The sequence below is a fragment of the Oryx dammah genome, unplaced genomic scaffold, assembly GCF_014754425.2.
Source record: "Oryx dammah isolate SB20612 unplaced genomic scaffold, SCBI_Odam_1.1 HiC_scaffold_12, whole genome shotgun sequence".
In the NCBI taxonomy this organism is placed as follows: Eukaryota; Metazoa; Chordata; class Mammalia; order Artiodactyla; family Bovidae; genus Oryx; species Oryx dammah.
The window spans coordinates 43,032,118-43,176,296 of NW_024070196.1; the positions used below are offsets into that span (position 1 = coordinate 43,032,118).

Below are 144,179 nucleotides of genomic sequence, written 5' to 3' on the forward strand. Positions count from 1 at the left end.
GGCCCACTTTCCTCAGCTAAGGTGCCAAGGGAATCAAAGGAGACCTATTTGAAAGCATCTCACAAACTTTAAAGACCTGTCCAAATTTGCTCTTTACTGTTTAGGGTCAGTGAGTGAATAAGCTCGGGACACCATGTGGGAAGCTCTGAATGACAAGTAACAATCTGATCATCATTTGCTGTGTCTACCTTTCACCTTTCAAATTCTATTATTTTCTCTTTTGCTAAAAATAATATCCAAACCTAACTAAAAGATAAATAATATATGAATTTTCTAACAAATATGAGTTTAAAATAATGAAAATGAAGCAAATTATCCATTTATATGGAGCATAAGCTGTTTTTCCTGAATGAGTGTTTTATTAGAAACAAAAAAAGTTGAAATTATCCTATGCTGATGTGATAAAATCTTTCCCATTCTCATTCAGTTCGGTTCAGGCCCTCAGTCATGTCTGATGGTTGTCAAAAGGGAGGGATAGAGGGGAAGGATGGATTGAGAGTTTGGGGTTAGCAGATGCAAGCTGTTATATATAGAATGAATAACCAAGGTCCTACTGTATAGCACAGTTCAGTTCAGTCAATCAATCATGTCTAACTCTTTGTGACTCCATGGACTGCAGCATGTCAGGCTTCCCTGTCCATCACCAACTTCCAGAGTTTGCTCAAATTCAAGTCCATCAAGTTGGTGATGCCATCCAACCATCTCATCCTCTGTTGACCCTTCTCTTCTTGCCTTCAATCTTTCCAAGCATCAGGGTCTTTTCCAGTAAGTCAGTTCTTTGCATCTGATGGCCAAAGTACTGGAGCTTCAGCTTTACCATCAGTCTTCAGCTTTAGCACTCAGTTCCACTGAATATTCAGGACTGATTTCCTTTGGGATTGACTGGTTTCATCTCCTTGCTGTCCAAGGGACTCTCAACAGTCTTCTCCAACACCACAGTTCAAAAGCATCAATTCTTCAGCACTCAGGTTTCTTTATAGTCCAACTCTCACATCCATACATGACTACTGGAAAAACCATAGCTTTGGCTTTTTTAAAAACTGTTTGTTTTATATTAGAGTATAGCCAATGTGGTATTGGAGAAGACTCTTGAGAGTCCCTTGGACTGCAAAGAGATACAACCAGTCCATTCTGAAGGAGATCAGTCCTGGGATTTCTTTGGAAGGAATGATGCTAAAGCTGAAACTCCAGTCCTTTGGCCACTTCATGCAGAGAGTTGACTCATTGGAAAAGACTCTGATGCTGGGAGGGATTGGGGGCAGGAGGAGAAGGGGATGACATAGGATGAGATGGCTGGATGGCATCACTGACTCGATGGACGAGAGTCTGAGTGAACTCCAGGAGTTGGTGATGGACAGGGAGGCCTGGCGTGCTGCGATTCATGGGGTCGCAAAGAGTCGGACACGACTGAGCGACTGAACTGAACTGAACTGAACTGGTAGCCAGTTAACAATGTTGTGATAGTTTCAGGTGAACAGCAAAGGGACTCAGCCATACATATACATGTATTCTTTCCCCCCTAAAACTTCCTTCCCATCCAGGCTGCCATGTAACATTGAGCAGAGTTCCCTGGGCTATGTAGGTCCTTATTGGTTAACCATTTTAGATATAGCAATGTGTACATGTCCATCCTAAACCCTCTAATTATCCCTTCCCCTATCCTTTCCCCATAATTTTCATTGACTTTTGAAGCAAAATAATTGCATTGAATGTACTCTGTAGTATGTCCCTCAAACATATGTATTTATTAAAATGGCATTTAGAATGCATTTTGAAGGATCCTTCCTCCACATGATAAAAAATATCAAGCCAAAATGCAGAAACAAAAAGCCCTAAACTGGTTTAACCAGATTCAAAGGGCCCTTAATGGTGCTTCACTTGAGAAGCATCAATACCCTATTGAAAAGACTGGAGTGTGAAACAATATTTGTTCCACTGAAATGAGTCTAATGCTCTTTAGTTTAAAAAAAAAAAATGCTTTACCTTTAAATAGCAGTTGACCAAGTACTTTCACTCACATTACTTTCTGTTCTTGATCTTGTGATCTGTAAGGTTTTGGTTTGCTCATTTTGGATGTGAGAACCTGAGGCCTGAAGAAAGAGGGGCTCACAAGCTGATGAGGGGCAACCCTTGACCCCTTAACCACAGCCCATTCCTTATGATGTAGCTCTCTTCCATCATGTGTCTAAAGAACTAGCAGGTGGTGTTTGCTTGTTTATTATATTATCTGATAGAGTAGATAAGAATCTAAAGAGATGTCACCTGTAGCATCTGCTGCATTGTGGGGAACAGACCACTGCCTGCCTCACCTACCCCCACAATTTGATAGTTGTGTGGTGATGGTGGTGGTGGTTTAGTCGCTAAGTCATGTCTGACTCTTGTGACCCCATGAACTGTAGCCCACCACGCTCCTCTATCCATGGGATTCTCCAGGCAAAACACAAGACTGGGTTGGCATTTCCTTCTCCATGATAGCTGTGTACATTGGGGCAATTCACACCATTTTCCTTCATTTTTCTTGTCTGTAAAATGTAGACCTTATAAATAGTAATACCTTCTGTAAGATTTTGATCCAGATGTTCAAGCTGGTTTTAGAAAAGGCAGAGATCAAATTGCCAACATCTGCTGGATCATCAAAAAAGCAAGAGAGTTCCAGAAAAACATCTATTTCTGTTTTATTGACTATGCCAAAGCCTTTGACTGTGTGGATCACAACAAACTGTGGAAAATTCTGAAAGAAATGGGAATACCAGACCACCTGACCTGCCTCTTGAGAAACCTGTATGAAGGTCAGGAAGCAACAGTTAGAACTGGACATGGAACAACAGACTGGTTCCAAATAGGAAAAGGAGTACGTCAAGGCTGTATATTGTCATCCTGCTTATTTAACTTCTATGCAGAGTACATCATGAGAAATGCTGGGCTGGATGAAGCACAAGCTGGAATCAAGATTGCCAGGAGAAATAACCTCAGATATGCAGATGACACCACCCTTATGGCAGAAAGTGAAGAGGAACTAAAGAGCCTCTTGATGAAAGTGAAAGAGGAGAGTGGAAAAAGTTGGCTTAAAAATCAACATTCAGAAAACGAAGATCATGGCATCCAGTCCCATCACTTCATGGCAAATAGACAAGGGAAAAAATGGAAACAGTGGCTGACTTTATTTTGGGGGGCGCTTCAAAATCACTGCAGATGGTGACTTCAGCCATGAAATTAAAAGACGCTTACTCCTTGGAAGGAAAGTTATGACCAACCTAAACAGCATATTGAAAAGCAGAGACATTTCTTTGCCAACAAAGGTCCATCTAGTCAAAGCTATGGTTTTTCTAGTAGTCATGTATAGATGTGAGAGTTGGACTATAAAGAAAGCTGAGTGCTGAAGAATTGATGCTTTTGAACTGTGGTGTTGGAGAGGACTCTTGAGAGTCCCTTGGACTGCAAGGAGATCCAACCAGTCCATCTTAAGGGAAGTCAGTCCTGAATATTCATTGGAAGCACTGATGTTGTAGCTGAAACTCCAATACTCTGGCCACCTGATGTGAAGAACTGAGTCATTTGAAAAGACCCGGATGCTGGGAATGATTGAAGGTGGGAGAAGGGGATGACAGAGGATGAGATGGTTGGATGGCGTCACTGACTCAATGAACATGAGTTTGAGTAAACTCCGGGATTTGGTGATATAAAGGGAGGCCTGGTGTGCTGCAGTCCATTGGGTTGCAAAGAGTCAGACATGACTGAGTGACTGAACTGAACTGAAGATTTTGATAAGGATTGAATGAGTCAACATATATGCATGTATTTTAGATATAGTACAATTTAATTACACATTGGAACTGCTATCTTTATTACATGATTCTGTGACAGGCTGGGACCTGGGACTCGGGATCCTTCACTGCAGTGCTTGCACCTGGACAAATATCTCCCAGAACAACAAAATACAAAGAAACATTAAGGGACTAAAAATAACTGCCTGCATGCAGCAATTGGGACAAATTATGGACAAAAGATACATTAAGACCAAAACCAAACTTTCACTTTTGAAGAGCAAAGAGCAAATGCAGGGTGCTAGGCACACCCTCTGCACTCAATACCACAAACGAGGTGGGGAGACCACTAAGCCAGCCCGCCAGCCCCACCCATGAACACACTCCTACTCTCATCCCATATAAGGAACCAGCCCGCCTGGCACCAGCCCCAGGAGTAAGCAAAGGAACCTGTTACTTGTTCTCACTCCCTCCTGCTGCAACATGGGCCCCCATAAAGCCTTGCCTGAATTTCTTGTCTGACCCCTGATCAATTTCTAGTGATTAAAACAGCCAGGTGGCGCTAGTGGTAAAGAACATGCCTGCCAATGCAGAAGACATAAAGACATGGGTAGGTCAGGAATATCCCCTGGAGGAGGGCATGGCAACCACTCCAGTATTCTTGCCTGGGAAACCCCATAGACAGAGGAGCCTGATAGGCTACCATGCATAGGGTCGAAGAGTTGAACACAACTGAAGCGACTTAGCACACACACGAGGAAGCTAAGAACTTTGGTCAGTAACAATTTTCTGTCTGAATTATATGAATTGTGAACATTCTTGTAAGAAGATGCTATGAAGGGGATGAGAGAATGGGATTCATAGAGCTTCTGGGCTTTGGTGTTACTGTGGACAGCTTACTAAACCTCTCAAAGTAAGACAGTCATGGAGAGGAAATGTATAATGTATGGAAAGACATATTTTGGTGCTTGACACATGTAAATACTCACTGAATGTGAACTTCATGATCCATTTAAGGAATGTCTTTCTACACATGTAATGTAAACACTCCATGTCCACATGTGCTGTATTTGCGATAAAGCTTACATCCCACGCTGGCATTGTAGAAAACTGGCATTATAGAAAAAGCCATGGTTTCTGCATCCTTCCCCTTATTGTCAATCCAGCCGCGCAGATGGGAGCCAACATAAGCAGAATGAAGCAGCTCTAGCCTGATGCCAATCTATTATCCTAAGTGAATGAAATTCAAGCCACCCTGGGGTATGTTTTTATGTACTATCCACCAAAATAATGGGCATTCACTTTATCGAGCTGCTTTGTTTCTTTCTTCTTGGACATTGTTGCTTTCATTTTCATCTCCGCCAAGAAACCAATAAAAAAAAAATAAAAGACCGCAAACAGTTGACCATACTTTCCAAGGCTGTGCAAGCTACATTTTTGGCTTGCTACAGAGGTCTGTGGTTTTTCCATTCTAACCTAGGTAAAGATGATTTTAGAGAAACCAAGAGTTTTCTCACATGAAAAAAAAAATGGCATAGTAGTGTGGACTGTGAGGTGGGGAGTCCTGGGTTATGATGTGGTCCTTCCCGCATCTGAGCATCTGCTGTGCTGCGAGGGAAGGACCACTGCCTCTCCGTCTTCCCCCACTCCAAGGCATCTGTGTCCTCATCCCAGAGCCTGGGAATATGTCATCTTACCTGACCACAGGGGCTTCGCACACTAAGTCAAGAATACTGATATGGGGAGAGGACCCCGGATTTTCTGAGTGGGTCCAGTGTCTTCTAAGCAGAGGCAGGGGGGATCAGAGGCAGGGAAGCTGGGAGAGCAGAAGCAGAGGTCAAAGGTGTTGATGGCAGTCCTGTCACCTGGTATATCTGTCTCCTTCCCCCTGTTGGCTGTGCTCTGTGTGGTTCACACACATCCCACTGATGTACCTGATACATGATATAGGACCCTGCACTTCAGTGGACAACCACACCCTTCTCTGAAGGAAGGGTGTTTCCCCAGGATTATAATGGATCTTGGTCTGTGCATCTCAAAATGCCACACTGCAAGCCCCAGAAGTTATGCTGACTTAAAAGGGAAAGAAACATAGGAATATTGGATAACTCACAGAATCACGAGGAAGACTGTGAAAATGGCGGAGGAGATGCAGTTTATGTGTGAGTGAGTGAGTGAGTGAGTGAAAGTCGCTCAGTCGTGTCCGACTCTTTGTGACTCCATGGACTGTAGCCCACCAGGCTCTCCTCTGTTCATGAGATTCTCAAGGCAAGAATACTGGAGTGGGTTGCATCCCCTCTCCAGGGGAATTTATGTGTAACTCTACTCATTTCCTCCAAGAAAAGTGACCCAAAAGAGATAGTTGTGTTGCATCGGTTACATAAGTATGTGGATTTGGTGGGGGGAGGAGGCGACTTCTTTCAAGACATAACCTTATTTAATATTGGGGTCTCTTTGTGTTGCTAAGTACATTACAGCATCTACAGTATTTTCCTGCCTATCTTTCTACAGTTAGAAACCCTCCTTCCACCACCATCAAAATCCTTGTCTGTTTCCCAACACTAATTTTTTTCTTTCTTTCTCATCACATTTGAACATCAGGAATATGTAAAGGGAGGTGGTTCATCCCAGGAGTTGAGAATGTGGTCTGAGAATGAGCCAGCGGTGAGGCTCAGAGGCTGGGAAAAAAGAAGAGGAGAATCAGATGAAACTCTTCATCTTAGAGGCAGAGAAAAAACCCAAAGGAAATGAGTCACATTTCAGAGATGAGCCTGGGAATACAAATCAAAACTGTGATTTATCACGGATTGTGCTGAAGATACTGATTGTACAACTGAGCACAAATGCAGGAAAACCCCTGTGGGCCCCTGGGCTGGCATTTCTAGACTCTGATTCTCCTTCTTCATTTTTGGTTTGTGGCTTAGTGGCCTCTCTATGGCACAGATTCTTAGTGACTGTCATTTTCTCTTCCTGATGGTGCATGGTCCACCATGGACAGTCTGTTTCATTTGCTCTACTCAGGGGGCTGGAGCAGGAATATCAACTCTCTAACCTATCTAGCCTGAGAGATGGGCCCAGGAAGCTTGAGGTTCCTCTCGCTTCTGTGAGTGCGGCTGTGGTCCAAGAAGTAGGGAGCGTGGGTTGCAACGCTTACCTAGCAATCTACATGGCTGTAGCAGTGTCTGCAGTTAGCAGACTCTGCCATCCAGTGGGGAAACATTAACAGAGTTACCCAACCCTTCAAAGGGGACTAGAGTAGGCTCCTGGAATTAAAAACTCTGATTAAAACCTCTTGAGGCATTTTTTACAGTGCAGCTTTCTGGGCCTTGACCCTATCATTCTAATTGATGAGTCTGTGGTTGTTTGCAGGAATCTGCAGCTTTAACAAGCACCCCCTTCCTCCACTGATTCTACAAAAGGTGGTCCACATTCAGACACCCCTGTCCAGTCCCCAGGGTAAGTCACATGCTTAGCACTCCCGGCTCCCCTCCCTTGCTGTCCAGGTTGGAAAATGAACCACAGGAACTCCAAGTGGAAAACTTCAAGAGGTTCTCAAGCAGACTGCAGTAGCTGCAAGGAAGTTCTGCACAAATGACGTCCAGCCCTGGCAGTAATGAGCTTCTGTTAGCAGTCCCTTGACAGTGTTCTTAGTGCACTTGGTCCCTGCTCTTAGTGCAAAACCCATCTGGGTAGACGCCGCCTTCAATGTGCAGCTGGCAGGTGGGAAGCCCCCAGCAGGCAAGCCCTGATTGTCCAGAGCATCTGGTTACGAGAGACCGCACCCCTCCGGGGTCCCTTTACAACCTGTACTGCAGCAGATGGACGTGACTGTACACAGCCTGTCCGTGAGAGATGTTTCCTGCCTTTGCAAGGTGATGACAAGCTCTTTGTTTGGTTATGTCCTCCCGAGGGTGCCCTACCCCCAAACTGGGAACCACCAGGCTTATAATAGATGTGTTTCATCTCTCCCTAGAGGGTTCTGGGCTCTGGTCCAGTAGGTTCCAGAGATGATGGATACAGTCCAGAGAGCACCATCTGTGGTCGTCCTAACTCGGAAGAGGGAAAGGGACATCCGACTCCCTTTGGGGAGGATCTGGTGGGTTTTGCCACATCATGATTCTCCCCCACTGTCACCTACTCTCAAGGTTACACTGCTTCTGGCAGCGTGGATGATGAGCCTGATCTGGGCAAATCACTCAATTTCCTGGTTCTTTGGAACTTCCAGATACCATGTGGTGTGGGGTGTGGACAGGTACTGCCTGCTACTCTGTGAGGCCACAGTGAATGCTTGTGCCAGAGCTCACACTGATTACCCAAGGACCCCGCTTCTTCCTAATGTCTCTTGCAGTGAGGCTGGCCACGTCCTGGAGTTCCAGCCCCATAAGAGATGTGCTCACCTCCCAGCCTGGACATAACCCACCTCACGGACTTTCCCATTTTCATTCCCGTCTCCTCGATGGGAGGAGGGGACCCTTTCCCCAGGGTACATCATGGAGGAGACAGCTTTGTCTGTCAGGCCCTGAATGACTGGTTATGTGAGAAATAAATTGCTCATGTGGGCATCAAAACTCAGGGTCTGTTTGAGGAATTAGCTATGTTAACACAGTACTGGCTGGCAGCCTTGCAAATGGCTCACCCTAGTGATACCACTATTTTCTGTGCCATATACAGCCTTCCCAGGGCAGGAAACTGAAGAAACTATTTTCCCTATACCCTGTCCATCCAAACTGAGTAGACCTGTGCCTTGCCCTCTTGTTAGGAATCCAGATTACAAACAAGATGGCTACTCCTTCTGTAAACAGAAAGCAAAGGTGTGAGTTGGAACTTTGTCTGGTCTTACAGTCATCAAGTAGATTACTCACAGTAATCAAGCTGTTGATACAAGTACCTGAGGACTGAACTCAGGGCTGTTAGAGCCTGTACTTCAGCTAGTTTTAGGATGCAAACTGGCCACCACTGTGTCATCTCCAAAAGAGGTACACACAGCTATCTCCGACCAGTATTATAGCAGAATTGTATCAAAGAAAACCTCACATGCTAGTAAAGTAATGCTCAAAATTCTCCAAGCCAGGCTTCAGCAATACGTGAATCGTGAACTTCCAGATGTTCAAGCTGGTTTTAGAAAAGGCAGAGGAACCAGAGATCAAATTGCCAACATCCACTGGATCATCGAAAAAGCAAGAGAACACTGGAAAAACATCTATCTCTGCTTTATTGACTATGCCAAAGCCTTCAACTGTGTTGATCACAATAAACTGTGGACAATTCTGAAAGAGATGGGAATACCAGACCACCTGACCTGCCTCTTGGGAAACCTATATGCCGGTCAGGAAGCAACAGTTAAAACTGGACATGGAACAACAGACTGGTTCCAAATAGGAAAAGGAGTACGTCATATTGTCACCCTGCTTATTTAACTTCTATGCAGAGTACATCATGAGAAACCCTGGGCTGGAAGAAGCACAAGCTAGAATTCAGATTGCCAGGAGAAATATCTATAACCTCAGATATGCAGATGACACCACCCTTATGGCAGAAAGTGCAGAGAAACTAAAAGGCCTCTTGATGAAAGTGAAAGAGGAGAGTGAAAAAATTAGCTTAAAGCTCAACATTCAGAAAATGAAGATCATGGCATCTGGTCCCATCACTTCATGGGAAATAGATGGGGAAACAGTGGAAACAGTGTCAGACTTTATTTGGGGGGGGCTCCAAAATCACTGAAGATGGTGATTGCAGCCATAAAATTAAAAGATGCTTACTCCTTGGAAGAAAAGTTATGACCAACCTAGATAGCATATTAAAAACAAAGACATTACTTTGCCAACAAAGGTCAGTCTAGTCAAGGCTATGGTTTTTCCAGTAGTCATGTATGGATGTGAGAGTTGGACTGTGAAGAAAGCTGAGAGCCGAAGAATTGATGCTTTTGAACTGTGGTGTTGGAAAAGACTCTTGAGAGTCCTTTGGACTGCAAGGAGATCCAACCAGTCCATTCTAAAGGAGATCAGTCCTGGGATTTCTTTGGAAGGAATGATGCTAAAGCTGAAACTCTGATACTTTGGCCACCTCATGTGAAGAGTTGACTCATTGGAAAGGACTCTGATGCTGGGAGGGATTGTGGGCAGGAGGAGAAGGGGACGACAGAGGATGAGATGGCTGGATGGCATCACCGACTTGATGGATATGAGTTTGAGTGAACTCCGGGAGTTGGTGATGGACAGGGAGGCCTGGTGTGCTGCGATTCATGGGGTTGCAAAGAGTCGGACACGACTGAGCTACTGAACTGAACTGAACTGAACTGAACTGAAACCTCACTTTATAGAACCTGTGTTCTTGACAACTACACACAGTTGTCAAGACCATGACTCAAGTCATATTTAGATCTAACAAAGGAAGAAATTTAATGCAAAAGTCCTATAGTTCATGGTAGGAATGCATTAAATTTCGTTGTCTTGAGAACTGAGTGTACTTGTCACGAACACAGGTTCTGTAAAGTGAAGTTTGCTTTGATACAATTCTGCTATAGTACTGGCCAGAGATAGCTGTGTGTGTCTCTCTTGCAGATGTAAGAGATGTGAGATCCCCTGGAAGAGAAAATGGCAACCCACTTCAGTATTCTTGCCTGGAAAATTCCATGGACAGAGGAGCCTGGTGGGCTACAGTCCATGGGGTCACAAAGAGTTGAACATGACTGAGCGACTGAACACACACACAATATGGGAGTGTCTAGAGGAAGACTTTTGACACAGTGAGGAATCCTTTTATCATAATTTTCATAGAGCAGGTTTTGCTATACTAAAGGGTATTCAAGAATCACAGCTCTAAAACCCACAGAACTGCAAGGGATGTGAAGTGATGAGGCAGTTTGGGTAGGTTTGTTACCCAATCTAAGCTCATACTGTTGGCCACATGACAGACCAATAAATCAAGAGACAGGCTGTTGCAGTGAGGAATAGTGACTTTATTTGGAAAGCCAGCAACCCAAGGAGGTGGTGGACTCATGTCCTAAGAAACATCTTAACCTAAGTTAGATTTCAGGCTTCTCTTATACTAAAATGGTAGGGGGTATGGTTGGTTGTTGCAAACTTCTTGGTGTGGAAATCCCTTATTTTTGCAGCTGTTCCCTCTAGGTCAGATCACAGTGTTCCTGTAAACCTCCAACAATACAAATCCTATTCTTTGTTCTTCAACATTTAAAATAAAAGGGAGTGTTGGGAAATGCAGTGGACTGGTGAAGATTTATCAGCCCAAATGATACTGTTGTGACTCAGGGACCGACATTCTTTGATGGGACAGTGATGCCAAATGTACCGAAATTCCCTAGTGATAGTTTTGATCTAGATTATTCTGCAAAATAGAAATAAAATAGTCTGATTTTTTAAAGTTAGCATCCTATGCTAACCACATCCACCTTGCAAACCAACAAGTTAGCCTGCTGCCATCTCAAGAATGCTGATGGAAGACATGAGACTCCTGGGATAGTGGTGAGGACCACAGGTTCCTCATATCAATAGCAGTAGCCAGAGTGGCCGGTTTCCCAAGTCCCAATTCTCACAGGGGGATACAAAGAGGGCCCGCCATGGCTATGCATGTAGTAGGCTGACTTACACGCAAGAGTCCTGGATTTAAGGAGCTGAATCCTTTCTGCTAGATGGTCGGCATGCCTCCCTTTGCTTCAGAGGGAGGTGCTATCTCTGTTTCTAAGGCAGCTAACCATGTATACATCCCTGGAAAGACAGTGTGGACCAAAGGCAGTCAGAGACTCTGGTCATGAGATGGGCACAAATATGAGGGGACATAGAGAATTGTCTCCCAACAAAATCTACCCCTAGTTCTACACTATCCTGGCATTTGGTTTATTTTACAAATGTAGCACTTGGATTAATCTGATTGAAAACTGTGCCCTAATCTTTTCAATTTGGCTTAAGCTTCAAGTTCATCTCAGTCGTGTGCCCCCATGGACTATAGCCCACCAGTCTCCTCTGTCCATGGAATTTCTCAGGCAAGAATATTGAAGTGATTTGCCCTTTCCTCCTCCAGGGGATCTTCCCAACCCAGGGATCAAACCAGCGTCTCCTGCTTTGGTAGGCAGATTCTTTACCATCTGACTTCAAGTGGCAGGGAAACCACCCTGCAGGATTGACCCTAACCATGCCTGACCCCCAGGACTCTGGACCCAGCCAGCATTACAAGTCCATCAACCACCAGACTTGTCTTACAGAGCCAGCCCTCTCCAACTGGTCCTGTTAGTGATGGCTCAGCCTCCACCACGACCTCAAGGAGAAAATCCAGGCAATTTTATCATCATTCCTAAGGTCCCTGACCACTGAGCTGAGTCTGAGTGCAGTATCTTCAGGACCTGGGTGGTGTTTCTGACTTCAGCAGCCAAAGGCATCCATTCTGCACAAGAAAAGGCCAAGGAGCCAGTACAGAGAGAGTGGGAAGACAGGCAGTGGTGCTGGAGTTGCAAGAACTGGAGCAGGCCCTGCGGTGCTGATGGGATCAGTCAGTTTAAGGGAAACAGTGATTAGATCACAGTCAGGGCTGTCTGGTAGGAAATGGCAGGCCCAAGAATCAATACAATTTAAGGTATTTAAAACAGTTTGGAGGGCCGCACACACGGGGCTGGTTCCTTCATGAGAAAGGCTCTGGCATCTCTGGAGGACAAAGACCAAGAATATTCTTCCTCTGCTGATCTGTGGTCAAGGTGGTCCCTCCCTAGGAACCAGGATCATGGCCCCCTTCTACCATCGTGAACCTCTGATCTGTTTCAATAGCTATGACTTCAGTCTTTTCCCAGTTCTCTTCTAATTTAGCCCATACCATTCATCTGAAAAACTCAGGTACAGGAAGGACCAGGGTATGTTTTTTTAATAAAACTTAGAGACATGAGTTTTATTCCCCACTCAGGCCTGGGTGAGCCACTGAGCGGGGAATGGACCAGAAGATGCCCCACCAAAAGCTCTTCATCCCTGTGATCTGGAACCTGTCACTCTGGTAAGGGGACCAGGCAGCTGAACCAAAGCTAAAACTGAACTTTCTAGGTCTTCTTGTTACTATCTGGGCTGCCAACAGATTGAAGTACAGTAGATTTACAATGCTGTGTTAGTTTCAGCATTGCGTGTGTACAGCACAGTGATTCAGATACACACACACACATGTATTCCTTTTTCAGATTGTTTTCCCTTGTAGTTTACTGTGGGATACTGAGTATAGTTCCCTGTGCTATACAGTTCAGTTCAGTTCAGTCGCTCAGTCGTGTCCGACTCTTTGCGACTCCATGAATTGCAGCACGCCAGGCCTCCCTGTCCATCACCTACTCCTGGAGTTCACTCAGACTCACGTCCATCGAGTCCATGATGCCATCCAGCCATCTCATCCTCGGTTGTCCCCTTCTCCTCCTGCCCCCAATCCCTCCCAGCATCAGAGTCTTTTCCAATGAGTCAACTCTTCACATGAGGTGGCCAGAGTACTGGAGCTTCAGCTTTAGCATCATTCCTTCCAAAGAAATCCCAGGGTTGATCTCCTTCAGAATGGACTGGTTGGATCTCCTTGCAGTCCAAGGGACTCTCAAGAGTCTTCTCCAACACCACACACAGTAGGTCCTTATTATTTATCTGCTTACATACAGTAGTGTATATCTGCTAATCCCAATCTCCTAATTTATCCCTCCCCAACCCCCTTTCCCCTTTGGTAACCGCAGATCTATTCTCTATGTCTGTGAGTCAGTTTCTGTTTCATAGGTAAGTTCATTTGTGTCATATTTTAGAATCCATATATAAGTGATATCATATGATATTTGTCATTCTCTTCCTGACGTACTTCACTTAGTATGATAATCTCTCGGTCCATCCATGTTGCTGTAAATGACATTATTTCATTCTTTTTGTGGCTGAGTAATATCCCATTGTATAAATATGCCATCTCTTCTTTATCCATTCATTTGTCTATGGACATTTAGGTGGCTTCCATGTCTTGGCTACTATAAACCGTGCTGCTGTGAACATTGGGACGCATGTATATTTTTGGAGTATGGTCTTCTCCAGATATATGCCCAGGAGTGGGATTATATGGTAGCTCTACTTTTAGTTATTCTTTTCATCCTATTCATTACCCAGGAGGCAGCCCAGAGAAGTGATTACTTTCTTTAACCAACTGAAGTCAGTAACATACTTCTTTATTAAGGTGTATAAATCAGGAGAGGTGATGGGGGTGGAGCCAATAGAAATTTTAGTCTATTTTTGAGAAGCCCGCTCTCATGGTCTGCAGTCCTAGGTGTTTGTGGGTGACAGGAAGCATGGAAAGTCAGCTAAATAACTTGACCATTAGCATAATTCTGCAATAAAACTACACCATTGTTAGATTATGAATGTTCCCCAAGCCTGAAAACAGTATAGAGCTTCTTTTCAAGGGCTATAATAACATGACTTCAGTGAACTGATCTGCTTGGAACTTCAGGATCATGACCTAAAAAGTTGTCAACACTGGTGGTGTCAAAGTCTGATGTGGCCTGTCTGCCAGGACTGGGGGAGGGGTGATGCTCTGAGCCAGCAGGCAGTCTCACCAGGAGACACGTGGGTCTACCTTTGGCAGGAGTCCCAAGCCTAGCAGGTGGGGGGAATCTCTGAATCTGAGCTGTGCTGGGGCCTGACCTACAATAGCGACTATGTTGTGTTCAGTACAATGACATATCCAAGTGGTAATGGTGGGAATCTGAGTGAACCAGACGCATTCATCCCCAGGAGTCCTGTCGCTGTCCTTGGAGAGCAGGTCCTTAGTGTAGGCATTTTCACCAACATCAACAATTCATTTCCACAGTCAGGAAACAACATCATGATTCATTTCCACAGTCAGGACCCCAAATAAAGGAGCCTTTAGCCTGTGGGTGTATAGTTTTTGAAGGACATAGGACATTAGTATAACCCAAGAATAAGCAAAAATAGAGCAGGACCCTGGGTTTCAGCTCGGCCAATCTGTCAGCAAACCAGGCCCAGACAAGTTAGAGGTCTCTGTGCACCAAGGGCTCCGCTGAGCCAGTAGCTTTGTGGGGAATAATGATGCCCCCAATTCTACAGCTGCTGCCTTTTCCTGTGAAGCTGAGATGCTGCAGGGTTAGGCAACTGCATTCTTAAACAAACCATTTCCACTTACTGAGTGAGGCTGTGGGTGCTTCCCACCTCGTTAATCATTGAGACTGAGTCAGGCTGTCCCCAGATGGAAGAGCAGGCTGGAGAGACCAGCACAGTCCTTCTGGTCAGGCATTCAGTTTTGACCAAAGCCTCAGAACAGCCAGTTAGGCTAGACAGTGGCGGGGTAAGGAGAGGGGTGGGAGGAGGTTTTCATCGCTGTGAGGGAGGTAACAGGTCTAAACCCCAAGAGGGACCTCTGGTGAAGGCTGATTCCCTCTGCCAGGGGCTCTAGTCACCAAAATGATCAGACCAGAGTCCTGCAGCCTGAAGACTTCAGCTCCTGGGGTCGTGGGTGCTTGTTTGGTCAGGAGCATCTCCTCAGCACCAGGAATCAAGGAAGCGGGAAAACAGTAAGGTCACTTCCAAGTGGACACTCAGTTGTAACAACAGTAGTGGATTAACCTGCTGCTGCTGCTGCTAAGTCACTTCAGTCGTGTCCAACTCTGTGTGACCCCATAGACGGCAGCCCACCAGGCTCCCCCGTCCCTGGGATTCTCCAGGCAAGAACATTGGAGTGGGTTGCCATTTCCTTCTCCAGTGCATGAAAGTGAAAAGTGAAAGTAAAGTCAATTAGTCATATCTGACTCTTAGCGACTCCATGGACTGCAGCCTACCAGGCTCCTCCGTCCATGGGATGTGGATTAGCCTAAAAGGTCCCAAACACATTGCTTCCCTTGTTCACTATGCACGTGTGTGTGTGCTAAATCGCTCTCATGTCCAACTCTTTGCGACCCTATGGGCTTAGCCCGTCAGGCTCCTGTGGCCATGGGATTCTCCAGGCAAGAATACTGGAATGGGTTGCCATGCCCTCCTCCAGGGGATCTTCCCGAGCCAGGGATCAAACCTATTATCTCCCATATCTTCTGCATTGGCAGGCGGGTTATTTACCACTAGCGCCACCTAGCCTAAATCCCTTTAATGTAATTCACATGCCCCATCTCACCAGGGAATGAGCTAGGATGTGACTTGTAAACATAACATTTCAGTTCCCTCCTCCCTTCCCACTCCTCCTACCCAATATTCAGGTGAGTGCTCATGACCTGTGATCCCATCCCAGGCAGAGAGACCTTGACCTCATCGCTGCCTTTCTCCTTAAAGCCGCTGAGGTCTGAGTGGGAGCTGTCAGGGAACGCAGGGTGGGGGGCAGGTGGGAGGTGGCTCCCACTCCACTGGCTAAGTGAGGAGCCTTCACATTTAATTTGGAGGCAGCTCATGGCTCAGCAAAGTGAACGTCCAATGTTGGGGCCCAACACCCTGGGGCAGAAGTTGGGGTCCTTGGGCTCACACTGTCCATCTCAGCCTGGGGACTGTGGGCTCGGCAGCCTTTGCAACATTGAATTCCAGCTGGGGGTGTGGGGCTCACTCACTCCAGCTGATGAGAGCGCCACTTGCAAGGCAGCAACTTCTTTTTAAGGAGATTACTTTAATCTAGGGCATGTGTTGCCCTGTTTCCAAGAAAGTGTGCTTAAATTCTTGCCCAGCTGACATGTGAGGCCTCGGGTGTCTTCCAGGGTGTGAGTGTCCCTTCCATCACTTGTCAGTGTCCCATTAATCAGCACTGTAACCCAACTGAGGGCCCAAAAGGTTCCAATACACGACCAAGGCTACATGAGTTTTCTGGGGCTGCTGCCAAAACAAGTATCCAAGGGCTTAACGGCAGAGATTTACTGTCTCCCAGCCCAGGAGATGAGAAGTCCAAGACCAAGGTGTCAGCAGCTTGGTTCCTGCTGACAGCTGTGAGAACTACCTGTTCCCGCGCCTCTCACATAGCCTCTGGTGATTCTGGCAATAATTTGTATTCTTTGACTTGTAAAAGCATTACTTCAATCTCTGCCTTCATACTCATATGGGTTCTCCTAGTGTCTCTGTCTCCAGATTTCTCCTTTCTCTAAGAACACCAGTCATGTTGGATTAGGGGTCTAGTCTATCTGCCCCATGTGACCTCATCACAACTAGTTACACCTGCTCTAACCCTATTCCCAAATAGGGACCAGGGACTTCAACATATGGATTTTGGGGGGACACAGTTCACCCCACAGCAATGCCTTCTCGGTGGTTTCCATGCGAGTTTGTGTGGTTTCCATGAGATTTCTCAGGGAAATCTCCCCCAAAGAACCAAGCTCATTTGTGGCAGCCAGGACTACTGAAAAATTTCATCAAAACCCTGACTACCGTTTCTGCAAAGATCTGAGGTTCAAGTGAAAGTCTGTCAGGAGAGCTAAGCCTAAGAGTTCCCAGGAGTTGCATTTTCCCTAACAGGCATGATGCTTCCAACATAGCACAGGCACCTCGCAAGTGAACTAGCCAGTGTTTCAGTGATTCATCTGGTTTCTGCTCACAAGGCATGTGGATGGTCTTCCTTTGTGTTGAGTGTGAACGTCCATTTCCATGAATGTGGTCTGAAGAGGCTGGAACCTTGTTCTAGTCCAGCACTGTTCTTAGTACTGGTTATGGTGACAATGTGGATTTGAGCTGGCAGCCTGACTGGGGAGAAAGTTCTCACCCAGAGGAGTGTTGCAACAACCAAGTCACTGTTGAGACAACTGAACTCGAACCTCCTGCCTGGTACTTGACATGAAACTCCCCATGAGCCTTCCTCACTAGCTGACAAAACAAACACTTATCACCTTGTGGGACATACAACTTGGTCACCATCATTGCTACCACATCCCATGGACTCTCCCTTCAAGCCCCATTGATCAGCCCATAAGACCCTCATCTACCCTCTTCCAGGAAGCCACATTTTCCATCAGCCTCACTGCCAAACTGTCAAGACTACAAAGAGTGAGATTTTACTCTACTTGTGAGTTAGCAGGTTAAACTGCCATGGTTTCATGAATTCTGGAAGAAGACACACGCATTCTCTGGGTCAGGGACAGAAGACTTCATGGCTCACAGGGATGCCAGCAGACAAAGAGAATCAGAGTGTCTTGTACTGGCTTCCTGCCCCCAACCCCATTTCTACAAGACAATGTGATCTCTGCATACAGTGGTTTGAGTTATAGGACAGAAACCCCTAGCTTAGGAACACAAATGTTTTATAATGGGTAGTAACTGTGCCTGCCTTTTGCTCTGCAGGAAGGCATTATTGCTATTCTCTAAGGGCGCTTGTTGTGCAAACATCCTTGAAAAGATCATGTAGAATGAAGGCAGTCAGTCCTATTTCTCTACAAAATGCAAGAGAGTGATGGAAAAACATCTAGCAGCATGCAGCCAGGACAAACTGACCCAGAGCTGGTGCTCCTAACCGTTACATTGCACTTGGATAAGCTGAGCATAGTTCTAGTCTTAAATTTAAGGTTTTTCTCTTTTAAAAAAAATATTTTATTTGTGATCTGAAACACTTGAATATGAGTTTTGTCAGAAATAGGAGTTTTACATACCTACCTAAAGAAATATATTTCAGTCATACTAGTAGTATAGGGGGTTCCTCTGTCTGAAATGGCAAGACCCACAAGAAAACAAAAGTATTAAATGTTGTTTTTGCTTAATTCGACAGTTCATTTTCTTTTTAAACAGAACTCATTTAACATTTTAAGATTTTTATTTAACACTTTTATTACAATATTTATGTGGCAGCAATATTTAACAAGCTTCTGAGACACAGGATAAATTTCGGATAGATTTTGCAACTCTGCCAGAAGTGGAACTCAAAATAAATGCGTTATTTAAAACAACCGTGAAATTAATAATAAAAGAAGTGTTGTTAGTATTAAGGAGGTTTTCAGTGCAAGGCTCAGTGGCTCTCCTATTTCACGTAGAGGAACAATGAAAAGAAATACTTAAACCAGAAAAAAATTGCTAGATACTTAGAGCAATGCCCAGTTACCAAAAGCTTGAGAAAATACACTGAGAGATATGTTTAATATTTGCTAAGAAGAAAACTTTAGTTGCTTCTATGTGAAGCCCGACGAATCGTTCCACAGAACCAGAAGTGAAAGAACTTATTCCCTTTGTACTTCAAAAATCAACTGGTCACATCTAAGCCAAAATTCACAGACTTCTTCTGATTCTTCATTCTCCTCTCATTCCGAATAGGACTTGCTGTTTTCTCCCTTCTAGATAACAAGTTTTTGGTCTGAGGATCTCTGCTACCCAACTGGGGTGGCCAAGGAGTAGATTCCAAGGAATCCCCAAACCTCTGGAAATTCATATCAGTCTTGGGGTATAAGAGCATGTGCACATGCTTGGGAGGGTGATGGTCTTATCTTTTATCTTTTATCCAATTCTCAAAGTGATCTGTGACTCAATCAAAGTGGAGACCTACCAGCCTGTTGTAACAGTTTCCAGAGTAAAACATAAAGACAATTCACTAGGGTAAGTGAAGAAAATACTGTAATTTCTATTTATTTTCATGCTGTCTTAAAGATAAGCTTCTTACTATATTGTAGTATATCAGATTGAGAACAGCATATTACATTAATCATAAATAATAATACATATATGATAACATGTATTTTTATGGATTCATAATACATTGTCAGTTTACTAAAAATTTTATTAATATTAATGGTGTGCAGAATCCAAAAGTTTGGAGAATGCTGCTTGAAATTAGTGATTATCAAGCTGTGTAATAGGATTCTGCAGGGCATCTTTAACTTACATGTGGGAGGAGGTGAAGGAACAGAACATTCTCAAATACTAATATATTTTTATCCACTTCAATTTTCCAGGATACAATTTATTTGGGGAAGCAGGCAGCTCACTGTGATTGAACAACTTCACCGGCCACCAGTGCTTCCAAAGGCACAGAATTTCTTGAGCCTCATCTCTGTGACTTCCCAAAAGCCTTCAGCTTTACCTTCTTCTTGGGTATGTAATGTGTTGGAGTGTCCAACTTCTACAACAGCATCTTTGTTTTGTTTTGCTTTGCTTTGTTTTAGTTTCCCCCAAGACTACCTCACTGCTCTTTCTTCAGTACAGATGGGTTTGGCAACATTTCAGACTAAACAAACATCTTAGCTGCCAGTTCAAGATTTGGGCATTATGCAAAGTCCTTTTCTGCCAAGTGATTTTTTTCCCAATCTATAAGGTTTAGTTGCAATTTAATATTTTGACATGAAATACTTGAAAAAAACTGAAAGGCAGCAGACCTTTATTGCAAATCTTCTACCAAAATTTCTGAGATTAAGTCCTAGACCTGCAACTTAAATGTCATCCCAATTTCTATCCCATCTTCCTGACACTGAATTTATTATGATGAAAAAGAATTTGCATTGATAAAAAAAGAAGACTGGCTTTTAGGATATCATTTTTTTTTCTTTTGCTTAGGTTTCTTTTTTAATTTGGAATCTATGCATTTATGAAACCTATTTTTTTCCAGGCACTGAATGCAAGAAGAATAGTTTTAGAGGTAAAAGTGTGTGGATTGTATGAGCTGGTCAAAACAGATATATGTGTGACAGGTCAAGGGCAACGCTGCTTCAGGAGAAATATAGGTGGCACTAAAATGTAGAATGTTGCAAAAGTGCATGTCACCAAGTCAGTGAACATCACCAACACCATAAAAGAAGCATTTAAAGGGAGCCACACTTCGCCTACAATCTGGAACCAAACACGCAAAGAGCAGAAGGAAACTGAAGGCAACCAGACTGCAAAGGGCTAATCACTTCAGAAGCTGCCTGCCTCTTACACTGGGAGGGATCCTCCCCCTTCTCAGGAGAGAACAGAGTTTTCCCAGGATTGGAGCCGAATTCCAACAGAGACTGTACACTGTGACACTATAAAGTCTGCTGAATAAAGCAAGCTGTCCCTGCTTTTAGCTTGTGTTTATACCCAGGGGATTGCACTTCCCTAGCATCTCTGCAGCAGTCTCTGCAGGTTTGGTTTTGCAGGAGATGATAAGTCCTTCTTGACAGGCTTTGCAAGGCCTCTGGCCAGACTCCCCCCACCCACCGCCCTCCCCCTTCACGTGCGCCACATCTGTCATCCTTTACCCTGCAAACCCTCCTTTACCTAACTATCCCCGAGGGAAACGCACCCAGGCCCACAATCAGACACAGACAAGCTCCTTGTTTCGTGGTTCAGGGAAGGGCAGTGCCCTGTGATGCCACTGTGACAAATACCCATGAGAGAGTCCTTTCCTCTGAGGAATAACGACTTATCCAGGTAAAACCCACGCACTTACAGCCAGGATCATCCACTAACCCATTCTCTTTGGGACGGTTACCTGTCACTTTAGCAGAGACGTGAGCGTGTCTTTCGAGCATTACATAGCCTAGACAGCATTCAGGCTTTGCTCTAGTACTCTCAGGGTGGGGACGGAGGCGTGTGTGCCCCCGAGTCACTCCTCCCTTCATTCCCCCTTACCTTGCCCAGCAGCCTGCTCCATGTCCACAACTGCTCCTCACCTCACCATAGCTGCCCCGGAGGGTCTGGCCAAGTCACGGATGGGTAATTTGGAGAAAAGGTTAGTAGTTTAAAAAAACAACAACAACAACTACTGGAGCAACCATTCCTTCTTTCCCACCAAAGGGTGTGAAAGACAAGTGAGAGTGACATGAAATTTCCAGGCCAGGCATCCCAGCTTTGCATCCATACTTATGGTCCTGCATCATTTTCTTCTGAGATACAGATGGATGCTCATTTAGTCATCTGCACAGGTAAATTCCATCCTCATCCACGCTGCTCTTGGCATGCTTGCACAGACTCACATCTCAGCATCACATTCCTTCGTTTTGCACTTGAAGTGGTTTGAAAACTGTTGGGGAGGGAGGCAGAAGCCAATGGTCTGCTTGTTTTGCTTCTTTCTTTCCTTTTTAAGCTATTTTGAACAAAGGGCTCCATGGAAATGGATAGTAACTAATAATAACAATGATTAACAATCATAGTCACTCTGACAAATGGACTTCCGGTCCTTTTTCTCCTCCCCCCACCAGGGCTCATTCCAGGAACCTGAGTATGCAGAGGGCATCCTGCACCCCAAGCCTCTGTGTCTGTGTGCACACGTGCACTTGCCTGGCAGTCCTTCCCCTTGGCCTGATGAGCTAGTTCGTCGAAGACTAAGACCCTTCTGCACGCACTGAGTCTCCTCCTTCGGGTTCCACGGCATTTTGTAATTATCTTTCTTACGTTCACCTTCCAATTTTCTTTCTTAATAAAAGAGGCCTTACTTGGAATTCCAAAAACAGCATTATATGTTTCTGGCACATTGTAGTCATTCAGTAAAAGATGAACAAACACATGAAATGAGTTTCTTCAGTGCTAGGTTCAAAAACTTTGTGTTTTCTTACGAAGTCCAGATGCAAGTAGAAAGAGAAGGGAAAATGGGAACAGATTTTTGAACTCTATGCATTTCACTTTGCAGATATCTCTGGGAGACTTCAAGGGAACTCTATGCTCACTTGAGAACTATATGTGACAAGCGAATTTATTCTGGACTCAAAATAATGGGACAAGAAGTCATGGAAACAACTGAACAGAAGAACAGCTCCTGAATTCTCAGGAGGAACAGGCGTCTGGGGACTCAAATTGTATTATAGAACAGTTGACTTGGTGGTAAGATTCAGCCCTCAACCCTGTCAGAGACCCTCTGTGTCCACTCTTTCTCCATTCTCAACTCCACGCCAGTCTCAAGCCTCTATCTTGGTCCTTCACTTTCCTTGTGAACTTACCCTCAGGCTCTGTCCTTTGGCACCTTCAGTGATCCAGACCTGAACATACTCTAGAATTGATAAGGCAGAGATGAGAAAGGGATTCCTCCAAGTTTTTAGCATCCAAGTTGCAGATTTTGAGTGCATTCCATCACAGAAATGTTGTGTGTCCATCTGGCTACGTAGCATCCCATAGTTAAGAAGCCTTTGCACACTGGGCTAGGTAATCTATAACAAGTGATTGAATATTTCTGAGAAAACACATTTTAGTAACTTTTTCTTTGGATAAAACATCAAACTTACGGAAAGATTGCAGGAATAGTACAAGGAATTCCCATGTAGCTTTCACTCAGATTGCTTACATTTCCCTCAGATTGTTTCCAACAGAGTCTGGTCAACTGAAAATGCTGATCATAGCAAATACCCTCATCCAACAACACAAGAGACAACTCTATACCTGGACATCACCAGATGGTCAATACTGAAATCAGATTGAGTATATTCTTTGCAGCCAAAGATGGAGAAGCTCTATAACAGTCAGCAAAGACAAGAAAGACCTTGGGCTGATTGTGGCTCAGATCATGAGCTCCATATTGCAAAATTCAGTCTTAAACTGAAGAAAGTAGGGAAAACCACTAGGCCATTCAGGTATGACCTAAATCAAATCCTTTATGATGATACAGTGGAGGTGATGAATAGATCCAAGAGATTAGACCTGGTAGACAGAGTGCCTAAGAACTGTGGATGGAAGTTCGTAACATTGTAGAGGAAGCAGTGACCAAAATCATCCGAAAGAAAAGGAAATGCAAGCAGACAAAATGGTTGTCTGAGGATTCTTTACAAAAATAGCTGAGGAAACAAGAGAAGCAAATAGCAAGGGAGAAAGGGAAAGATATACCCAACTGAATGCAGAGTTTCAGAGGATAGCAAGGAGAGATAAGAAGGCCTATTTAGATGAACAATGCAAAGAAATAGAGGAAAACAATAGAGTAGGAAAGACTAGAGATCTCTTCAAGAAAATTAGAGATATCAAGGAAACATTTCATGCAAGGATGGGCAGAATAAAAGACAGAAACAGTAAGGACCTAACAGAAGCATAAGAGATTAAGAAGAGGTGGCAAAAATACACAGGAAAACTATGCAAAAGAAAAAAAAAAGATCTTAATGACTCAGATAACCACAATGGTGGGGTCACTCACCTAGAGCCAGACATCCTGGAATGTGAAGTCAAGTGGGTCTTAGGAAGCATCACTATGAACAAAGCTAGTAGAGGTGATGGAATTCCAGCTGAAGGATTTCAAATCCTAAAAGATGTTGCTGTGAAAATGCTGCGCTCAATATGTCAGTAAATTTGGAAAACTCAGCAGTAGCCACAGGACTGGAAAAGGTCCAGTTCTCATTCCAATCCCAAAGAAAGGCAATGCCAAAGAATGTTCAAAGCTCTGATGCTGAAGCTGAAGCTGAGGCTCCAATACTTTGGCCACCTGATGCAATAAGCCGACTCATTGGAAAAGACCCTAATGCTGGGAAAGATTGAAGGCAAAAGGAGAAGAGGGCAGCAGAGGATGAGATGATTGGAGAGCATCACTGACTCAATGAACATGAATCTGAGCAAATTCCAGGAGATAGTGGAGGACAGAGGAGCGTGGCATGTTGCAGTCCACGGGGCTGTAAAGAGTTGGACATGACTTAGCGACTGAACAACAGATTGTTTATATATTCCTTCACTGGTTCTGTGTGTGTACATGTGTTTATACACACAGAGAGAGAATATTTTTTGAATTCCAATTAACTTACAACTTTTGGAATGTAAATTATTAGCAAATTTGGGTCTGTTTAAACAGGTGATAACACACATTTTATGCTTTTTAATTTTCCTTAATTTCTAATATTTTCCTTGTAATAAGGGCTCAGTTCCAGAAACAATATATTTAAGTCTTGATTTTACTTTTAAATTCTTTTATTAACTTCATATGCTTGTAAGATTATAACTATATTTTTCCAAGTCCTGTGGTAGTCCCCAATAATAGGATTGGCATTTAATGAGCCACATCAGTGCTTCAAGACACAGGATCATTATTGAGTAAATAGTAATTATTGTAATATATATAATAATACACAGGGATGCTAAGAGACCTATCAGAAATTACTGGTATTCCTGAGGTCACCATGGACTAGCCTGGGGACCAATGGAGATAATTTTTAAGTTTTTAAGCTGAATTACTTCTCAGATCCACAAATAAGAGTTTGCTGTATCTATAGCTCTGCTAATAATGACTTAAACATTTTTATGTTCCTCTTTCTCTAGCTTTGAAGCTGTATTCATTTAAAAATCAGATCTTATCTCCAACCAAACTCTGTATGTTATTTAGTTCAGCAGAGATCTTAGACTAACATCACTAAAAATAAAAGTTTATGTTCCAGAAAAATGTTTTGAAAGTTCCAGAATGAAATCACAGCATCATTTTCATCAACATTGACATTCCCTTTAAAAATATCATTGAGTTATTTCACTAGAATAAAATATTCACAGATGTGTACTTAAGACAAAAGCTTGATTCTGAGGACATATATACACACCAAAGTGCTCAATACAAATACTTAAAAATAAGCTATCAGCAAAACGAACAAGTCTTATTTCCGACTTCTGAACTTAGATTTTCCTAATGCAACTTTCTGTGGCTCAGCCTGGCAATGGAGGGTGTCTGCTGAAATAGGTCCAAGTTACTCCTGTGTGTGTAAGTACTTCACTTCTGACTTTAGGGCTCGCTTCCTGAACGCTGCCTTTACTCCGTGTTGCTTCAGTTAAAATAAATCATAATGATATTATTGCATTTTAATATAGGCCATAACCCTCTTTTACCCTGAAGATGACACAAAAATGAATTAATAGAAATGAAACTGCTATTATGAATTAAAAGAGCCTTTACCATGTATAGACTTTTACAAATGTCAAAAAAGGAAATACTTATTTTTATGACATATTACGTTGTAGAGAATATTTTTATAAAATCATCTTGATATTTACAGGAGAACTACTTTAGATTCATATTGCATCTAACCCATAATGGCTTATTTTCTTTAAGAAAAGGAAAACGAAAAAAGTGCAAGAGGAAAAAAAAAATTCAGTCTATCTTATTATATAGGCTAACTGTTAAATGAGGAAACGTAACAAAATGTACAGTTGAAAGGTTCAAAGAGCTTATGGTTTCACGACTATCGTTTCTATTCAAAAAGCGTTTTTAAGGCAACCAACACTACCACAAGCACTTTGATAACCAGGGCATTCAGCCAGGGCAGAGTATGCAGACAGCTCACCAGGTGGTACAGGTCACTACATTACCTGATTTATGTACAAGGTGCTGAGTTCTGAGTACAGGTAATAAGTGATTCTTATATAACAGAAATATCCCCTCAAAGTCACTTTTTGAGGTTTCTTTGTTTTTCACTGAAAAATTGAATATTGAAGTGAATACATTTTTGTCATGTTAAGTGGAAGGAAAAGTAGATGGTGACTTGGCTCCTGAAATGTTAGTACTGATCCTCAGCTCACCACCATGCCAGTGTGCTCTCAGAGGGTCCACTCACGTTCCAAGGAGTCAAACCCCAAAGGCTAACAATCAGGTGTGTGTTTGGTTAATCTATTCCTGAGGCTTTGCCTAAAAAATTGGCATTGGCTTCCTCAACATCTTTTTTCTGGAACCATGGCTTTGAAGTTGTTCCTTGTTGATACGCTTCCAGAAAATGACAGATCCCAGGAATGTCACTAGGAAAGTTTGGTGGAAGTTCTTCCCTTGATCGAGGTGTAAACACAAAACCAGGGCAGTCCTTGAGTAATCTGGAAAGATTAAAAGGCAGATATTGATCATAAAACTCAACATTGACATAACTGTCTAGTCAAGAAAAGGCAACATAACTAAGGGAACATTCCTGAGAATGTTGATAAACCCACCATCTTCAGTGTGACTGACAGAAAAATCCTAATGATGTTTACAAACACATTGTTCTTCACAGAAGAACAATGAAGAAATCAACTCGCAGTAACAGAAAGTTCCACTAGATAATGCATTTCACTCATATTAGGAAAAATTACTATAAAATATTTTTGTAAAGATATCGTACATAATCTATACAACAGTGCAATTCACAGTAGTGGGAAAAAAACAAATGATGCAAAGTCTAATAATATAAGAAAATAATATTATAGAACTGAAGGAGTTGAAAAATATAAGACACTATATCCATTCATTTTGTAAATATTACCGAGAAATAATCATGGGCAAGAACTTTTGAAAGAAAAGCTCTATATAATATATACACACACATATATATGTGAAAGTGAGAGTCGCTCAGTCGTGTCCACCTCTTTGTGATCCCATGAACTATACAGTCCATGGAGATTTCCAAGCCAGAATACTGGAGCAGGTAGCTGTTCCCTTCTCCAGGGGATCTTCCCAACCCAGGAATCGAACCAGGATCTCCTGCATTGCAGGCAGATTCTTTACCAGCTTAGCTACCAGGGAAGCCCTATATATATATACACATACATACACACACACACATATAATGTGAGAATGGGACTTTCCCAGGGACTCAGTGGTAAAGAATCTGCCTGCAAGGCAGGAGATGCAGGTTCAGTCCTTGGACTGGTAAGATCCCTTGGAGGAGGGCATGGCAACCCACTCCAGTATTCCTGCAAGAAATATTCCATGGAGAGAGGAGCCTGGTGGGCTACGGTCCACGGAGTCACAAAGAGTCAGGCACAACCAAAGCAATTGAGTGCACATACAAAATGGGGAAATAACTTCGGGATCTCTTTGGATAAAGTTTTTACGAATTCTAGGTTAATAGGACTAAAGTGAGGTTTAGTTGTATATATGGATACTCTACTTACTATCTGATATTTGCCATATGTTTTCTTCTTAAATTATTTTTTTATTAAATTTTTATTTTTACTTTATTTTACTTTACATTAAATTTCCTCTTAAATTCAGATGTTCTACCAGCTTTTATTATTTGCTTCATTGGTCCATGAGGATAAACTTATTTTAAATTCTAATCACACTGATTAAGTTACTGGCTCCTCTTCCCATTTGCTTCCCGAGGTCTCTGTCAAATGCAAACTTAATAAGCATCTCTCTGATCTATTATTCAGGCCATGGATGAGAACAAGCTCTAAACCAGCTTCTACAGAAAATTACTCATATCTTCCCTTCCACTGCCCAGCCTGCAATGGGACATCTAAATGAAAAGAGTGATGATATCGTGCTAAAGTTCAGAACTGTGATGCTCTATCTGTACTGAGGAAACTGCTATATAGACATGAAGGTCTCAAGGATTACAGAGCTCAGACAGAATACACAAGAGTGTTCAATTAACTAATTTTATAAGCGTATCAATAAATATGTAGTCTTCAAAAGAATAAAACAAGTGAAATGATGTTTTAGTCATGGATTTGTAAATATTTCAAGTACCTATTATTTATAAGGCATAGTAGTTGGTAATATATAGTGAAAAGTTACAGAATTCCACAGTATTGAAAGTGTAAGCTTCAAAGTGTGGTAGATCTAAGTTTGAATAACAGCAAAGATGTCAGATTTCTAGCCTTTGAAAAGGAACTATAATAATACACAGGGCTTCCCTCGTGGCTCAAATGGTAAAGAATTCGCCTGCAACGCAGGAGACCTGGGTTCAGTCCCTGGGCTGAGAAGATCCCCTGGAGATGGAAGCCCATCTCTAGCTTCCTCTCTTCCATCCTTTGGAGAAGGGCATGGCAACCCACTCCAGTATTCTTGCCTGGATAATTCCATGGACAGAGGAGCCTAGCAGGCTACCATCCATGGGGTTGCAAAGAGTCAAACACGACTAAGTGACTAACACTTTCACTTTCACTTTCATAATACAGGTCTCTTAGGACAGTTATGAAGATTAAATAAATTGTTTAAACAAGATTCATTAATCATCAATTGGATGTCACATGACACCTGCCATATTGGTAACAATAAGTTTGTTATCAGGCATTGGGAAATAGAAACCTTCAGACACAATGGAACACAGATGGGTTTGGACAGCTGAGTGATGCTGAGTAAAGCTGAAACTGAGTAATGAAGCTCACGATCTGGGAATATCATTCATAGGTATGTTATCTAGAGACATGTATATAAGTATATTTATCAAATCACTTTGCATAATAATGAAAAACTGGCTATCCTGAAATAACCATGGACAGAAAACAGAGTGGCTTACTTATATCCTAGAATACATATTACATCACAGTGACATGTTAGATTTATCTCTGACCTGCCTGGGAGAACCAACTGTTAGATACTCAGGAATCTGCAAGCCAATTAAACCATGGATAGGCTGAAACCAGCCACAGTGTAGTGTTTATACTTTAGAAATGGTAAATGCTAGAAGTCAGGGAGTATCTACTTCACTCCCCAAGCTGGTTGACCAGCTTACCACTGCATTTGGAATACTTTAACTAAATGAACTAGATTTATATGAACTGGATTTACATTTTATCAAGAAAAAATCTCAAAAACATAATATTAAATGGATTCAAGGCAAGTTGCCAAAGAATATGGACAGGTTGAGTGGGAGTCTATTTTCCTCTGGTTTTATTTTTGTATCTGGCACGTTTAGAAGTGGCTTTAAAGCAAATCATTAGAATGTATTAAGAGCCTTTCTTAAGATCACACAGCTGGTAAGCCCTGTACTGGGGACCCATAAGACATGTCTCCTGACTACAAATCCCATGCTTTTTGAAGAAACTTACAGATAAACACAGTGTCATGGAATTAGAAATGTTCATTAAATCATCTTTTTTAAAAGATCCAAATTAATAAGAAAAACAGGTTGGAAATATAAAGCCATTTAGATGAAAGCTTGAGGGGAGAAAGATCCAAGATTAGCAGTAACAGTCCCAGGGCAGATGCTCACATGCAGAAGGCGGTTTCCTTACTCCCCAGACTGGACACCATGTCCTCCAAGCAGCTGCATCAACTCTCTTAATTCTGTCATCTGCCTTTTACGCTCCTTGTTCCCTCATGGAATCCAAGTCCTGCTTCTGTGTCACCTCAGGAGTTCCTAGGTCAACCTTTCCACCCACAGGGGTGGCTCCATTATGCCCCATCTGCCAGTTTTGTCTTTAATGATCTTGGATCATCACACACCCTTCTCATCAATCCACTGATCCAAAACTCAAACAATACCAAACCTAGTCTCTGTGAGTTCTCCGCACTTCCGTAAAAACAAATAAAAATGCAGAAAATTGTCCCCGAGAATAAAACTCCGCATGACATTTAAGAGAAAGGAATGTATAACTGCTATTACATTGCTACTTTCTAAATTACTGATTAGAATTTGGAAACAGAAGTTTGAAGGTAGTGGATATTTTGGGGTGTGGGGATGTAGTCTGTATCCTAAATGTACATGTTTCATAAATATTTCAAGGAAGGTAAGCTTCCTAATATTATTTTGTTGAGAAATACCATTCCAGGATTTAACATTCTATCATTAAAGCTCTGCAAAGAAACAATCATCTTTTATATCTGCATAAATTCTCATAAAATCTACCCTTGTCCTGAACTTAACCATTTCAGGCACAGGGATGAGCTGAGATGACCACGCGAGGGTGTGTCCAGGGCAGGTAAGGAATGTGTCCCTGAAGAGGCGACATCTGACTTAAGGTCAGATCACGAGAAGGAGGAAAACAGGAGATGACCCAGGAGAGAAAGGGAAAGCAGCCATCCTCCATTCAGGAATCAGTTTAGCAAGTCTGATGAATAAAAATGAGGCTGGGGTTGCAGGAGATCCAAGAAATAAGGAGAAAGTGGAAGAAAATGAGGTGGTAAGAGCTGATGTGACTATGACCAGAGATACCACTTGAGTCTGTGGTTACGAGTCTGATTTTATCCTGGTGGCAGTGGAGGCCACTGGAGGGCTTGTAGGGCAGGGATGACAGATCTGCTTATGCTTTAGGAAGAGAACTTGGCTCTTCTGTGGAAGATGAGCCAAGGAGGAGGCACACGAGATACAAGAGTGAGGGTGATGCTGGGCTGGGGTGGTGGCATTGGAGGAGGTGAGAAAGGCTATGTGCAGGACACACGTGTGGAGGCAGGGGTGGGGCATGATGGGGAGAATGGAGAGATCACTCTGAGGTCCCTGGTTTGAGTAACTAGGTAGACACTGCTGCTCTTTAAAGAGACTGATGGAGTTTCACTGGGTGGGAAGTAGATTTTATCTACATGGAAAGTAGAATTGGAAATCAGTTGTTCTAATATGATCACATTAGCCATCTAATAGGTCAATCAGTCATCCGAGTAGAAATACAGGACAGAATTATATGAGTCTAGCTCAGTGGAGAATCATGGGTCAGGCTAGAGATAAAAGTGGTAAATCATAAAATTTCAGAAACATGAGAATACAGACATGGCCCTGGGCAGGACAATTTTCCAAAGTTTGTTGGTTTTGAGACAGCCTGGGACCTGGGGATCCTTTGCTGCAATGCTTGCACCTGGACAAACTTCTCCTCCAGCAACAAAATACAAAGAAACTGTGGGAGTGAAAATAATTATGTGCATATGCAGCTGGAGCAAATTTTGGACCAAAAAATACAAAAAGACCAAAAACCCAACTGCCACTTCTGAGGAGCAAAAGCAGGGGATTGGAAGCCAAAGTAGGGTACTGCACAGGCCCCTGCACTCAACACCACCAGAGGGATGGGGAATCCACCTAAGCCACCCCTTCAGCCAGACCGCTGGACACACCCTACCCTCACTCCATAAAAGCAGTTAGCTTATCCTCCACGCCAGGAGCAAGCAAGGGAAACTTGTTGTTACTTATTCTCACTCCCTCCTGCTGCAGCAGGGGCCCCAACAAAGCCTTGCCTAAATTTTCTATCTGGCCTCTAGTCAGTGTCTACTGATGAGGGATGCCAATAACCTTGTGGGGAACGGTTTTGTGGAGACAGCAGCAACCAAGACAAGGAGAAGGCACAGCCACAAGGGAACCTGGTGAATCCATCGTCACAAAAGCCTGAAGAAGATGTTCAAAACATCCTGAGATGGTGAGGAAGATAAGGAGAGAGAACTGACCCTGAGTTTAGCAAGAGGTGCCCATGACCCTGCTGGGATCCACTGGAGTGGCCTGTGAGGGACAAACACTGACCAGAGTGAGCTGAAGAGCAAGGGAGGCCCTGAGCATAGACGACCTGCGTGCAGAGTTTTTCTGGAAAAGGAGCAGGAACACAAGGAGACAGCAGAGATAGTATTGGAAACAAAACAAAGATGTTACCTTTAAAGAGGTAAGTAAACAGATATGGCTGTATTTTGATGGGAAGAATCATTTCATTGGAGGAACTGATCATAGAGAAGGCTGATATTTTCAAAAGAAAATGTTTGAAAGGACAGCAAATCCGGAGCAGGGCTGTCGGTCCCCAGGACAAGAACCACACACAGTTAAGGGTGCCAGGGAGCCAGGTACACTGCATCTGAGCATGAAGCTGGCATGGTTCTTAGCAGGTTTCAACCTTTCTTGTGCAAAACAAAGCAAGGTTTTCAACTTAGAATCAGGGCTGGAAAGGAAAGTTGTTTGGAGTAGAAAGAAGATGCTATGAAACCATCATAGCAGTTCACTTGCTTAGATCTGGAAAACCCTTTTGTTCTTCGAGGATTTCCATTATAATTTGATTTTTCAAAGCAGATAAAATGTATACACACCTGGCACATGAATTAAGGGCATTCTTTTCGGGGACCATGCCCATCAACTTGTGTGGTCTCTGTAACTCTGGTCAGTGTTAGAATACCTTCCAAGCCCATGAGAAGGAATACATTATTACCCTTTGCTTAAAGGGTAATAATGGGGGAGAGAGGATATACATTGACGATGTCAGCCAGGCTACAGGTATCTCAGGAGGGTCATTCCCATAGACTAACAAGTAGTTTAAAACCAGTTAAAATGAGGATGACACAATTATGGCTTTTCTCTAATATTATCTAAGCAAGAAAATGTTACGAAGAATGAGACAAATCAATGAACAAAAATGACAAGAGTACATTTCAGGCGCTCAGTGGGGTCATACCTGTAAGTGGTTGGGCTGACGTTGATTTTCCGGGGGACACTGCACGATTCAAATTTGTTAGCCAGGGTGACATTGTTTCCAAAAAGGCAGTAACGAGGCATTTTAACTCCAACAACTCCAGCAAAAACTGACCCAGAATGCAGCCCAATGCGCATCTGAAAGCGAAAAGTCGGTCAGTGTTCTCGCCATTGGAAAAACACTCCTGCTTGTCAGTGCTGTTTGTGGACCTGTTGAAATTATTATACTCGTTGCTCTTCCCACACCTCCCCCTTCCTCCAAACCTCCAGCTGATGTTCCTCTACTCCTCCCTTCCAAGGAAGAACCACTAGTGGGGCATCAGTCACCCCTCTTCACTTCTCCATGGATGCACTTGGGTTTATCACACAATGTGTATTTCACCCGTCTTTCCAATCTGAATCAAAGCCCCCCACGAACCTACCACAGTCGCCATGGTGACCAGACGAAGTCTCTGCAGGCTATGTGAACCTGCTTTGTCCACTGGGTGAGAGAGACAGGACTTCTGGAACCCAGAAGCTGTTTCCCAAAACATGGTCACTTCTCAGGATATAAAGTGTGGGTGTTTAGGTATTTTGCTCACAAGAACTTTATGCCAGACACTACCTCACTATTCAAATGACCAACCCGGGGAGACAAACGATTGTAATATTGAAGCAGAAAATGACAGAGGAAGCAGAAAGCTGGCATTGCTGAGCCTGGATCACAGCGACTATAAACACTTCAGTCAACAACATCTGGATCCATGGAAAATAAGAGTCGTGCCATATCTGGGTATAAGAGGCAGTCAGAATACACTGAGGTGAATGTTTAGGAATTCTGAAAGCTATCGATAATTTGGAGAGCAGTTAATGTTTTAAACTGGGATCTTTTAGACTGAAAACTGGCTGATCTTAGAGGAGGCACAGATTTTTAAATCACTACTACAATGAAGCAAGTGAGAGTAAGGATGTTTAAGATGACAATCAGACACCATGTTTGCTATTTTCAAATTCTATGTTCAGTTGACCATTTAAAACAAGTTCCATTAGATCCCTGTATTGTACACAGAGGCTAAGGACTTAGTCACTTAGATGTAATTTAGAATACAGGAGACTCCAGACTTCCCAAGTTTTATGGCTAATTTCAGATCTCTTCTAGAAACTTCTGAGAATCATTTGTTAAACCATACATTCTGCAAAATTTTTAAACAAAAGCACTACATCATGAATCAGGGGATTTGTATTAGAAACCAAAATTCTGCTAATAGCTGGCAGTCTGACTTTTTTAATCGAAATATACTTGACTTCTGTTATTATTTTCAGATGTACAATATAATTGTTCAATATTTTACAGATCATGCCCCACACAAAGTTATTATAGAACATTAGCTCTTTTTCCTGCACTGTACATTACATCCTGTAACTTATTTCATACCTAGTGGTCTGTATCTCTGACCCCACTCGCTGCCCTCTCCCTCTGCCTGCTTCTCACTGGTGACCACTGGCTTGTTCTCTGCGTTTGGTTGTCTGACTTTCTCTAAATCTCCATATTTCCCTTGAACTCTTTCCTCACCTAAAAAATTCAAGATTGGATTACTTTTAAAGCCTCTTCTTCATCAGTTTTACTTTAAGCACAAACACAGATTTCTATTGCATCCTGCTCTTTCTTCCTTAGGAGAATATGGTTCTATACATAAACAATTAACAAAGAACAATTTAAACAAACCAAGAAAAGGTGACAAAAGGCTATCTTCTGCTTATAAATACCAGGCATATTTTCATAAGTTTTTATTTTCTTTGGGCACTCTTCTCATTAAACCAGTTTCTCCCTTGTACCTAGTTATTCTAGCTTTTAATAGGACAAGAAACACACAGCTTCAAATCCAGTAGAGTCTTGACTGCACTTGTCCATCACTGAATTGTGGATTCCTCAACAATGTGGTTCAACTATATTATACATTACATATACTATATATATACTAAGTAAAATGTTTAAGTCACAACTGCTCCCGTGACACACATTAGTGTTTTTTGCTCACTACTAAAAACAGTCTGCACTTTTGGTAATTCATGAGTAACCCCTAAGGCCATCAGAAGTTTCCTAGGTCAGTACAAATAAAGAGGCATGTTTAAACTTGAATTTATAGGTCAGTAAAACTTGCCTGGAGAATCCCAGGGACAGAGAAGCCTGATGGGCTACTGTCTATGGGGTCACTCAGAGTCGGACATGACTGAAGCCACTTAGCAGCAGCAGCAGCAGCAGCAAAGCTAAATTATTATCACCTGGGTAACCATCTTTGAAATTAGCTATAAATAATTCTTGCAATTGCAATACTGTAAAAGTACATTTCTACAAATGTCAAAAATCATGGCACTAAACCCCTTCTCCAAACATACACATCTTAATTATAGAACCCATTTAAGTGGAGATCACTGGGTTTATTATTAATCTGGATATTTTATGTATTCACTTTGATGATATGAGATTCCTCATCAAAAAAACAAAACAAAATATAATTATTTTCTAAAAAATTATAGAAATTAACCATCTGGAAAAGTCAGACACTGTGATGCTTTTAAAACACAGTGGAGAATTGTTTCACACTCTTCCTATTGCGACCTGGCATCTATGTCTTCTCCCTTCTGGGCAGGCTTAAGGTTGCTTTGACCAGTACAATGGACGTGTCACCATGTATCTCCTAAGGCCAAGGTATAAAAGGCCATGTAGCAGATACCGACTTTGTTCAGTGGACACCCACCCCCAGGTAAGAAGTGTGACTATCCCAAGGCTGCCCAGTTGGAGCAGGACATGTAAGCACTGGGCTGACAGTCCCAGCTTGGGCCCACCCTTTGCCATGCCCAATCACAACCAGGCAGGTGAGGCATCTTGAAATGGTGCTCTGGTTCAAGTGATGTAATCCCAGCTACTCTGCATGCCCTCAACCACTGAGAATTCCCAGTGGAGGTACCAGATACTGTGAGAAATGACAAGGTATTCGTGCTACGCCTCATCCAAATTCCACTGCACAGAATCAATGCATCACAAAAGCTCTGTGGTTTTACACCACTAACTTTAGGGAAGCATGTCACACATCAGTATATAGCTGGGACAACCATTCTCTTAAAAAATAGTTGTGAAGGCTTACACATACAGCTTCTATTAATATTAACACTGGAGAGAAAAAGAAAGTGAAAGTTAATGGCTCAGTCATGTCTGACTCTTTGTGACACCATGGACTGTAGCCTGCCAGGCTCCTCTGTCCATCACATTCTCCAGGCACAGTGCTGGAGTGGGTAGCCATTCCCTTCTCCAGAGGATCTTCCCAACCGAGGGACTGAACCTGGGTGTCCTGCATTGCAGGCAGGTTCTTTATGGTATAAGCCAGAGCTCTGGCTAAACTTCTTTTTCCTCCTTCTCTCTGTATTTTATATCATGCCAGATAGGATTCCATATTATTTCAAAGGCCCATTTCTGAAGGTCATCAACTGAGGACTGTTTATAAAAGTTAAGTGGCTGATTCACTTCAAGTGGGACAAATAAAGATATCTGTTCGTGTGTTATCTATTAAATCTAAGCCAGGCACGTGAATTTTATTTTATCATCTTCAATAAGACATTATTATTCTGGGATCTGGCTTATTTAGAAATTTTGGAATTTTATGTGTCCTGGAAAATATTACTAGATTACCAGTCCACATTCATTCTGGTTAAATTCCTCCCCTGCCAGGCTCAGAAAACCCAAAACTACATTTTTCAAACTCCCTTGAAGTTTCTAGATGTACTGAGGTTTTGGTGAATCAGACGCCCTTGCATGAGCTCTGGGAACCTGGATTTCTGCCTACAACTTCCCTTGTGAGCACAGCCGAAGCCCGCGTGCTCCCTCTCCCCGGCTGAGCAGAGAGCCCAGTTTCCAGTCATTCAATTTGTGAGAGTCATGATGCAGGATTTCCACGTTGCTGATGCAATTACAGTGGGTGCAACCCTGCTGTGCAGCCAGTAGTGGAGACAGCTACTTTCTGAGCACAATGGTTTCCTGCCTGGCTGTGGCTGTGTGGTTCTAGAACCAGCTTCCAGATCACAGAGGAAGCCATGATTCTGAAGCATGGCTTTAGGATCCACTCTTTGAGAGCTCAAGTCATGGATGGCTTCCTTGGTCCTAGTGATCTGTAAGCCACTTACAGATTTTCTGCTGCTTCAGCGAGCTGGAGAGCTACTCTATGCAACTAAACCCTGATGGATGTACCATTCTACTGATAACTGCTGCTGCTGCTGCTGCTGCTGCTAAGTCGCTTCAGTCTTGTCCGACTCTGTGCAACCCCATAGATGGCAGCCCACTAGGCTCCTCTGTTCCTGGGATTCTCCAGGCAAGAACACTGGAGTGGGTTGCCATTTCCTTCTCCAGTGTATGAAAGTGAAAAGTGAAAGTAAATTCGCTCAGTTGTGCCCGACTCTTAGCGACCTCATGAACTGCAGCCTACCAGGCTCCTCTGTCCATGGGATTTTCCAGGCAAGAGTACTGGAGTGGGTTGCCATTGCCTTCTCCGCTACTGATAACTAACTGTAGGGAAAAAGCTAATTAGCCAAGCTGGTGGTGGTGGTCAGGCTCTCTCACCCCATGGCCTCTCACTCTGGCCCCACATGTTGTAAATACATGGTTAGGTAACAGCTGAGCTAACTTATAGCACTGCGCATGCATGTCACAATGTACCCACTTGGGCATGGGCCACTTCTGTTCTGTAAACATATAGAAGTTCCACCTGAAAAGCCCTTGAGGCTGCGTTATGGCTACGGTTATGGCTGTGTCCACTGGGTCAACCATGAGAAAATACAGCTTGTCTGCCGCTACGGCTGCTGTGCCAGTCAGGAGAGAATAAACATATCTGCAGTTCCTACAGCTCCTTGACTTTTCTTCCAGCTTTCCCGCTGGCACCTTGCCTACCCTGGGTTCAGAAACAGTGAGATACAGCAAGACTAACTAACCAGCATTTACTCTCGTGACATTTCCTGAACAACACATGAGCAGCCTCACCTTGATGGGTTCTCCGTGGGGAGACACGACTTCATGAGAGAGCTCCATCATCTTGAGGGCCATCAGCGCTATCTGAACAGCGTGGGTGTCACTCTCTTTGTGTAAGCCCCCAGCCACACAGTACGCATCGCCAATCGTCTCCACCTATGCACAACAGATTCTCCACATTACAAAAAAAAAAAAAAAAAACCCAGGAAGCACCACAGTGTACATCATAGAGCAGAAATTACATCATGAAGCAGAAATCTCAGCTTCATGGGCCAATGGAACATCAGAGTCAATCACAGACTCTTGGAAAAGGTTTTTCTTTCCAGGAAACTCACAAGGTTTCTAAGCTGAGAGGTAGCACCCTGCTGTGAATACAGCGTCAGGAGCGGTGTCTGCTCCCAGACTTGCCACTGATTCCCCCACATCATTGCACCTCTTTCTTCCTGCACCATGTAAAATGGACTTTGTAGAAGCAAATGACATACTTTGAATCTATTATAATATGCTTGAGATATTGGGTGATATAGCCTCTCAGCATAAAACAGCGCTTTGAACAAAGTCACTATTGAATCAAGGTCCTATGAATACAGTTAAGGTTAAAGCTGACATTGCAACTTTTCAAAGAACTTTTGGTGCTGCCATAGCAATGATAAACTGTCTACATGGATATTAATCATAAAGTACAGAGACTAAGATGTCAAGCGGGAGGCAGAAACAATGGTGATTGGAAAGCTATCGGAAATCAATCTCTTCTGTGAATTTCGTGTATTGATCAGTTATTATCATGCCATGATTGCTGTTGTTACGAGTGATTTTCATTTGTCATGCTGAATATAGAAAGCTAACAGTTCATTTAAATCCACAAATAAGCTACCAAATTGTAAGAGGTGCATTTTTCTGCTCCAAATTCTTATTGTAACCTAGATCATATCACTGTTCTGATCCAAAGCTGGCAATCTGGAGGGCTGAAGGTGAGAGAGAAGAGAAAGGGGGATAGCATCAGCAATTGCTTATTTCACTCAGAATAAATGCCAGAGCCCTTAAGCTGCCGCAAAGTTCTTGTCCTGCCTTTCTGCTGCCCCTGATCCTAATCCTTCTCCTTATTCTCTTTCTTGCTCACTTTGTCCCAAGCTGCTGGCCTCCTGTTTTCCCTCAAACATAGCAAACGTTTGTTATTCCTTTGTCTGGATCAGTATTCCTGCAGCTGATCACTAGGCACGTCCTTGGTTTCCTCAGGCTCTGCTAAAACTCACCTTGCAAGGAAGGTGATTCCGGCCACTTCTGTGAAATCCCCTCACCTGGCTCCCCTGCACCTGCTCTATTTCCTTCCAGAGAGAGCACACCAACTGGGGTGCTGTGAATTCATGCTTTTGTTGTCTGTTTTCCTGGTGGAAAGCAAGCTCCCTGAGTCTGCTGTCTCATCAACTCCTCCACCTCTGGGGCCCAGGATATTCACCAGTGAGCGAGCCTGGCGCCCGACAGCATCACCTCAGCCACGCACACGGAGATGCACTCAGCCTAAGGGCTAACCTGTCACAGGGCTCAAAGAGCTACTCAGTAGGGGAGAGGCCCCCTCAGCCCTGCTGGAGCCCTGCGCTGGCAAGCGTGGCATGCCATCCCTGGTGTCACAGGGAGTCTATCCTGTCCTCTGTCTGTGTGTCCCTCCCTTGCCCCCTCCCTGCTCTGGGACTCTTATCACAGGGACTGGACTCTGCCCCCCACCACGCTGGCAAACTCTGGAGGACCAGTAAGGATACTCTAAACCACTAGATAAATAATCAAACAAGCAGGAAAATGACCAAAAGAATGAAAGAAAGGAAACGAAACGGAATGGAGTCCTGGTCCAACTGGGGACTGGGATAAACAAGCCTTGCTATTCCCCAGAAGCCAGCAGGCACAGGTGAGCCGGTGATGGAACACACTCTGTATCGAAAGTGTATTCTGAGGGGAGGCCCCCTCCCCGTTTATTCACAGCATCTCCAGTGTTTCCACACAGCGTCGACGTGAACAGCAGGTGAAACGAGGACACAGACTCACTGGCTGGGACAGCAGCTGGATCCCCAGGGGACTCTGCGCCCCATCCCCTTACTGAGGAGTAAGGTTCTGAACGCTGGAGAGGAGTGACAACATTTTTAAACGTTTCAGCAGGGAGCACCGTGCCGCAGTGGGCAGCTTCTGTGAGCAGCTGGGCAGTTTGCAGAGGAGAGCGAGACCTCCTCACAGTTCTGAGAGGAGACCTTCTCAAGACATCAGCTGTCTACAAATAAATACAGTGAATTCCACAAGAGGCCATCAGGCTTAACCTAACTGAAGCCAATTATTTTATCTGTAATTATACATGGACCTCTTTTTTCCCAAGGGAAACACAGCTCTGTCTGGAATTTCCTGTTAGAAATGTTTTAAAGAGAAAGTTTCACCATGAGTATCTAGACTGGAACCAAGCAGGGCTTACGTTGTCCCATAAATAATTTTTGTTTCCTCTTTAATCATTTATTTATTTCATGTTAGGTTAAGCTCTGAAATGTCAGTTTTTTCTGTGGCAAATTAAAACATGATTCAAGCCACATAAATGAGAAGCATGCTTTATTCTTCAAGCCAATGCTGAGAACTATGTAAAAAACATTAAATCAGTAAGAAAACGTTTTACTTCTAAAGAAACAGGCAGAATGTCTTCCTTGGTTCTCTTATTAACAATGCGTGCTAAGTCACTTCAGTCGAGTCCAACTCTCTGCGACCCCATGGACTGTAGCCCGCCAGGCTCCCCTGTCTATGGGACTTTCCAGGCAAGAACACTAGAGTGGGTTGCCATTTCCTCCTCCAGAAGATCTTCCCAACCCAGGGATCAAACCTGCATCTCTTATGTCTCCTGCATTGCCAAGCAGGTTCTTTACCACTAGCGCCAGCGCCATCTGGGAAGCTCCTCATTAACAATAGTTACATTAAAAATAGTTTATTATGTTTCAGGGACAATCTCTGTGCATCCCCAGAGCCTAGAATGATGCCTGGTACCCTTCAGGCACTCAGTAAACCCTGCTGACTGATGAATAACAGATATTTTTTTTACCGTAATCTTTATAAGAGCTCCATTCATGAAGATTACAGGACATAAAGCATGTTATTCATGCATATAAACTCTGTGAATGGATATTATATCCTCTATTTCAGAAATGGGAAAGGTTGTTTAACTTTCTCTGCTTACAAAGCAAACAAGGCAGAAAACGCGATTTGAAGATAGGCCGTCTCCTGCCCTTGGTCACCAGACAAGCAGGTGATTTGGGTTTCTGTTCCCTGGCCGTTAAAAGCATCCTGTTACTCTATACTGAATGAATCTGTTGTAAGACAATTCGCGTAATCCTCCTGCTTCTTTACTTTTGCAGATGGAAAGGCTACATCCTCCTTCTTTGAAACATCTCAGGCTTAACAGTCCATCTTGGTATTTCCCTGGTGGTCTACTGGCTATAACTCCAAGTTCCCAATCCAGGGGGCTCAGGTTCAATCCCTGATCAGGGAACTAGATCCTGCATGCTGCAAATAAGACCCAGAGCAGCCAAAAAAAAAAAAAAATCAATACTTAAAAAAAAAAAAAAAAACACCAGAAAACAAAATCAAACCAATTCATCTCAGTTTTCACAGTCCAAGTGTCAGGCTCACTGACTTTAAAATATCACCTTTCTGAGGGTCTGGCAGCCCACTCCCTTGCTGTCACCCTGCATTCTGTGAAAAGACACAATGACTGTCCTTTCTGGAATAATCACCTCTGAGCAGATTCAGAGCCAGAAGACACCCAAACAATGAAGGCAGGATACCTGCTCCCAGGACAGGCTCCTGGCCCACTGCCCAACTCTCCCCATCCAAGGCCTGGCCCCCTACCTTGTAGACATCCAGTTCTCCACACTGCCGGTCAAAGCGGGTGTAGAGTGCGTTGAGCATGGTGATGACCTGCAGCGGGGAGCACTGGGAACAGATGGCCGTGAACCCCACGATGTCCGAGAAGAGCATGGTGACGTTGCCGAAGCGCTTGGCCTGCACAGCATGGCCCTGCCACAGCTGCCGTGCCACCTCACTGGGGAAAATGGAACAGAGTAGGTCTACCGTCTTCCGCTTCTCCTCCTCCAGGGCCTGGTGGGCCTGCTCCAGCGTGGCCTTCAGCTTGCCCAGCCTCTTCTTCAGGCCATCCTGGGCCCTGGCCTGCTCCCCGATCAGCACTACATCCCGCAGTGCGTTGTGGATGGGGATGTCGGAGAGGTACAGCCCTCGGCCCGTGAAGTCTTCCAGTCTGTCCACGCAGGGCGAGCCCAGGAACAGGATGGAGCTGGACTCCACCATGTAGATCATCTGGCCTTTGAGGTCCATCACCTGTGTAAAAGGAGGACCAAGCTTTGTGGCTTATTCACGTTCCCAACAAACAAAAAGTGAGGAAACATGTACAGTGATAATCCTTTTTTTTTTTTTAAACAAGTCACGCACCTTGCAGGATCTTAGTCCCCCCACCCCACCTTTGTTTTTAAACTTGAGCTTTTTCTACTTGTTGACAAAAACAATAGGCTCTCTTATGGTTTCAATTTACTATGAGCTCTAAAATGCATGCATACATCTGGCGAATATACCAGAGAATTGTTGCTGTTCAGTTGCTAAGTCGTGTCCAACTCTTTGTGACCCCATGAACTGCAGCACACCAGGCTTCCTTGTCCTCTACTGTCTCCTAGAGTTTGCTCAAACTCATGTCTACTGAGTTGGTGATGCCTTCCAACCATCTCATCCTCTGTTGCCCCCTTCTCCTCCTGCCCTAAATATTTCCCAGTATCATAGGTTACACAGAAATCATGATTTTTCAATCAACAACGCCCCAAATTCTTGCTTCAAGGCTTTCTCACTGCGTGCCACACTGATGGTTCTGCTCCAACATTCTCTCAGCAGCAGCCATCAGCAGAAGGGTGCACAGGACCCCTGGGCGAGGGGGCTTCACATGTTCATTCTGCGTCACAAGCTCACGTGGGTGAAGTGTACATACGTGTTAACGAAACAGAGCCACAAAAGCAGCCTGGACGTCCTTCAACAGTGAATGGTTAACCAAAGTACAGGACGACCACACAATGGGATATGACACGGCCTTATCCCATCGTGAAAGAGACCGGTGTCTAATGACATGGAAGGACACACACAGATATCATTTACTGATAAAAAAGAACTGTAAAAAGTAGCTTTTTTGTTTTAAACAAAAATGTACATAATGTTTTTGATTTTGCAATGGACATCTTAAAGTAGTACCTTTTTAAAAACATTTATTTGTACTGTGTTTATGATAAAAAGTAATAAAGCTGTTTCCATCTGGGAGAACAGATAGTTTGTCTTCTGGGTTAACTTGTCCAGAAGAGAGGTGCGTTGTGAGCCTTTCTATGTCAGTTATACTACTGACTGTGGTTTCCAAACTTCTTTTCTAAATCATGCACGGTTCTCTACTATGAGATGAGAGCAGAACGCTTTCTCCCGCATTTTCCAACAGTTAATCAAACAAGTTATTGATTTTTTCCAAGTCTATTAAATATTGACTTAAGAATCCATTTAGTTGCCTCCTCTAAGAAACAAGTCATTTTGTTTCTTTGTTGTATAATTCTTATTATCCAAATTAAGTCAGCTATTTCATGATGATTGAAGCCATATTTTTACATAAGTATTTTTGTAATTCAGCTATAAAATACTCCATAAATATTTTTCAGGTGACGCTAGTGGTAAAAAAACCAATCTGCCAATACAGGAGATTTAAGAGACATGGGTTCCATCCCTGGGTCAGGAAGATCCCGTTGGAGGATGGCATGGCAACCACTCCAGTACTCTCGCTTGGAAAATCCCATGGAGAGAAGAGCCTGGCAGGCTACAGTCTATAGGGTTACAAAGAGTCAGACACGACTGAAATGACAGCACAGCACAGCACACAAAGATTTTAAAATGTAGACTGCATTCAAAAAATATTGGTGAAGTAATGCCTTAAGTAAGCAAGCAAACGAATGCACAAAGAATCTTGTTTTAAGCCTTCAAAGTATTTTAGAATTATTTTAAACAGAAATATTTTATTAAAAATTCTGGGGACTTCCCTGGCAGTCCAGTGGTTAAGACGTGGCAAATCTGACCCCTGGTCAGGGAACTAAGATCCCACATTTCCTTCACCCAAAAAGCCAAAAAACAAAAAGTGGAAGCAACACTGTAACAAATTCAATAAAGACTTTGAAAATGGTCCACATTAAAAAATGTTTAAAATATTCTGAAGTGATACAGTATATTTTTACATTTTTCACACCCAGTCTTTAAAAGTGAAATCATTGATTCCATCTCACAACAGGACAACTGTTCTTCTTACCCTGGAAGATTTCTTCACGGAGTTGTCCCACCTCCTCACTCGCACCACGAACTGCATGTTCAGCATGGTCATAATGCCACTGAACGTCTGGCTGATTTTGGGGGTCAGGATCTCAAAGTACTCGTCAAAATGAGGCTTCCCTTGCACCTCTCTCCTGCTCATCAGCCGCCTGATGCCGTGGCCGAGCTGCAGGATACTCATATCTCTGTCCAGCATGAAGTGGAAAGGGAAGGTCTTGCAGAAGAGCGAGGCGGGGATGACCAGCGAGGACACGGGTTTCCCAGGGGGCGGGTGCGGCCGGGCGCTCCTGACGTGGACGGAGTAGAGTTCGCAGGGCTGGTCCACGAACTCACGGCAGTCCTGGTGGAAGCGAGACGGCGTCGAGGAAACCTCCACTTCTGTTTCATACAGTATGCGAGCAGCTGCCTTAATGATGCCAGGGAGAATCAGGGAAGTGATCCTCTTGGGGAAGAAATAGTAAACATATAAGACATCGGGATCTTTATCCAGGCATAGGATGGACGCGTCCTCAAACCTGCCCTTCTTTTCTGCTTCTTGACAGTGGCTGCTCTGTTTCAGGAGGGTGCTGAAGCTATTTAAAAAATCTTTCAGGGTTCCTCCAACCACACCTAGGATGTATTCATCTTCTTCATAACATATTTTAAAAAGCTCCTCACCAAGAGATTCTTTGATGGTCTCCACTGGAACTCCTGAAAGCACAGAACACATCTTCTGCCATATCATATGCATCATCTTGGCAGAGCTGTATTTTTACTACTATTTTTAATACCACCTTATCTGACCATTTAGCTCGCTTTATATCTGCTAATAAGAGTTCCAACCAAAATTAAATCATTTTTGTTCAAATTACCTGCATAAATTCATTTCTAAAATTCAAATAACTCCAAATATAAACCCAAATTGGTTAATTATGAAAGAATGATCAATTGAGTATAAGATATGACATTTTATCACCCTGAAACTTAACTATAAAAGAGCAATTGGAATCACAGGGTTAAGTCTCTTTCAGAAGAAGTTTTCCCACCTTGTTAACATCAGAAACAGTAGCACAAGTTGTGAAGGGGTACTAGCTAGCCCCCTTGGAATATAAGCATCAGATATAAAATTAATTTATATCACTAGTGGTAGAATTCAATTTTGTCACTTTTCCTGAGATGGTATAAAGTAATATATTATAACAGTAGTAAATATTATTATTATTATTTTGAGCAAAATGGCATTCTTGTTGTTTAATGTTACCTGAATGAAAATGTGTTGGGAATATATCATTTACTTTCCACAACTTTTCCTTCACTAGTCTCCTTTATTCTTTAAACTCTGTAGCACATTCTTCTCATCTATAACTTAGGAGAAAGGTGGATGCCCTGTTCACAGCACTGCTGTGGTGTCTGTGGGCCATGTTAGAACTGTGCCTGACCCAGAGAGAGGGTTCAGTGCAAGTCAGCCATCAGCAGCAGCAGAAGCAAATTCTTCAAATCTACTTCAAAAAAAAAACCTCACCAGTTGGTCCATGTACTCAAACTTTGAAAAGGACAGTATGACAAAGTCACTCATCTGCTTGATTCTTCCAAGCTAAGTATTAATATGTGAGCACTGCTCACATATTTCTCATAATTGCTTCCAACCTTTAAAAAATTACTTCTGTTACTATGTTGAGTAGAACTTTTCATGCATAAGTGAAGGACACTTAGGTACTAAGTTCAAGAACAAAGCATATGAATGTCTATGAATCAGCCTGCCAGGCAGCTTTATCTGCTTCTCAGCAAATAAACATTGTAAGAAGAGGAAACGTTTGAGGTCAAACAAAGGTATAAGTATGAAAAAGAGTTATTCTTTACATTAACACAAAACACAGTATTTAACATTTCACATTGGATGTTACCAACAAATAAACATGAATATTTTTAAGAAAATATTAGTTCTCCAGGTAAATATTTTCTAGGAATAGAAAATTTTACTTTACAGGTGAAATAGTTCTATAAGCAAATTATTTTCTAATTTCAAATACTTAATTCTATTACCTGCTGCAATTGCTTGGTCTGCAATTATTTTTTCAAAGTCTTCTCTTTCCAAAGATTTCCTGAAATTATTTCAACATCTTAAATTATAAACTGACAAATGAATGCTAAAATTTCAGACTATAACATACAGAAATGATGACAAAAAATAGTTTAAATTACCTTCCCTGTAGAGGCAAATCTTGACTGTCGAATTTAAAGAAAGGAGCAGTGACATGTACAAACCAAATCAATGTTGGAAAACCCCCAAATATACATGACCTAGACTATTTTCATAAGGTATATCTACCTTTGAAACTAACTTCATATAAGCTAATAGTACAGAGGTTTGTACTGGCAGAAAACCCAATGGTACAAAATGGCCAAGGATGATAATAAATCAGGATGGGCTTTTCTGATAAACCAACCAAGAAGAAAAACCTACCTACTGATGGATTTCACTTCTAAGTAAGTCCTTATTTATTTTCTAAAGCAAATACACAGTATATGCTACTTTTAGGTTTTAGGTTCTATATATTTAACTATCAGGCATCATCACATTAAACTTTTATCCTTAATCTAATATAAAAATTAGTAACTAAAGAGATTTATTCCTTATTCAATTACTGAACTGCTTTAAGTAACACATAAGTTTATAATATACTTATATATTAATAATAATTAACATAATTTAATATATATGATTAATTATATATGATAATAGCATACATTTTGACTGACAGAAGGTTGTTGTAATTTCAACTGGACAACTTGTTGATTCATGTTTGCTTAATTGTTTTTTGATGATTTCTGATAGTGATAACTGATTAAAATCAAATTTACAAAACTACTAAAGCATATTAAAAGATATCTAAGTTATTTTGTGGTTCAGTTTGCTATTAGACAAGCCAAGATCACAAATAGACATAAGTTGAAAATACTATATCAAACAGATTTCAATAAAGCATGATACATGTAGAGAAATTTCAAAAGAAAAAATTATTGACAAGGAAAATCACCCCACTGGCTACTTGATCACAAAGAGGTATACTGCTTATAACATGGGACAACAGACTGTTCAAAACTGGGAAACAAGTATGTCAAGGCTGTATGTTGTCACCCTGCTTATTTAACTTATCTGCATAGTATAACATGTGAAATGCCAGGCTTGATGAATCACAACCTGGAATCAAGATTGCTGGGAGAAATATCAACAACAATATGCAAATGATACCACTCTATGGCAGAAAGTAAAGAGGAACTAAAGAGCCTCTTGATTAGGGTGAAAGAGGAAAGTGAAAAATCTGGCTTAAAACTCAACATTCAAAAAACTAATATCATAGCATCTTAGTTCCATCACTTCATGGCAAATAGATGGGGGAAAAGTGAAAACAATGGCAAATTTTATTTTCTTGGGCTCCAAAATCACTGCAGACAGTGACTGCAGCCAGGAAATTAAAAGATGCTTGCTCCTTGAAAGAAAAGTTATGACAAACCTAGACAACATGCTAAAAAGCAGAGACATCACTTTGCGACAAAGATCCATATGGTCAAAGCTATGGTTTTTCCAGTAGTCATGTTTGGATATGAGAGTTTCACCATAAAGAAGGCTGAGCACCAAAGAATTGATGCACTCAAATTGTGGTGCTGGAGAAGATTCTTGGGAGTCCCTTGGACTACAAGGAGATCAAACCAGTCAATCCTAAAGGAAATCAACCTTGGATATTCACTGGAAGGACTGATGCTGAAGCTGAAGCTCCAATACTTTGGCCACCTGATGCGAAGAGCCAACTCATTGGAATAAGACTCTGATGCTGGGAAAGATTGAGGGCAGGAGGAGAAGGTGGGCAACAGAGGATGAGATGATTGGATGGCATCACCGACTCAATGGACATGAGTTTGAGCAAAGTCTGGGAGATAGTGAGGGAGAGGGAAGCCTGGAGTGCTTCAGTCCATGGGGTCACAGAGAGTTGGACATGACTTAGCATCTGAACAACAACAGTCAGAAATATATTCTTACACCTAGTTTGAATTAGATATCCTCAACCCATTGTTATATACTATATTAGTCAGTCTTCAGATTTGTTCCTTCTTCTCATTTAAGCAACTTCTTTTTTTTTTTTTGAAGAATTAGCCTAAAGCTGCTCAGAGGACTCTTCTGCCAATTCCCAGCAAAGCTTAGCTAACTCAAACATCACACAGTGCCATTCAAAATAAGTTCCCTAACTTTACCTTCAAAAAATTTAAAAATAAGGTATATGTCTGCATGTACACCAGCAAATGTAAGTGTGTTATACACACAGGCACATATACACCAGCCATGAATTCACACATGATGTGATCAAAAGGTCCTAGGAAAAGATAAAAGCAAAAGCTCAAAACCAACCCAAAAGGGTATCATAATGACTGTATAAAACTCATTCACTTAAAAATGGTGGTGGGTGTGCTGTATGACTCAGGGAACTCGAATCAGGGCTCTGTAACAACTTAAAGGGGTGGGATAGGGAGGAAGATGGTTCAAGACGGAGGGGACATATGTATACCTATGACTGATACATGTTGATGTTTGGCAGAAACCAACACAATTCTGTAAAGCAGTTATCCTTCAATTTAAAGATAAATAAATTTAAAATTTTAAAAATGGTGATGGGTGGGAAAGTGAAGATCCCCTCAGCAGTCAGCACACTGACCTCAGTAGAAATGGCAGCCGACCTGCCAGAAAGATAGGGGGAAAGGTCCAGCATAGCCAAGAACTAAAGAAACAAAGCAGAGAAAAGCCATTTGGCATTATCAGCAGGCAGTCTCATTAGAGAAAAAGTCCCTCCTCTTATTACAACAGTGGTATAATCATTAGGACAGTTTAACAGTATGATCAACTCTTTAAGAAGTCAAAGAAGAGGTTGAAAGATTTTTCAAAATTCCAAAAAAAATCATTTTTTTAAGTTTTGAGTTTTTTTTTTTTTAAGAGCTCCATATCTGGGAACATATCCTAATTGAATATCAGCATCGAGCTTAGGCACATTTCAGGACACCAAGCCCTGGGAATAAATTCTGAGTCAACTGGCTGCCAAGGCCTCAGGCAGACAGACACAGTAGCACAGCTCCAGGACTTGCTGGCTATCTTATCAGCCGGACTGAGAATTAAGGTCAGAGGCTTCTGGAATGCTGTCCATATCACTCTGCAAACACAGCTTCTGTCAGACACATAGATTCACACTCTCTTTTTGGACCTGTCTCTGACCCCTTCTTGGCTTGCCTGCTGCATGCATCCTGGGACCAGTTAGTCAGCGAGTGAAATTAAGCCCAGAAAATGCACAGAGCAGATGATCCCCTCCTGAGCAGCAGACAGATGGATGAATGCATAAAATATTCCTGACAAGGGTATTGGTTTGCAAAAGTTGCAAATTCAATTCTGAAATTTGAACACAAGTGTTTACTGTAGTATTTACACAGCAAATAATCCTTCAATTTCCGGGAAACCAAAACAAAGCCAAATCAAGTTGTCCACCAGCAGTAAATGTGCCAAGATGTATTTGTAAAATGAACTCTAAAAATCAGGGTTCGTTTGGGTTTTTTTTAATTCACCTTATATATGAAACTGCTACAGAAAGCTTTCTTAAAGAAAGTTTCAAAGAGTAGAAGAGAAAGTATGAATGGAACAGGTATTTGAATATCAGTATAATCAATATAACCAAGCTAGTTAGGAAAATACCAAAAGACCTCCCTAAGGACTGATCCAGCTGCTGCCCCACTCCTGAGTTGCCCACCTCTTGCTCCCACATCCTTCCCTCCTGAAGCGGGAGCTAAAATTTAACCTGTGCAATATTGTAAAGTAATCAATTTTTAAAAGTTGTGGCTCAGGCTGGGGCAAGGGGACAGGCAGGCTGCACTGGGACCTAGCCCCAGATCCTTGGCACTGTTCTTCAAGCAAGAGTTTGCTCTGATCTACGCCTTAACTTTGTTAAGTATTTCAGAAATTACACCCTAGCAGAAAAGAATAGGCCTTTTGGGAGTTTACTAAATGGAGACGCACAGGGTAATACAGTTAAAATCATGGGCTCTGAAAAACCCAGCCTTGAAACTCCATTCTGCCATTTCCTAAACAGCTATAAAATTCTAGACGTTTTATAGAAACCTGAGCTTAGTGACATATGAAATGTGAAAAATGAACACACTTCCTTTCAGATTTGTGGCAGCTAAACTGCTTAGCCCAGTTCCTGGCATAGCAAAGTGATTCATATATGCGAGACACCACTAAGCGCTGGTTATTAGTAGCTGTGTCAGTGATCGTAACAGAAGATTCATGCAACTGAAATGATTCAATTTACCTGTCTTCCTTTATTTTGTGTTTTGCCAATGTTCTCTGAAGGGCAAGGTTCAGACGCTCAAACTGAAAATTGAAAAGAAAAGTTTTAAACACTCCCTCAAATAATCATTTTCTTGAAGATACGTACTTCACAAAAATTTCTTCTGAGAGCTTGTCAGGAAGTAGCAGAAGCATTGCTACTTTAATGACAAGTGTGGTTGAACTACCCCTGGGGAAAAGAGGACTGATTTTCAACGGCTCTCACATTTGGGAAGAAGCCAAGCACTCAGACTGACTTGAATCTGGATGTGGGCTGTGTCCCTGGTGGGTGGCTCCGACAGCCACCAAGCTGGAATCACACAAGAGACTCAGTTTGGTGAAGTCAGGCACCCCTTCCTCCAGGTCAGGAAATCCCTTGGACGTGTAGCCAGGACTTCAGTCTCAACGGGGCTCAAGCCAAGAGACCCTCACTCCTTCCACAGACCCATAGCAGCCCCCTACCCCACGCTGAGATCCTCCAACCTCCCACAACCTCACATTCTGCTCATGTATCATTCCTGTCTCTTCCTGCTCTAGAAACTCCGAGCATCTGTCTCTTCCCTTTCTTTTATCCTTTAAATCTAATCTGTCACCGAGTTCAGTTGATTACTGATTGAAACAAATCTTGGATTTCCCCAAACTTGTACTCATTTCTTTTCCTTGAACAAACAATCTTCATAAAATACTTACAGTGTACTTCTCTTTTACTGATTTCTGAGTATCTCATGAATCTTCCTAGATTGCAAAATACTTGTATGTAAACCTGCATAATTTTAAATATTGGTTGACAATTAATATCTCTTAGCAGCTTGCTCTCCCTAACCAGTTAATAAGTGGAAAGTAAATCATTGGTAACTTCTTTACATTCCATTAAAAAAAAAAATTTCTATGTATCTGCATGTGTATACAGCCGCCTTCTGTAGTTTATCCAGAGGACAGTGGAGAATTCTCTGGCTCTGTTCCAAGTTGTGAAATTCCTTTTTCCTTAAGAACTATTTATATCCCTCTTGGACTTTCCACTGATCAAGTGAGACAGTAAAGTTAAGCAAAATCGACCAAGCTTCTGTTTTAATGAAATTATAAAAAGAACTTTCAGTTTCTAAAGAGCATATATTAATAGAACTTAAATGTGAAATTTCTTGAAAGACAATACAAGTGCTGAAAAGAAATAAAATAGAACTTCAATTTACCCATATAACAATTTTTCTGATGGTTTAGATAAGGAGAGAGAGAAAGAAGGGCTGGAGAGTGCCGGGCCAGCAGGCAGATTCTGAGCAAGGGCCCAGCACCCTGTGGCAAAAGGTGATTGCCTGGCAGGCAGAGAGCAGGTTTAGGAAAGGAAATGCAGGCATGTTCTTTTAAGTCAGGGAAGGAAGGAGGAAACGTTAGACTTGAGACCCTAAAGGAGGCAGGAGCGGACAGCCTAGGGTGCTTAAGAAGGCTTCAATAGCTCAAGGGCATTTTTTGTTGTTGTTTTTTTCTTATTCTTATGTATTGCTTTTTATTTCTATGGGTTATATTCTTTTAAGTGGAATCCTTAAAATCTATGGATGTTCAATAGCTCGATTTTCAGTACTCTTTCGAGATCAGCACTCCCATCAGTTATATATAAGACTGCCAGTATCAGCTTCACCCCATCAAGGGTCTTTGATTTCATAGAGAGTGACTTTGGAATCACAAACACCAGCAAGTCTTTGTGGATGAAAACCCATGAAACTCTGGGTTGCTGGGAGTTTTGTCCTTCTCTAAAACCTATTCAGACAGAAAGTGCATGCATGCGTGCTCAGTCGCATCTGACTCTCCGTGACCCGACGGACTGTAGCCGGGCAGGTTCCTCTGTCCATGAGATTTCCCAAGAAAGAATACTGGAGTGGGTTGCCACTTCCTCCTCCAGGGGATCTTCCCCACCCAGGGATAGAAGCTGTGTCTCCCACAACTCTCGCGTTGGCAGGCAGATTTTTTACAACTGAGCCACCTACAAGAGGGGTCATCAATGACATGATGGTCACTGCCTGCACAGAAGATCTTGACTGTCCTTCAAGCATTTGCATCCTGACTTTTTTTTTAATTTATTTTCTGTCTTCTCCACTAGAATAGAGACTCCAAAAGGGCAGGGAAGATCTGTTTAGCTCACCCCCGCATGTCAGGCACCTAGAAAATACCTGGTCACAGGAGAGGCTACCTACATACTGATGGAATGAAGGAAGAAAGGAATGGATGCACGTCTCCCCTGCCAGCCATTCCAAGCCCTGAAGGCTTAGTCTGTAACATCTGTATCAGTGAAGCAGTACAACTCAGTACAGAGGTGTTACCAGGGCAGCTCGCTCAGAAACACAATGTATATTATTTCCAAGTTAAAATAATTTGAATTACATTTACTTATACATGATTTATTGCTCTGACCAGGAACTTGGGATGGGCAACAAGGAAAGAAAATCCATCCATTTCTGCCCCTGACGACTTTCTCCTTCCTCACCTCAAGTACTGGTGGAAATATCACCATCCTCTCGCCTCTTGACGTTTGGTTAAACACAAGGACACGTTTTTACCATTCTCAGTCTGTATTCTTCCTGGTCTTTCGTTTCCTTCCCACTGCCACCAGGAACTTCTTTTTCTTGTCCTTTCCTCCTAACATATACGCTGTCATTGTAAGAAAGGACAAATGGTCCCTCTCTCGCTGCTGGAGTACCTAGAACAGGTGTCTTCTTACTTTCTATGCTGAATCAGAACTTAGGACCCACTGTAGAGCTTAGGGCCCTCTACTCAATATTTTGTAATAGCCTATAAGGGGAAAGAATCTGAAAAAAGAATGAATATGAGTATATGTATAACTGACTCACTTTTCTATACCACCTGAAACTAGCACAACATTGTAAGTCAACTCTACTCCAATAAAACTATTTTAAAAAAAGAATTTGTTTTTTTTAAGTTAAAAGTTCTGAAGTCCTAGCCAAGCTGTAGCAGCAGACGTTAGCTTACAGGCTTAACAGCTTAACAGGCTTTGGTGTCTGCTTTCATCATACACCACTGCTCCTCTGGAAAACTGTTATAAATTCAAAACAAGACAAAACAAAACCCACAAGTTTTTCAGACAAAACATTTATTGGTAAAGGCTGGCGGTGCCTAGAGCTTCCTACCTTGGCACTAAGGCTTCTCGAACACATCCTGAGCCTACACCCTGAGGTGATGCAGATCACAAGAAAGTCAGGAGCAGGACTCAACTTCCCTGAGATCTCATGCCTTATGACACAGAATCAATGACTGCAGGATGGCCCTGGAGGATATCAGTATATTAACACTTCAGCTACAACTGCCGTTTGATCCAGTATTGCTGGGAACACTCTGAATGGAATTGCATAGGTCTGGTTTATGGATTAGTTTCTATTTCAGATGATTTTTAACTTTTCTGCATTTTTTCTTTTTGCCTAGAGGCTACATTAAGAAAGTTCATTTTTATGTTAAGAGCAAAGAAAAGTCATTGAAAGGTTTTAAGTATGGCAGGACCTGGGATTGGATGTTTTCTATAGTTCTTCATGTTCTTCTAGACCAAGGAAATTTTAGCTCATAAGGACAATGGAATACTACTTCTTTTTTCCTTCTTGCAACCCAATATTCCACAACACATTCAGAGACTTCAGGAGTTCCTTCAGATCCCCTTAATCTCACAAGGTGTTTGATTTGGGATAACATCCTTCATATAAGCGTGTGCTGCTGTGTGTTGTGCTGCCGCTTCAGCCGCGTGTCTGACTCTTTGCAACCCTATGAACTGTGGCCCATCAGGCTCCTCTGTCCATGGGATTCCCCAGGCAAGAACACTGGCGTGGGTTAGCCATGTTCTCCTCCAGGGATCTTCCCAACCCAGGGATCAAACCCGCATCTCTTATGTCTCCTGCACTTGCAGGTGGGTTCTCTATCACTAGTGCCACTTGAGAAGCCCTCATAAAGCAAATGTGACTCGATTTAGTTCAGGAAATGGGTTCTGATTTGCTACAACTGTAGCTAAGATCATGATGCAGTTATTTTAAAAACACTCTGCTTGAGGAGCTTACAGGATTATTGGGGAGAATCTCCATGAAAAATCAGCTAATAATATAATACAGCAATAGATTATGAATGAGATGCAGAGACCTTTCCATCTCCCCTAGTTATCTTAAAGCAAGTGATCTAACTTTTATGTGTCTTAATTTCTTCAAACAAATGAAAAGTTTGCACTAGATGAGCTATAAGACCTTTGTAACCCAACTCCCACTCTAAATCTGCTAAGGATAATGAACTATAATACTTGCCCCCCATAAAACATAACTGGAGTTTACATCTAATCATTGAAAACAAGAACGAGGATACCATCAAATGCTATCTGGAGTCTCTTCTTTGGGGCTACCGATGGGACTGAAACTGAACAGTAGGCTAAGCATTAAATCTGTCCACTTAAAAAAGATCATTTTTTAAAAAGCCCTATTTAATCAAAGACACCTAGATGTTTGAATAGTTGATGAAGTAATCTAGTTTGGTTGCTATTCAGCATGAATGTATCCAGCCCTGGAATGTTCACTAAAATGTGAATGAAAATGGCCTCAGTTGTGGGAAAGAGTCCTGGTTCTTCAGGTCAAGGGCAGCCCTCTTGCCTCCTGGAAGTCCTCAGCCTGGCTTTCTCTACTACATGACAGCACACTCAAAGCTATGAGCCCACAAACAAACAACACAGATTATCCTAAATAAAGGAAAATAAGAACGCATATATTTGATATTCTGAATGTTTTTAAACGAGATTCCAATACGTGCATGACTTCCATTGTAGGAATTCAGAATTTATCAAACAAAGTAATGAAGCCAACAGGGTAATGACAGGACCTGGGGAAAGCATGGCCGCTCTCCAGCTTCCCAGCCTCACCATCTGCTCATCCCCGTGCTCTGCCCTTGGAAATGAGGGTGCCAGCCGCTTCCCAGACTGACACCAACCAACTGCCTGGGAAGAGTTGCATCCCTCATCCTAGCCAATGCTGGCTGCTGGTGACTGGAGTGGGGAGACAGTAATTAAATATTTCCATCTCAAAGGCCACTAGCCAGTCTACTACTGTGCTTATCTTATATTTGAAATAAGTTCCCTCAACTTCCTGCCAATTCTAATTTATCCATTCTTCAAGCTTCAAGTCTCTTCTTTGCCAGTTGAGCCCATATCGCTGGCAGCAGTAATTGCTATATCCTTCAAAAGCTGTGTGACTTTGCCCAAGTCACTTAGCCTCTCAAGTCCTTCTTGGGAATGAAACAAGGTTACTTCTGAAGTTCCTTCCAGTCCTAAAAGTCAGCAGCCTGTGGTCCTTCAGTGTTTCTCACAAGGCAAAGGGTTGGTGTGGAGTCAATTAAATATCATCAATAAATTATGAGAGCCAGAATCTGATTTTTTCAATGCCCAATCTCCTAGGCTAAGTGAATCTGCATAAAACTGTAAACACTGACAGAAGGAGGAAGACACGCCATGAAGACTTTCAGTGGCTCTTCTCTTTAGGCCCATGGGGTGAGGAGCTCTCCACATGCCCTGTCTATTCCAAACATATTCTACCTAATTAGCTCTATGGCCTGTCCCCAGCATTCCGTTTTCTCTTTTTTCCCCCAGTTTTATTGAGAAATATTTGACATACATCACTGTTTAAGTTTACGCATACAGCATGACACCTTGATTTACATATAGTGTGAAATGATGGCCCCAATAGGTTCAGCTAACATCCATCTTCTCATACAGAGGCCGCACAAAGAAAAGAAAAGAAAACAAAAAACTTTCTCTTTGTGATGAGAACCCAGAGGATGTACCTGATAACCTTCCTACATACCACACAGGATGGCAGGGTCACCATGAGTTACACCCATGGTACTCATTTATCTTATCTTCCAGCATCTCTGGACCACCTTCCTCTAATCCCCTTCCCCACCCTCTGCCTCTGGGGACCACATGTATGATCTCTTTTTCTATGAGTTGTTGTTTTTTAATATTCCATATATGAGACCATACAGTGTTTGTCTTTCCTGAATCCCTTTAAGGGTGGTGCTCCAGATTCCAAAACAGCATTAGGCTGTGCACCCCACAGGCCAAGACATGTCCAAACTGGTGACAGGGGTGTCATGAACAGGCCTGTGCCCCTGACCAACCCAGCAGAATAAGTGGGGGTGGGGGGTCTTGCCACCTCAGCAAGTTGGCAGGAACAGATGAGGCTCTTAGGAACTAGATAAGGGAAACCCAGCAGAGAATAAGTTATTCTCCAAGGAACTTAGCTCTAAACAAATAGCTAATGAATCCATTAAAAAAAAATAGCTTGCCATCCATAAGTAACTAATGGGTCCTGGTGGGTGGTGAGAGCTGTGGATTATTTCACCTAATGCTTGTGCAGGGCTTCCCTGGTGGCTCAGTGGGTAAAGCGTCTGCCTCCAATGCGAGAGACCCGGGTTCGATCCTTGGGTTGGGAAGATCCCCTGTAGAAAGAAATGGCACCCCACTCCAGTACTCTTGCCTGGAAAATCCCATGGACTGAGAAGCCTGGTAGGCTACACCCCATGGGGTCGCAAAGAGTCGGACACGACTGAGCGACTTCACTTCACTTCACTTCACTTCACTTCACTTCAATGCTTGTGCAAACTCTAGGGACCCAGGACTGTGAGCATGTCTATTTTCAGATAAGGATGCTGAGGCCAAGAGGATGAAACAGCTGCTCAAAGCCATAAAGCTTGTCAGAGTGCAGGATGCTCTGGAAAAGAATGCAAGACTAAACATTTTAAGATTAAACACAATTTAAGAAAATGATTGCTTTTTAAAAATGTTTTTAAATGTTTTCAGAAAATTGTCAAATTGTCTACATCTACTATAGCCTTGAAAGTGAGAAAGCGAGTGTTCACATTTTCCTTAGGAAAACACCCTATTACCATTTTCAAAATGTCAGTAAGATCTTGAAAGGGCAGGCACTCACCTCTGGGAAAATCAGTTTGCAAATACTCTCTGCCAAAGTGTGAAGATAGACCCGACTGCGGCTGGTCTTCCTCCGGGGAAGCCTTTCGGGCGGGTTCTTGTCGGGGACACCTGGACAGACGCCCGGCTGTCCTGGGGTAGCTGCTGGCCCACTCCCTGAGGCTTCCCCCAAGGGCTCTCTGGGGACCTGCCCCGGGGCCAGCAGGGAGAAGGGGCAGTCCCCCGTGATCTGCAGGTCCTTCAGCTTCGCGCAGAACATGGTGATCGCTCCTGGGCTTGGTTCTTCTTACCAGGATGGACACACAGAAGCCACTAGTGGACCAGAGATGCTGGTGACCAGGGAGTCCAGGGGCGGCAGAAGGTCAGAGGAGAAAGAGGAGTGACTCTGTATTCCTATGGAAAGAGAAAAATACAGGTATGAAAAAGTGAAGACCATACAGTCCTATGTCATTTTCAAGTTAAAAAAAAAAAATCTGGTGCAAATGTCCATTATAAAATGGATGGAATGTTTAGTAAAGATCTTATTTCCTATGTGTGCATTCTAGTATACTAAAAAAATACTTGCTTTTAGAATTTTAATATTTTTCAAATGGAATATAATTTTCTCCAAAATGTCTTTAGCACAAACTACTGATTCCCATTTTTATAGCCCATTTGGTCTCATTTGATTCCACAAGGGTGAAATATTGTAGTTTTATGACAGAAGCTGGGTCTCAAACTATGTCACATCACTGCTCATACTACTAAATTCTCATTAGTCTGTATTTTCTAAAAAATCAGAATAGCATGCATAATGTCTCCTAAACATACCCAAAGAAAAAATGTATATAATGATGCCCAAGTATATGTTGTTAGATCTGAAACACTGTCTTTTACATGAAAAAAATTAATTGAAATGATTACTGCCAGAGACTTATCTCTATAAATAGTAAAATATTTTTAAAATATCACCAAAATGAAAAACAAATAATATTTTTTCAAAAGACTCTTGATTCCTAAGAATAGGCCACTGGATTTACAGGAGACTGAATCCAAATCCAGATGACACTGGAGTAATCCAAGAAGGCCTCTCTTCCTAGGAGTCCCCAAAGTCAGGAGCATGACCCTTCTGGCCAATTTTCCCCTGCACTTTTGCTTTTGTTGATGTTGTAATGGAGTCTTCACACAATTCACAACCCATGTCTCATTAGTTAACTTTTCAGTGGAACCATCTGGTTGTACATTTAGCTTGTCAACAATACAATGAGGTTGATTAACTAGGTCCACCAACTATTTCCATACTTGGAAAATCAAAAAACTCAAAAAAGAGGGGAAAAGAACACATGGTCTGGTACAGTGCTAAGAACCCTGTATTTACATTTAAGCTTCACAGCAACCACTTGAAATAGGTATTCTTATCACCAGTGGGTCAGAGGCTCAACGTTTGTGTCATCTTTGATTTGAAATGCTAGAAAGTGCAAGAGCTATAGTTCAAACATAGGTCCATCTGATTCCACAGCCAATGGGTTTCAATGAACTCAAATTCATATATTACCAAGTTACACTTGTTTCTAAACAATCAGGCTTAGTGTATACACTGAAATTAATTTATCTTGAAGATATGGTTTATAAGTTTACATTAGAAAGCAAACAAGAACGTAATTATCCTGCTTGCTGGCTGGTGGTACTTGAATCATCCAGGATAAAGGATTACAGTTCAGTCTTTGGAATTGGAGTTCAATTACTTTGTGTCTTTTCTATGCACCTCTGTGCTTTCAGTATGTTCCTAATGTATATAACATCAGCTTATAATTTGTCACAGATAAATTACTGATAGGCTTAGAACAATGGACAATTCATTTTCCAAACTGGGACAAAGAAGGAAGCTGAATTCATACCTGACAGCCCCTGGGGGGTTGCTGGGTTACCAGGTTTGGGGAAGATGACGGATGCTGACAGGCCAGAAGAAACTGCTGGAACTCTCTGCTTCTTATTTTTTAATTTTTATTTTATATCGGAGTATAGTTGATTTACAATGTTATGTTAGTTTCAGGTGTACAGCAAAATAGTTCAGTTTTACATATACATGTATCTATTCTTTTTCAGATTCTTTTCCCTTAGTGTGCATCTTTTTTTAAATTTTATTTTTTTAATTGAAGCATAGATGCTTTACAGAATTTTGTTGTTTTTTGTCAAATCTCAACATGAATCAGCTATAAGTATACATTTAATCCAAACTCCTAATTTATCCCTCCCCCTTTACCACTTGGTAACCATAAGTTTGTTTTCTATGTCTGTGAGTCTGTTTCTGTTTTGTAAGTAAGTTCATTTGTGTCATTTTCAAAGATTTCACCTACGTGACTCTGTTTCTTAAAGTCAAACCCCAAATCTGTGTTCATACATAATTTATGAATCTTCAGGAAGGTACAAAAGGAGATCCTTTCAGCATTAAGGAGCAGAAATCATATTCTGCAGAGAAGAGGGTGTGGTCTGTCTCAAAGGCTGTTGGGTGCCTAGAGGTGATCTGGTGATGGAGGACCGGTTCCTGGATTCTGAAAGACCTGCAAATCTACAGCTCTCCACCAAGATCTGTTTAAGATTCAGTTCTACAAGTAGCTGTTTTTTAGTCTTTAATGTTTCTCAACAACACTATTGAGCATGCATGCTAAGTCCTGTCCGAGTTTTTGTGACCCTATGGACTGTAGCCCGCCAGGCTTCTTTGTCTTTGGGATTCTCCAGCCAAGAATACTGGAGTCGATTGCCATTTCTTACTTGAGGGGATCTTCCCGTCTAGGGATCAAACCCACGTCTCATATGTTTCCTGCATTGGCAGGAGCGCCACCTATTACTATTTATTAACTCCTGTCCTCCGGCATGGTGTAGATCAGGGGTCCAACCTCCCCATAAAGGCAGAGTGGGTCACTTCAGCTTGTGGTCAACGCCTCAACTCTGCCACTGCAGCAGATACACAGAGGAGAGAGCATGGACATGGTCCCATGAAAACAGGCTGCACAGGCCATAGTACTGACTCGTGTTTGCAAAAAGCTAAGCAAATTAGATGAAGCATTTTAATACAAATATAATTTTAACCATGGGGTTAGAGTTACTTCCTCATCACCTCTTCCCACTCCCAAAATAGAGAACCTCTCTGGATTCGGTTTTGCACAACTTGAAAGTAATTAAGAAGAGTCTAGTAGATAATTCTAAATAAATATTTATTAATAAAAATCAAAATACCATTATTTTATGTGAATTTTTAGGAAGAAAAATTGTATTAATTGAATTTCATAGTTTCAGTTACATAAAAATATAATACAATAACTAGAAAAGAGGGCACTTATAGAAAGGCCATAAAAATAGAAGATTATATGTTGGAGCTGATGCGGGTCTGGAATTTCTTCCTAAAATCAGTTATTCTGGTACATATTATAATTTTAGTATTGAACCACAGGGTTCCAATATAATGTAGTTTATGAAAATTCTTCCATTATGCTTAATCTTCTATTTAAATTGGATTTCAACCCTTGTTCTCAAACCCAATATTTTATCCTCTTCTCTTTAATCTCATTAGAGCAGGACACAACTGACCAGTCAGACTTCCTGGAAATTCTTTTTTCTCCAAGATGACACAGTGCTCTAATTTCCAGCCAATGTGCCTAACATGTTTTTTTTTTTTTAATTAAAGTAAAAACAGCAACAGGAAACAAACTGTGCTTACTTCAAGATCAGTTAAGTGTTTAGTCTCATTAAATCACATATGTATCAACAAACTAATTAGCATCCCTCGTCTGTGCAGCTGATGAAATTACACTACGAACAGATGCAGCCAATGCCAATACCTTGGAAACTCGTGTTTGTCAGTCATTTGCCAGGTTGCCAGGAAGATAGACTATGCTCTTCAAGGGAACCAGTGATGATTCTTTCGTGTAATATCAGCAGCAACTTCAGAAATGGTTGGGTCAGTTCCTGAATGCAGTACAGAGCTGGGTGTAGATGTGGTAGTGACATGGGAGAAAAAAAACAAGTGAACTGTAGTCATAAATTTGGTGACAAGGCCTTCGCAGGCAGTGGGAGAGATATTCTCAGAAATTTAAAGAGGTATTTGCCATCCCCCAGGCTGATGGTTAAACAGCCTCCAAATCGACTGAATGCTTTCTCCCTTTACTGGTAAGTGATTAATTCCTCTAGAATGACAATAAAGACCCATCTATTGACCTCATCGGAGAAGGCAATGGCACCTCACTCCAGTACTCTTGCCTGGAAAATCCCATGGACGGAGGAGCCTGGTAGGGTGCAGTCCATGGGGTCGCTAAGAGTCGGACACGACTGAGCGAATTCACTTTCACTTTTTACTTTCATGCATTGGAGAAGGAAATGGCAACCCACTCCAGTGTTCTTGCCTGAAGAATCCCAGGGATAGGGGAATCTGGTGGGCTTCCGTCTATGGGGTCACACAGAGTCGGACACGACTGAAGCGACTTAGCAGCAGCAGCAGCAGCAGCAGCATTGACCTCGTATCAATAACCAGGATGCAAAAACAGTATATCTATGTATATGCATAACTGTTCACTGGCTGTACAGCTGAAACTAACACAGCATTATAAATCAACTATACTCCAATATAAAAAATTTTAAAGTAACCAGGATGCATTGCTGTGTAGTTATGAGATACTCCATCATTAATCTCTAAGGAAAGAATTAAGCACAAACCCTTGTTTTCCACATGTGAAAACCCTGGGGAGGGGGGATAGGGAAGCACCTCATACGTACTCTCTCACACAGAAAGCCTTTTTTACAATAGCAGGTCTCATGCCAGGCTTAGCACCCAGCCATACTGAAATCTGTGATTCAAGAAATATGTATTTTAAGATTAAATTCCAAAGTCCACATTTAGAAGAGTAGCTGAAAGAAGAGAGAACTTCAAAACAAACTCCATCCATAGGGATAAAGTGTGCATGCCCCACCCAAATTGTAACAATCATCTTCATAAACAAATGTCAAGAAGGCAGCTTAACATTCAGAACATCGAACGTTTTCATTCCTCCAAAGCTGAAAAATTGTTCAATAAAATTTCAAAAATCAGGCCTTCAAAATGTGTTTCTTTTCACTTGGCAGGAAGAAATATTTACAGAACAGTCCCCTGTGACAGACCAGGGAAGCTGGACAAAGTAGTAGAAAAACTGTGCCTCCCTGAGTGGAGGGAAAGGGCAAGGGAGAGCTGGCTTCCTTCATGACTCCCCTGCTCCCAGCTCCAATGCCAGCTCTGCTTCTTTTCGCAGTCACAGCCCCGTGCAGCACTCAGCCCGTTTACACAAGATGTATTCTTCCACCGACCAAGCTCTGGCTTTGCTTTCACCGTGTCACCCAAACCTCCTTGCTAAATTCAGCCATGAGCTCCTGAAAGTTAAAGCTCCAAACACACCTGACCTTCCCCTGGCATTTTGCTTTTCGTAAGCTCCATTCCCACAGATTCTCTGATGCACTGGCTTGCATCTTGCTTCCTGCTTCATCCCTTCATTTGCTCACATTCCAGTCTACTCAACAAGCATTTATGAGTGGCCTGCTATATGTGGGACATTCTTCCAGGTGCAAGGGCAGAGCCATGGGCAAAAGTCATCATAGTCAGGCGGAGCTTACAATCTAACAGGAAGACTAGACTATTTTTAATTTTTTACTCCTAATTTATCCCCCCTCCCATCCTTTTTCCCATTTGGCAGTGATAAGTCTGTTCTCTATGTCTGTGAGTCTGTTTCTGCTTTGCAAATAAGTTCATTTGTATCATATTGTAGGTTCCACATATAAGTGATATCATATGGTATTTGTCTTTCTCTGACTTACTTCACTTAGTATCATAATATCTAGGTCCATCCATGTTGCTGCAAATGAAATTATCTCATTCCTTTTTATGGCCAAGTAATATGCCATTGTACAAAAGCTCATTTCCTTTATCCATTCTTTGGTTGATGGATATTTAGGTTGTTTCCATGTCCTGGCTATTGTAAAGAGTGCTGCTGTGAACACTGGGAGGCATGATCTTTTTGAATTATGGTTTTCGCCAGATATATGCCCAGAAGTGGGGTTACTAGATCATATGCTACTTCTATTTTTAGTTTTTAAAGGAAGCATCTCTACTCTATTCATAGTGGCTGTCCATAGTGGCTGTCCCAGTTGAAATTCCTAGCAACAGTGTAAGAGGATTCCTTTAAGAAAACTACTTCTGACACACAGCTCCAAGTGTGATGTGTGCTATCAAAGGGGGTGCACACCGCACTCCAAGAGTGACACCAGGGATCCCAATCCAGTCCCAGGAGGAAGAGACAACCAAGCTGAATGGTGACCGTGAGCCGAGAGAAGCAAGCCCCAGAGAAAACAGCAAGCATGCTTGGAGGCGAGGACAGACCAGGGCACATCCCAGGAAATGAACGGGCCCAGCCTGGCTAGAGCATGCGGCCAGGGAGAACCTGGGGAGGGTGATGCAGATGAGCCAGCAGAGGTCAGGACGTACAGATCGGGGGGCGTGTAAACCATGCTACCTAAGCCACCACTCTCTTCTAAAGGCTGGGTGACTAAGAAGTGAGAATACCATTGTATTTTCAAGAGATTATCTGAAATGCAGGATGAGGGACAGGTCGGAGTTGGACAGGCGGCTGATCTGGCTTGGGTCAGAGAGTGGCCCTGTGGATAAAAAGCAGATCAATCCCGAAGCATCTCTGAGAGAGAACCCACAGGCTTCGTCTCCTAGTGGGACGTGGGGCTGAAGGCAAGGGAGCCCACAGGCTTCCGACTCACCTTATCAATAAACCATAGCCCAGGGGAGGCCAGGATCCAGAAGAGCACCCTTTAAATTTGTCCACAGCTCACTTTCCAAGACCAGGTTATTCAGTCATAACCAAGCCCAGATGTGAGGTTTGCAATATTACATGACCATTCATGGGGACTGGGCTGCTCCAGTTCTCCTCTGAAGCCTTCTTTAAGGCAGCAGCTCCTCCTTATTCCAAAGCCCAGACATGGGCAAGCCGACAACAGTTCAGATTCCAGGCCGGCTACTGATCTCCACAGTGCAAGGCAGTTTCAGCTCTCTGCACAAGCGGAAGATGCTTAATTTAAATTTTTGTTACTAGCAGCCCATGCTGGTCACCCTCCACAGAACAAGGAAGTTACCTCTAAAGGTCATGGCAACCTCAGTCCTGGGGACCCAAAACACAAGGAACTCTCCTTTTCCTGAAAATAACTGCCTTGCTAAAGCTACAGCACCGGACACAAACGCTTAACACACTACGTTAATTCTTTCTTAAAAATAAGGTGGGCGTGATCCATACCTTTCTTAGATTCAGCAGGCAATTCAGTGACAACTTTGAAATAAGAGCAATGTTGATACTCTAGAGCTGGGAGATTTTAAGAATTATCACTTTTTGATTCTCAATTTTTACAGCAAACTGTTACAGGATGCTTTATGACTAATTAAAGAGCAAAACTTTGAGGACTATAAATTCTAAATATCTGTGCTTTTAAACCTCTCTACCAGGATTATCACTGAAATCTGAGTGCATACAGTTAGTATCTCCTCAAATTAAATATTGTTCCCTCTTAATGGCAGGTCACAAGGAAATCAGATAAATGTTTCAATATTTTGTTCCAGAAATATGTGGAATACTTTCCAGCTCTTCCTAGAATCCACATCATACTTATACTGCTCAAATAGTTCCTTACAATGACTTCATCTTTTTATGAATATATTTACGGAAAATATGGTGATTCTTCTGCAGAGTTACAAGAGACAAGTGATTCCTTTTTATCCTATAAAAAGCCATTTTGTTTTCATCTACTTGCAGATAAATACTGTGTATTTCTGTGATGTGGTTTGGCTCATATTCACTAATGGGAGATAATGTCAGTGCAAAATAGGGGTCACCTAGACCCCCATTCACCCCTGCAAGTCCGCTCAGCTCAGCATGAATACACGCCCTGTCTTGTTACAGTTTCCTTGTTTACTTCCCTTTCTCAATAACTCATCAGGCTCTTTACTTTCCTACAGTTCCTTCCCATCAAGCTACCTCTTCCCCTTAAACCAGTCCTATAATTACTGTGGTGCGGTATTCATCAGAATTCAGCTTGTCTTTTTAACTAAGCTTGTATGTTTGTTAGGACTGTTATAGCTTTAGCTAGTGCCGTAAGTGTTGATTGGTTTCACTTCAACACATTTTCTTCCCATAAGTCCATTTATTTTTAGTGCATAATTTTGCAGCATACAGAGATTTTTAGGAACACTTGTATCATGTTGTATGAGAAATGCCTGTATTTCAACAGTGTTTGATTGAAATTTACAAGTAAGGTGAAATCCTACTTAATTACTTAGGGAAAAAAACAATAAAGTCACATTCTCTAAGACTATATATAGATTTCATTACTATTTAGGTAGTAAACACTGATGAAACTTTCAAAACGGACCAGGTGTGTGGACCCAAGTCAGGTTCCAGGACCAAAGGCTGAGTTAGGTTCTGGTACCAAAGGCTGTGTGTTTACCTCTTGACTCTACCCTTTATCAACTCTGTGATTTTAGTCAAATTCCTAAGCTAATTCACCCCAACTCTCTCCATATGGAAACAGGTATCCTAATAACTATTTCCTACATGTGCTGTGAAGTCAACCATCCCAATTACTTCTCAGCAATAGAGTGATACTGAATCATTTTCTTAACTTCACTGACCTTCTGTCACCTTGCCCCCAAAATGATGAGGAAACAGGGGTATATGAATGATTAGGGAAAAGTTATGCAAAGGCATTCCACAGGACAGTCAGGCTCACAGAAGTAACTAAATAAATGATTGACAAATGTATTCTATCTTCTCAGAAAGACAGGTAATATGTTAAACCTATGCCATTTTTAATCATCACTCTTCAAAGCCAAGTAAACTCATTTATAGCAGATGCTTGCTGCTGCTGCTGCTGATAAGTCGCTTCAGTCGTGTCCGACCCTGTGCGACCCCACAGACGGCAGTCCACCAGGATCCCCCGTCCCTGGGATTGTCCAGGCAAGAACACTGGAGTGGGTTGCCGTTTCCTCCTCCAATGCATGAAAGTGAAAAGTGAACGTGAAGTCGCTCAGTCGTGTCCGACTCTTAGCGACCCCATGGACTGCAGCCTACCAGGCTCCTCCGTCCATGGGATTTTCCAGGCAAAAGTACTGGAGTGGGGTGCCATTGCCTTCTCCATAGCAGGTGCTTAGTGTACCACAAATACAGAAAACATTCTCCACTTGAAGAACATTACAGCATACCAAGAAAGTCGTATCTATGTCAATAGTTAGGGTTCTGTTTATTGAATTACAACATAATGGAGTATACAGCATAACCCAGAGCATTAAGATTCTATTTTGGTTTCATCTTATGTAATTCTATTAACTAATAAGTTGCATGCCAAATTTCTTTAATAAAATATTAGAATAAACATTGAAGAACTATGCTAGATTTTAAATCTCTTTTTCCACTCATTAAACCAAACTTGTTATATCAATCAAGCAAATCTTATGTCATTGCAGTGCATACTACTTTCAATAAATCCAAATTATTTCCAATGTGGAACATTTTAAAATTAAAACCAAGCTAAAACAGGAATCCCATGGTATCCGATTTTCTTTTCCTAGAATGCTAGATTGACAAATGGTTTGTGTTTATTTTACAAAGAATCTTATCTCCAGCTTTTGCTTTTCTAAGTTACCTGTTCTTCTCAAAATTGATTCAGTGGTAACCCTTTTATCTATTTACCTCTCAAAGTTGGTTTATTTTGTGGAAAGGTTTAGGTGATGAGGAGGGAGAGGTGAGACACTTAGGAAAATGTTTAAGATACTTGTGAAATCAAGATAAGTCACCCAACATCTGACTAAAATAGGTTTGTGAGAAGAGTAAAGTCAATTCTGGTATTGACTGTCACATCTGTGGAGCATCTGATTTGATATTTTGAACAATGAGGAGGCATCCAAGTGACTTCTTGATGGGAAAGAAGAGTGACCTCATGAGCATGGATTCACTCTACAGTGGAAGAAAGTCAAATTATCTGAGCTCTAACCTATCACATTTGGAAGGAAGATTCTGGAAGAAGACACAATAGTGAGTCTTGATTCTTGTAGTTCAGCCCTTGGAACTTTTACCAAGATCCTTGGGAAAAAAGGACCACAAACTAACAGTCATAAAACCTAAGACTTGTAAGCTCTGCTGGAGACGGAACCTTCTCCAGCCTAACCAAGAACAAATTAATCAAGACATATAGGCCTGGCCACGTGGAAACCAGCAAAGAGCAAAACAAGGAGACCAGGAAGAAATGCATCATGACAGAGGTGTGGGTGGTGGAGGAGACGCTGGTTCTGGAATGGTGGGAGGGTCAGAGGAAGGTAAACCAGCCCCGAGGAAGACCCGGAAACTCAGGGGGCTGGCAGACCATGGCCTGTGGGTCCAATCCAGCTTGATGCCTGTTTTTGTCCAGCCCTTGTGCTGAGAATGGTCTTCATATGCTGAAGTGAAGGAAAACCAAAAGAATATTTCATGATAAATCAGCACAACATGAAATTCAAATTTCCATGTCCATAAATACAGTCTCACTGGAACACGGCCATGTTGTGCCATAATAAGAAATATATATCTGGTCTCTGCCCACTCTTGCTCTTTTCTGTTTCCTGGCACACAGCTCCCGAAACCCTCGGAATCTCCAGAGTGATGGTCTTTTTTTAATGCTAATGAGGTAGCTGGTGGCCAGGGCCCCTGGGTCGCTTAGGACACAGCAAGCAACCTGGGATTAGAGGATTGGAACTTTACATCCCACCCAGATCTCTGGTGGATAGGGGAAGGAGAGGCTGAAGTTTGAGTTAATCACTAATAGCCAATGCTTTTTCTTTTGTTGTGCTTTTATTTTTTTGAGTAATTTGTATTGGGGTGTAGTTGCTTTACAATGTTGTGTTAGTTTCTGCTGTACAGCAAAGTGAACCAGCCATATCTATACATACATCCCCCTTTTTTGGATTTGCTTTCCATTTAGGTCACCACAGAGCACTGAGTAGAGTTCCCCACACTATACAGTAGGTTCCCATTTGTTATTTATTTTATACATAGTAGTGTGCATATGTCAATCTCAATCTCCCAATTCATCCCTCCCACCCCAACCCCTTGGTATCCACGTGTCTCTCTTTTTGCTTTGCAAACAGGTTCATTTGTACCATTGTTCTAATCCCATGTATAAGTGATATTACATCATACTTGTTTTACTCTGACTTATTTCACACTGTGTGAGTCTCTAAGTCCATCCACGTCTCTGCAAATGATGACCAATGATTTAACCATCATGCCTACATAATGAAGCCTCCATAGAAAACCCCAACTGTGGTGGCAAGCTCCTGGGCTGGGGAACATGTGGAGGTGCTAGGAGGGTGGGGCGCCCAGAGCCCATGAAGTTCCAGGTCCTTCCCCACACCTTCCCTGTGTGTCTCTTCCATCTGACTGTTCTTGAATTGCATCCTTTTATAATAAATGCGTATACAGTAAGCAAGCTATTTTCCTGAATTCTGTGAGCTCATCTAGCTATTATGGAACACAAAGAGGGGAGATGTGCGGACCTTTCATTCACGGTTAGTTGGTCAGAAGCACCAGAGGCATGAATGTGAGATTAGGATCTGAAGCCTGGGCAGTCTTGTGGGACTGTGCCCTCACTCTAAGGGATCTGACACAAACTCTAGGGATATAGTCTCAGAACTAAATTAAACTGTAGGACACCCAGCTGGTGTCGCAATCTCTGGGGAGAGGAAACACACACATTCCGTGTTGGAAGTGAAGTACTGATAATACAGGGGAAACAGGGGTTTTCATGTTTACAAGTTCATTCATTTATACGTGGCCTAAGGCTGCAACTTTGGAACAACAGTGGCAGAACCAAGTAACTGCAAGAGACCCCCAAGGCCACTAAAGCCTACACTATTTACTGTCTGATCATTTATAGAATCAGTTTGCTGATCTTATAAAACACCATATACATTATCTCCTTGAATCATCACTACCATCCTATGGGGAGTGTGCATTTATATCTTTTACATAAAAGGAATCTAAAACATAGATTATTTATCCTTGATCATTGCTAGTGAGTGGCAGAAACAGGAAGTGAACCCAGGCCCACCTGATTATAAACCCAATGTGCTAGGGTGCCTTTGATAAACGGGGGACCTTTTCTATACCACAGGGATTATTCCTCAAATTCCTCCACCAGTACATACAGTACATACAGTCTCCACCAGTACATACCTGCCATTGGGCCTATGGACTGAAGGAATAAAGCTGGGACATCCCAGAAATGCAAGTGTGAGATGCCCTCTCAGGGCCCCGTGAACTCTCATGAGACCTCCTTGTGCAAAATCTTACTCTTATCTCTATGGTTTGGGGAAGCAAGTAGAGTCAGAAGACAACTAGAAAGTCTGTGGGTGTCTCTGACACACTCAAGGGGTCTTTATAGTAAAGCAGAGGAATAAATTATGGGAAAGTATATTTTTCTGAGAAATTTTCCTTTAAAATCCTAAGGAAAAGATTAAAAAAAAGGTGAAAAAATAGAGGTGGATTGGCATAACATTGACACAGAAGCGAGGTTTTGAGTAAGACTCCCTCCCCTTCCCTACCATTGAACCAGGGCTCCGTCCTGGAAACACCAGAGGAGAGTCTCTCTGGTAGGTCCACGGGGCACAGGCCACCGACTGTTTAGAGGCCACTGGGCAGGAAGGGGCCTTCTCAAGTGTTCTGTTCAGCTCTTTCTTATTCTTGAGACAGAAAACAGTCTTTTGTCATTGACACTGATACACAATGCTTGAAGCTTATGCTGGAACCAGGTCAGCCAAAGAAATGCAGCAAATTCCAGCCGAAATTCAATTCTTTCTGAATTTTTACATTATGATTGAAAGTGTTAGACAGCTCAGCTATGTCTGACTCTTTGAGACCCCATGGACTATCACCCACCAGGCTCATCCGTCCATGGGATTCTCCAGGCAAGAATACTGGAGTGGCTTGCCATGCCCTCCTCCAGGAGATCTTCCCGACCCAGGGATCGAACCCGGGTTTCCTGCATTGCAGGCAGATTCTCTGTGACCATCTGAGCCACATTGGTTCAAAAGAAATCATTACCAGAAATGACACTTGGCTTCTGAGCATGGGTTGGCAGGTATATATCTGGATACTGCAAAGGACATGTTGAGAGAGTGAGTCCTTTTCCATTAAATCCAAAACCACAACAACATTGTTTTAAGGCCTTCTCGTCTCTAACTGCCTGCAAACAGGGAAAGTTCCAGAAACTTTCCTGTTCCCAGTGAACCCAAACAATGCTTCTCCTTCATTTCAGTAACGTTTACACAAAGACACAGCATTTACATAACACGAGCTCAGAGCCTGAAGAGACATTAGAGATTATGTACTGCAATCCTTCCCACTCACAGATGGCAGAACAGAAATCCAGAGTCTTGTGGCTTGGCCCAAACCCAAAGCTGCTGAGGGTCAGAGGTTACTCTTAAAGGGAGGCTATTTGACCTGGAGTCCAGAGTTCACTCCCATGCACTCTGACCGTCTCCTCAACTGAAAGGCTGGGAAGCCCCCGCTTTCTGTGGGCCCCCCACCACAGCTCCAGTGGCCTCAAGAACTTCACACGTGGTACTCTGAACTCAAGTTTCACACCTGAAAGTTACTGAACATGCTACACTTCATCTTCATACCACACCAATATGAACGCACACTATAAAGCTGTTTTGGCATCTACAGCTTCGAAAACATTTCCCCAGGCTCTTTTTCATGATTTTCTCATCACCTTTTGCACTTTCTCAAGAAGCTATCTTTAGTCTTTCCTTAATTCTCCAAACATATTTTCTAAATAGCCTGACTTATTCATTACCCTGTCTCTGCCACTTAATTGAAAGTTAAGTATGTTTCCAGCCTTAATCTAACAAGCCAGTGCAGGTCACAATTTATCCAGCTGTAGGCTTCTAGTAAGTTATTTTATGCTGAAATTAAAAGACAAGACTATCAGCTTGGAGTCATCTGGTAGAAACATGGAAGGGATATAGAGGTATTAAGTCCTTATTATATGGGTGACTCCATCTTTTCCCTTTATTTTCCCTAGGTCCTTCTGTACATGCAACACAAACACAAATATGTAACAACTGGAGAAGAAATTATCTTGAAAATGTTTTCCTATATATTTTCCTTTCCTATTTTATTGTTTTGTATGAACTGTCCTATTCATTTTTATTATATTTGTCAATTATCTTCCTTTTCCATTTTATTATTTAATGTTTACCTTTTGGGGAAGGGGAAAAAATCTCACTGCACATAGAAATGCATGAAGTTCACTAAGGTCATTTGAAAATGACGAGAGATTGGACGTGAAGTCATGAGCAGAAGGGCATGCTGTGAAAGAAGGACAGTGTGGGTGAACGGAGGGGATACAGGAAGTTGTGGGGAGTGCAGGAAAGGATGGTGCCAGAGATAGTCCAAAATTAAAGTTGGCATCAGTGGCAACTGACTAGGTCCGAGGAGCAGGATGACTCAAGTTCTGCCTGGGAGGATGATGTGCCATGAATAGAAACTGGCAGCAGAAGCCAGGTTGAGAGAAGGATGGTCCACTGTGTTTTGTACACATGGATCGTGAACTGTTAAGTGGGACATATGGATAGAGATACATCTAAAAATTCAAGTCTTTAATTAAATAGCATAAAACAGATTAGAGATATGAATCTGTGGTTCTCCACATAGAGGAAGTCATTCAAATCAGGACTTTAACTCAAACTGTTCAATGTTAAAGGGCAACAAAAGAAACAGAAAAGAGCCAAATGGAAGATTCTAGGGAATATTCATACTTAAGGGTGTTATGGTTCAGATGGAGAAGCAGAAATAAGAAAAGTGTGCTGAAAAGGAAAAAGAAGAGGGCACTATACAAAAAGAGGTGTTTGTTGAGTGTCTGAAGACAGTCACAGTATGGTGGTCAGACAGGCTGCCCTAACACAGCACCATCCTGGGTAACTGGGGCCTGAGCAATATTAACGCATTTTCTCAGGTTCTACACGTGTGAGACCAATGTCATGGCATGAGCATGGATGAGTTTTGGTGAAAGCTGTCTTTTTGGCTTGCAGATGCCTACCTTCTCACAGTGCCTTCACAAGAAGGGGAGAGAAAGAGAGACAGAGAGAATGATAATTCTTGGGTGTCTCTTGTTAAAAGGGCACCAACCCTATCACAAGTTACTGTAACAGGGAAGAACACATCTGACTCCATATTGGAACTGCTTCTTTTTCTCTACCCTTTGTATTCTATTGCTTTTGCTACAAATGAATTACTAAAGGGATGGAAGTGTACAATAGCTGGAATATCTATTCTAATAGCTGGAAGTGTACAAAATGGACTCTCTCTGGGAACAAGGCTTCCCATGCTTGAGCATTAAATTAAAATACCTCTGTTCAGCTCACAAGAAACATTCTGAGGAGGCCCACCTGTGAATGGCTGCAAGAAAGAAAAAGTCAACCCATCTTCTCCAGGGTCTGGCTGGAACCACAAAATATTTGCAATAATTTATTAATCGTGTCCGACTCTTTGCGACCCCATGAATCGCAGCACGCCAGGCCTCCCTGTCCATCACCAACTCCCGGAGTTCACTCAGACTCACGGCCATCGAGTCAGTGATGCCATCCAGTCATCCTCATCCTCTGTCGTCCCCTTCTCCTCCTGCCCCCAATCCCTCCCAGCATCAGAGTCTTTTCCAATGAGTCAACTCTTCGCATGAGGTGGCCAAAGTACTGGAGTTTCAGCTTTAGCATCATTCCTTCCAAAGAAATCCCAGGACTGATCTCCTTTAGAATGGACTGGTTGGATCTCCTTGCAGTCCAAGGGACTCTCAAGAGTCTTCTCCAGCACCACAGTGCAAAAGCATCAATTCTTTGGCGCTCAGCTTTCTTCACAGTCCAACTCTCACATCCATACATGACCACTGGAAAAACCATAGCCTTGACTAGACTGACCTTTGTTGGCAAAGTAATATCTCTGCTTTTCAATATGCTATCTAGGTTGGTCATAACTTTTCTTCCAAGGAGTAAGCATCTTTTAATTTCATGGCTGAAATCACCATTTGCAGTGATTTTGGAGCCCAAAAAAATAAAATCTGACACTGTTTCCACTGTTTCCCCATCTATTTTCCATGAAATGAAATAGTCGCATCACTTCATGGCAAATAGATGGAGAAACAATGGAAACAGTGAAAGACTTTATTTTCTTGGGCTCCAAAATCACTGTGGATGGTGACTGCAGCCATGAAATTAAAAGACACTTGTTTCTTGGAAGAAAAGCTACGACAAATTCAGACAGTGTATTAAAAAACAGAGACATTACTTTGCCAACAAAGGTCCATATAGTCAAAGCTGTGGTTTTTCTAGTAATCATGTATGGATGTGAGAGTTAGACCACAAAGAAGGCTGAGCACCAAAGAATTGATGCTTTCAAACTGTGGTGTTGGAGAAGACTCTTGAGAGTCCCTTGGACAGCAAGATCAAACCAAACAATCCTAAAGGAAACCAATCCTGAATATTCATTGGAAGGACTGATGCTGAAGCTGAAGCTCCAATACTTTGGCCACAGACTTATTCTATAGAATAGACCTTGATGCTTGAAAAGATTGAAGGCAGGAAGAGAAGGGGATGACAGAGGATGAGATGGTTGAATGGCATCATGGACTCAATGGACACATTGGAGCAAACTCCAGGAGATGGTGAAGGATAGGGAAACCTGGCATGCTGCAATCCATGAGGTCGCAAAGAGTAGGACATGACTGAGCAACTGAATAACAACAACAAATCACGTTTTATACTTTACTGCCTCACCTCCCTTTCTTTGCTTTACAAAAGAAACTAGAACCCAAACCCAGGGAAGATGGTTCTTTGGGACATGAATCCACCATCTTCTTGATCTGGTCGCTTTCTAAATAAAGCCAATATTCCTTGTCCCAACAACTCATCACTGGATTTATTGGCCTGTCATGCAGCAAGCTGTATGAGCTTGTACTCCCACCCTATGATATCACCTAAACCTAATACTAACCAATAAACATCTCTTTATGTCAATAATATTAGTCATGAGACAAAAACCCATTAGAATGTATAAAATTTAAAAGTGACAATGTAAAGATTTTATGATGATAAGAAATAACTGGAATTTTTCATAAACTGCTGGTGGGAATGAAAAAATGAACAATCACTTTGGAAAGTAGTTTGGTTGTTTCTGAAAATGCTGACATGACCTATCATGCTGCTGCTGCTGCTGCTGCTAAGTCGCTTCAGTAGACCCCATAGATGGCAGCCCATCAGGCTCCCCCGTCCCTGGGATTCTCTAGGCAAGAACACTGGAGTGGGTTGCCATTTCCTTCTCCAATCAACCACCCAGCTATTCCACTTCTAGGTAATTACTCATGAGGAAGGTAAATATATATACAAACAAAGGCTTGAACACAGATATTCATGAAGCAGCTTTACTTGTAATAGTCAAACACTGGAAACAATTGAGATGTCTTGAAGCACGGGAGTGAATGAAAAAGATGCTGAATAGCCATACAGTGAAAAGGACTACTATCCAGAAGACACATGCAGCAAAGATAAATCTCAAAACCATTATGTGAGTGAGTGGGACTGCACACATGAGTCCACACTGAAATATTACCTTGTGTAAAATCTAAGCCCTGCAAGCAAACCTATACCTACAGACAATGATTTCCTGCAAATAGAGGACAGGATGCTGATTGGAGAAGGACACAGGAGAAATGACAGAAGTGATTTTTATCTGGATTGTGGTGGTGGTTTCATGCGTTGTGTACAGCTGTCAAATCTTATCTAATTATTGTCTGTTTTTTGTACTTGAGGTTGTTTGTATTAATATATGTTGTACCTTAGCCAAATTTAAGGGAAAAAAACTCAGTGGAGGACTACAAGAAACCTAAATGAACTAAATTCCGAAGTAAATAGACAAGAAGCCCCAGGAGAGATGAGACCTGTGCTATTTTCATCCCAGAAGAAGTAGTAGAAGATGTAAAATCTCCCACAGGTCAGAGGCTTTTTATCAGACTTTTAGCAGCTGCAGGAGAGATCAGAACACCAAGAACCCCTCAGCTAAGATGCCTATGTGGTATATGACACACACACCTGATACATGACATGAGGAGAGGAAGAAAAAAGTGACCCACAATCAAGAGAAAACAGTCAACAGAAAGAGACCAAGAAGTGGCCCAAATGCTGTTATCAGACAGAACTTTAAAACAACCATGAGAAATATACATTAGAATCCAGTGGTATAGTTGAATAGCAGCCATAAGAGGGGGTTTCCATTAAGAAACAGAATGCAAAGAAAAAGAAACAATTGGAAATGCTAAAAATCACAGAAATAAAGAACTCCATTTAACATCAGAGGAAAGGATCAGTGAACATGAAGTCAAGTTAACAGAAATAACTCCAACAAAGCCACAAAGAGAACAAAGAGTGATCAAATAGATCTGAAATCTGTAGGGCAACATCTAAAGGCCTAACATATATGCATTTAGAGTCCAGAACAAAAAGAGAGGAAATGGAAGTAGAAAAAAATTTGAACAAATAATGGCTGGAAACATCCCATATTTAATGATAGTATCAAACACAGATCCAGGAAGTTCATTAAAACCCACACATGATAAACACAAAGAAAACTACACCTAGGCATAATGGTATCAGACCTCTGAAATTCAGAGATAAAAAGAAAACTTTTAAAAAATATATCTAGAGGTTAAAAAAAAGAAACAGAGAGGAAATGATATGATCTGTACTTAATTTTCAACCAAAGCAATAAAGACTAGCAGATAGTGCAACAAAAATGTATGGGCCGAAAGAAGAAAAAAACTCTTTACCTTAAGTTGTAAATCCAACAAAATATTCTTTAAGAGTTAATATGAAAACAATTTCCTAAAAATCACAGTCATAACTTTAGACTGGTGAAGAATTTAATGATATTTTTATTTTAATTAAACAATATTTCTATCATTTGTACTAAATGTATTAATTTTTCTTGTCTTATGTATTTTATTTGGAAGTTCATAGACCATCAAAACCCAACTCTAAAGCTCATTATGCTACAGAGGCTAATCTGACTATTTTAAAAACAAACACTATTGATTATATGCAAGCTATCAGAAACATTTATATGTAAGTAGTTAAGGTGGTAAACATAGTTTTTAAAAGATGCTTGGCTAAAAAGACTGGTTCCACCACTAATTTGATGTATGATATTTAGGCAAATTACTTTTCTGCTCTTGACTTTGCTTCCGCATCTTAAATTAAATGATGAGGGTAGAACAATTCCTGGGGGGTTCAAGAAGGGTAATTCGGTTCTACCAGTGCTTGGAATATAAGATGTACTGAATGAATGTTGACTATTATTGCCTGAAATTAGGTTTATATCTTTCTAGCCCCTTGATGTTTCTTTGTTCAAGGCTTGGTTACCAAAGCAGTAGTTGTCAAAGTGTGCAAAGTTCTGCACACCCTGGGGGATGTCTCAAGAGTCACTCACAGAACGTGCAAGGTCACAGCTGCCTTCACGCCAGCGCTCAGACACCCTGTGTCCTTCCCATTCTCATTCTCTCCCAAGGGCACTGTGCAGCTTCCTGGAAGTCACATGGTAGCTGCAATGCCATCATTCTACAACTAATGAAATGCTGTCTGTGTAGACTTTTCTAGGGTAGGAGCTTTAGGGTATGAATGTTATAAATGTATGTATTTGGGGGAGGTAAACTCGGTTTGTCCTCAGAACTTCTACTGTGCTCCTTCTCCCTATCATTGGCTGTACTTGCTCTGATCTCTGTTAACTTCATTATTGTCCAATAAATCATTATTCTGAAATTCCCAAGTTGTTCTTACACCTACATGTAAACACAAGAAGTAACCACTCTTGTGGGTTTTGTTTTGCAGTGATGTTAAATTATAGTAACTTTTCTTAATTTGAAATTTTCAGCTTAACAGTTATTATTCTAAAATTTAATAATATTTATTCTAATTTAAAGAATAATTTATTTATAGTTTTCTTCTATTTAAGGACAGATTTTTGGTTTGAAAAGAGGGAACAGGAAAACTTCCTCAACCCACAGCTGCACCATGTACATCTACCATGGTAGTTGGACAGCTTCCCAATGCTTCAAGTTTTCTTGATGAGATCATGGTGATATTAATTAATGTGATTATTCTCCTATTCTATAATAAAGTGTAGTTTGTCAACATCTGGAAGATCTGCAAAACAAGGGGACCAGAATTTTCCAGTGACCATGATGTTCCAAACTCATGCAGGAATAAAGGCTCCATTCACAGAAGGATGGATTTTAATGGCTTCAGATCCTATATGGCAAGCAACCTTTATGAAATGATCACTCCTCAAATTTCAAAGTTTTTATACCAAAAGAATATCTATAGCTGTATTAAGACACATGAAACCACTCCTCTTATCAATTGTGCTTCAGGGTAAGGCTGGATTTTTTCATACACTTCAACTGGAACAACCTGAATGTGTTAAATATTGAAAATATATTCCTTTTTATTTCAAACAATTATATACTGATTGTGAGTTATTTTACCAAATGCATAGTTACTGCTCACAGATGAAACACTTTAAGTCTCACTAACTGTGTGGCTATACCACTGCTTCACCCTCATCTTACACTCACTCTCCATCGACCAAGGATGCACGCTTCTCTTCAATCCTGGACGAGACTATAACTTTCCTCTTAAAGCTCATATTCTGCCCTGGAATTCATCACAAGTGCTTTCTTGGTGTTCAGTCATTCAGTTGTGTCCAACTCTTCGCGGCCCTATGGACTGTAGCCCACCAGGCTCCTCTGTCCATAGGATTTTCCAGGCAAGAATACTGGAGTGGTTGCCTTTTCCTACTCTAGAGGATCTTCCAGACCCAGGGAACAAACCTGCGTCTCTTGCATCTCCTGCTTTGGCAGGCAGATTCTTTACTACTGAGCCCCCTGGGGAGCCCACGCTTTCTTTAAGACCTTTCTTTATAATTATTCTACCTACGTAAAATCTTTAATCTTTCTGTCTCTCTGAACTCCTGGATTTACCCATCCATCCAACCATTCATCAATTCATTTGTTCATACATCCTGCAAGCTATTTATTAAGCACCTATTACTACATTCTAAGGGACGAGGTTTCAGGAATTAAAAACAAAAAACCAAAAGAAAACAAGCCAACACTAGACCATAAAGGAAACTCTCATGTAGCAGTATGGACAGAATAAAAACACAAATTTAGTGAAGTGTGCTCTATTATGAGGTGTTCTGTGTCATGGGGACACAAAAAAGCCTGTTTTAACCCAGACACAGTACTTTGGTAAGTGCTTCCTCAAATAAATAACTTAAGATGAGCCTTGTTGAGTAAGTTAAGAACAGCAAAGCATAGGAAACAAGAAAAAGGATTCCAAGGAGCAGAAAAATTTGTGCAAAGGAAAAAGGCAAAACAAGAAAGAGTCTGGTGACAAATCGCAGCCAATACAATATAGCTGTAACACAGAATTCAAGTAGGAGCATGATTGAAACATGGGACCAGAGTTAGTCGTAAAGTATGCTGTCAGAGTATCCACTTGATGCTGTGAGCACCACGGGGTTTCTACACCACTTAAAAGGGTGTGTGACACCTAGCATGCAGCAAAAATTCTTGGTACTCACGCAATGACCAATGCTTTTTTATCAAGGACAGCTACTGCAAAACAAACAAACAAAAAAAAATAGCCAAATGCCATTTTACTGTGGGTAAAACAGAGTGACAGCACCCCAGCTCCCAACTTCCACCATGTGCTGAAACAGAGCCAATATTAAGACAAGAGGAACTAAACAGATTTTACTTGGTTTGATTTAGATAGATAATCAAGGCAGGTGAGCAAAAATCTTCTAGCCACCTCCATTTAAGACATTCCTTCGCCAGCAAAAAAGAAAACTAATAGGGAAGAAAGATATAGAACCGTTACCCCGTGTCCACTCCAAAGGAATGGATCAATCCAAAAGAGTTGGCCATGGGGCAGGACCAATGGAAGAAAAACTTTTGTAGAGCATGACCTTATGACACCTGTGACACCCAGCCTTCTTGTTCCTGGACAAGCCGTCAGGTGAGTTGCAGGGATAATCCAGCCTAAGTAAGATAAACTAGGACAGAGGTGGGGAGAGATAGTGACTTCAGCTAGAATGACCTGCTACCCTCAGACTCTATCCAAAACTATCACATCTTGCTCCACTGGGAAAATTCTTTAGCATAAGATGAGAGCTTAAGAACATTATTCTAAACAGTCCCCAGAAAAAAGACCCAGAAATAGAGGCTGTGGCATATTAAACTGTTACTTGCTGCGGAGGTGAACAAAGAAGAATGTTAATTATCATTAGTGACTGCAAATATTTTAAGACATTGAAAAAAATGAATTTTTACCCAGAATTTTCATGGAGAGGACTGCCTTTTGCTGACCACACTTGGAAACATAAGGTGATAATCTAGCATAAAAATCTGTTGCTTCAAATCTTGACACATCAAGTCTCAATAATGTTAGTATGTTTATCCAAGTGTCTTCCACATTACATTTGTAATCCTCTAAACTCTTCATCCATGGTGAAGAATTAACCGAGATGGCTGGATGGCATCACCGACTCAATGGACGTGAGTTTGAGTGAACTCTGGGAGTTGGTGATGGACAGGGAGGCCTGGCGTGCTGCAATTCATGGGGTTGCAGAGTCGGACACAACTTTGAGACTGAACTGAACTGAACTGAACTGAACTGAAGCTTTATATTCACAAACACACCACTTAAAAGTTCATATTATACTAATGAAACAGTGAAATTGTGTCCCATGTTTACTTAATCATATGAGCCACATATCATTTAACTACTTATAATTGAGCATATCTGAAGTTGCAAAATGGTTGAAAATTGAGAATAAGGAGCTAACAATTCCAGTGCATACATATAAAATTAGACTAGTAACACACATAACTAATAAAAATACATAGCACTGGAACTTTGCTGGTGGTCCAGGGGTTAAGAATCCCCCTTGCAATGCAGGGGACACAAGTTTGATCCCTTGTTGGGAAATGAGGAAACCCCATACTAAGCTCATGCACCACAGTTAGAGAGACTGTGCGCTGCAACAAAAGATCCGAAGCAGCCAAGTAAGTAAACAGATCTTTTTAAAAGACAGAGTATTAAAGTTCTAAGCTTTGTTAACCTCATGGATGGAAACACCCGGTGCAAGGTGAGGAGCCACACAATTTCCTTGTTACGTCTAGAGATGCATCCCAAACTCTGAAGTGTTCAAACTGATGTATGAAAGACTAATTAAAAGTGGTGTCTAAGCCACACAGCCCTTCCCCAAAACTCAAAAAAAACAAAATGGTTTCACATAACCTAATAAAGAAAGGTTCAGTGGCCATCCTGATCTTGTAACCTAACCCCATTTTACTGTAAATCTTTTTTACCAATATTCTCCAACACTCACTGCTCCCAGCTGCCCATTTCACATCATACAATTTCAATCGAATGCTCATGATTTCTGGAGCACTTCTATTACATGTCTGTGAACAGAATGGGAACTAACCTGAAACGGTACCTCCTCCCATTGTAGACAATTCAGGAAGCCACTACAGCAGAGGATAAGACAGAGAAACACAAATACCATATGATATTGTTTATACGTGAAATCTAAAAATGGTGCAAATGAACTTGTTTACAAAACAGAAACAGGCCCACAGACATAGAAAACAAACTTATGGCTACCAAAGGGGAAAGGGAGGGAGAGATAAATCAGGAGTTTGGGATGAACATATACACACTATTATATATAAAATAGATAAACAAGGACCTACTGTATAGCACAGGGAACTATACTCAATATTTTGTAATAATGTATAAGGGTGAAGAATCTGAAAAGAATAGATATATGTGTATGAATATGTATAACCGATTCACTTTGCTGGATACCTAAAACTAACACAACATGTGAATCAACTATAGTCCAATAAATAAATTATAGCAGAGAATAATGATAGGATGGGGAGTGAACAGGGAGGTGCAGAGAAACATACCAAGCTCCTGCAGATGTGGAAGAGCAACTAAGGTTCTGGGAAGCAGAGCCCAGATTGAGATGTAAAGGCTGAGTAGGTACCAGCCCCGCTGAAACCCAGAGAGGGGCAGGGAATCTAGAAAAGGCTGGGATGTCATCCTGTTTCCTGCAAAGGGGCACTACAGAGCTGCGGGGTATGAAGGACTGCCCATGCAGTTCCCCATCCATAAATGGTTTCACACATTCACATTCACAGCCTCACACACCCTCTCACACTCACACACCTACACTGCCACACACCCTCTCACCCACACACACTCTCACCCTAACATACACTCACACCCTCACAGACACTCACCCTCATATATCCTCACACACACATACATACCTTCACACACTCTCGTCCACACATACCCTCACACACTCACACACACTTGGACACCTCTCACACCTACACACCCAGCTGCATCCTGCACGGCCCCTTCCTTTCGTCTGCCTCAGACACTCTCCACCCTCCCATATATTTATACTCCACAGGTCCTGCAACATCCAGCAACCTCATCCTGCTGTAAAACCTCCCCTAAGCACCAGACCTTGCCCAGAAAGCCTTCTTCAGCACCTCCCTCCTGTGGGACTATGGCTTCTGAGGTTCTTGAGAACTTATACAACTGCAGCACAAATATCAGTCTCCCAGTCGAGTGCTGCTGTGTAATTCTGAGACTGTTCTGGTGCTGGTATCTTCCACACACGCACTTTAACTTCCGGCAGGCAGGACTGTCATAAACTTTGCATCCTCCTCAGTGACATACATAATCCATAATACACTTCATCATGGGGTACAAAAGAGTGACTAACCTCTGAAAAGTGTGTCCTAAAACAAAAAGTAAGCTGAAGCTTTCAAAAAATCATGTGTTTTGAAAAATCACAAATTCAAAATATGTTCTTTCAATTCTCATTCTTATTGCCAGATACAGAAGTGCTAACTGTGTTCTTTAGCTGTGGGAAGAGCGCACTGATTGCTGGTCGCAAAGATAGTCAAACAATGCTACCTGACTGGACGGGCAGAGCTACCGGATGCTGGTATGGTTTCATCTCAGCTCTTCAAGAAAATAGCATAATCTTGGCAAAAGCAAGACAAAAACCTAAGTAACAAATTTAAGGTCCAAGCAAGAGTATGAAGTTAAATATTCCAAAAGAGTTTAAATCCATTAATTTGGAAAAATCTCACCACAGAGTACTGAGAACATGTGTGGATGTGTACAGTTAAAATCATCTTTTAAAACATTATGATGAAGGAAGGGCTGATAAGAGAGCAAGGAATCTGGCCATGGTCTCAATTCTCAAAACACAGAAGCTGGATTCCACCAACTTTATAGCCAAGAGCAGTTGACACTGATTCCAGGCTCTACTCCCACGAGATTCTCAACATTATGGTCTGTACACACCCAAAATGTGAAGCATCATTACCTACCAGCTAGGGAGACACAAGGAACCCATCGTTACAGAGGAGCCTAGGATTATTTCCTTCTGTTTTTACAGGTTTACTTGATAGCTAGTCTGCAGAAAGTGGAAATGCATACCAGCAAGGAATCTGATCAAGTCTGTCACAGAATATACCCACTCGGGCCACACAAAGGAATGTAAACTCTGAGGAATGAGTTACCTGACCATAACACAACATGAACAGCCTTCTAAAGATGACTGATTAATTCAGGGACTCGTGAGGGGAGGCATCTGGGCCTAAATGTTCTGCCCGTTATCCATTCTGTACAGGTATTAGAATAAGGTATTAATTGATCCTGATTAAATCTGCTCATGCCTCTAAATGAAGAATAGCTAGCCTGTGTCATTGAATTAAAATCTGAAAATATCCTGACCCTCTGGAACAATAGGCTAACTAAAGGTAAAGATTATATTTAGTTGCAGTAAGTATTTTTTAAAGTCCCACATTTAGTGGCTAAACATGCAAACTGAGGAAAAGAAGTATACTTGCAGAGCAGAATGCAAAAAGATGCCTAATTAAACAGTGTAGTATGGATGCAAAAAATACAGTGGAATAGAAGGCAGATTTGATTTTAGGATGATTTACCATATGGTATTTAGAGGAGATTAATTATGTTAGTCCTTTCCTTTTGCTTCAGCTCTCAGGACGAAACTTTCAGAAAAACAGGAATGCACCCAAAAGAGAAATTCCCTAATGATAATAAGATACTCAAACTATGCCAATTAAGGGTGAGTTGAACAAAATGAACATTACCATAGAGATCTCATGTCCGACTCTTTGTGACCCCATGGACTATACAATCCATGGAATGCTCCAGGCCAGAATACTGTTCCCTTCTCTAGGGGATCTTCCCAACCCAGGGATCAAACCCAGGTCTCCCACATTGCAGGTGGATTCTTTTGCCATCTGAGCCACCAGGGAAGCCCAAGAATACTGGAGTGGGTAGCCTATCCCTTCTCCAGCAGATCTTCCTGGTCCATGAATTGAACCAGGGTCTTCTGTATTGCAGGCGGATTCTTTACCAACTGAGTTACCAGGGAAGCCATACATGTCTCAAATATTATATATAAAAGCTTTCTGTATAAGTACTCTAAAAGGTAAAAATTTGGATACGAATATTATAAAGGCAAATAGTATAGCTCAATATAAGAAAAGAATTATTATGCTCAGAACAGGTCACATAAAGGAATGCCTTCCACATTCAAGATAAATCTTGGTAAGTAGCTTACTAAATCAATCTTAATATTCACCTTGAATTTGGAAATAAGGTCACCTGCTAAGAATGGAAAAACTAAAGATAATTTGGACTGGAAAACTCTGCCACATGTCTCATGGAGAAATTGATAGGAATTATCCAAGAAAGAGTAAAATAACTGCCTGGAGCTATTAACCACCCCTGAAGCTGAAGTTGGAGGGAATCAGAAGCTAAGAGGTCTAGCAGCAAGAGAGCAGAATGATGGAGCACAGCTGACATTTCTTGCCAAAATCATTGCACTGAGTAAAGACAGGAAAACCTGAGAAAATTGGAAATGGCTAAGGAGTAGTCACTGGAGAGGAGGGTGTAAGCGGTTTTGAATAAAGGGGCTTACCGGAAGGACAAGGGGTTGAGGTCAGAAAAAGAATATGAAATGCTCAGCTTCTTCAGCTGGGCAGAAAGACCCAGGGAGGTGGACTGCAGTCCTGTGGATCCAATGCTTAGATGTTGAATTAAGTTATAGGCGATTACAGTTGGTCAAAGTGTAGAAAACAAATCCTCCGTTAGTGTAGATTCCCAAGGCAAGTGGAACGTTCAGGAAGTCAATAAGCACAGGTCATGGGGAGAGGGTAAATGGTGTAAACTTAGAAAGACAAAAGGTAGCTGGGCAGTGGTGGATGAGCGGTTACAAGCAGCTCTGAACCAGCAGCAAGGCCCACGGGAAAAAAGCACAGCAGTGTTCTTTCCTGCAGGCTTCTCACAAGACAGATGCTAATCCAGAGACAGTATTCCCAAACCAAATACCCACAGCACCAAGGCATCAAAAAACTCGAATCGATAACCATGAAGAAGAAGAAAATAATTATGAGGATAACACAATTAAGCTTATTAGGCACCCACCATGTGCCAGGCATCTTGAATCCAAGGATGAATAGCCTGAGGGTGATTTGAGTTTGGTAGTGATGAAGATATATGAACAGGTATTTTTTTAATTGGAGTATAGTTTATTTGCAAAGCTGTCTCCGTTTCAGGTGTACAGCACAGTGATCAGTTACACACACACACACACACACACACCCATATAGGTATATTCCTTTTCAGACTCTTTTCCCATTATAATTTATTATAAAACATTGAGTATAATTCCCTGTGCTATACAGTAGGTCCCCACTGTTCACCTACTTTTTATATATATATATTATATATATAGTAGTTTTGTATGTTAATCCTAAACTCCTAATTTATCCTTTCCCTTCTCTGCTTTGGTAACCATAAGTTTGTTTTCTGTGTCTGTGGGCCTATTTCTGGTTTGTAAATAAGTTCCTTTGTATCAGTTTTTTAGATTCCACGTATAAGTGACATCATATGATAAATGTCTTTCTCTGTCTGGGTTACCTGTCTGAATGGGTATTTTTGATGTAAGGCAGCACAGCGAAAGGGCATGCAGAATTACGTCAGACCTGGAAAAAATTCAGAATGAAGAAGCTTTCCCTGGTCTGCCCAGACCCCTTTCCAGGAGTGCTCGCTCCCAAAGCCATTGTCTTCTTTGGGCTTCTTCCTAATTCCTACTGTGGTGAGAAGGAGGAGGTGGTGACTGAATTAACTTGAGTTGCCTTTGATTTTCTGCAAGGGAAGTTTTATTTTAATAATAATAATAATAATAATAAGATTATTAACAAAGAATTCCAGGAAAGCAACTACAAGCAGTTGATAATCACATTTGTGTGTGGGGGTGGGGGGCAGGGGGCGGAGTGTGCCCACAGGGGTATATGGCCCAGCATCCCTCCAGTTTTATAACCTACTGCTGCTGGTGGTGACTGGCCTAAAACCCCTCACTCCTAGCAAATACTTCTGTTCATACTCTATAAGCCTAAAGGCTATATAGGAAGCGCAAGCCTATTGGCCTACACTCAGGGGACAGAGAAATAAACTAGGTCAGACACTTCCAAACTGTTTGAGAAAGACAGAAGCATATGTAAGTCAGGAAAGCCAAAAAATTACTCTAGTGTCAAATGAGTCAACTAGTCTATGAGTGCCTAAATTTATTCATCTAAAGACCTAAAATTGCCAAAAAACTCTTCTTGCATCAAGAGGGAGAGACCCAACCAAAACTACTGCCCAGCCACCTAACAAATGCTTACTGAAAACATCTAGAAGGCTAGAGATGAAAAACCAGTTAAATTACTGATATTTTAGAAATAAAAATATGTTTCCACAAATACACAAAAAGTAATAAATAGTAACATTTAACAAAAGTTGCTTGGGTAAATATTTGTAATTAAGTGGTATAAAAATCAATGACATAAAAGTTTTATTTCCTAGCAAATAAAAGGAAGCTAAGCAACTTCCTGGCAAATCTGACATTCATAATGGAAATAACGATTTGAATTCACTTACTTCTTTACTTATTGATCCAACATTGGATTAAATCCAATTTTAATTAATGCAATTAATTCCAATTAATCCAATCTTGATTGATTTAAAGTTTTTCAAAATAATGTCTTAACATAAGATCATAGTTATAAGAGATATGAGGACCAAGCCTTGTGAAGCCGCATCGCCTTCTATGTTCTCAAGAATGACAAAAAGGTACCTTGAACATGTTATTTTATGCCCAGGTACCTTGTAGCAGACCTTTAAGGTGCTTCTTATATTCATACATTACAAAACATTATACCATGCATAAGTACTTTCCATTATATTTATGTTGGATTTCAATGAGAGAAAAATAAAATTCCTTTTTTCTCTGTCATGCACTGAAAAAAAGATCTTACAGCACAAGAAGCAGCAGAAGGTAGCCACTTATTAATTACAAATTTCTATTAAATAAACTTAAACTACTTAAGTTTCCTAACAGATACATTTTAAAACATACAAGTGGGTCTGTTTTATGTGAGATGCTTAATTACTGTAACAATATTTAATTATTCTAGAATTTTCCTACACAGGCTTTATGCAAAAAGCCTGCTGTTTTGACATGAAAAGAATAGTTTATTTAACTCTGTGGTTTTTATTTTTCTATTGGGTCGAAAATCACTTTAAATTATCTGAGAACCCTGGATTATCTCCCTTAAAATGCAGCGACCCAAACGTTTAAGTAAAATTTCTAGACCCCTGGAAGCAATCCACAAACCAAGCTGTGTAATAACTGAACAGAGTGCAGACTACACCGGCAAATGCCTAATGCCTAAATCACCAAATGCCTAATAAAGTTTGCATGGCTTTTTGACAAATTAAGATTTGCTTTGACATTTCAGACATTCATATTTTTGTTATATTGTTGCCATTATTGACTTTTACCACTCTTCATAATATAGTACCGGAAATGACAACTCCTTAAGAAACAAGAACAAAAGCCGTTTTAGGAAAAGCAACAGATTAGTATTACACTATGAACCAAGATATAAAAATCTACATCCATCACATGAAGACTCCAACGCTTACCCATGTGTCATCAGAGGATCAAAGATGTTCCTCCTAAGAGCAGTTCTAGTGAAGAGGTAAACATTTAATAAAATCACCATCACGCAACAGACTCTCATACGTTATAAATGAAGCTCTAATTTAGAACTATGTTTTATGACCTGTTCTTAAAATTCCGAAGGGGTTCAGTATTTTGGAAACCAAGATGCACTAGTCACAATTAAGCGACACGTTCAACCTTCTGGTTTACTTCGGAAGATACACACTGTTCACCAAGTGTAAAGGAAGGCACAATCCTGTGAAGTGAAGGAGCAAAAGACGCAGGGAATCCATAGCCTGAAACCACGTGACCACAGTGCAAAGCAGCCTCCACACAAGTGCCCCCGCGAGGCTGCTCAGCCCATCCAAGACGGGCTCCGGGCACGGAGACGCAGACCCCTGCTCACTGCTCCCCCAAATCACAGTGGGAATCACACACCCGAAGCAGCAATTAACACACGCGCGAGCGGGCACCCCGACACAGACACGCGCGCTCACGAACACACGCGAACACACACCCCGACACACATGCACAGACACACACGCGCGCACGCACATTCACTCCTCGGTAGAGCCCCGGCAGCCCCGGTGGAAGTTGGAGGGCGGCCCCGCTAAGCTATACCGGATCGCAGCCGCCCGCCCCGTAGGAGCGCGAACCGAGCACCAGCGCAGCGCGGCCTCCCTCTGCGGGCTCCGACCCCCCGGCGCCGGGGCCGTGGGAGAGCAGCGCCCGGCTCCCCGCGTTCTCACGCCAGGGCCCCTGGAGCGCAGCCGCCAGTTCGGCGCGGCCCGGCGCCCACCCACAGCTGGCCTTCCGCCCTCGGCCGCCGCGGGTCCCCCGGGCCCTGAGCTGCCCCGGGCGCCGTCTTCTTTGCGCCCTCGCTCCTCCCTGGCGTGGGAACCCGGCCGGCCCCAGGGCTGGACAGCTGGGAGCTCAGGAAGTCTTCCCGGAGGGGAGGGGGATAGGCCTGGGCAGGGGGCCGCGGAGAGGGCCGCTCCCCTGGCAGCCCTGACCCGCGCGGGCACACGGCGACCACTTACTCGGCTGCGTCCCAGACCTCGGGGCTGCGTTCTGGGATCGCCGGTAGCTCCCGGGCGCACCCAGCAGATCCGCGCTGCCAACGCAGAAGGAGAGGGGGCGGCAGGGGTGGGGGATGAGGGGGCGGTGGGCGGGAGAGGAGACCCGGCGGCGGCACCTGCGGGTCCCTGCACCGGTTTCCCCACAGCCAGCGCTTACTCGGCTCCGGCTCAACAGGCGGGGCAGGCGCAAAGCGCTGCAGACCCGGTTCCCGCGCTGCGCCCACGCTCAGCCAGCTCCAGCCTGGGTCTCTCCCAGCGTCTCCATCTCTTTCTCTCTCTCTCTCTCCCCCCGCCCCAAGGATCCCTTACAGCCTCTCCCTGCTGCCTCTGACTTCTTTTTGGAACCCCTCCCCTTCCCTGCAACGAAAGACTGAAAAAGAAAGTAGAGGCTGAAACGCACCATGGTGAGGTCACTCGAGGCCTCTGTCGCGCGGCTCGCGGCGCGCCCTCCTCGCAGGAGTCGGTCGGTCGCCTTGGGGGGGTTGGGGTGGGAGGGTTCCCCAAGGCGACTCCCTGCTTTTTGCCCGGAGTCTAGCAGCCGGAGCGGAGAAAAACCGCAGTGAAACCAGATCGTGGAAAATCAGCTCGGTACTGAGTCCCACCCACCACGACGACCCGACTAGGGCCGGGGAACTGAGTCCTCCAGCCGCCCAATCGCTTTCCCAGCAGTTCCTGTGTGGTGACAGACACCAGGGGACGGGGACAAACGAGGGGAAAGGAAAAAGAGGGAGGGAACGCAAGGAAAATTTGGCCCACTTAAAAATATATATTTTCTGCTGTGCACTGGGCCGGAAAAACTGTAGCTCTCCATAGTTAGAAACTCCAGCATTTCTGCTGGAAATTGATGTCTGCGTGGATGGTTTTCGTGCCCTGGTTCTCAGGTTAACGCCAATCTACTCCTTTGTAAACGCAGTTCTACGGTTGCAGAGTATTTACATCTTTCCAGTAAGGTCCTGATTCTGCTTGGTTTGGTACATTTAGTTCTGTTTGGTGGGTGTGCAGGGTGTGTGTGTGTATGTATTCCAGCACAGAAAAATAAGTTCTTATATAAATGTTTTTAGTCACCTTTCTGACTAAAAACAACTCTTTATGCTGTTTCATTTTGAATTCATAATTAATCATGATTATTATGCGATCTTTCTTCAAACCCAGGAACTCTGAGATAGATTGTTTATGGTTATCTCCAGTTCTTATATTAATATTTCTCCCCAAACTTACCCACCTAGTCCGTCCGTTTTAGACTCATCTCCCGACCTTGACAACTATGCTGTTCTCACGGCAAACATCAGTCAAACTAAGAAGACATTTAAATTAGAAAAAAATACATTTAACTAAAATTTGTCTTAGTATTGGGGGAAAGTCCAGACGTGTAAGTTCGTGGTTTTTGGTTCTGCTGTCTCTGGAACCTTCTATTTCTCTACTTGCAACACTTGATAATCTCTTGGGTCAAAATAGCTTTCATCCTCCGAGTACTTAGAATTTAAGACCTAGAAGGAAACATAAGAAGAAATACTCAGTAACACATAGTTGAAAGGGGAGCTTATGCTATTTTAAGAAAGATAAAGTTAATGATCTGAAAACTCAGAGGAAGAAGAGAGATCTTCTGACAGGAGAAATACTTTGCAACAGAACACTATTAGAGATAGGCCCTACAGGGTAGGTCATATTTGAGAAAAGATAAAAATAAAGAAAGTTTTGTCTTTTGTATTTTTCAGGCAGAGGCAAACTTGTGAATGAAGGCCCGGAGGTGGGAAGACAGGACCCTGATGTTCAAAAAGAGAACAATGAACACAGTGGCCAGAACGGCCATCATTTAAAAAGTCTATAAAAATTAAATGCTGGAGAGGGTGTAAAGAAAAGGGAATCCTCCTACACTGTTGGTGGGAATATAAATTGGTAGAGCCACTTTGAAGAACAAACTCCATATGGAGTTTCCCTAAAAAACTAAAAATAGAACTACTATATGATCCAGCTATTCCATTCCTGGGCATATATCCAAACAAAACTATAATTCAAAAAGATACGGGCACCCCAGTGTTCATTGCAGCACTGTTTACAATAGCCAAGACAGGGAAACAACTTAGATGTTCTAGATGAGTGGATAAAGAAGATGTGGTACATATATACAATAGGATATTACTCAGCCATAAAAAAGAATGAAATAATGCCATTTGCAGCAACACGGAGGCAACTAGAGATTATCATACTAAGTGAAGTAAGTCAAACAGAGAAAGATAAATACCATATGATAGCACTTATATGTGGAATCTAAAATATGACACAAATGAACTTATCTGTAAAACACAAACAGACTCAAGGGCATAGAAAACAGGCTTGTGATTGCCAAAGGCCGGGGAGAGGGAAAAAAGGAGGGACTAGGAGTTGGGGATTAGCAAGCATATACAAACTATTACATGTATAATGGATAAACAACAAGGTCCAACTCTTTAGCACAGGGAACTATATTCAGTATCCTGTGATAAACCATCATGGAAAATAATATGAAAAAATTGTATTTTATATATATATATATATATATATGAAAGAAGTCAAAGTGTTAGTTGCTCAGTTGTGTCCAACATTTTGTGACTCTATGGACTATAGCTGGCCAGGCTCCTCTGTCTGAGGCATTCTCTGGCAACACCAAAGTGGATTGCCATTCCCTTCTCCAGGGGATCTTCTCCAGGTCTCCCACATTGCAGGCAGATTCTTTACCATCTGAGCCACTATGTACATATAAAACTGAATCACTTTGCTGTATAGCAGAAATTAACACAAAATTGTAAACCAACTTCAATTAAAAAAAATTTTTTTAATAAGAAGGAAGTGGTGCCATTTCCAGAGTACACCAGAAAAAAAGAAAGAAAGAAAGTATAGGCAAATGAGGTGGAAGAATAAGTTGAGTCCAGATGGTCTCATTTGTCCACCTCTAGTTGTCATACATTGTAGGGTTGTATAAAACCTGTTTTTTTTGTTGTTTTTTTTCTTCTACTGGCATTACTCTTCTCAACATGCCTTCATCTTGGATTCAGTTCAATTCAGTTGTTCAGTCGTGTCCGACTCTTTGCGACCCCATGGACGGCAGCATGCCAGGCTTCCCTGTCCATCACCAACTCCGGAGCTTGCTCAAACTCCATCCAGTCAGTGATGCCATCCAACCATCTCATCCTCTGTCATACCCTTCTTCTCCTGCCTTCAATCTTTCCCAGCATCAGGATCTTTTCCAATGAGTCAGTTCTTTGCATCAGGTGGCCAAAGATTGGAGTTTCAGCTTTAGCATCAGTCCTTCCAATGAATATTCAGGACTGATTTCCTTTAGGATTGCCCGGTTTAATCTCCTTGCAGTCAAAGGGACTCTCAAGAGTCTTCTCCAACACCACAGTTCAAAAGCATCAATTCTTCAGCACTCAGCTTTCTTTATAGTCCAACTCTCACATCATTACATGACTACTGGAAAAACCATAGCTTTGACTAGAAGGACCTTTATTTGCAAAGTAATGCCTCTGTATCTTGGATTATGACTTGCTTAACTCATTCACTCATGCCTTTACCATCTTAAGACACAAACTCTTTAGGAAGGACTACATTTACCTCAGTCCTTTCTACCAGGAACTACTCAGCTTCACCAAGGTTAGCTCTCAGCTAGACAGTGTCCTGTGCAGGCAGTTCCTCAGACATTCTAGATTCAGTTCCAGGCCACCAAAATAAAGCAAATATCACAATAAAGCGAGTCACATGAATTTTTTTCCTAATGCATATAAAATATGATGCTGTTAAAGTGCTGCACTCAGTATGCTAGCAAATTTGAAAAACTCAGCAGTGGCCACAAGACTGGAAAATGTCAGTGCTCATTCCAATCCCAAAGAAAAGCAATGCCAAAGAACGTTCAAATTACTGTACAGTTGCACTCATTTCACATGCTAGCAAGATTATGCTCAAAATCCCTCAAGCTAGGCTTCAGCAGTACATGAACCAAGAACTTCCAAATACATACACAAGCTGAATTTAGAAAAGGCAGAGGAACCAGAGATCAAATTACCAATATCTGTTGGATCATAGAAAAAGCAAAATAATTTTTTTTAAAAATCTACTTCTGCTTCATTGACTATGCTAAATCCCTTGACTGTGTAGATAACAATAAACTGTGGAATATTCTTAAAGAGATGGGACTACCAGACCACTTTCCCTAATAGCTCAGTTGCTAAAGAATCTGCCTGCAATGCAGGAGACTCCAGCTCGATTCCTGGGTTGGGAAGATCAGCTGGAGAAAGGATAGGCTACCCACTCCAGTATTCTGGTCAGGAGAATTCTATGGACTGTATAGTCCACGGGGTCACAAAGAGTCAGACACGAATGAGTGACTTTCACTTTCACTTTACCTGCCTCCTGATAAACCTGTATACGGATTAAGAAGCAACAGTTAGAACCAGACACGGAACAACTGGCTGGTTCCGAATTGGGGAAGGAGTATGTCAAGGCTGTATATTGTCACCCTGCTTATTTAATTATATGCAAAGTACATCATGTGAAATGCTGGGTTGTATGAAGCACAAGCTGGAATCAAGTTTGCCCAGAGAAATTTCAACAACCTCAGGTATGCAGATGATACCATTTTAACAGCAGAAAGTGAAGGGGAACTAAAGAGCCTCTTGATGAAGGTGAAAGAGGAGAGTGAAAAAGCTGGCCTAAAACTCAACATTCAAAAAATGAAAATCATGACATCCAGTTCCATCACTTTATGGCAAATAGATAGGGAAACAATGGAAACAATGACAGACTTTATTTTCTTGGTCTCCAAAATCACTGCAAATGGTGACCACAGCCATGAAAATTAAAAGATGCTTGCTTCTTGGAAGAAAAGCTATGACAAATTTAGACAGTGTATTAAAAAGTAGAGACATCACTTTGCCAACAAAGGTTCTTATAGTCAAAGCTATGGTTTTTCCACTAGTCATGTAGGGACGTGAGAGTTGGACCATAAAGAAGGTTGAGCACTGAAGAACTGATGCTTTCAAATTGTGGTGCTGGAGAAGACTCTTGAGAGTCCCTTGGGCTGCAAGGAGATCAAACCAGCCAATCCTAAAGGAAGTCAATCCTGAATATTTATAGGAAGGACTGATGCTGAAGCTGAAGCTCCAATACTTTGGCCACCTGTTGCAAAGAGCCGACTTACAGGAAAAGATCCTGATGCTGGAAAAGACTGAGGGCAAGAGGAGAAGGGGGCGTCAAAGGATGAGATGGTTGGAGGGTATCACTGACTCAGTGAACATGAGTTTGAGCAAACTCAGGGAGATAATGAAGAACAGGGAAGCCTGGTATGCTGCATTTCACGGGGTTACAGAGTTGGACACAACTGAGTGACTGAACAACAGTGCATATAAAACTAGGTGTACACTACACAGTAATCTACGAAGTGTGCAATAGCAATATGTCTAAACACAATGTATCTGCCTTGACTAAAAAAAATGCTTTGTTGCTAAAAAAAATGCCAACCATCAGTCATTCTTCTGCAAATCTTAGTAGTAAAATCAAAGATCACTAAGGGACTTCCCTGGCAGCCCAGCAGTTAAGACTTCTTCCAGTGCAGGGGGTGGGGGTTCCATCCTTAGCCAGAGAGCTTTGGGACCAAAATCCCACATGCTTTAGGGCCAAAAAAACAAAACATACATCAGAAGCAATATTGTAACAGATTCAATAAAGATTTTCAAAATGGTTCACATAAAAAATATCTTTTTAAAAATCACCATAACAAATAAAATAATCAGGGAAATCTTTGAAATTACCAAAATGTGACACAGACATGAAACGAGTAAATACTGTTGGGGAAATGGCTCAGATGGACTTGCCTGATGCAGAGTTGTCACAAACCTTCAAGTTGTAGAAAAAAAGGCAGTAAAGGCAAGTGTAACAAAAGGAAGTCTGCTTGTGGTCCCTATTCTCTTTGTGGCCCTATTCTCTGAGGGTTGTGTGAAAAAGCAAAAAGTACAGGAACCACTGAAGGGTGATGAAAGACATTCTCTAATCTGAATGACTGATGTGCCCTGGAAACTTACCAAGAATTCCTTGATGTTAGGGAAGACATCTTTCCAGCCTAAGTGCCTAGAAATGAACGTGAATTGCAGTAGGGATTCAGTAAAATGATCCTTAAGTGTATAAATGAACACCTGAATATTTCATCGTCTTTGAGATCAGTTCTTTCTTACAGATGATGTGTAGTTTAAAACCTACTTGTTTTCACTTTATTGAGCACAGGAAAGTCGTCATGACAACGTCATCAAAATATTAACAAGGACAAGTATTCGATTTAAAACAACTTCCCAGTAACTTTGTCTCTCAGGCAGAAAAGATCAAAATTTTCTTCTCAAGATGCTTTGTTTGCACAGTTGGCAACAGCACACAAGCATTCAACTGTGTATTGTTTTCACACTCGCAAATGACAGTGACAGTCAGAGATGCCGTCTAACTCCTTGCTCCTCAGAGTGTGGTCTGTGAATCAGCAGCCGCACCATGACCTGTGATCTTGTCAGAAATACAGGCTCCAGGGACTTCCCTGGTGATCCAGAGGCTGAGAGTCCACTCTGTTAATGCCAGGTTCAATCCCTGGCCAGGGAACTAGATCCCATATGCCACAACTAAGACTCAATGCAGCCAAATAAATAAAGGAATAAATAAATATTCAAAAATAGATAAAATACAACTTGACTAAAACAAACAAAAAAAAAGAAATATAGTCCTCAGACCTCACCCCAAACCTAAATCAGAACTTTTATTAAACAAATTCTAGTTAACTCATATGCATATTATAGTTTTGGAAGCATTGGTCTGCAGTCAGCTCATTAAGTGTGCTCAACCTGGAAATGGGTTTTATGAATCTGTTTAAACCTGGGGATTTTTATAACCAGTGTCTTTCCTTTTTATCTGGGACATTATTACCATTCAGTTCAAATTAACTGTATTGAGACTGAAGAATTCATCTCTTTGGCTTCTTGGTCTAGTTCATAAACCAGAACCACAAGTTCACAAAGCAAGGGGGATTTAGAAAAAAGCAGGTGGAGGCAGGAGGGAGAAATGTTAGGAAACTGGGTACTAGGGCACATGTACTTTTAAAAAATATTTCAGAAGCAGAACTTCTCTTTATTTTTTAGCAAGCAAAGCACTGGCTGTACTGTTTATCAAGGTAAACTGTCGAACTTCATTATATTTTTTTCCTCTCTATTATTCTTTTTTCCTCCTTAAGGTCCTTTACTTTCAATTTATTTGAAATGCACCTGGTTAGAGACGAGGTAACTTGTGATGGTTGGGACCATGTTAACATCCATGTCACTTTTGCAATGTGAGGTTTTAATTAAGGAAAGTGGAAGAGCATGAGGTCAGAGTCCCTAAATTTCTGGCCCTGTTATAGACATTCATGAAGCAACGTGGGTTTGGGGATTCCAAAAGTTAAAAAATGGAAGTGTTGGTCTCTCAGTTGCGTCCGACTCTTTATGACCCCATGGTCTGTAGAATTCTGTCTATGGAATTCTCCAGACTAAGATACTGGAGCGGGTTGTCATTTCCTACTCCAGGGGATCTTCAAAGGTGATAGAAATATAGTTCATTCTACTTTTTCAAAACAATGGTGTTTGTAAGCATTAGAGTGATCTGGTCAACAGAATAATGTGCCCCATACCCGCCACTCTGGTCTTGGCCCCAAAACACCGCCTCCTGATCCCTGAACCCTGTGAATAGATTATGGCACCGTGGCAAGGGGGAGTTTTGTTGCTGTTGTTCAGTTGCTAAGTCATGTCCAACTCTTGTGAACCCAGGGACTGCACCCTGCCAGGCTCCCCTGTCCTTCACTAGCTCCCCAATTTGCTCAGATTCATGTCCATTATGTAGGAGATGCTATCTAACCATCTCATCCTCTGCCGCTCCCTTCTCCCTAAGGTTGCACATAGAATTAGAATTGTAACCAACTGACCTTGAGATGGGAAGATCATCCCAGATGATCTGTGTGGGCCTAGTGTAATCACACGGGTCCTTACAAATGAAAGATGGAGGCAAATTGTCAGTGTCCTCATCAGAAAGAGTCAGAGGGAAGCAGTGTGAGAAAGTCTTGACCAGAATGACTGGCTTTGCAGGTGGAGAGGAGTGAGTAGCCAAGAGATGTGTCCAGCCTCTGGACAAGGATGAGGCTGGAAAACCCTTTCTCCCCAAGAGCCTCCAGAGAAGCAGCAGCCACATACGCACTTTGATTCTAGCCCAGTGAGACCCGTTTCAGACTTCTGACTTCCAGAAATATTAGGTAATACATGCCCATTCTTTTCGGAGAAGGCAATGGCACCCCACTCCAGTACTCTTGCCTGGAAAATCCCATGGATGGAGGAGCCTGGTGGGCTGCAGTCCATGGGGTCGCCAAGAGTCAGACACAACGGAGCAACTTCACTTTCACTTTTCACTTTCATGCATTGGAGAAGGAAATGGCAACCCACTCCAGTATTCTTGCATGGAGAATTCCAGGGACAGGGGATCCTGATGGGCTGCCGTCTATGGGGTCGCACAGAGTTGGACACGACTGAAGTGACTTAGCAGCAGCAGCCCATTCTTTTAAATAACTAGATTTGTGGCTTTTCATTATAGCAGCAACGGGAAACTAATACCGATTTTGGTCCCAGGAATTGGGATCCTGCTGTAACAAATCCCCAAAATGTAAAGTAGCTTTGGAGTGGAGCAAGACTGGAAGAATTTTGTGGAGAATGATTTTTTAAAAAGCTTAGGTTGCTTGGAATGTCTTGAGAAGTGGAATATTACCTGGAATGTCAGTAAACAAAGGCTGTCACAGTCCTCAGTGATTGCAGCCACCATAGCTGGTGAGCCCAGAGGAAAGCACAGAATGCAGGCCCCGGACAGCTGAGGTGCCCCAGATTTCAGTGAAGCCAGGCTCTTGCATCTTCCTGTACATAAAAAAGCACTAAATCCCTTAACTTGGGATATCTGGTTTTCTTTCATTAACAATAATCTTTTGATGTTCAGACTACCTGCCCTTTCTTGCCAAACCTCTATATAACCTGGTTCCTCCCCTCGCCTCCTCAGAGAAATTCTCTCAGGGTTTCTTGAGATGCTGCCTCCCGGGCTCAAGTCGTAAAAATTTCTGTTGAATATAGTATAGCTCTGTCCTAGCTGTGAATATTTTTAAGCTTACATTACTGTTAGTAAACATGTGACTGTTAACTCTGCTAGTGAGGAGTCAGAAGCAGGGCAGAGAAAGCCTCCATAATCTGAGAGAATTCCTAACACACCATGAATAATCTGCTGGCAAAAGTACTGCCAGGGAAGGCACAGATGGAAATGAACCCGTTATCAGAAAATGGAGGAAAGGAAATCCTTATACAGTGGCAGACAGCAGCAGCATTGTCGTCTGCAGTTTATGTGGCAACGATGAATTTGGATATTCACCAAAGGCAATTTCTAAGCAATGTGTTGAAGGAACAGGCTGGTTTCTTCTTGCTGCTTATTGGAAAACGTGAAAGGAAAGAGACCACTTGAAGGAAGAAGCATTAAGCAGAAAGGAACCAGGACTTGGTGATTTGGGAAATCCTCAGCTTATCCGGATGCCACGCCATTCTCTTCTAGGTAAACAGTGATGTCCTCATGCTTTGGCAATCCTGAGAGGTTTTGTTAATTCCCATATTTGAAAAATCTGCTAAATGTATTAACACAACAGATCCCTGTATTTTAATTTTATGTCCCAGAGTATTAATTATATTGACTCTTTTAGCCCTGATATCATTATATAACACTGCTATTCATAAATTGTTTGTGCTCCAAAAGGAGGCCAAAATGTTCTTTTATGGATCTCAACATATTTAATGCTGCTTTTAAAATGCTTCCCTCACAGGAATAACTTACCACTGCACTGACTTCAGGAAACTGAGAGGAAAACATAAGATAGAAAGAGTGACAGAAAAAGGTCCTAAGATAAATGGGCTAATGGATACTGCAAAATAAACTTTGGCAAACTAGTTCAAAGGTATTTGTTGAGCGTAACTATGTTGGATCGCAAAGAGTCAGACATGACTAAGCGACTAAGCACAGCACGTGTTATATAAAGATATTTGTAAAAAATATGTAAAAGATATTTCATATGAGCAAAACTTGACAGGTTTAAAAAGAACAGTTCGGTCACAGGAAGATATGTTGTCCGTAAAGACAAAAAAGAGTCCACAGCTAAGGTAAACCTTTCATTCTAACTTAGTTAAAAAATACACTTAGGGAAATTCCAGTGGTTAAGACTCTGCCCTTTCACTGCCAAGAGACTGGGTTCAATCCCTGGTTGGAGAACTAAGATCCTACATGCTGCATGATGTGGCCACATAAATTAAAAAAAAATAATTTAATACACTTAGTTTTCCATATTGCTCTTTCTTCCCCAGCTAAGTCCCTCACACCACACCATGCTCTTACAAGTCTTCAAGGTTTTCCAAAATTGATCATGTGAAGACAGACTATTTTCTGAGTCCTTGACTTTAATCTTTTTTAAATAGAAAAATGAAACTAGCTGCCAACAAAAGGGTTACTTGAGTTACTTATAGTAACCCCAAATAGGAAACAACTCAAATGCCCAGTAACAAATGGGTGGATGAGCAACTTATGAGTTCAGTTCAGTTCAGTCGCTCAGTCGTGTCTGACTCTTTGCAACCCCATGAATCGCAGCATGCAAGGCCTTCCTGTCCAACTCCCGGAGTTCACTCAGACTCATGTCCATCGAGTCAGTGATGCCATCCAGCCATCTCATCCTCGGTCGTCCCCTTCTCCTCCTGCCCACAATCCCTCCCAGCATCAGAGTCTTTTCCAATGAGTCAACTCTTCACATGAGGTGGCCAAAGTACTGGAGTTTCAGCTTTAGCATCATTCTTTCCAAAGAAATCCCAGGGCTGATCTCCTTCAGAATGGACTGGTTGGATCTCCTTGCAGTCCAAGGGACCCTCAAGAGTCTTCTCCAACACCACAGTTCAAAAGCATCTTATAGTACATCCATAAAATGAAACAGCTCAGTAGCAGAAAAGAAACTACTAATCTAGACAGCAACACAGATGAATCACAGAAACGATGCTGAGTAAAAAAGAAAAACAGGCAAAAAAGAGTGCATATGTCATGTTTCCATTGATATGAAATTCTAGGAAAGGTAAAAGCAATCTATAGAGACAGAGAGCAGACCCTGGTTGCCTAGACCCAGGGTTTGGAATTGCCAGTAAAGGGGCAGAAGGTACTTTCTGGCTGATGGAAATGTTCCATATCATGATTGTGGTGGGGATGATGAGGGTGTATGTATTTATCAAAATTCATCGAATTTTGCACTAAAAATGGGTGTTTTATTGTATGTACAGGTGGTGCTAGTAGTAAAGAAACTAGCTGCCAATGCAGGAGATATAAGAGATGTGGGTTCAGTCTCTGAGTCTGGAAGATTTCCCTGGAGGAGGACATAGCAACCCATTCCAGCATTCTTGCCTGGAGAATCCCATGGACAAAGGAGCATGGGTGGCTACAGTCCATAGGGTCACAAAGAATTGCACATGACTAAAGTGACTTAGCACGCACACATACTTATTTCAATAAAGCTGGCTTTAAAATGAGAGCTGAAAACAACATCAACAACTTTCAAAGTTATTTAAAGAGGGATGAATGAATTATTTTCTGGGGTTGTAAATGTTAATTGTCAGGAAAGAATCATAGCAGATTGCACTGTAGGATGTAATTATATATTAGACACTGTTCCAAGCACTCTATGTGTTAGGTCATTCGTTTCCTCCAGAAATCCTTTGAGGTGAGTACTATTATTATATCTGCTTTACATACAAGAAAATTGAAGTATAGGGAAATTAACCAATTTCCCCTAAATCCATAGGTAGCAAGTGGCAAAAGCAGGGCTCAGACTCAGGTGGCCTAGTTCTAAAACCAGAGTGTGAATCCTTCTGGCCATCTTGCAAAGAGCTTGCTAATTGTGCAAAACAAAGAAGCCCAGCACAGGCTGATGAAATCTGATTCTCTGGGTACTTGCAGGTCCCAGGAACCTACATTTTAACAAGCACCTGTAGATCATTCTGATGTTGAGGGTCACAATCAGAAACACTGAATATTTCATGGTAGTAAAGATGTCTTAGTGAAGAAGTCCCTTGGTGGGTACACATTCCCGACACTGTTATGCAATAGGATTTTCAACATTGGCACTTCAAACTGTTTATTATACTCCCTTAATTTCCTTGACGCTAGTTTAAGCTGCATGTGAGCAGTGGAGACATCTTTAACAAGCTTTATGTCCTAATGGAACAGTTAACTAAATTGATGTAATAATGAGTTTCCATTTATTTATGCACTTATAGAATAAAAGAGAGGAGACACTGATTCAAACACAGAGGGAAGAAAGAAAGGAAGGAAGGAAGAGAGGGAGGGAGGGAGGAAGGAGAGAAAGGAAGATTCCTGAAACAAGTGGACAAAGCATTGGAAGTATATTAATAAGGCTGCTTATAAAAGAAAATATTAAGGCAATCACACTCAGGTAATCTTAACCCAGTTATTTAAATGTTACCAAAATTTGACTTGTCCCAGCTTCCTTTCATGGCAAGGCATATTAGAAAATAAGCCTTTGAGCAGTACATGCAGAGCAGACACGCTTGGGGCTGATGCGCGGCGATGACCCAGAGAGATGTTGTGGGGAGGGGGTGGGAGGGGGGTTCATGTTTGGGAACGCATGTACGCCTGTGGTGGATTCATGTCAATCTATGCCAAAACCAATACAGAATTGTAAAGTAAAAAATTAAAAATAAATAAATTAATTAATTAATTAAAAAAAAAAAAAAGAAAAGAAGCCTTTGACAAAAAGCTGAAAATTCCTTAGCATCTGCCATGTCTGGTCAGTGGTCTTTGAAAAAAACCCCAGAACTCCTACAGGTGAAGCATCTTCCTTACCAGGCTGAGCATCTCCCGATTTCAGGGGGTCCTGCAAAGCTGAATTGAAATAGAGTTTTAAAAAATCACAGCCTTAAAAGAATAACTCTTTTAGAGAAATGCATTTAATCCAAATGAGGAGAGGTTTTATATGTAAATATGAATACAGGAGAATCTTTGAGCCCTTCAGTTTTTAAAATTTATTTATTTTTAATTGAAGGATAATTGCTTTAGGGTATTGTATTGGTTTCTGCCAAACATCAACATGAATCAGCCATAGGTATACATATGTCCCCTCCCTCTTACAACTCCCTCCCTCTCCATCCCACCCCTCTAGGTTGTCACAGAGCCCTGGTTTGAGTTCCCTGAGTCATACAGCAAATTCCCATTGGCTGTCTGTTTTACATATGGTAATGTATATGTTTCCATGCCACTCTCTCCATTCATCCCATCCTCTCCTCCCCACCTCACCCCACATCCATAAGTCTCTAAGTCTGCATCTCCATTTGAGCCCTTAAGTTTTAAGAGGAACATTCCAAACCTATATGACATGCTGACCTACAGGAAAGAGAGCCATCTATGTAGAAAAACATGTTTTCAACATCGTTTTTTTTGGTAAAAGGAACAAAAAGAATATTCTAGTCAGTAACATGCCCTGTCTCCTTTCAAATATTGTAACAGATAAAACTTTCTCTGCTTTCACAGTATGGAGATGCCTTTAAAAACTAAGACTAAAACTACCATATGACCCGGCAATCCCACTCCTAGGCGTATACCTTGAGGAACACAAAATTGAAAAAGACACATGTACTCCAACATTCATTACAGCACTACTTACAATAGCTAGGACGTGGAAGCAACCTAGAAGTCCATCAACAGATGAGTGGATAAAGAAGCTGTGGTACACATACACAATGGAGTATTACTCAGCCATGAAAAGGCCCACATTTGAGTCAGTTCTGATGAGGTGAATGAACGTAGAGCCTGTTATACAGAGTGAAGTAAGTCAGCAAGAGAAAAATACCATACACTAACACATCCCTATGGCATCTAGAAAGACGGTACTGATGAACCTATTTGCAGAGCAGCAATGGAGACACAGACATAAAGAACAGACTTATGGATACAGGTTAGGGGAAGAAAGGAGAGGGTGGGGCAAATGGAGAGAATAACATGAAAACATACACACTACCATATGTAAAATAGATAGCCAGTGGGAATTTGCTGTATGACTCAGGAAACTCTAACGGGGACTCTGTGACAACCTAGAGGGGTGGGATAGGGAGGAAGGTGGGAGGGAGGTTAAAGAGGGAGGGGACATATGTATACCTATGGCTGATTCAAGTTGATTTCTGGCAGAAACCAACACAATATTGTAAAGCAATTATCCTTCAATTAAAAATAAATTTAATTAAAATTTTTAAAAACTTTTTTTGCTTCCTTTATTTTATTTTATAATTTAGAACCACAAAATATGGCATGACAAAATAATATGCTTCTCCCTGAGCAGTCTCATAGGAGTATGCCTTGATCATTATTCCAACACAGGAGCCTCACCCTGAGGATGTATTGAACCAGTGAGCTGATGAGTTTATGCCAGAAATATCTAAGGAATGGATATCACTGTTGCTTTTGGTTTTCTCTTTACTTGCAAAGACAAGATGTTTCCTTTGAGTCTCACTCATAAATGTTTGCTTCTTCTTCTGGGAAACACGAAAGACATAGATCTCAAAGCTACAAAAGGCATCCAAGGAGACTAAGATGCTCTTAAGGGATCATCTCACTGAATGGGGCCCAAAGGCATATCTTGAGCCCTGGTTCAAAACAAGAAAATGATCTGAGTTTCAGAGTAAAGAGAGCTCTGTTTTGACATAAAGAAAAGGAGGATTATGCAGAGGCAGACTTGTTGAAATCTCACTTTATGAAAATGACAGTTATGGCTGCTGCTCTTATATTTATAAAATACAGTGTTTAAACAGTTGACAATATTACCTATGGGAAGTAGTGTCTTACCAGATTCTTCTTCCTTTCTAGAGGATCTATTTTGGTCTGATTATAGGAATAATGCAAACAATTAAAAGGGCCTCCCCTTTCCAACACGGGAGCAGACATGCAGAGAAGCCCTCCCTGGTAGAGAACCGCTGATGACGCTGAGTAAAATTAAAATGGGATTTTAGGGTTTAAGCAGGCTGGATGTTTAGAAAGGGTAACAAGCTAAAGCAAGGAATAGAGAGGGGGAAAAAGGGCCTCACTGGTAGCAAGCACAGTAGCAGGAGCTCCTGGGAGCTCATCACCTGAAGCTGTGGGCAAGGGCCTGGTAGCTCGGTCGGGGGACAAGACAGAACCAGCGCAGATAGGAAGTGATGCCACAATAGAAGTCTTGCACAGTGGGGGTGCATTTTCTCCTCAGTGTTGGCTCAGAACCTAGAGAAGACAGTCTCTCCTGAGTTTTCCTGATCTGAAGCCTGTAAGTCCTCGGTTTCAGCTCAGAAATTCATGCATATTCAGTGGCTTGAAACTCCGCAGGTGGAACCTTGAATTTAAAAGTGATCCTGTGTTGGGAAGACTGCAGGAACCTGGCAGAAGCAAACACAAATCTCTCCGGAATAAAAAGTGTTCCCTCAGAATCACCCATTCATTAAAACATTTTAGTAGAAAAACAATCACACAGCAGGCACTGTTCTAGAAACTGGAGACTTAACAATGTGTAAAACAAAGACCTTTGTTGTCATGGTGCTTCCACTATGAGGGACAATTAAAAATATTAACAAAAAATGTAGGTCATCAGATGGTGGTGTGTGGTGTGAGAAAAATAAAGCAGAGAAAGATGATGGACACAGGGTGGAGAGGTGGGAGGGAAGAGAAGTCACTGTCTAACCAATGTCATCATTTTAATATCTCAGGTATAAAATATATGTTTTATTATGAACACTATGTCAGATTGTTTCGTTTCAGGAGAACAGAAATCTCCTGATGCATTTTAGACAGAGCTGTATGAAGACCTTGGTGAGGAATGTGGGGATCAGAGGAAGGTGTTGGTGATGCCAGCTGCCTGCACGTGGGGGACATAAGTTCCTCTGTGTCTGCTGCTGCCCAGGGGACCAGAGACGCTTCTTCTCTCTGCTGGCTAAACCTCCAGTGAACTCAGAATCCAATCTCAAGCCTGTTGGAAAAGGATTCTGAGATCCATAGTTTCCAAGTTCCCTTCTTGTCGTGCTAAAGAGACGGTAGCAAAGGGCAGGACTGATGACAAACCATCTGGGTAACAACATAGCTTGAAAACATTATTGCAAACACCACACCAGTATGTTTTTGGCCTTTTCCCACATACAATATATTTTATAGGATATTGACTTTGCTCATCTAAGTTGTAAATAAATCCACCAGTTCTGAGTTTGGCCATAGAGAGACGGTGTTAGAAAAAGAGCAAGTTGCAGAAGAACACAGTGGGGAGGTGAGTGAGAGGAAAGATGGCTCTGGGGGGGTCCCCTTTTGGGCTGATTGGTAGACTAAGAAAGCTCAAGACATTGAGAGTGATAGGCACATTAGTTCACCAATTACATTAGTTCAATCAATTACATTTCATATTTATTAATTAAGTTCACATGTTTAAACATGTAGTCTACCGTTTCATGAGACAATAAATGCCATTTAAAGGTAATGCTTCAATTAATTAGTTAATTACTTCACTTGATTCAATAATATTTTAGTCGCCTAGTAACCTAACCACTGTGAATTTTAAGAGGTATTATCTAATTATAGTCCCTCCTGGAGTTCACAGTCTATGGGCTGAAAGGACATTGAAAAATAATTGCAAAATAGATATACAGAATGTAATAGAAATACTTGGATGGTGTGTAGGAACCCACAGAGGGTCATGAGTCATTTCAGAGAGTTGATGAGCTTAATCTGGGATTTCCAGGTTGCCTAGTAATTTTCTGTGGAAGTTAAATTATAATTCCAATTTTATGGACTAAGAAATTGCAGCTCAGAGAGGTTGGGTAACCTTGTAGAGTCGTGCAGCACCCAGCACAGTGCCTGACACAGAACAGGGCTCCCAGATGTTTGCTGAGCAGGTGGGTGGGTGAGAGGTGACTTGGTGTCAAGAGAAATGAAGATGAAGATATCATTGCATTCTCTGGTGTTTTCTAAGGTATATATTATCAAATTTCAGAAAATAAAGAGCTTAGTGCTTGATTCAGATTCCTTTTTTGACTCATGATGTACTTTAAAAGAAAAAGAAGTAAACTTCTTATTGTAATAACAACCAACCAAACAACACTGACAGTGAAAAAGCACACACACACACTCACACACACAGACACACACACACACACACAGAGAAACTGCTTAAAGGGTCACACATAATTGTTAGATAATTATAACAAAGGGAATCAGGAAGGCAAGAAAAAAGCTTATAAGAAAGTTCACAACTATATTTATACTCTTTAATGATGGTTTTATATTATCTTTACTAAGTCAACAAACGCTATAAAGAATACCCAAGTACTTTGTATCTGCTCTTGTTGTGCGTTTGTAATCTAAGATTGAAAGATATAAGAATCTTCTAAGACTGATGGCTTTTGCATAACAGTAATTTTAGCCTAGAAGCCATATCCAGGCACTTTTGATAAGTTAGTTATCAAGTCAAGTTAATTATTTCCATCATAGTGGAGCAGGAGGAACCTTGCTATATTTACTTATGTGCTTTCTCTCTTTCTTTCTGCACATGATGATTGTAATCTTTGGGGAGTTAAAATGAGTAAATTAAAGTAACTAGAAATGTGATATACTAGAACATTGTTGCTAGATGGGAAAACAGAATCATAATGGTAAATTTGCTGTGTCTCAATTTTCCTTTCTTCATGCAAGGTGAATAGATTGGGATAATTTTAAGGATGTTAGGAATTGTCAGCTAAAATATGGAAATAATTTACAATGAAAAATAATTTAACATATTTGATATAAACTTAAGTATGGGAAAGTAGTAAAATAAGGCAGGCATCATTAGTAGATGATAAATCTTGGCTGCATTAAGTTACTTGAAAACTGAGACTTGGTGACTGATCCCAGGCTGACAGATGATTTATTGTCTAAACTACATCATTTATGAGAATGGAGAGTGTGCTAATAATAATGATGTTGGGATAGCAAGCATGGAACAAGAATTCCTCCTGGCAAACTGTCTCTGACTGTTTCGTTCTCCATCAAGACCGCTCCTCCTGCACCCTCCACCCTCCTGCACACACACATGTGTTCTCAGTAAAAAGAGCTTTACTGAACACAGAGCCTCCGCTCACCTCACCCATAGGCTCTTCAGCACTGTCGGTTGCTGCACATCTTTTCTTAACGTGTTTTCCCTCAAGTTTTGTCGTGAGGGGCCTCTATTCCTCCTTACAAGGTCATGGTGTGCAGTAGGAACAGTGGTCTCTGGGGAACGGACTTTTGTGTGTTTGGAGCCATAATAGTGGGTCAGTGAAAAGAGAGAGAGACATTGAGAGGATATTAGACTTTTCCCTAACATTAAGGAAGGGAAGTTATTAATACCAGTCATTTCTATAGATATCAGGGAAGGAATAACAAAGAACATGAGCAACTAACACGGCCGTGTGGTTGAGTAAGTGGAACAGCAGCCACAGTCCTGGTGAGTCACATGCAGCAGATTAACTGGTAACATATGATCAGTGTTTCTAGTTTACATGTTTTACTTGAGTGTAATTTTCCTTTTGTTGTGTCAGTAGTATTTGTTGTTGTTTAGTCTCTAAGTCGTGCCCAACTCTTTTGTGACCCCATGGACTGTAGCCTGACAGGCTTCTCTGTCCATAGGATTTCTCAGGTGAGAATACTGGAATACTGGAGTGGGTTACCATTTCCTCCTCCAGGGGATCTTCCTGACTCAGGGATAGAGACCATGTCTCATGTATTGGCATGCAGATTACTTACCGTTGAGCCACCAGGGAAGCTTCAGTAATAAGACTGCTCTAATTTGGAATGCTGCAGGCTATTACCTTTCTCAGAAGCTCATTAGCTTCCAATAAATAATTTGTGCTTGAAGTGACTTTTCAAAAAACTCTTAATTTTCCTTGTGAGCCCTTATTTACACCTATTTTATGGTTATCACCTTGACATGCAGCAGTCACACCATTTGTTGAGGAGACTCTGTTTGCAGATTATAAGCTTTCTAGCATCTCGTGTCTAAGCTTCCCTTCCATATGGGGTGCTGGTGAGGCTAGCTCATCTCTTTCACTCTTGCTGTTATAACCTGAGATCATATTAATGTCATAGGGAGCTCAGAGGGTGGGATAAAATTTAGAAAAGAATCTTCTCTTTCACATCTTCCATATGTGCTAGAAACACATAAACTTAAGGATGGGGTCTTCCATAAACTTGAGGATGGGGTCATCCATTAAGTAGAAATTAAAATTCTAAATTCAAATACTTACTTTTGTATAACTTAACCCTGATTAAAGTTAGGTTGAGAAAAGAGGGTAAAACCCCAGAAACAGACACTTTCAGCACTTGTGCTAGTTCTCTGAGCACAAGTAAAGAAAGCACTGGGTAAACATCGCCTTTTGTTTAGGCTAGAAAATATTTCTATATCTGTGTGCATAAAACAAGTTTAATTTATACTTATTCCATATTTTATGTCAATAACCTATTTTATTTTAATCCTATTTCCTAAAAGAGGTAAAGAATATTCCTATTATGTGAATTTTTTTTTCAGTCTTTTCAAGGGCTTTGAGCTACACCACTTAAGTCCTTTACGCTATCTTCATTCTTTCACTCTTTCTTTTTTTTTCTGCCATTTTGATTGAATGCGTTCCATTGCCCTGTCTTCCAGTTCACTGGCCCTTCCTTCTGTTTTACCTGGTTTTCTGTTGAGCCCTCTACTGTGTTTTCCAGTTCAAATATTGTATTCTCCAGCTCTGGGACTTCAAGTTGGTATTTTCCTTTATTTTCTACCTCTTTGTTGAAGTTCTCACTTTGTTCACCCGTTGTTCTCCTGAACTTGGTGAGAATCTTTGTAACATTTATATTGTACTCTTTTACTTTTCATTTGAGACATAATTGACATGTAGCAGTGTATTAGTTTCAGGTGTACAGCATAATGCTTTTGTTTTTTTTCAAATTTTAAACTTTTTATTTTGTATTGGGGTATATTCAATTAACAATGTTGGGGTAGTTTCAGATGAACGGTGAGGAAACTCAGTCATCATACATATTCACGTATCCATTTTCCCTCAAGCCCCCCTCCCAGCCAAGCTGGCACATAATATTGAGTAGAGTTCCATGTTCTATACAATAGGTTCTTCTTGATTTTCCATTTTGAATATACCAGTGTGTACATGACTTCCCCAAACTCCCTAACTGTCCCTTCCCCTCAGGCAACCATAAGTTCACTTTCTAAGTCTGTGAGTCTCTTTCAGTTTTGTAAGTAAGACCATTTGTATCATTTCTTTTTAGATTCCACATATAAGAGATGTCATACAATATGTCTCCTTCTCTAGCTGACTTATTTCACTCAGTACGACACTCTCTAGGTCCATCTATGTTGCTACAAATTGTGTTATTTCATTCTTTTTAATGAGTGAGTAATATTCTACTGTATATATGTACAACATCTTCTTTATCCAGTCCTTTGCTGATGGATACTTAGGTTACTTCCATGTCTCGGGTATTGTAAACAGTGCTGCAATGAATACTGGGATGCATGAAAGCTTTCAGATCATGTTTTTCTCTGGAAATATGCCCAGGAGTGAAATTGCGGGGTCATTTGGTAGCTCTGAAATTGCAGGGTCATATGGTATGCTCTGAAAGTGCTGCACTCAATATGCCAGCCAATTTGGAAAACTCAGCAGTGGCCACAGGACTGGAAAAGGTCAGTTTTCATGCCAATCCCAAAGAAAGGCAATGCCAAAGAAAGCTCAAACTACCACACAATTGCACTCATCTCACATGCTAGTAAAGTAATGCTCAAAATTCTCCAAGCCAGTCTTCAGCAATACATGAACCGTGAACTTCCTGATGTTCAAGCTGGTTTTAGAAAAGGCAGAGGAACCAGAGATCAAATTGCCAACATCCACTGGATCATCGAAAAAGCAAGAGAGTTCCAGAAAAACATCTATTTCTGCTTTATTGACTATGCCAAGGCCTTTGACTGTGTGGATCACAATAAACTGTGGAAAATTCTTCAAGAGATGGGAATACCAGACCACCTGACCTGCCTCTTGAGAAATCTGTATGCAGGTCAGGAAGGAACAGTTAGAACTGGACATGGAATAACAGACTGGTTCCAAATAGGAAAAGGAGTACGTCAAGGCTGTATATTGTCACCCTGCTTATTTAACTTCTGTGCAGAGTACATCATGAGAAATGCTGGACTGGAAGAAACACAAGCTGGAATCAAGATTGCCAGGAGAAAAATCAATAACCTCAGCTATGCAGATGACACCACCCTTATGGCAGAAAGTGAAGAGGAACTAAAAAGCCTCTTGATGAAAGTGAAAGAGGAGAGTGAAAAAGTGGGCTTAAAGTTCAACATTCAGAAAACAAAGATCATGGCATCTGGTCCCATCACTTCATGGGAAATAGATGGAGAAACAATGGAAACAGTGTCAGACTTTATTTTGGGGGGCTCCAAAATCACTGCAGATGGTGACTGCAGCCATGAAATTAAAAGACGCTTACTCCTTGGAAGAAAAGTTATGACCAACCTAGATAGCATATTCAAAAGCAGAGACATTACTTTGCCGACTAAGGTCCGTCTAGTCAAGGCTATGGTTTTTCCTGTGGTCATGTATGGATGTGAGAGTTGGACTGTGAAGAAGGCTGAGTGGCAAAGAATTGATGGTTTTGAACTGTGGTGTTGGAGAAGACTCTTGAGAGTCCCTTGGACTGCAAGGAGATCCAACCAGTCCATTCTGAAGGAGATCAACCCTGGGATTTCTTTGGAAGGAATGATGCTAAAGCTGAAACTCCAGTACTCTGGCCACCTCATGCAAAGAGTTGACTCATTGGAAAAGACATGCTGGGAGGGATTGGGGGCAGGAGGAGAAGGGGACGACAGAGGATGAGATGGCTGGATGGCATCACTGACTCAATGGGTGTGAGTCTGAGTGAACTCTGGGAGTTGGTGATGGACAGGGAGGCCTGGCGTGCTGCGATTCATGGGGTCGCAAAGAGTCGGACACGATTGAGCGACTGAACTGAACTGAACTGAACTGAAGTTTCTGACCTTAGAATTTTCTTTCTTTCTGAAAAATTTCTTTTCACATTTTTTACTGGCCAGGTCTGTTTGCAGCGGATATCTTCAGTTTGTGTTTGTCCTTTTTCCTTCACTTAACAAAAGTTAATTTTCCTGGATGTATAATTCTAGCTTAGAGGATTTTTTTTTTCTTTTAACATGTTATCTTCCTCCTGTTTCTTCTTGCAGTTTCTCATGAGAAGTGCAATGTGATTCCTACCCTATTCTTTTTCAGACAGCATTCCCTCCCTTCCTCCAATGTCTTTAAAGAGTTTTTCTTTTTCTTTGTATTTTTGCGGCTTGAATATTATGTGTCTAAGTGGCACTTTTTTGGAATTTCTTCTGCTTGGTGTTCTCCAAACTTTCTGTATCAGTGCTTTAGTGTCTGTCATTAATTTTAGGAAGTTCTCCCCCATTATTACTTATATATTTATTCTGTTCTGCTCTCTTTTTTTCTCCTTCTGGTATTTCAATTATACATATGTTTTACATTCTTAAATTTCCTCATAGTTCTTAAGTGTTCTATTCTTTTTTTGTTGTTGTTCTTCCTTTGTCTTTGCAGTTTGGCTTTAAAGATCCCACTGATATATCTTCATATTTCCTGATTCTTTCCTTGGCTGAGTCATTTTCTACTAAAAAAAAAATCAATCAAAAGCATTCATTTCTATTGTACTTTTTTTGACTTCTACAATTTCTTTTTTAAAAAATCTTTATTGGAGTATGGTTGATTGCAATGTTGTGCTATATACAGTATACTAGTATGTGCTAGTATACTTTCAGGTGTATAGCAAAGTGAATCAATTATATGTATGCATATATCAACTCTTTTTCTAATTCTTTTCCCATATAGGTCATTACAGAGCACTGAGTTGAGTTCCCTGCACTATACAGCAGGTCTTTATTAGTTATCTATTTTATATATAGTAGTGTGTATATGTCAGGATTTCCCAGGTGGCTCATTGGTAAGGAATTCACCTGCCAAGTGGGAAACACAGGAGACATGGTTCAGATCCCTGGGTCAGGAAGACCCCTGGGAGGAGGAGATGGCAACCCACTCCAGTATTCTTGCTTGAAAAATCCCATGGACATAGGAGCCTGGAGGGCTGCAGTCCATGGGTCGCCAGAGCCAGACATGACGGAGCAAGCACACGTGTATACATCAACCCCAGTCTCCCAATTTATCCCTCTCCCTGCTCACCCCTGCTTACCCTTGGTGACCGCAGATGTTTTCTACATCCTTGACTCTGTTTCTGTTTTGTAGATAAGTTAATTTCTATCCCTTTTTGACTGTCTTAGAGTTCCCATCTTTCTGCTTACATTGCCCATCTGTTCTTACACATTGTCCTCTCTTCATTAGAGACCTAAACTAACTAATTTTACTTACTTTAAATTCCTTGCCTGGTGATTCCAACATCTGCGTCATATCTGAGTCTGCTTATGATGCTTCATTTGTTTCTTCAGATCATGTCTTTTCTTGCCTTTGGTGTGCCTTATAATTTTCTGGAGAAAGATGGACATTTTGTATTGACCAGTAGAAATAGAAAGAAATAGGCCTTTAATCTGAGAAGTTTTGTTATGAGAAGCATTGGGAAGCATTTCTTGATGTTTACTTGAGCTGTAGGGGCAAGAGGCTTCAAATTGCTTCAGTGTTCTTGTTTTTATCTCTTGATTCTGGGCTTCAGAGAGAGTTTGCATTTTGCAGCAAATTTCAGCTATACAAGAGCCCTGTTGGTTTTGTGGTAACATGGAGAGGAGGAGTGCTCTATGATCTCAGGTCCAGGAAGATCCCACATGCTGTGGAACAACTAAGTCCATGTGCTGTAACTACTGAGGCTGCGCAACACAACTGCTGAAGCCTGTGAGTCCTACAGCCCGTGCTCTGCAACAAGAGAAGCCACTGCAATGAGAAGCCCATGCACTGCAGCTAGAGAGTCATTTCTGCTTGCCACAACTAGAGAAAGCTCATGTGCAGCAACAAAGACCCAGCACAGCCAAAATTAATTAATTAGTTACTTAAAAAAGAAAATAGACATATGTTTTAAAATGCATGTCTCCATAATATACTACTGCTGTCTTATTTGAAAAAATAAACATGTCAAAAGTTGCATAATTTCAGTTACTTGTAGTATCCTCTGTACTCTCAGAAATTCTGGTTTAGACTGTAAGTTACATGGGAAGACTCAGGCAGCTACAGTTTGACTTGGACAAGTGTTTGACTTCAAGGCCGTCATTTCATCTATAGAGACTCACTATTATCATTACAAGATTCAGATATTTGATAAACATAAAATCATGTTCTTACATTACCAGCAAATGGTATTTCTTATCAATAATTAAATTATGCTTATCTGTCTTGTGTACAAACTGCAAATATTCCCATCAAGTTGATGAGAATGTGGTTTGACCTCTGTTTCTCTAGATGAAGCAAATCTATTTCTGTGATGAGGAATTTTCTTGGATTTATATTAAATTCCTTTTATTCCTAGGTGGGAATAGATGTTAACAATAATAATTTTCTTAGAAGTTGTGGAAAAGGAAACATCTGACTTCCTCTGTTTATAACAGAAATTTCCTATGCCCCACATTAAAAGGGCCAGCAGTTCAGAGCACTTTTCTTTCTCAGAAGAAAATTTTTATAACTGTCAAGTTAGATATATCAAAAGGATAGCAAAGATGAAAAGTGGACACTAAGGGTTTTTCCCTTAAGTCTTACTCTTAAAAAAGCTAAGATTATTTTTCTTTGGATGCTTGAGACTATGGAAGAGAAGGTGCAATGGAAAATGAATAAACCATCTGGTTGAGAATTTCATGCTGATGTTCAGATATGGGGGATATCACAGAAGTAAAAACAAGAGGATAGGGAGGTGTTCTCAAAGATGACCTTTTCAGATGGATTTAATAATAGTTTTTATTTATTAAATAGAGTCTAGCTACATATTAACAAAATACCGTGGTGAGCAAAACAGTTTAAGATTTTGCCCACAGTTCCATAGTCAGAAACAAGCCAAGTGCTATAAAAGGAAAGTACAGAGAAATATGAGAACCTGATCTTTGCAGGTGCAGGTGAGAGGTGGAGATGTGGTCAGAGGGAGCGAAGCTGGAGTTGAGATATGGAGGGTGCATGGGAGCTGGATGGAGTGTCAGGGAAGGAAGAGGGTTTCCTACAAAAGGAACAATATACGTGAGATCCCTGAGGACAGGAAACAGCAAGTCAGAAGGACTGAAAGCAGATGAGTGTAGCTGATGTGGAGACTGAAAGGAATAAAGAAGAGATTAGAATGAAGTAAAGAATAGATTAAAAAGACCAAGTAGAGAAATGGTGGCCTTGGCAATGCACAGGAACAAATTCCTCTGTCTCTGATCTGTGGTCCAGGGAGAGATCAGAGGCCACATTCTGTTGTCTGTGTATCCATTCGGGACCCCTGCTGCACTGGACTCTCCTGTACATCCATTCTCCCCAGGAGGCATCTCCAGCTCCGGAATGCAAGTAAAATTGGCTCTGTTGTGAGCAAGCTCCAGCCTCAGCACCGTGCAGACCCTTCCATGGAGATTTTTTCTTACCCTTGAGATTAGAGAAGCCAAGAGTGGTCTTGGCACTGTCCTGGATCCCACCCCTCCGCTTGCCTGCTTTCACTCCCTCTCATGTGTGAGGTCTTCCCTTCCCATGCCCAAATGCTGAATGCAATTTGAGTTTTGTCTGTTTTGTTCATATGAATTTTTAGGGCTTAGATACTTTATTGTAGTATTTTGTGTACACCTGTCTACTCCTTAGGCTTCCCTGGTGGCTCAGAAGGTAAAAGAATCTGCCTGCAATGCAGGAGACCCAGGTTCAATCCCTGGGTTGGGGAGATTCCCTGGAGAAGGGAATGGCTACCAACTTCAGTATTCTTGCCTGGAGAATCCCATGGACAGAAGAGCCTGGGGGGCTACAGTTCATGGGATCAGAAAGAGTAGGAGACACAACTGAGTGGCTTAGCATGCACATACTCCTTGACTACAAGTTCTCTGAGGTCTGAGCTTCCTTGACTGGTCTGAAATTGAGGGTCCAATTCATTCTTCAGAGTAAAGATGGTTTACTTTGTCTGCCCCACACAGAGAATGATGTACCCCAAGCCACTCATTGTCATGAGTCTAGTAGGAAGGAGGTTCAGACCAGAGAGGGTTCCAGCTCACAGGGCCTTAAGATGCTCACTCTGATGTCATTCCTCACCTCCTACGCAAGGAAACACTGCAATGCTATAGGGAGAAATTTGACTCTAGGATCTACTGTCATATATTTTTCAAGAAAATCACATTCTTGATTGCTCTGCTGAAAACTAAAATTTTGAAAACACTTCAAAACTGATCTTGACTTGCAAACTATTATGTATAGAATGTATAAATAAAAAGGAACTATTGTATAGCACAGGGAACTCTATTCAATACCCTGAAATAAACCATAATGGAAAAGAATGTGGAAAAGAATGTATATATATATGTATAACTGAATCACCTTGCTATACAGTAGAAATCAGCACAGCATTGTAAATCAACTATACGTCAAAAAATAATTTAATTTAAAATTTTTTTAAAAACTGGATCTTGACAAATCATGGCTTGAAAGTTCTCTGAATAAAACTGAGTAAATCTTAACAAACTGAGGGACAATCTTGACATAAAGTCAAGAGTCATATCATGGTTATACTGTCTCATTTTCTGTCATCAAAACTACTGATCAAAGCATTGATATCAAGCCTTTTTTTTCAGGTGCTCAGAGCTGCTAAGTGTTGTCAAGTGGTAAGACCCCCAGACTCTCAGTCACATGTGCCCTTCAAATGTACATTTTACCTCAAGGTCACGGAGTCTCTGTGACCTCATGGGGGTATTATGTGACATGTCAATATCAAGTTACTGATCACTGCTTTGCCAGTATTAGATTCCAGATGGTTCTAAGTTCATTCAGTAGATTAGTTTTCTATTATTTTTGATAACAATATTCTTTTTTGAAATTTTCTTTGTTTATTTTTGGCTGTACTACATAGGCTTTTCTCTAGTTGTGGCAAGCAGGGGTCACTCCCTAGTTTCAGTGCACGGGCTTCCCCTTGCAGTGGCTTCTCTTGGGTTCTAGGGCACATGGGCTCAGTAGTGGCCGCTTCTGGGCTCCAGAGCACAGGCTCAGTAGTAGTGGGGCACAGGCTTACTTGATCTGGGGCATGTGGGATCTTTCTGGATCGGGGACTGAACCTGTGTCTCCTGCAGTGACAGATTCTTAACCACTGAGGCACCAGGGAAGCCCCTGATGAAAATGTTCTTGAGAGGAACTCAAATTGTCAACTGTGGTCTACTTGTCTATATCTGTGAACATATTAAAACTTTTACATTTTAAATAGCTCTTTGTTTAAATGGAGTGACATTTCACTAGTTCTGTTGTCATCCAATAAAATCTTAACAACATATCATATAATTAACTTAGAAAACCTCAAATCATTGATTTCTGGTTCAAAGAGCAGGAACATTCATTTCCCCCCCTCCCCATCAATATGCTTCAGTCATGGAAATTAGACCTCTTAGACTCTCTGGTAATTATCAAGGCCACACAATCACAGCATAAGTCATTTTAATTCTCATTTGAGACATGTGGTTATTCAGGAGAGACTGACAATGCTGTGATGCAACCCATGAATTATGAGCCTTTCCGAAGCAACAAAGTACTTTCTATGGTAGAAAATATAAGATTATCCAATGTAAGTAGTATGACTAGTGATTTGTGCAGTCTTAAGTGTATTTTAATGAGTATACAATCACAATTATACCCCAGCAAAAATACACAATAAAAATATACAATAAAAACCAGAAAATACACAATAAAAATCAACAAATAACAATTTATGTCAGTTTTTTTTTTTTTTACATAAAGAACCTTTTGTAATTAGCCATCAAAGACTTATTAAGTTGATTCAAAGTGAGTTTTAAGTGTGGGCTGTCTACAAAGAGACATACTATGTGCTGATACCAGACACACTTCTGAAGCCAATATTTTTGGATGTGTTTTTACCCGAACTGTATTTTTAAGATCTCTTTGTTGTGCTATAGACAATGATATATTATTGCATTTTCGTTAGCACTTGGAAATTGATTTCATGCCATCAGGTAAGAACTGTGCACTACATTCAGTTCAGTTCAGTCACTCAGTCGTGTCCAACTCTTTGTGACCCCATGAACCGCAGCATGCCAGGCCTCCCTGTCCATCACCAACTCCCGGAGTTCACTCAGACTCACGTCCATCGAGTCAATGATGCCATCATTAAAGCTGCCAAAAGCTCCCCACCAGGGGTACAGGGTAAAACTCACCAACTAGTTTTTTACAAGTCTCATAACTGTACCAAACCAGACATTTACTATTAGATGAATGACTAAGATGAATCTGTTGAAGATTTGACTTAAAAAGGGGACAGATAGAAAATGTGGTCCAACAGATGGAATGTATAAAACAGGAACAGCTGCTTACCGTCAACTTGTTTTCGTGAACAAACCTCCTTTCCTAGTCATTAAAACACTTTTTTTAAGGCCATGCACAAAGTTTGAAGTAACTATTTTGTCAACACACATCTGCATGATCTCAAGAGCTACATGGTGCAATTTTACAATGCAGTTAGGGGATTTTCATTTGGAAGAGTCCAGTGGAATGTGAAAAAGGAAAATGCCTCTCAATAAGAGGCATAGGATGTGCTCTGGAAGAAAAATGATAACTTTCCACATTAGTGCACAATAAATGTCCGTTTTATTACTGCTTTACAAACAGTAATGAAAAGATTAGCTGAGATTTGATAAAATAGACTGTAGTCATGGAAGTGATAAAACAAAAGTTTGCACAAGATTTAAAATCAACTTACTCTTTCCTTCCTAAATTCACAGTTTATTTGAAATGAGTGTAGGAATGATTGCTAAATAGTCATTAGTGATTAACAATTAGCAAATACTTCATCATTTTGGGATGGTAGCAAAGAGTGACAGAGACAGTAGTAGTAGGAGAGTCATAATTTATTATTCCATAAGTAGTATTCAGTTCAGTTCAGTTCAGTTCTGTTCAGTTCAGTTCAGTTGCTCAGTCATGTCCGACTCTTTGCTACCCCATGAATCGCAGCACGCCAGGCCTCCCTGTCCATCACCTACTCCTGGAGTTCACTCAGACTCGCGTCCATCGAGTCGGTGATGCCATCCAGCCATCTCATCCTCGGTCGTCCCCTTCTCCTGCCCCCAATCCCTCCCAGCATCAGAGTCTTTTCCAATGAGTCAACTCTTCACATGAGGTGGCCAAAGGACTGGAGTTTCAGCTTTAGCATCATTCCTTCCAAAGAAATCCCAGGGCTGATCTCCTTCAGAATGGACTGGTTGGATCTTTTTGCAGTCCAAGGGACTCTCAAGAGTCTTCTCCAACACCACAGTTCAAAAGCATCAATTCTTTGGCGCTCAGCCTTCTTCACAGTCCAACTCTCACATCCATACATGACTACTGGAAAAACCATAGCCTTGACTAGATGGACCTTTGTTGGCAAAGTAATGTCTCTGCTTTTGAATATGCTATCTAGGTTGGTTATAACTTTTCTTCCAAGGAATAAGCATCTTTTAATTTCATGGCTGCAATCACCATCTGCAGTGAATTTGGAGCCCAAGAAAATAAAGTCTGACACTGTTTCCATTGTTTCCCCATCTATTTCCCATGAAGTGATGGGACCGGATGCCATGATCTTCGTTTTCTGAATGCTGAGCTTTAAGCCAACTTTTTCACTCTCCTCTTTCACTTTCATCAAGAGGCTTTTTAGTTCCTCTTCACTTTCTGCCATAAGGGTGGTGTCATCTGCATAGCTGAGGTTTTTGATATTTCTCCCAGCAATCTTGATTCCAGCTTGTGTTTCTTCCAGTCCAGCATTTCTCATGATATACTCTCCATATAAGTTAAATAAGCAGGGGGACAATATATAGCCTTGACGTACTCCTTTTCCTATTTGGAGCCAGTCTGTTGTTCCATGTCCAGTTCTAACTGTTGCTTCCTGGCCTGCATACAGATTTCTCAAGAGGCAGGTCAGGTGGTCTAGTATTCCCACCTCTTTCAGAATTTTCCACAGTTTATTGTGACCCACACAGTCAAAGGCTTTGGCATACTTGTAAAAAAAATAGGTAGTTGCCTATAGCTTTAATGCTTATAGCATAGGTTAAGTTCTATGGAAGATTTTTTATATTCAAAGATAAAATTTACATCTACTGTAGATAAAGTAGGATGAAATACATTTGACTATTGGTATTTATCACCTGTGAAGACTTCTGGCCTCAGGGTGGCAAATAGGAAAGTGACTGGACGTGGCTTCCCAGAGCATTGTGTTGAGAAAAATTCTAAGGACTGACTGAGAACATATAAAATGATAGTGATGTTTGGGGTGAGTGTGGTGATTAATGGTCTGTATACCTAACATTTATTACCCCTCCAGCTTGTATATTATAGCTTAGAAACTAACTCAAGGACAAAACAAATTCTATTATGTATATGCACCAAGCGTGTTTTTAACATTTAAAGCTTAAAGAAACTTAATTAAATGTGTAGTGAAGTTCTTTTTCTCTCTAAATTGTGATCGTTCTTGTGGCATATGATGAATTTTATCATGTTTTCACATTTGGAACACTTTTTGGTTGTGAAAATAAAAAAACTAGAGTAAGCTGAAGTACAAGTTCCCACTCTTGACAGAGTCTTTAAAATAACACTTGACCTACAACTAAGAGTCCAAAATTTCCCATAACCTGCTTGGATAGAGGGCACTACAGTGATTTAAATGGGAGTTTACAAGAACAAAACACATAAGCAATGACAATGAAGGTTACTCTAATCTAAATAAATAAAAAGTATTAGAAAGGGGATCATAATTACTGTTTGAAAATGTCCGTTATAGAAAACACATTCACTGGACCATTGGCAGTGGAAACACTCTAATTCACATCTCTAGAGAAATCTTCTAGAATTAATCTTCTTTTAAGTATGTGGATATTCAAAGCTTTTGGTTAATACTGAGGGCTCCATAAAAAAGATCACTAAAAATTTGGTGGCATAATTGGAAAACTTAAATATTTTGCTACCATTTAAATGTATCTTCCTGAAGGGGAAAATATAAATATTAGGGTTGGGATCAGGGCTACAGGATAAATCATGTGTAAGTAATAACAAACACCTCAAAAATGAGCAATGTGAAACAATAGCAATCTCAGTCCAACAAGATTTCTTAAAAGTGCTATTTTTCGTAAATTTCTATTTGAAAGGAGCCGATCCTTATCTGATAGTCGGTTTTCAAGAGAAGAATGAGTCATGTCAAAAATGTTGTCAATTTTGCTTTTATGAGATTTGGCAAGGGACTTTCTATTTCCTTCATATTTTATGAGATCTCAAAATAGATCTTGGAATTTCCCCTCCTCGGTTGAATGCTATAATGCCAACTTGTGTTTAAAAGGCACTTCAAGTTTCAAGGAGCTTTCACCTGTACTATGTAGCTTTCCCAGCCCTGACAAGCTCCTTCAGGAGGGAGCTGAGGTGTTAACACCCTTATTTCAGGATAAGACAGTTCAGACACTGCTGGTTAAGGTATTTCCCAAGTCAGTCCTCAAGAACATCAACCCTGAATGCTCATTGGAAGGACTGATGCTGAAGCTGAAGCTCCAATACTTTGGCCACCTGATGCGAAGAACCGACTCATTAGAAAAGATCCTGATGTTGGAAAAGATTGAGGTCAAGAGGAGAAGGGGGCTACAGAGGATGAGATGGTTGGATGGCATCACTAACTCAATAGACATGAGTTTGAGCAAACTCTGGGAGTTAGTGAAGGACAGAGAAGCTTGATGGGCTGCAGTTCATAGGGTCTCAAAGAGTCAGACACAACTTATCAACTGAACAATACAGACACATGGTTGCTATGAGCAAAGCTGAAAATTGGAACCCACATTGCCTCATTTGTGGTTTAAATGTCCTTCTGATCATGCTATGTTGAGAACAGTGGGAAAACCTGTCCCAAAATTTTCTTTGGGAATGAGAGCACTTCTTCTAAGACAGAGAAATAGAAGTCTGGAAAGTGTGTGTTTAATAAAGGGCTAGAAAATCTCAGCTGGAAAGGTGTTTGTGTTGTGCTGCCTTCTTCCATCCTTTCCCCTCTTTTTTCACACAGCATCTGGGTGACGCCAGCCATTCAGCTCAGTTTGAGCCTATATCCTGATGAACTCTGTACATCCCTAGCTCAGATTTCCCTTCTTCCATAACCTTAGACCTAAATATGTCCTGACTCACTGATACCTTTGCTGGAATGGCTTCCAAGAGCCAGAATCAAAAGTCCCCAAGTGGGATTTACCATCTTGTTCCCTGGCCTGACTCCGCTCTGTGTGTCAGGCTTGAGACCACTCTTCTGGGAATTGAACAAAACTTGGCTGTCTCCTTTCATGTTCTGATGTTAATCCCTCATATACAAGAGTTCTCCAACCACTGCTGATTCAATTTTCCAAACACCCCTTAAATTCTATTATCTTTTTCCTACTGCCTTTATTCAGGTTTTGTAAATTCTCACCTGGCTTAATGTCCACACTTCCCTCAATCTGACTTCTCTCCAATCCAGTTTCCGTAGTCCAATCAGCCGGCAAAGGCTCCCAGAGCATTCGTGATGAAATCCTCTCTCTAAGGCAGCCTGTGGAGCCTGTCTGCCCCAGCTCTTGCCTTGTCACTTTCCACTTCACCATCTAAGATCACTGAGCACGGCAACCACTGAAGTCTGAGACTGCACCACTTCAATGACTGGTCTGTCCCTTTGTTTACAACATTGATGGAAGGTCTCAGTCTTCTGCTACCAAGTCCAGTTCATAGTGCAGTTTCCTGCCATGCCCTTTGGGAATTACCCACCCTGACCTTGTGCACTTGGCCACATGATTTGCTTTGCCCAGTGAAATGTAAGCAGAAGTGGCATATCTCACTTGGGGATAATAGCTCTGTACTTCAACAGGATGTCTGCCTTCTGCCATAAGACAAGTGATGGCCCAGATGAAGGACCTGTCAACTCATGTCTTGGAGAAAGAAGGTAGAGAGCAGACCAGAGCTGATACCAAATGGGATACTTGCCCTTCCCAAATCAGAAGAAATTGGCTAGAGGCCAGACAAGAAATTTAAGCAAGGATTTATCGGGGGCCCTGCTGCATTTGGGAGAGCAAGAACAAGTAAAAGGTTCCCTTGCTCACTCCCCAAGAGGGGGCAAACTGGTTCCTTACATGGGGTGAGGGTAGGGGTGTGTCCAGGGTTCAGGTGGGAGGAATGGCTTAGTGCAGACAGCTTGTGTCAGTTCAGTTCAGTCGCTCAGTCGTGTCCGACTCTTTGCGACCCCATGAATTGCAGCCCGCCAGGCCTCTCTGTCCATCACCAACTCCCGGAGTTCACTCAGACTCACGGCCATCAAGTCAGTGATGCCATCCAGCCATCTCATTCTCTGTCATCCCCTTTTCCTCCTGCCCCCAATCCCTCCCAGCATCAGAGTCTTTTCCAATGAATCAACTCTTCACATGAGGTGGCCAAAGTACTGGAGTTTCAGCTTTAGCATTATTCCTGCCAAAGAAATCCCAGGATTGATCTCCTTCAGAATGGACTGGTTGGATCTCCTTGCAGTCCAAGAGACTCTCAAGAGTCTTCTCCAACACCACAGTTCAAAACCATCAATTCTTCGGTGCTCTGCCTTCTTAACAGTCCAACTCTCACATCCATACATGACTACTGGAAACACCATAGCCTTGACTAGACGGACCTTAGTTGGCAAAATAATGTCTCTGCTTTTGAATATACTATCTAGGTTGGTCATAACTTTTCTTCCAAGGAATAAGCTTCTTTTAATTTCATGGCTGCAGTCACCATCTGCAGTGATTTTGGAGCACAAAAACATAAAGTCTGACACTGTTTCCACTGTTTCCCCATCTATTTCCCATGAAGTGATGGGACCAGATGCCATGATCTTTGTTTTCTGAATGTTGAGCTTTAAGCCCACTTTTTCACTCTCCTCTTTCACTTTCATCAAGAGGCTTTTTAGTTCCTCTTCACTTTCTGCCATAAGGGTGGTGTCATCTGCATATCTGAGGTTTTTGATATTTCTCCCAGCAATCTTGATTCCAGCTTGTGTTTCTTCCAGTCCAGCATTTCTCATGATGTACTCTGCATAGAAGTTAAATAAGCAGGGGGACAATATACAGCCTTGACGTACTCCTTTTCCTATTTGGAACCAGTCTGTTGTTCCATGTCCAGTTCTAACTGCTGCTTCCTGATCTGCATACAGATTTCTCAAGAGGCAGGTCAGGTGGTCTGGTATTCCCATCTCTTGAAGAATTTTCCACAGTTTATTGTGATCCACACAGTCAAAGGCTTTGGCATAGTCAATAAGGCAGAAATAGATGTTTTTCTGGAACTCTTTTGCTTTTTCCATGATCCAGCGGATGTTGGCAATTTCATCTCTGGTTCCTCTGCCTTTTCTAAAACCAGCTTGAACATCAGGAAGTTCACAATTCACATATTGGTGAAGCCTGGCTTGGAGAATTTTGAGCATTACTTTACTAGCATGTGAGATGAGTGTAATTGTGCAGTAGTTTGAGCTTTCTTTGGCATTGCCTTTCTTTGGAGTTGGAATGAAAACAGATGTTTTCCAGTCCTGTGGCCACTGCTGAGTTTTCCAAATTTGCTGGCATATTGAGTGAAGCACTTTCACAGCACCATCTTTCAGGATTTGAAATAGCTCCACTGGAATTCCATCACCTCCACTAGCTTTGTTCATAGTGATGCTTTCTAAGGCCCACTTGACTTCACATTCCAGGATGTCTGGCTCTAGGTGAGTGCTCACACCATCATGATTATCTGGGTCATGAAGATCTTTTTTGTACAGTTCTTCTGTGTATTCTTGCCACCTCTTCTTAATATCTTCTGCTTCTGTTAGGTCCAGACCATTTCTGTCCTTTATCGAACCCATCTTTGTATGAAATGTTCCCTTGGTATCTCTAATTTTCTTGAAGAGATCTCTAGTCTTTCCCATTCTGTTGTTTTCCTCTATTTCTTTGCATTGATCGCTGAAGAAGGCTTTCTTATCTCTTCTTGCTATTCTTTGGAACTCTGCATTCAGATGCCTATATCTTTCCTTTTCTCCTTTGCTTTTGGCTTCTCTTCTTTTCACAGCTATTTGTAAGGCCTCCCCAGACAGCCATTTTGCTTTTTTGCATTTCTTTTCCATAGGGATGGTCTTGATCCCTGTCTCCTGTACAATGTCAAGAACCTCATTCCATAGTTCATCAGGCACTCTAGCTATCAGATCTAGGCCCTTAAATCTATTTCTCACTTCCACTGTGTAATCATAAGGGATTTGATTTAGGTCATACCTGAATGGTCTAGTGGATTTCCCTACTTTCTTCAATTTGAGTCTGAATTTGGTAATGAGTTCATGATCTTAGCCACAGTCAGCTCCTGGTCTTATTTTTGTTGACTGTATAGAGCTTCTCCATCTTTGGCTGCAAAGAATATAATCAATCTGATTTCGGTGTTGACCATCTGGTGATGTCCATGTGTAGAGTCTTCTCTTGTGTTGTTGGAAGAGGGTGTTTGCTATGACCAATGCATTTTCTTGGCAAAACTCTATTAGCCTTTGCCCTGCTTCATTCTACATTCCAAGGCCAAATTTGCCTGTTACTCCAGGTGTTTCTTGACTTCCTACCTTTGCATTCCAGTCCCCTCTAATGAAAAAGACATCTTTTTTGGGTGTTAGTTCTAAATGGTCTTGTAGGTCTTCATAAAACCGTTCAACTTCAGCTTCTTCAGCATTACTGGTTGGGGCATAGGCTTGGATAACTGTGATATTGAAAGGTTTGCCTTGGAAACAAACAGAGATCATTCTGTCATTTTTGAGATTGCATCCAAGTACTGCATTTCGGACTCTTTTGTTGACCATGATGGCTACTCCATTTCTTCTGAGGGATTCCTGCCCGCAGTAGTAGATATAATGGTCATCTGAGTTAAATTCACCCATTCCAGTCCATTTTAGTTTGCTGATTCCTAGAATGTCGACATTCACTCTTGCCATTTCTTGTTTGACCACTTCCAATTTGCCTTAATTCATGGACCTAACATTCCAGGTTCCTATGCAATGTTGCTCTTTACAACATTGGACCTTGCTTCTATCACCAGTCACATTCACAACTGCATATTGTTTTTGCTTTGGCTCCATCCCTTCATTCTTTCTGGAGTTATTTCTCCACTGATCTCCAGTAGCATACTGGGCATCTACTGACCTGGGGAGTTCCTTTTCAGTATCCTATCATTTTGCCTTTTCATACTGTTCATGGGGTACTGAAGGCAAGACTGCTGAAGTGGTTTGCCATTCCCTTCTCCAGTGGACCACATTCTGTCAGACGTCTCCACCACGACCCGTCCATCCCAACCTCCTCCTTTTGCTCCAGGCTCTTCAGAAGCAGCTGTTGGATATTTTTGGTCTTTTTTGTGTCTTGCTGTCCATAATTTGCCCCAACTGCCCATGAGAGTTATTTTTAGGCCCTTATAGTTTCTTTGTATTTTGTTGCTTGAGGAGATGTTTGTCCAGGTGCAAGCACTGCAGTAAAGGGTCCCAGGTCCCAGCCTGTCTCAGAGTTGCAGCCAACCCACGAGGGGCACATAAACCACTGAGATCTATAGATCTCTGTTGTTCTGTCGGCATGATTTAGCCTTCTTTCACTGATGCATGTTTCTGCAAGAGTCTTCCTCTTGCCTCAGCTAACTCATTGTCTCATCTGAAGTGTCATTCTCTTCAAAATCGATTTCTCACTCCTCGACTGGGTGCACCTTTTGTGTTTCTATAGCACTCCCCATTCACTGCATTGCAATGATTTGGTCATTGTCTGTATCCCCTCCTGGATGGTAGGCTCTGTGAGCCCAGGGCCGCTTTCTTTTTTTTTTTTTAATACTTTATTTCTATTTCTTTGGACCTACAGCATAAATTTTACACAATAGCTAGGTTGTATGAATGAATGAGAAATAAATAAATGGAGGAAAAGTATTAACTAGACCTGTGGATCTAGTTCTGTTTTGTATATAAGTTCATTTGTATCATTATGATTGCCAAAGGGTAAAAGGGGGAGGGAAAAATTGGGACCTTGGGATTAACATATACACACTACTAAATATAAAACAGAGAAGCAACGAGGACCTACTGTGTAACACAGGGAACTCTACTCAATGGTACATAATAACCAACAAGGGAAAAGAATCTGGAAAAAATAGATACATATGTATGTATAGCTGAGTCACTTTGCTGTATACCTAAAACTAACACTGTGGTGTAAACCAACTATAGTTCAATTTAAAATTTAAAAAAAACAACAGAAAAGAGTAAACCTGTTCTCACATGCAAATCTTGTGGAAGGTTTTCAGCTTCAGAGCTGCCTGAGCACAGTGGTACTTGGGGATTTTTGCTGCAGTGACAGATGGAAAGCTAAGAGGAAAACTTGTCACCTTTGACCTCCAACCTCTACTAGCCTCACTTTCTGTCCTCACACATTTGCAAAGAACAGAGCTGGGAGGAACGTTTTATTGGTAGATTATAGCCTCAACTACATCTTTGTCCCATGAGTTCCCTGAATGTGTTCGTTGTCATTGTGGTCATACCCAGTGACCACTCCACAGCCTGAAAAGGCAAGTTCATCCTCCTCCACCAACGTGAGGTGGGGAGGGGGGTCACCAAGTTTCAGGCAAACCTGCAGGAGCTTCCCAGAAGGCTTGGCAAGTCACAGTCTTTCTTAACTTGTCTGGTGTACATGCTTTCTTATTAGTCTGTGTGGTTTTTAACGAAGACGCAAAGCAGGATAATTTTAGTCTAGCATTGTGCTAATTTTAGTTTTACATTAAAATCATGGCACAGTTTGAGGTCAGTTTGTGTAATATGTTGCTGACTCTTTAGAAGCAACATATAGACATCAGTAGGTTCTCAATAAATATTTATTGTCAATCTATACCCTCTTCTAACTGTTACTTATATTTTTCCCTCATTATCAAATGTCTTGAAAACATTAACAGAATAATTTACATATATTTACATTCATTATATAATATCCCATTCATATTTTAGCCCATTGCTTTTTTATCTTTAACCTTTCATACTCCTTTCAAACTAGCATTCACACACAGACACAAAGAGTCAGAGAAACACATGCACACACATACACACACACAGAGACAGAGCCAGGTCAAAGTTTTAGCCAGACGACATGATCATCCTTTGACAAAATGAGAAAAGTTCTAGAATTTTTCTCTGCTTCATATATTGGGCTGGCCAAAAAGTTCATTTGGGTTTCCCCACAACATCTTACAGAAAAACCAGAATGAATTTTTGACCAACCCAATATGTTTTTCTCCTGTCTGCCTAAGTCCTTTGTTTTTTAATTACAGTGTAGTTGACTTATTATGTTGTATCAATTTCTGCTGTACAGTACAGTGATTCAGCTCAATAAGCTTCTTAATATTCTTTTCCATTATGATCTATCATAGTATAGTTCCTTATGCTATACAGTAGGACCTTGTGGTTTATCCACTCTCTATGCAACATGAAACAGTTTACCACTGTTAGCCCCAAACTCCTACTCCACTCCTCACTGACCCCCTCCCCCTTGGCAAACACGTCTGTTCTCTGCTTCTGCAAGTCTGTTTCTGTTTCACAGATAAGTTCACTTGTGTCATATTTTAGACTCCACATATAAGTGATATCATATGGTATTACCTTTTTCTGTCTGACTTACTTCACTTAGTATGATCATCTCCAGTTGCGTCCATGTTGCTGCAAGTGGCCTTATTTCCTTCTTTTCTATGGCTGAGTAATATCCCATTGGACACATGCAGCACATCTTCATTCATTTATCTGCCAAAGGGCACTTAGGTTCTTTCCATGTCTTGAATGGATGCCCCAGCCCTTTAGATGGTTTAGATTTGTTCGGTGGTCTGGTTGGCTTTGACTCAGTCTTCCTAAGATGCTGTCCTGGGTTACCCCTCTCTCTGCACCACACCCAGTAGCCATGGACAAGAGATGCCCTATCTTATCCTTGACCAAGCCTCTCAGGTTCTGCAGCTGGCCCCGGCTTAGCATCGCAGGCCCTGATTTCTTAGGATGGGGACACTGAGCAATTGCATGCTCTCTAGCACCCCTCTAGTAACCTGAGCACCTCTTGAGGCCTGCTGAGGTCTCTACTTGACTCCAGGACTCTCTCATAATCTAGCTTGAGGATTGCAACCTAGAAAACAGGGATTTCTGAAGAAAAGTCATGAAGTGTCAGGACTGGAAAGCTCTCATGCTACACAGACTAATATCCCCATCTCAAGTTACTGAAAACCAACAGTGTTTAGTGGTTTACTGGAACTAACTAGTACAAGGAGAACCAGTTCTCCCAAGTTTTATTGAGTGCTCTTTTATTTACATATCTTATCTTTCCTTTTCTTCCCTTGCTTTTCTCCTTCCTTCCTTTCCTTTTCCCTTCCTTCTGTCTTTCTCTCCCTCTCTACTTCCTTCCTTCCTTCTCTCCTTTCTTCCCTCTTTCCTTCCTTCCCTTCCTCTTTCTTTCCCTTTTTTCTATTAATAGTGACTATTTCTCAAATAGTTTCTTAACCTCATTGGACTTACTATTGTTGACATTTTAAGTGAAGCTTAGCAGGGGACCTGTTGCAAAGCCCAGGCTTTCTGCACACGAGGTCACTAATGGATAGTATATTAAATAAACTGATATCTCAGATGGACAAGTTGGAAGAGAACATAGGAACCAGAATAGGAGTGTATTGAGAATTAAAAATAACTAACAGTTTTCAGCCTGGTAAAAGGCTAGCTGTACAGATGTCTTGGGATAATGTGGCATTAAGGTTTCTTTGAAAAGAGGAGAGGAAAAAGTATGCATTTAAGTCTAAACATATTGAATTTGGGATGACAGTAATTCATCCAAGTGGAAATATCTGTCAGGCAGTGGAGATTTTTTAAAAAGAGATGAGAAAAAGAAGAACCATTAGGGTTGATAAAAGATGTAGGCCGGGAGAATTTTGCTTTTATGTGAAGAGACGAGACTGACATCTTCCTGGAGAAGCTTGGAGGCTGAGCTATGCAAGGTGTCTGCTGTGTAGGCACAACAGCTCCAGCCACAAGGACATGTTCTCATCATCTTCCCACAGCCCACGAGGCCCACACTGGCTGGAAACTGTTTTTCTTAGGAAAAGAAATTAATAATCTGAGTTTTAACTCATTAGTTCTTTATTTACTTTTCTGTGGTACTTAATATTTTGGTGTGTTTCTGCAACTTCTAAGGTGGATTACGAGTAACATATATGAATGATTTATCTGTTTTTTATCTTATCTTCTTATTTCTTTTTGTCCTTTGATCCCCTTCATCTTTTTCTCCTACCCCACCCCTGCCTCTGGCCACCACCAATCTGTTCTCTGTATCTAGGACCTTGGGTTTGGTGTTGATTTTGTTTTGTTTGTTTTTAAATTCCACATGTAAGACAGATCTTGTGATGCTGGTGCTTGTCTCTCTCTGTCTGGCTGACTTATTTCATTTAACATAAGGACCTCAATGTTGTCACCAAGAGCAAGATTTCATTCTTTTTCATATCTGAATAATATTCCATTGTATGTATAAATGTACCACATCTTCTTTATCCATTTCTCCATTGATGGACACTTAGGTTGCTTCTATGCATTTTGGAAATAGTGCTACAGTGAACATGGGGATCATGTATCTTTTTGAGTTAGTATTTTCATTTTCTTCAGATGAATACCCAGAGTGGGTTTATTTCCAAGGTCTCTTTCTGTTCTATTGATCTGTATCTTTTTTTAATGCCAATAACATACTATGTTAATTACTAAATACTTGTTAATTACTAAATTTGTTACTTTAGTAATTTTTTAAGTAATTAGTAATTTGTTAAATAATTTAGTAATTTGTCTAGTAAATTTGTTAACTAATTTGTTAATTACTAAATATTTGGATATTTGGTTTCATCCTAATTTTATAATTATTTGTTCTATTTCTATGAAAAATGCTCTTGGAATTTTGATAACAATTGTATTGAGTCTGTAGATTGCTTTGATTAGTATGGACATTTTAACAGTATTAATTCTTTCAACCCATGAACACAAAATTTCTTTCCGTTTATTTGTGTGTTCTTCAATTTCCTTCATTAATGTCTTATAGTTTTCAATATAAATGTCTTTCACTTCCTGGTTAAATTTATTCCTAGGTATTTTGCTTTGCTTTTGTGGATGTAATTGTAAAGAGGAATGTTTTCCTTTTTTTCTCTTTTTGTTGTTCAGTTGCTCAGTTGTTTCCAACTCTTTACGACCCCATGCACTGCAACACACCAGGCTTCCCTCTACTTCACCATCTCCCAGAGCTTGCTCAAATTCATTTCCACTGAGTCAGTGATGCCATCCAACCATCTTGTCCTCTGTCATCCCCTTCTTTTCCTGCCTTCAATTTTTCCCAGCTTCAGGGTCTTTTCCAATGAGTCAGCTCTTTGCATCAATACTTTGGTGACCAAAGTATTGGAGCTTCAGCTTCAGCATCAGTCTTTCCAATGAATATTCAGGGTTGATTTCCTTTAGGATTGACTGATTTGATCTCCTTTCTGTCCAAGGGACTCTCAAGAGTCTTCTCCAATACCACAGTTCAAAGGCATCAATTCTTCAGTGCTCAGCCTTGTTTATGGTCCAACTGTCACATCCATACATGAATACTGGAAAAACCATAGCTTAACAGTGGCTCATCATATATGAAGGTTGGACTGTATGCCATATGCCTGCAAGCCCACCCTTGAGACCAAAGAAAGAGTCTGGAGTCAGTGCCAGAGACATCAATGATTTAATGGATGGGGAATCTTTCATATCTGAAGCAAGCCCTGGAGCAACACCACATAGTGTGCTGTAGACACTGGGCAAGACAGAAAACGGCCACAGTCTTTGCTACTGGGGAAGAAGCAAGTACCCAGTTACAGGGGAAATTGACATCAGGTTGGCTGAGGGGTTTCTAGGGAAACAGCAGAACGAAATGCCCCTCACAGTCCCTCATGTTAAGGACCAACAGGCGGGGGATGTTTCTCATTGATCCACTATCATAGTGGATCAATAACTAGCTGGAGAGCAGGGGTTGGGGGCAAGCACATAGACCGTTACTGATTGGGACTCCATGATTTAAAGGGAAGGTCAGTCATATGAGTGGGTGGATGTTGTGCATGGACTGGTCGGGCAGGAGATGCACAGAAATCAAGAGAGCAGTCCTCCTGCATGGGCTGGCCATCCAATGACTTTACGATGTGGAGGTACTGCTCTCTATACTTGCTTTATTAGGAGTCTTTATCATCAGTGTATGCTCAATTTTGTTCAATGCTTTTTCTGCATCCCTTGTAATGATCATGATTTTTTTCTGTTTTGTTCACTTGGTGCATCACATGACTGCTTTGCAGATCCATCCAGCACTGTGTCGCTGGGATGAATTCCACTTGATCATGGCACATCACCTCTCTATCCTACTGGATACAGATGGCCAGCACCAGTTTCTGTTGCAACAAAGCCCCTCGTCTGACACACAGGGTGACTTCATATTATTTCTGGGAGCCTAGTACTGGGGGTGGCAAGGATGGAGGAAGGGTATGTTTAAAGATGAAGAGTCTTTGATGATCTTGTAGGGGTCAGATTCAATGGTCTGTGGAAGGTTAGTTGTTTCATTGTAGAGGTTGAGGAATGAGTAGCTAGTGAATTAAAGAGGGGCATAATACAGACAAGTTTGAGAAATTTGCAAGCATAGTGGTCTTCAAATGTGGTTATGGAGAGGGTGTGCATATGTGAGTGGTGGGGTTCAAACATCACTGTGAGAAAACCAAACACAGCAGAGTTGGGTTAGATCAACAAACATGTAACAGAGTGTTGGTGGAGTCGGTGACTGAGGAGGAAAAGGGAAGCATTACAGCCACTGAAACAAATAGAATAAGTTACAAACATTAAGTTATAATGTAATGGGCTTTTACTACTATCATCCTATCATCTTCCTCATTTGTACCAACACCACAACTGAGATATTAATAAATTATATTTCATCAGGAAAAAATTTTTTTAAATTCCATTAACTTACTGTTGAAATTACCCAAACATCAATGAAAGCAGGATAATTATTGTTTAAGAGGGTAATTTTTATCAGTTCTTTTTAAATGGTGAAACACATTTGACATCTAAAAACTCCCTACCTTGAGTGAGGAAAATATTCCCACCTAGTGTATGAAAAGTATTATTTAATGTTCTGATTAGATCTCTTGACATATTTTAGCAGACCTCATTTATATTTCTATCAGAAATCATATTTTGGTCACATGGCAATATGATTAAATATAGAATAGCTTTAATTTTTTTCCATTGCTGTTACCATAGATAAATGAGCCATATCACGTGGGAGATGGTAAGCAAATTTCACAGTTCTCAACAAATTTATAAAACATTGATTTTAGCATTTCCATAAAAAGACTTGTTTGATTTTATGTTTCAAATATATTTTGAATTAATTTGAAGTAATGAAACTCTAAAGTCCAAGGAATATGAAAAAGAAAGTGATCAAACTGTAGAATCTAAAATAAAGCAAACCCTAAAAGGGGACATTAATTTTTTTAGTTAATTTCTTAACAAATAGGTCAACATACATGGACATGTACACAGAGTGGACTCCATGGCTTTATGGAGCCCCTAGTCTGTCTGATGAGCTCACCATCCTATCCCCAGTACATGTCAACTACTCAACAAATACTGATGAGCAAGGTAATAAATGAATGGATGATGGCATCTTAGAAAATAGCTTCATTATATGACTTATATAACTTATATGACTTATATAACTAGTTTTTATAGTTTCAACTAACTACAAGAAAATTCTGGGGATGGAATCAGTAGTAATCTCTTTATCTCTACAAAACTGTGAACTTTGTTTACTATACCAATTAACATAAAAAAGTCTCTGCATCTAGCATGGAATGCTCACTTTTTAGTAGGATGCTTTTGGCATTAAATTAGTATATATGTAAATACTATCATGGAATACAGTCACAGAAAACTAACCAGTCTGATCACATGGACCACAGCCTTGTCTGACTCAATGAAACTGTGAGCCATGCTGTGTAGGGCCACCTGAGACAATGGGTCATGGTGGAGAGTTCTGACAAAATGTGGTCCACTGGAGAAGGGAATGGCAAGCCACTTCAGTATTCTTGCCTTGAGAACCCCATGAACAGTATGCTGAAAGATGCTGAAAAGATGAACTCCCCAGGTCGATAGGTCCCCAATATGCTACTGGAGATCAGTGGAGAATAAAGAGATGGAGCCAAAGCAAAAACAACACCCAGTTGTGGATGTGACTGGTGATGGAAGTAAAGTCTAATGCTGTAAAGAGCAATATTGCATAGCAACCTGGAATGTTAGGTCCATGAATCAAGGCAAATTGGAAGTGGTCAAACAGGAGGTGTCAAGAGTGAATATCGACATTTTAGGAATCAGCAAACTAAAATGGACTGGAATGGATGAATTTAACTCAGATGACCATTATATCTACTACTGTGGGCAAGAAGCCCTTAGAGGAAATGGAGTAGCCATCATAGTCAACAAAAGAGTCCAAAATGCAGTACTTGGAGGCAATCTCAAAAACAACACAATCATCTCTGTTCGTTTCCAAGGCAAACCATTCGATATCACAGTATTTCAACTCTATGCCCTGACCAGTAATGTTGAAGAAGCTGAAGATGAACTGTTCTATGAAGACCTGCAAGACCTTCTAGAACTAATACCCAAAATAGATGTCCTTTTCACTGAAAAGAAGAAGAAAGTCTTCTTCAGTGATCAGTGCAAAGAAATAGAGGAAAACAATATAATGGGAAAAACTAGAGATATCTTCAAGAAAATTAGAGATACCAAGGGAATATTTCATGCAAAGATGGGCACAATAAAGGACAGAAATGGTATGGACTTAACAGAAGCAAAAGATATTAAGAAGAGGTGGCAAGAATACACAGAATTGTACAAAAAAGATCTTCATGACCCACATAACCATGATGGTGTGATCACCTATAGCCAAACATCCTAGAATGTGAAGTCAAGTGGGCCTTAGGAGGCATCACTATGAACAAAGCTAGTGGAGGTGATGGAATTCCAGTTGAGCTATTTCAAATCCTAAAAGAAGATGCTGTTAAAGTGTTTCACTCAATATGCCAGCAAATTTGGAAAACTCAGCAGTGGCCACAGGACTGGAAAAGGTCAGTTTTCATTCCAATCCAAAGAATGACAATGCCAAAGAATGCTCAAACTACTGCACAATTTCACTCCTCTCACACACTAGCAAAGTAATGCTCAAAATTCTCCAAGCCAGGCTTCACCAATATGTGAACTTCAGATGTTCAGGCTGGATTTAGGAAAGCCTGGGGAATCAGAGATCAAATTGCCAACATCTGTTGGATCATCGAAAAAGCAAGAGAACACTGGAAAAACATCTATTTCTGCTTTATTGACTATGCCAAAGCCTTGACTGTGTGGATCACAACAAACTGTGGAAAATTCTGAAAGAGATGGGAATACCAGACCATCTGACCTGCCTCTTGAGAAATCTGTATGCTGGTCAAGAAGCAACAGTTAGAACTGGACATGGAACAACAGACTGGCTCCAAATAGGAAAAGGAGTACGTCAACGCTGTATATTGTCACCCTGCTTATTTAATTTATATGCAGAGTACATCATGAGAATCGCTGGACTGGATGAAGCACAAGCTGGAATCAAGATTGCCGGGAGAAATATCAATAACCTCAGATATGCAGATGATACCACCCTTATGGCAGAAAGTGAAGAGGAACTAAAAAGCCTCTTGATGAAAGTGAAAGAAGAGAGTGAAAAAGTTGGCTTAAAGTTCAACATTCAGAAAACGAAGATCATGGCATCTGGTCCCATCACTTCATGGCAAATAGATGGGGAAACAATGGAAATAGTGAGACTTTATTTTGGGGAGCTCCAAAATCACTGCAGATGATGATTGCAGCCATGAAATTAAAAGATGCTTGCTCCTAGGAAGAAAAGCTGTGACCAACCTAGACAGCATATTAAAAAGCAAAGACATTACTTTGCCAACTAAGGTCCATCTAGTCAAAACTATGATTTTTCCAGTAGCCATGTGTGGATGTGAGAGTTGGACTATAAAGAAAGCTAAGTTCAGAAGAATTGATGTTTTTGAACTGTGTTGTTGGAGAAGACTCTTGAGAGTCCCTTGGACTGCAAGGAGATCCAACCAGTCCATCCTAAAGGAAATCATTGCTGACTATTCATTGGAAGGACTGATGCTGAAGCTGAAACTCCAGTACTTTGTCCACTGATGCGAAGAACTGACTCCTTGGAAAAGACCCTGATGCTGGGAAAGATAGAAGGCAGGAGGAGAAGGAGATGACAGGATGAGATGGTTGGATAGCATCACCAAAGTGATGGATATGAGTTTGAGTAGGCTCCAGGAGTTGGTGATGGACAGGGAAACCTGGGATGCTGTAGTCCATGGTGTTGCAAAGAGAAAGAAACAACTGAGTGACTGAAATGAACTGAACTGAACTGATACTATCATGGGCTTCCCTAGTAGCTCAGCTGCTAAAGAATCTGCCTGATATGCAAGAGATCCCAGTTCAATTCCTGGGTTGGGAAGATCCCCTGAAGAAGGGATAGACTACCCATTCCAGTATTCTTGGGCTTCCCTGGTGGCTCAGGTGGTAAAGAACCCTCCTGCAATGTGGGAGAACTGAGTTTCATCCCTGCGTTGAGAAGACCCCCAGGAGGAGGGCATGGCAACCCACTCCAGTATTCTTGCCTGGAGAATCCCCATGGGCAGAGGAGCCTGGTGGGCTACCGTCCACGGGGTCACAAAGAGTAAGACACTACTGAACAACTAAGCACAACACAGCAGTGAATACTATCACACACATAATTGTAAATATATTTGAAACTAAAAGAATTACTTAAGGGTCTTGTATGTGATTTTGAAGAATTTTGAGATTGAACACAGTTTTTTTTTAATTAATTAATTTACTTTAATTGGAGGCTAATTACTTTACAATATTGTGGTGGTTTTTGCCATACATTGACATGAATCAGACATGGGTGTACATGTGTCTCCCCTATCCTGAACCCCCCTCCCACAACCACCCCCCCACCTTCCCACCCCTCTGGATTGTCCCAGTGCACCAGCTTCGAGTGGCCTGTCTCATGCATGGACATATTTTGTTTACATCCTTCAAGAGCTTTAATTTTCTGAGAACTGAATATTTTTAAAATTGTACTATTATTTGACCAAATTAAATCAAGGAAATAAAATGTGAAGAAAAAGGAAAAATTGCCATTTTGTATGATTCCAAGCTAGTGATTAGCTATGATTTAATACTCTCTCAGAAATATAGAGGATTTCCCTATTGGTCTAATTATTAAGAACCTGTCTGTCAATGCAGGGGACATGGGTTCAATCACTGGTCTGAGAAGACTCCACATGCCTTGGGGCAACAGAGGCTGTGTACCACAACTAATGAGCCCACATGCCTAGAATCTGTGCTCTGCAATAAAAGAAGCCACTGCAATGAGAAACCCTCATACCACAACTAGAGAGTAGGCCCCGCTGACTTCAACTAGAGAAAGCACTCACACAGCAATGAAAACCTAGCACAGCCAAATATAAACAAATAAGTAGGCATTTTTCAAAATATGGTTTCAGTTCAGTTCAGTCTCTCAGTCGTGTCCAACTCTTTGCAACCCCATGAACCACAGCATGCCAAGCCTCCTTGTCCATCACCAACTCCCGGAGTCCACCCAAACCCATTTCCATTGAGTTGGTGATGCCATCCAACCATCTCATCCTCTGTCGTCCCCTTCTCCTCCTGCCTCCAATCCCTCCCAGCATCAGGGTCTTTTCAAGTGAGTCAACTCTTCGCATGAGGTAGCCAAAGTATTGGAGTTTCAGCTTCAACATCAGTCCTTCCAATGAACACCCAGGACTGATCTCCTTTAGAATGAACTGGTTGGATCTCCTTGCAGTCCAAGGGACTCTCAGAAGTCTTCTCCAACACCACAGTTCAAAAGCACCAATTCTTCTGTACTCAGCTTCTTTATAGTCCAACTCTCACATCCATACATGACTACTAGAAAAACCATAGCCTTGACTAGACAGACCTTTGTTGGCAAAGTAATGTCTCTGCTTTTCAATACACTATCTAGGTTGGTCATAACTTTCCTTCCAAGGAGTAAGGGTCTTCTAATTTCATGGCTGCAATCACCATCTGCAGTGATTTTGGAGCCAGAAAAATAAAGTCAGCCACTGTTTCCACTGTTTCCCCATCTATTTGACATGAAGTGATGGGACTGGATGCCATGATCTTAGTTTTCTGAATGTTGAGCTTTAAGCCAATTTTTTCACTCTCGTCTTTCACTTTCATCAAGAGGCTCTTTAGTTCCTCTTCACTTTCTGCCATAAGGGTGGTGTCATCTGCATATTTGAGGTTATGGATACTTCTCCTGGCAGTCTTGATTCCAGAGCTTGTGCTTCCTCCAGCCCAGCGTTTCTTTATCATGAGGAAATTTCACAAAATCACATGCCCAGAAATGAGTGATATTATTTCTAGTCCAGAAGAAAAATATCAGAATGTCAGAAAGATTAATTGATCTCATATCATATTTGCAGAGCAAATAAATTGGGGGCAAATACCTAGAACTCCTACTAAATGAATGTTCATTGCTGCTTCTATGCTGCTAAGTTGCTTCAGTCGTGTCCAACTCTGTGCGACCCCATAGACAGCAGTCCACCAGGCTCCCCCATCCCTGGGATTCTCCAGGCAAGAACACTGGAGTGGGTTGCCATTTCCTTCTCCAATGCATGGAAGTGAAAAGTGAAAGTGAAGTCACTCAGTCGTGTCCGACCCTCAGCGACCCCATGGACTGCAGCCTTCCAGGCTCCTCCATCCGTGGGATTTTCCAGGCAAGAGTACTGGAGTGGGGTGCCATTGCCTTATATGCACCTTATTTTCTCCTTTTATGCTGTGTAGCCTCCTAGTACCTTCCAGCAATGGAAGTGAGGACTCTCCTACGTTTGACATGAGCACAACTGTAGCAGAATTATTAAGTGACTACTGTATACAGGTCATGATATTACACATAGAAAAACATTTAAATATTTCCCCTGGTTTCCTCCAACAGCAATAGGGAGTGGATACTTTTGTTACTAGTAACAGGATTGTCTATTTTGCAGACACATTGTGAATCTTCAGAGTATGGGAATCACAAAAATAAAATGATCCCAAATGATCACTTGTGAGTGTGTTATTTTATAATTATTGGAAGCTATAGGATTGAGCAATAAAATATTTCAATTCCAAATCAGAAGAGTCCTTCAACAGATTTCAAGAGTTACACTTTTCCTACATCATAATGTCTTCAATATCTTTCCAGTTCTCCCCTCTTTAGACATTTATTCCTCCTACAGTGTGTAGGATGAGACAAGGCTTATCCAACATATCTTCTATGGCCTGGTTTTCATTTTTATGTACTATATTAAACAAAATACCACTTACATTCATTGCATTCAAGAATATTCATGACTGAAATAAGGGCCAGGTTTTGCTCTTATGGTCCTATCTAAATGGGAAAAATTAAGTTTCTACGGGAAAGAAGAGGAACTACGGTTCTAGAAAATATCTAATGCCCTAGAGGAGATCCTAACTTCAATTAATAATAAAAAGCAAGGAAAGAAGGATAAGTCTTTAAATACTGGTCCCCATGTCTACTCAGCCTTGAGTAATAATGTTAGATAGCTGCTTTGGATACACATACCAAAGGGAATGAGTCCATGTTTCTGTAGATTAGCACTGGTGTTGTTGTTGTTGTTGTTGTTGTTTAGTCCCTAAGTCATATCAGACTCTTTCGACCCCATGGACTGTAGCCCACCAGGCTCCTCTGTCCATGGGATTTCCCAGGCAAGACAACATAGACTTCTCTAAGTAGCTGAAAATTGAGCTCTTATGCAATTCATTTTTAGATCCTTTGAACTTAGCCTTCATGGGTAGTGTTAGACCACTAAATACAGTGTTCCCTCAGTATCCACAGGGAACTGACTCCAGGACCCCCTTCAAATACCCAAATCCATGGATGCTCAAGTTCCTCCTACAAAATGGTGTTGTATTTGCATGGGAGCTTTGCACATCCCCTATATAATTTAAATCATCTATAGATTATACCAAATGCAATGCAAATCTATTAGTTAATAGTTGCAAAGGCATGCATGCTCAGTCATGTCTGACTCTTGTGACCCCATAGACTATAGCCTGCCAAGCTCCTCTGTCCATGGGATTTTCCTGGCAAAAGTATCAGAATAGGTTGCCATATCCTCCTCCATGGGATCTTCCTGAACCAGGGGTCAAACCCACATCTCCTGCATTACAGGTGGATTCTTTACCACTGAGCTACTGGGGAAGCCCCAGTATTTACCAGGTGCAAGGGAAATTCAAGTTTTTCTTTTCTGAAACTTTCTGAAGTTTTTTTTCAAACACTTCTGAATTACTGTTGGTTGACTCTGTGGACGAGGAACCTGTGGATAAGAAGAGCCAAATGTGTATCCTGAGAGTTCTAAAGTCCTTAATATTTTCCAACTTTTGCACCAATACATCCAATCCTAGTTTCAGACAACTGACAACAATGAAGACCATCTCTGATCAAGATGCATTTTTTTTAGGACACCTATGTTCTCTGGTTTGTGAAAAATTTGGTGTGTATGTGTGTGTGTGAATGGCAAGGAACAGAGAGGGCAATTCTTTGCTGAAATAAATGTGGGCAGCTCTGGATAAGCAAAGTCAGACATCTGTTTAACACTAAACATTTAAACCATGAATACATTAATAGCATTTCTATATCACGTGTAATCACTAAGGCTGTTGCCCCGACCTTCTGCCCCCACCACTGTGGACGTCATTTAAATGCTTTGCAGGACTGTAGCATGCCACTGACCCCCTGGAAAACACAGGAACAGACCAGCCAGCTCCTGGCCCAGTGTCATGGGCAGCAGTTTTGCAGCCCTTGGACCCCACTTTTGCCTCATGAGCGGACACACTTTTGACATATTTCATGGTTCATGCTTTTCTGTCAAATGAGCAAAGCTGAAATACTCTGTCCTGATAGTCACGTTCAGCCCCTCACATAGGGTTAAATCATCTTGCTCTCCAGCCCCTAGCTATTTAATTTCCATCAAAAGCATGACAGATATTTTTTCTCTCCTGATTCAGAATACAATTATTTTTCAAATCCATGTATTTTCTCTCTGAAGACTACTAAAAACCAATAAGACATATGAACATCTCAAATTTACCCTGGAAAAATGATCATATCAAAGGTTTGTCTGCAGCCCATTTTCCAGCATTCTGTTACTTATTGGTTACTCAGGAAGGGAAAACATATTTTTCTAAATCATTTGATATCATCCCTCTCAGGTGTTTTTTTGTTGTTGTTAAGATCTCTCCATGTCTGGAAATTTTTGCTCAAAAGCAATGAAAGAGAAAAATCTTGCTCAAAAGCGAAAAAAAAAAAAAAAAAAGAAAAGAAATTCAATAATAAGAATACCAGTCAATCATAGGTTGAAATTCCTAATTACTTTCTCACCTAAAAAGGAAACAATCTAATGTTGGCCTTTCATCAGGTTAACAGGCAAAACGGTTGAATTAACCACGGTAAGAGTATTGTTAACATTACAATTTGTTTGGAATTAAGCTGTGGGAAAGAGGAGTTTCTACAGAAAGCTAAGCCAAGTTAAACAGAGAAGGAAAAAACACTGTTATTCCCTTTACTCCAAGTCTGGGTTAAAGAGCTGATTATGTGGGAAGATGCCAAAGGGTCAGATATTCAAAACCCATGGAATCTGGCTTCTTGACAAATACCTAAATATAACTTATGGCTTCAAGTACTTTTTTTCTATTTTGTTCATTTGGAAATTCTGATATAGACTATTATCAAAACACAAAAAGTACTTTATTCTTTCCTACAAATGGTTTAGATACTTACCAAGTAAATACAAAGTTAATATTATGATACTTTTGCATACAATTATATAATTTTATAGATATATTTTGCAAATGAAATGTATACTATCTATTTTGCAAAGAACTCCCAAGGCATTTTATACATGCACAATATCATGGTCTCATCAAATCTTTAAAGACCATTCTTAATGGAATAGACCATATTAAATTATGTAGTATGTTCTCTAGTTGAAATATGAAATTAATTTTATATTCACATGTATTAGGAAATTGACTCAAAATGGAAGCACTTAATATATAAATTATTGAAACCAAACTGTGGGAATTATTGCTCCATCCTACATCTGGTGTCAGTTTGATGATAAGCATGTATATTTTTATTCACGGAGGCTTACACTATAAAATAACTCTTCTGTAGTCAAACATTTTCTGTGTTGCCTTATTTTAGCACAACTTTGGTCCAATATATACACTGTTCCATGTTGCAACATCAATAAATGTATAAATATTATAGGACTGTTGGTATAGTAGATCGCTCAGATGTACTGATTATTTTATTGAAAAAAGTCTTGCTTCTTGTCCAAGAGTCATAATGCTGTTATTTTTAGTTAAACTTTGTGTTCTTTGGTTGCAACTTTTAGACTTGAAAGAAATCTCCTAAACTCTCTTGAAACACAGAACAATTTTTTCTTTTCCTTTTCCTCTTTCCAACCCAATGCCTTACAGCTGCCCTGACTTAAATCTGTTTTGAATTAATTGTTCCTTTGACCAAGAGCAAATAAAATTTCCCCATAGTCCATTCAGCCTCCTTGAGGAAGTTCAGGATGTTTCTGGAAAGGACTGGATATGTTTTGTTTCCTCGCTAAGCAAGGCTTGCTGCTCTTTGTCCCCAGGAGCAAGCAAACAGAAATGTCAGTGTGCATGGAGTTGTGATCCGACCCTAAGTCAACAATTTAATGAATGAACAGTCCACATACTTTCTTACTAAAAATCTTCCTTCAATATATTTTACTTTGGCTTCACGTGTTGCTGCTCTGGAAAAGGTGCAAAAAGATCTGGTCTTTTATAATATGCATTAACCTCATTGAAATAACAAGACTTCAGGCTTAAGTCACTGACTCATATAAAGATGTTTTTAGGTAAAATTAGTAACTTCAGTTAAGAGAAATGGAAGAAAAAATTTAGTCAGACGGAGAGTAGAAAATTAATGAGTGGTGAATTCTATGGTTAACTGTCTATAATTACTTTTTCTCTTATTAAGTAGAAAATTAGTGAAGGTGGGCCTGTTTTCATTCTAAAGCAGAATGCTCCTTCTGACAGATATGAAACTCACAAGGGAATCTGATAGGCAATTTCTTTTTTGTGTGATGATTTTGTACAATTCGTTTATATACACTTCATGATAGGACTTAAAAGATAATTGACTTCTTATTTTGCTAATTTTGCAAAGATAGAAAAAATAATAATCTTCAGTTGGTATAGGAATTTAAGCCTCAGGAGGCAAAGTGTACCTTGAATGACAAAGAAAATTAAATTAGTTTATATGGTGTGCAATCTTTCTTTGTTCTCATGAAAAATATAGTTTCTTTAGAAGGAAACTGCACACTACTCTGCCACCTGAGTAACATCTATTCTTCATTAAAATCTTTGCCAAGAAGAAGACTTAAAAAACACTAACTTTAATTAAAAAAAAAAAAACTTTATAACAGCACAAAATAGTTGTTATATTGAGGCAGGAGACAATGCTAAAACAGAAAATTCCTTAAATGGAAAATTTTAGACCAGCATGAAACTACTAGTGTGTCCTTCTTAAATACACAAAAGCAGATAAAAGAAATTATTTGCTTAATAGCTTTGCCGATCCTCTTCCAATGTCAGTGCAAGATGGAACTACCATACGGCTGCCCCTTAGACACACGAGGGATCAGGTGCTCTGACCTCTCACAGTGGAAAAAATACAGGCTGCCACCTCTGCCTCAAAAAATTGCCCTCACACCAGGGCAGGAAGCTAAAGCAGTTTGGTTGAAATCAAGATTTGAACCCTCTTGAAATCAAAAGGGTTTGATCTCTAATCAAACACAAACTCCCCCCTACAGTCTGTTAACCTAAATTTTTGTACAAGGAAAATAGAAGCGCTGTATCTATGAAAAAACTCGCATAGAAATGGACTCCTGCAGTTCAAGCCCATGTTGTTCAAGGGTGAGTTGTAGTTTAATCTTCCGGTGAATCATTGTTGCAGATACCTAACTTATTAAGCCAAGGTAAGGGAAACAATATGTGATTTAACGTTAACACGCTACATCACCTCTTCTTCTGACAGATGGGGGCAGAACTTGCCTCTTGGTGGAAGCCTCAAGTTCATCAGAAACAGTCATGGCCCATGTCCTTGAGGTTTGCTTCTAAGTTTAAGGTTCCACAGCAAGTGGAGAAACCTTCAATTGCCTTAGTGGAATAAGAAGGACTAAGCAAATTTCTAGTACAGTAAGTACCTACATACAAACTTTCGAGTTGTGAACTTCCAAAGATGCAAATATGCCCCTATATGCCAGCTGTTGTACTGTACTACTGTACTTTTCAAGGTACTGCACTGTAAGATTAAAAATGTTTTCTTTATTGAGTGTATTTTTTAAATGTATTATTTGTGTGAAAAAGTATTATAAACCAATTTCAGTGCAGTACTATAGAGTCGATTGTCTTGGTTGGGTACCTGGGCTAACTTTGCTGGACTTAGAAACAAATTGGACTTACTCTCGGAATAGAACTCATTCATTTGTAGGGAACTTACTGTGAAACACAGCAGTTACCACCCAACCCTTCACATCCTCTGACATAGCTTTTTAACCACATTGAAATATTAGATCACTCCAAATATATCTTTTGAGCATTTCTGTGCCTGCTGGGAAGAACCATAGTTCTATGGAAGGGTATACACTCCTCTGCAGTGGTTGAAGTCAGAAATGATGAAAAAGAAAAGGAAAGTTCACAGTGAGGAAGGAAGTTAAGCTGGAGCAGAAGTAGAGAAAGAGGAAATGAGCTCGGGAGATGTGAGGGAGGAAAAGGAAGAACACACTGAAGAAAGGGACTTGTTGGTGAGAGAAGAGGGAAAACAAAAGCAGAAAATGCAGAGAAAGGAGGAAGGCAGAAAGAAGTTTAAAGTGGCAGTGATGAGATGCGAGTGTTAGCTGTGTGTGGATGGAAGCTGTGCCCTTTCCCACGGGGGCTGCACCTTTCCTGTGATTGACATAGAGGGCATTTCTCA

At 41.3% G+C, this 144,179-nt stretch overlaps 1 protein-coding gene across 5 annotated transcripts; it reads right to left on the reverse strand.

Moving 5' to 3' along the window:
- Nucleotides 1-24,468: 24,468 nt before the first annotated feature.
- Nucleotides 24,469-89,304, reverse strand: GUCY1A1 (guanylate cyclase 1 soluble subunit alpha 1). Of its 5 annotated transcripts, none has more exons than XM_040251500.1 (9): nt 89,046-89,304; nt 57,314-57,705; nt 50,341-50,402; nt 46,037-46,095; nt 43,995-44,704; nt 41,510-41,995; nt 37,652-37,795; nt 32,627-32,781; nt 24,469-26,380 (listed from the first exon to the last, which is right to left on the reverse strand). In XM_040251500.1, the coding sequence occupies exons 2-9, from the start codon at nt 57,569-57,571 to the stop codon at nt 26,179-26,181; spliced, it is 2,076 nt and encodes a 691-aa protein (XP_040107434.1). In that variant the 5' UTR covers nt 57,572-57,705; nt 89,046-89,304; the 3' UTR covers nt 24,469-26,178. The 5 variants fall into 5 exon arrangements, 3 of the variants coding, with proteins under 3 accessions (XP_040107434.1, XP_040107433.1, XP_040107431.1); XM_040251499.1 differs by lacking the exon at nt 89,046-89,304 and adding an exon at nt 88,607-88,996; XR_005723041.1 differs by lacking the exon at nt 89,046-89,304 and having other exon boundaries at nt 32,627-34,195; nt 57,314-58,197.
- Nucleotides 89,305-144,179: the final 54,875 nt, after the last annotated feature.

What these genes read in the sequence shown, in the direction of transcription:
- GUCY1A1 (XM_040251500.1), bottom strand. Translation starts at nt 57,571, where the DNA reads ATGTTCTGCGCGAAGCTGAAGGACCTGCAGATCACGGGGGACTGCCCC. An exon ending in CACAAAATAAAGGAAGACAG is followed by an intron (nt 46,096 to 50,340) that starts GTAAATTGAATC and finishes AAATAATTTCAG; the next exon opens with GAAATCTTTGGAAAGAGAAG. An exon ending in CCGTGAAGAAATCTTCCAGG is followed by an intron (nt 41,996 to 43,994) that starts GTAAGAAGAACA and finishes CCTTTTACACAG; the next exon opens with GTGATGGACCTCAAAGGCCA.